This window comes from Neomonachus schauinslandi, chromosome 1, assembly GCF_002201575.2.
Source record: "Neomonachus schauinslandi chromosome 1, ASM220157v2, whole genome shotgun sequence".
Classification (NCBI taxonomy): Eukaryota; Metazoa; Chordata; class Mammalia; order Carnivora; family Phocidae; genus Neomonachus; species Neomonachus schauinslandi.
Genome location: NC_058403.1, coordinates 160,352,088 through 160,485,132, shown reverse-complemented (window position 1 = coordinate 160,485,132; position 133,045 = coordinate 160,352,088). Strand labels below are relative to the sequence as shown.

General features: G+C 44.6%; 4 protein-coding genes and 1 pseudogene across 6 annotated transcripts; 4 read left to right on the top strand and 1 right to left on the bottom strand.

The window, feature by feature from the left end:
- The first annotated feature begins 13,322 nt into the window (after positions 1–13,322).
- On the top strand, positions 13,323–43,262 carry RBSN (rabenosyn, RAB effector). Its single transcript, XM_021695013.1, has 12 exons — positions 13,323–13,412; positions 15,582–15,902; positions 20,723–20,860; positions 25,492–25,592; positions 26,523–26,568; positions 26,895–27,056; positions 29,784–30,025; positions 31,938–32,008; positions 36,011–36,097; positions 37,189–37,291; positions 38,341–38,445; positions 39,331–43,262. Exons 2-12 carry the CDS (start codon positions 15,755–15,757, stop codon positions 40,474–40,476), a joined length of 2,349 nt encoding a protein of 782 aa, XP_021550688.1. The 5' UTR covers positions 13,323–13,412; positions 15,582–15,754; the 3' UTR covers positions 40,477–43,262.
- A 4,898-nt stretch (positions 43,263–48,160) lies between these two features.
- Positions 48,161–61,595, top strand: MRPS25 (mitochondrial ribosomal protein S25). The gene is made up of 4 exons (XM_021695009.2): positions 48,161–48,427; positions 53,714–53,820; positions 60,210–60,297; positions 61,233–61,595. The coding sequence occupies exons 1-4, from the start codon at positions 48,294–48,296 to the stop codon at positions 61,423–61,425; spliced, it is 522 nt and encodes a 173-aa protein (XP_021550684.1). The 5' UTR covers positions 48,161–48,293; the 3' UTR covers positions 61,426–61,595.
- Positions 61,596–62,314: 719 nt separating this feature from the next.
- LOC110584921 lies at positions 62,315–62,709 on the top strand (annotated as a pseudogene).
- A 6,785-nt stretch (positions 62,710–69,494) lies between these two features.
- On the bottom strand, positions 69,495–109,225 carry NR2C2 (nuclear receptor subfamily 2 group C member 2). Of its 3 annotated transcripts, XM_044916296.1 has the most exons (16): positions 109,066–109,137; position 108,283; positions 101,365–101,399; positions 99,136–99,144; positions 91,410–91,610; positions 89,346–89,448; positions 86,729–86,908; positions 85,636–85,783; positions 84,791–84,884; positions 80,966–81,099; positions 79,815–79,992; positions 78,532–78,653; positions 77,566–77,705; positions 74,757–74,894; positions 73,493–73,598; positions 69,495–70,658 (listed from the first exon to the last, which is right to left on the bottom strand). In XM_044916296.1, the coding sequence occupies exons 1-16, from the start codon at positions 109,135–109,137 to the stop codon at positions 70,484–70,486; spliced, it is 1,836 nt and encodes a 611-aa protein (XP_044772231.1). In that variant the 3' UTR covers positions 69,495–70,483. The 3 variants fall into 3 exon arrangements, with proteins under 3 accessions (XP_044772231.1, XP_044772229.1, XP_021550570.1); XM_044916294.1 differs by lacking the exons at positions 99,136–99,144; positions 101,365–101,399; position 108,283 and adding an exon at positions 102,841–102,873 and having other exon boundaries at positions 109,015–109,137; XM_021694895.2 differs by lacking the exons at positions 99,136–99,144; positions 101,365–101,399; position 108,283 and having other exon boundaries at positions 109,066–109,225.
- A 19,290-nt stretch (positions 109,226–128,515) lies between these two features.
- LOC110585108 (non-histone chromosomal protein HMG-14-like) lies at positions 128,516–130,049 on the top strand. The gene is made up of 2 exons (XM_044912709.1): positions 128,516–128,530; positions 129,771–130,049. The coding sequence occupies exons 1-2, from the start codon at positions 128,516–128,518 to the stop codon at positions 130,047–130,049; spliced, it is 294 nt and encodes a 97-aa protein (XP_044768644.1).
- The last annotated feature ends 2,996 nt before the right edge of the window (positions 130,050–133,045 follow it).

Sequence of the window (133,045 nt, the reverse complement as noted above, 5' to 3'; positions counted from 1 at the left end):
TTTTTTTAAGATTTTATTTATTTGACAGAGAGAGACACAGCGAGAGAAAACACAAGCAGGGGGAGTGGGAGAGGGATGCGGGGCTCGATCCCAGGACCCCGGGATCATGACCTGAGCCGAAGGCAGACGCTTAATGACTGAGCCACCCAGGCGCCCCTGCTTGGTGATATTCTTATTTCTCTCTTATCCCTATGCACTCGCTTCTGCTCATGAAGTTGAAGGTCATTCATAATTCATTAATTCAGCAAATAACTCCTGGGCCAGGTCCTATTCAGGGCACCGGGGGATAATAACACAAATAATGATAGCTTGCATTTATTGAATATTGACTTTGTGCCAGATACCATTCTATGAGCTTGGCACATGGGAAGTCACTGGGTCCTCACACAATTACAGGTGAAGAAATTTATGCACAGAGGGGTTAAAGAACTTGCTCAAGCTCTCACAAGTAGGGTGTGGCTGGTACAGGAGTAAGACGGTTCTCCTTCCTTTGAGAAGTTCACAGTCTAGTGGAGTGACAGGCCTGGGAAACATGTGATTGGGGACTACAAAAGAGATGAAGTGCCACCTCTGTCTGGGACGGAGAGGGGAGGGCAGACCCTTGAAATGGGTTCTTTTTTCTTTTTTAAAATTTTATTTATTTAAAAAATAAAATTTTAAAATAAATTTAAAAAAATTTTATCTGCTTCTCCCTGTCCCTCTACCCCTCCCCCCTGCTCGTGCTCGCTCTATCTCAAATAAATAAATAAATAGTTTAAAAAATATTTTACTTATCTATTCGACAGAGAGCATGAACTTGGGGGGGTAGGAGGGGGAGAGGGAAAGGGTGAGGGAGAAGCAGGCTCCCCCTGAACAGGGAGCCCAATGTGGGGCTCGATCCCGGGACCTGGAGATCATGACCTAAGCTGAAGGCAGATGCTTAACCAACTGAGCCACCCAGACACCCTGGATTGGGTTCTAAAGGTTGACTAGGACTTAGCCAGGCTTAGAAGGGGTGGGAGAAAAGGGAAGGGCACTTCAGGCAAGGGAATGGCATGTGCAAAGGGAAGGCAGCAGGAAAACGGCACAGCTTATCCCATAAGTAAAAAGCAGTCTGATACGAATGTGGGAAAGATATTATTCATTGCTTTAAACCTGTGTCTGGAACAGACCAGGAACGGCACCCTGCAGGAGGCTGGGAAGTGTGCCCGAGGTCCCAAATTCAAGGTTCTCAGTTTCAAGAAATAAGCAGTGTGTTTTCTTTTCTTTTTTTTTTTTTAATTTTTTTTTTTTAAGATTTTATTTATTTGCGAGAGAGACAATGAGAGACAGAGAGCATGAGAGGGAGGAGGGTCAGAGGGAGAAGCAGACTCCCTGCTGAGCAGGGAGCCTGACGCGGGACTCGATCCCGGGACTCCAGGATCATGACCCGAGCCGAAGGCAGTCGCCTAACCAACTGAGCCACCCAGGCGCCCAAGCAGTGTGTTTTCAAGTCAAGGGAAGGGAGACCTGGGTGTTCTCTGTGTTTGCTCTGTCATGAGACAGGGTCCAGTGAGGAGGGGGGCTCCTGGAGGCACCACACGGTTGGCCTTTGACCGTTTCTCACATCAGCTTATTCAAGAAGAAGAACTGGTTTTCCAGATGACCTGTCCCCGGCTTGGGCTCTGCCCCGGAACACACCCACTGTGGGGAAAAGAGAATGTGAGAGAGCCTTTCAGTCAGGAGGACCCGGACTTCTGTGCTGGCTCCATAAGCCACTTACCATCTGGGAGCCTCAGCTTCCTGGTGAGCAAATTGGTGACTAACGTTTATGGTGCAGGGTCATCATCATACATAGGCTAAGCTAGGTGTCCAGTGCTAGATTGAGCACAAAGATGGCAACAGTGTCTATCCTTAATGGACTGAGTTATGTAACTTTAAAATTCATATGTTGCAGTTCTAAACCGCAAACCCCCCCCCACCACCACCAACCTGGACCTTCAGAATGTGACTGTGTTTGGAGATAGGGTCTTTAAAGAGGTAATTACGTTAAAATGAGGTCATTACAGTAAACCTGATCCGATACAGTGTCTTCATGAGAAGAGGAAATTAGGACACAGACATGCACCGAGGGAAGACCATGCGCAGACACAGAGAGAAGGTGGCCACCTGCACGCCAAGGACAGGGGTCTCAGAAGAAATCAATCCCACCAGCGTCTTGATCTTGGATTCCAGCCTCCAGAACTGTGAGGAAACAAATTTCTATTGTTTAAGTCACCTGGTCTGCAGTACTTTGTTATGGCAGCCCCCGAATGAACTCCTACCCCTTTGTGGCTCCTCCCAGAAAGAGATGGGTCTCTCTCTCCACCCTCGGATCTAGGCTGGTCTTGTGACTTGCTTTGGCCAACAGAAAGGCCAAAAGGCAGCAGAAGTGACAGTGACAGTTCTGAGCTTATGTTTCAGGAGACCTTGCCTGCTTCTGCTTGTTATCTTTTTGGGAACAAGCCTGGCCTGGCCTGCTGGCAGCTGGGAGACCACGTGGAGCAGAACTCATTTCTCCCAGTCAAAGCTGTTCTAGACCAGCCAATCCCCAGACACGTGACAGAGCCCTGCTAAGATCAGCAGGCCTGCACCCCTGGGCAGTGGCTGATCTCAGATGTATAAGAGGGCCCAACCAAGACCAGAAGAACTGCCCAGCTGATATGCGGACTGATGAACAAAAATAAGTGCTTATGGGGCGCCTGGGTGGCTCAGTTGGTTAAGCGACTGCCTTCGGCTCAGGTCATGATCCTGGAGTCCCGGGATCGAGTCCCACATCGGGCTCCCTGCTCAGCAGGGAGTCTGCTTCTCCCTCTGACCCTCCCCCCTCTCATGTTCTCTCTCTGTCTCATTCTCTCTCTCAAATAAATAAATAAAATCTTTAAAAAAAAAAAGTGCTTATGTCACTGAGTTCAGGAGTGTTTGTTACACAGCAATAGCTGACCGGCAGAGCTTCTGTAACAAGGGGCTCTCTCCCCAAACCAGCCTCTCAGCTCTCAGTCCTTGTGGGCCAGTGCCTGGCCAGAGGCAGCCTCTCTTTATACAAAAGATGCTTGTGCACCACTGATTTTGAGGGGCTGTGCAGGAGTGGACACAGGGCCTTTAGGGAGGGAAGGCTCTGCTGAGGCGAGAGGCCCGTGGGAGTGTGAGAGGCTGCTTCGGGGTGGGGCCCAGCTGGATTTTAAAGCTCACTTGAAAATCCTGGATTCAATAGCGAGTTCTGTAGCATAGGGCTTAGGAAATTGTCTGAACCACATAGACTGAGGCAGGGGAGGGTGGTTCCCTCAAGGAATGGAGATGTTACCAGTAGGAAGGGGGTGTACGCCAGCCAGGAAAGAGCAACAGGTGTCCGCTCACCAGTGATGATGATCATGTTGAGAGGAGACAAAGGTGAGGAGTGGGGGAGATTTGGCTACCCACAGAGTCAGGGGGAAAAGAGCCCTAAACGTGTAGGGGAAGCCTTGGCCTCTCCCAGACTCTTCTCTATTTTTCCCCCAATACTTTTGGGGTCTTCTGCTCCTCACAAGTTCACTGTGATTGGCCATGCTGGGCTGTCCGATCTGCTGGGCAGAAGAGAGCTGGCCAGAAACTCAGCCTTAAAGACAGCTGGGACAAGTTGTGTCCTCACGATTCAGAGAGAGAGAGAGAGAGAGAGATGCTGAGGCCATGAGATTTCCACTGCTATCTTTTCCAATCCAGGGGCTCACCTCCCTAGGCTGGGGTGTACACAGTTGATACCTGGGGTTGTCTCTACCACCAGCCCAGCAAAGTTGGTGACTTGACAGCCTGGCAGAGGCTCAAGCCTGAGGCTTTCAGGGAGTGTAGACCTAGTTTGAGAAACTCTCTGAGGCAGAAAGGGCCAGCTGTCCACCAGAGACGTATGCTTCTCTAGCGTGGTGTGCAGCTTCTGGGATGTAGCTGCCCAGCCTGGTCCACAGTTCCCAGCCCTCCGTGCAGCTGGGAGGGGCCGGGTGACTGGTTCTTGCAGACCTTTATTGACTGCCCACCGTACGTCAGAAACCACATGACTTGTGTTAGACGCACAATCTCAGTCCTCACCACGGCTCGGGAGGGGTGGGCTCCTATAATCTCCATTTTACAGACGTGGAAAGGGCAGCCTAGAGAGACTCAGCAACCTGCCCAAGACACACATTTGCTCACTGAGTACTTCAACAAACATTTACCGAGGGCCTGTTATGGGCCAGCACGGTTTGAGGCTGGGGATACAGCAGTAAACGAGACAAAATTCCTACCCTCCTGCAGCTGTCATCCCAGGAGGAGGGAGGCGATCAGTCAACTCTGGCACATATTCCTCAGTGAGAAAGAAAACAAATGCAGAGTAGGGACATAGAGAGTAAAGGATAAGGACGCTGGTGAACAGCCAGGAACAGGGGAAGCGAGTGAGGCGCCCAGGGTGCAAAAAGGCACAGTCCTGGGAGGGAGTGCCCCTTAAATTCTGCACCCTGAGCACCTCACCCCTTCTGCTCCCAGCTCTGGCCCAGGATGTGCTATTTTGATAGTGTGGTCAGGCAAGAGGTGACATGTGTGTGGAGGTGAGGGAGAAAGGCATTTAAGAATCTGGGAGAGGTGCCTGGGTGGCTCAGTCTGTTAAGCATCTGACTCTTGGTTTCAGCTCAGGTTGTGATCTCAGGGTCGTGGGATCGAGCCCCGAGTCCGTCTCCGTGCTAAGTGTGGAGTCTGCTTCAGATTCTCTCTCCTCCTCTCTCTCTCCCTTCCCCTTTGTTCCTCCCCCTGCTCACTGGTGCTCTCTCTCTCTCTCTCTCTAACATAAATTAATAAAATCTTAAAAAAAAATCTTGTTAAAGAATCTGGGAGAAGAGTGTTCTGGGCACAGGACCAGCAAGTGCAGATGTCAAGAGGTGGAGCATCCTCTGCTGGAGAGCAGGAGCCTGAGGAGACCACTGCGAATGCATACAGGGGGTGGGGGAGGGTGGCAGGAGATGAGTCCGAGGGGCACAGGGGCCCAGGTCAGATAGGGCCCTTTGGACCATTGTGAGGACTTTGGTGGGAGCCTCAGGAGGGTGCTGAGCAGAGAAGGGACGTGACTTTGGTCCAGTAGGACCCCCTTCCCCCATCTGCATGGGGAGCAGATGCTGTAGGGGTGTGCGGGGTGAGAGCAGAGACAGGGGCATCCAGGAGGAGGCTACTGCAGTCATCCACGTGAGAGATGCTTGGGTGGTGGCAAAGTGGGCAGAAGTGGGCATATTCTAGATCCATTTCAGAGTAAAAGCTCTCAGGATTTGCTGATGGATTAGAAGCGGAGGGTGAGAGAAAGAGAGGGGTCAAAGATGACCTCAAGGTTTTTGACCAGAGCACCTGGCTGAACAGAGGCACCATTTACTGTAATGAAAGGGCTGTGGAAAGAGCAGGTTTGGGCTGGTGTCCCCGAGAGAAAAGAACCCATGAGCTCTGTTGAAGGCAGAAGGCCAGTCCAGAACATGGCTGTGCATGATGCCATCGGATGCCATCTGATGTCAGCTGCTCAGTCGAGCCCCTGCAAGAGAAAGGGGCCTCAAATTCAGCAGTGCAGGTGCTTGATGGGGGAATTGACTCTCCCACCCCACAGTGCTGGGGTCCTCACCTTCCTCTGCGGGACTGCAGGAGGGAGCCTCAGAAGGCCTCGGACAGGAACCAGCAGAACTACCTTGGCGATGAAAACCTGGGTTGCCTGCACGGCTCTCACGTGGTCCCGTGGCGCCCCCTGGTGGCTGGATCGGCTCCTCACAGCCCTCTGCTTACCCTACTGCAGAGCCCTCCACTTTCAGCTCCCCTTCCCAGAGGCAACTACTGTTGGATATGTGCTTGCAGCTGATACTTGTCAAGAGTTCAGTATGTGCCAAGCACACTTGGCATTTTGCCATCTGCATCTCTTCTCAGTACAGAAGCCAGAGACCAGATCCTGTCCCTCCCCTACTCCAAACATTTCCCTGACCCCCACCTCGCAATAGCCATGACCTGCCCTCTCCCCTTGAGCTCTGGGAACGAATTCCTCTAAGTCTCTCCCTCATGCCCTCTGTTCCAGCCGTGTTGGCCTCATTACTTTTTTTAAAAAATATTTTATTTATTTATTTGAGAGAGAGAGACTGAGAGAGAGAGCCCATGAGAGGGGGGAGGGTCAGGAGGGTCAGAGGGAGAAGCAGACTCCCCGCCGAGCAGGGAGCCCGATGCGGGACTCGATCCCGGGACTCGATCCCGGGACTCCAGGATCATGACCTGAGCCGAAGGCAGTCGCTTAACCAACTGAGCCACCCAGGCGCCCGGCCTCATTACTTTTTTAAAACTGTGGTAAAATACACATAGTATTTATCATTTTAACCATTTATAAGTGTACAATTCAGTGGCATTAAATACATTCACAATGCAGTGTAGCTAGCACCACTACCTATACCCAAAACCTTCCCATCATCCCCAATAAGAGCTCCATACCCATGAAACAGCAACCTCCCCCACCTCCCCCCAGCCCCTGATAACCTCTGTTCAACTTTCCGTCTCGACGAACTTGCTTTTTCTAGGGAGTCTCATATAAATGGAACCATACAGTTTTTGTCTTTCTGCTCTGGCTATTTCACTAAGCATATCAGAAAATGTCCATCCATGTTGTAGCATATGCCAAAATTTCATTTCTTTTTATGGCTGGATAATATTCCACTGTATGGATAGAGCACATTTTTTTAATCTATTCATCTGTTGATGGGCACTCGGGTTGTTCCCACCCTATGGCTGTTGTGAATGGTGCTGCTATGAACATGGGTGTTGGCCTTATTTCTTTTTCTTCAATCTACCAGGCACACCCCTGCCTTGAGGACTTTGCACTGGCTGTTCCTTCTGCATGCAATGCTCTTCCTTAAGAGATGCACGCGGCTCATTCCTCACTGCCCTCAGATCTTTGTTCAAATGGTGCCTTCTTCGTGATACCTGCTCTGATCACCCTACTAAATACTCCGACCTGGCACTCACCACCCTCTCTACTGAATGTTTTCTTTTTTCTATAGCACTTATTACTTTCTAACATACTATATAATGCAATTATTTACTATATCTATTGTGTAGTGTCTGTGTCTCTCCACGAGAATGTCAGCTCCATGAGGGCAAGAATTACTGTCCATTTGGTTTATACCAGGCTTCCATGTAGGCAGGTGCTTAATACAGAGTTTGTTGAATGAATTTAAAATTCCAAGTGTAAGCCAACTGCTGAGTTATACATTTTAAACTGTAGTCACAGTCTAATGTGTTAGATGTTCTACACGCCAGACTCTCTTAAATGCCCCCAAATACTTAAAATACCATATATACATGGATTATTTCAAATCTTGGTTGGAATTGGGATAACTTCTCAACCGGCCAAGCATACAGATCTCTGGAGATTGAGGTCAGAAGAATGAGATTTGAAGCTGCAGATAAGCAGTGTGATTTTTCTCTTGACCGGAGGACCGTGCTGAGGCTTCCCCCTCAACCCTGGGCCCGGGACTCCTGTGTGGGTTGTGGGCAGCACAGTAGAGGGATTGAGTGGGAGCAGACATCTAGTCCCTGCCCCACTCACCAAGTGCAGGGCGTGAGTGCAGGCACAGGGCACATCTGTTGAGGGGGGGGGGGCTCTCTCCCATTTACCAAAGGCCTCTACGGCTGGTGGTGGCCCTACTTTGTCAAAGGAGACACCAGCGCTCAACCTATAGACTGGGTGGCCTTGTAGCTCACGTGCCCTCAAGCCAAGAGATCCACATGGACCTTCATTTTCAGGTCTGTGAGGGTGCCACTGCCCACCCCCCACTTCCCTTGAATTCATGAACGTAGTGACTACTTGATTCTCTTTTGCATTCCCATCTGGCAGGGCCGTGACTCTCAGAGATGTTTCCATGACGCCAGACTGGATCCTCACACCTCCTATGGCACTGCCTGACTCAGCTTGACACAACTGCCAAGGCATTTGAATGACAGCTCCCCCCTCTTTTTCTTTATTTAACAAACATTTCCATGGTCCTTCCTATGTGCCAGGCACTGTTCTTCTTCTTTTTTTTTTAAAGATTTTATTTATTTATTTGACAGAGAGAGAGAGAGTGAGAGCAGGAACACAAGCAGGGGGAGTGGGAGAAGGAGAAGCAGGCTTCCCGCCGAGCAGGGAGCCCGATGTGGGGCTCGATCCCAGGACCCTGGGATCATGACCTGAGCTGAAGGCAGACGCTTAACGACTGAGCCACCCAGGCGCCCCGCCAGGCACTGTTCTAGCACTTTCCAAATAGTAACCGATTCCTCCAACCTAGGAGCGAGATACTATTATCCCAGTTCACTGATGAGGAAACTAGAGCTCAGAGAATTTAAGTGGCCTTCCTGGGATCACATAGCTACGGGGGCAGGGATTAAAACCTGGAGTCTGTTGGGGCGCCTGGGTGGCTCAGTTGGTTAAGCGACTGCCTTCAGCTCAGGTCATGATCCTGGAGTCCCGGGATCAAGTCCCGCATCGGGCTCCCTCTTCGGCGGGGAGTCTGCTTCTCCCTCTGACCCTCCCCCGTCTCATGCTCTCTCTCTCTCTCATTCTCTCTCTCAAATAAATAAATAAAATCTTTAAAAAAAAAAAAACAAAAAAGCCTGGAGTCTGTGCTTATAACCACATTGCTTTGCTACCACTTAACTTTTTTCTTCTTCTTCTTTTCTCCCTTTCCCTACTTGCTTCCCTTCCTTCCTTCCCTTGTTCTAACTCTTTTTGTTCCTCCATTCTCTGCTCCCCCCCCCCCCCCCCCCCCCCCCCCCCCCCCGGCCCCCCCCAGTTCCCGTGGACACCGCCCACGCCGGCACACCCTCCCCCAGTGCTGCAGACCAGGCCCTGCCTCCCACGGCCCTGCCAGTTCTCACCCCGTCTCCCTGTGCCGGTGGACGGGGCGTACCCGCCTGTACGGCCTCCCCCTGCCTGCTCACCACCACAGTGGCAGTTGGCAGAGGCCCGCGGAACTGGGGCCTGGGCCAGCCTGGAGGAAAGCCAGATCTTTGGGGAGTTGCATGACGTGCTGCCCACTTTCCCCTGACGTACGCTTACAGCATCATGATTTCCCTTTCCTGCTCAGGGGTTTCAATGTGATGCCAAGATGCCTTGTGTGGGTAGACTTTGACGATAAGGGTCCAGAAAGAGAGAGACAGGAGACAGCTAGAGAGAGAGAACCATAAGGTGGAAGGCAAAGGTGAAGAGTTCCAGATTCCACCCTTAGAAGCAGCCCCCTATGGTGTTGGGAACAACGCTCTAAGCGCAAATGAACTTTTCTAAGTTGCTCAAAGGACACATGTTCTTCCCCATGGTCATGCCTTTGCATACGCTGTTCTCCTAGCCTGGAAGGCTCTTCATGATCATCTTTCCCTGGGGGCTCTGCTCACGTGTTGCTGCCTCTGGGAACCCTCCCTGAATTCCCTGAATTCCCACGGGGTATTTCATCAGCCTCCCCTTTGATGCCAGAGCATCTGAACACATGTGCACACTTCTCTTTCTCTCTCTCTCTACACACATATATATGTGTATATATATGTATATTTTTAAACTAACTGCTGTATGAGTGTTTGTATCCTCTGCCAGCTACGTCCTCCTCCCAGACTGAGAGACCATCCTGCCTTATTCTCCTCACATCCTCTATCTCTATGCCTGGTCTGTGGTTGGTGCCTGGAACATGCTGAGAGATGCAGGAAGCCTCAGAGACCAGGCCTTCGCAGAGGAAGAAAAAGTGGAGGTTGTCACCTAGTCTCTCTGTGCCTCAGATTCCTCACTTTATTTTATATTTTAAAAAGATTTTATTTATTTATTTGTCAGAGACAGAGAGCGCACACAAGCAGGCGGAGAGGTAGGCAGAGGGAGAGGGAGAAGCAGGCTCCCCGCTGAGCAAGGAGCCCGATTCGGGGCTCAATCCCAGGACCTGGGGATCATGACCTGAGCTGAAGGCAGACGCCTAACCGACTGAGCCACCCAGATGTGCCAGATTCCTCACTTTAAAAATAGGAATGATATTAATTGGTACCACATAGAATTGTATGAGAATTAAACAAGTCCCTGCACATAAAGCACATGTAACAATGACTGGCGCATGTGAATCACTCAGTAAACATTAGCCACTGTTATTATAGAAATGGAAATAGTAATAGACTTACCCAAAGGATTTATTTATTTATTTAATCAGAGAGAGAATGAGCACAGGCAGGGGGAACGGCGGGCAGAGGCAGAAGAAGAGGGAGAAGCAGGCTCCCCACGGAACAGGGAGCCCGATGCGGGTCTCGATCCCAGGACCCCGGGATCATGACCTGAGCTGAAGGTAGATGCTTAACCAACTGAGCCACCCAAAGGATTTCAATAATGAAAATGGTTCTGATAAAGTGTAAAGCATTACCATCCTCACCCTTAAAAATAGCAATAGAACAGCAGTGGCCGATCCATCATGATTTACAGAATTAATTCACAAGCTAGCTGCAGGTCACATTGCCACTGCTTTTCTGAGCAAGTGAAATGATGAATGTGACACTGGCTTTTGTAAATGGTAGAACAAGCGGCAAAATCATAATGGTTTAATAAGAGATCCATCACCTGACCCCAAACATAGTCTTGCCTGTAAGAGCGACCTGTCCTGGAACTTATCTGGTCCCAGACACTTACACCCCACACCTTGGGGTGTTTTCACTCCCCAAGTCCTGGCTACCAGGACCTAAGACAGAGGCCAGCGACAGAGAGGCAGAGCTTGGTCTCCTGTTTTACTTCTGAGAGGTTGGCAAGGTCTCTTCCCTGTCTGTGCCAATGCACAAAGGGATACCACTGTCCATTCCTGCCAACCCTATAAAGTTCAAAAAATTGGTCATCAGGTTGAAAAAAGTAGCAGAGCTTGCAAGTCTTTGGAACTAATTTTATCTGTACAGGTGAAGAAACTGAGGCCAAGAGAGGGAAGGGAACTGTTCAAAGTCACAAAGTAAGGTGTGGCCAGGGCTAGAACCCAGGCCTCTAGACCCCTAGCTCCCTGCCTTTTCACTGGGCACTGCCTTCCACTCAATGCTTTCCCTACTGGGAGCCCTGTGTCCTTAAATGGAAGGTGCTGGAGGCCCAGTGCTAATCGCAGAAGCAGTGCTCTTGTCCAGAGCCAAAGCTAGTGTTAAAGGTGTACACACATACACACACACTCACTGCCACATACACATACCTCACTCAATATTCATAACCCCACAAAGTGGAAACTATTATTTACTTTAAAAAATATATATTTTATTTATTTATTTGACAGAGAGAGAGAGAGAGAGCACAAGCACGGGGAGCAGCAGGCAGAAGGAGAAGCAGGGTCCCCACGGAGCAGGGAGCCCGATGTGGGACTCGATCCCAGGATCCCGGGATCATGACCTGAGCCGAAGGCAGACGCTTAACTGACTGAGCCTCCACCCAGGTGCCCCGGAAACTATTATTTGTGTCCCATTTTACAGATGGTGCTACCAGGAGGCAAAGGAGTCAAGTAACACTTCTGGAACGTGAACTGAGGTCACCTTCTGATCCAAAAGCTCAGGATCTCCCCATCATGCTCTGCAGCTCTTCTTCTGGAGCCCAGGACATTGCTGGATGCCAGCCCTTGGGCACGGCACAAAGCAAATGGCTTCCCAGGACTGGGATGAAGTTTTGTGACTATCTACCCTGTGTTGACCAGGACAATGCAGAGCACAGAGTAGGTGCTGAGTGACCATCCTCTATTTTTTTTTAATTGAGGTATAATCGACATATATGTCATTATATATACATTATATATTATATACATTTCATGTACAACAAAATGATTTGAGTTTGCATATATTGTAAAATGATCATCGCAATAAGTCTATTTAACAAATTCACCATATACAGTTACAAAATATTTTTTCTTGTGATGAGAACTGTTAAGATCTACTCTTTTTTAGCAACTTTCAAATATGCAATACAGTATTATTAGCTATAGTCACCAAGCTGTACATTACATCCCCATCATTTATTTTATAACCTGAAGTTTGTACCTTTCAACTCCCTTCACCCATTTCACCCGCCCCCCCCACACTTCTGACAACCACCAATTTGTTCTCTATCTATGAGCTTGGTTTTGTTTTTGTGTTTTTTAGATTCTACATATAAGTGAGGTCATATGGTATTTGTCTTTCTCTGACTTATTTAACTTAGCATAATGCCTTCAAGGTCTATCCATGTTGTTGCAAATGGCAAGCTTTTAGTCTTTTTTTTTTTTTGTGGCTGAATAATATTCCATATATCCTTTATTCATCCATGGATGGACATTTAGGTTGTTTCCGTATCTCGGCTATTGTAAATAATACTTGGCTAAATATCCAGAAGTGGAATTGCTGGATGGGAGGGTAGTTCTATTTTTAATTTTTCAAGGACTCCCCACACTCTTTTCCATAGTGGCTGCATCAATTTGCTTTCCTACCCACAGTGTACAAGGGTTCACTTTTCTCTATATCCTCGCCAACATGTCATTTCTTGTCTTTTCTTTTTCTTTTTTTTAAATATTTTATTTACTTATTTGACAGAGAGAGAGAGACAGCGAGAGAGGGAACACAAGCAGGGGGAGCGGGAGAGGGAGAAGCAGGCTTCCCGCTGAGCAGGGAGCCAGATGCGGGGCTGGATCCCAGGACCCTGGGATCATGACCTGAGCCGAAGGCAGACGCTTAACGACTGAGCCACCCAGGCGCCCCTCTTGTCTTTTCAATAAGAGCTATTCTAACAGGTGTCAGGTGATAGCTCATTGCGGTTTTGATTTGCATTTGAAAATGCCACAGGTTGCCCACAGATTCGACCATGCTATATACCCTCGGGATGGATACTCCACGTCTAACGTGGTTCTATTCTGGCTCTTTCCACATCCTCCAAGTCTCCTGAATATTCATTCCTTTTATCTCTAGCTCTCAGGAACTTTAAATCGACCCAAATTTATTCAGAACAGCAGTTGGGAGTCGGGGAGGAAGTGTTAAACATCCCCCCACCTCCGCCCCCTCATCCATCGCACACGTTGGCCAAAAGCGAAAGAATCTCAGGTTTTAGTTTTCCCACCTCTGCAACGGAGAAGAGAGCTAGGGTCTGACCTTAACGCGTTGCTGGTAAGCACCTGGGACTGGAAAACCTTGGAAGATTACCGAGTCCCACCCCGTTGGTTCTTACAGCGCCTGCGCAGAAGCCGCGGGCCGCCTTGCACTGTTGGAACCCGCCTTGGCCCCTTCGCGCCCTCGGAGATTCGGCGCTCGACAGGCGTCTGTCAGCCTGTCTTCCGGTTTCGGTGCCGCGCAGGCGCGCCTGCCGAGCGTCGAGCAGCCGATGGAGATGGCGGCTGCTGCTGAGTGAGGGACTGCAAAGGCCCAGAGCCCGGGCGGGAGGACCCGACGGGCCTGCGTGCCAGTGGGAGCGCGGCCGGGTACAGTGGGCCGGGCAGGGCCTGAGGGGTGGGAGCACGGCTCCCCTGAGGAACAGAGACGGGCGGGCCGTGCGGGTGTGGGATGTGTGTGGTTGTGGTGGGTGTGACGTGCGTGGTGGGAGATGTGGCTTTCGGGCCGCGAGTTTCGCCTGTGTGTGCTTGCGACGATTGGGCTCTGGTTGTGTGGTTAGGCGGGGCGTGCATAGTTGTTTTTGGTTATGCGGCTGAGGGTGGGTGGGCGGTTGTCTCCCGAGTGCTTGTGTTTGGTTCCTTGGTTGTGTGAGCTTGAGGCGTTTGGGTCCCAGTTTGTGTAGAGTTCTTTGTAGTGTTTGGTGTGGCGTCTGTGCGATGTGTGAAGTTGTCATGCCTGCTCTGTAGGCTCGAGTCTTCATGTTGTGTGTGGTTATGCGACGTATACATAATCGTGTTGAATTATGTGGCGGGTGTTGTGTGCGGTCGAGGCGGTGATGAGTGCGACTGTGGGCTGTGTAGTGTATGCGGCATGTAGCCGGGTAGCATTCATGCTGAGTGTATAATTTCAGGATATGTAGGTTTTATGTTTATTTTTAACGTGGTGTAGGGTGTGAGGGGCTTGCATATGTTATGGTTGTGGGGTCTGGCTTGGTGGTTTGTAGTACATTTCTTTGGTTTGTGTTGTGTTTGGTTATGTGATTTTAGAGTTCGTTCACGCATTCATTCATTCTTGAGGCTTTATTGCGTTTCTTAATGGGGATAAGGTGGTGGGAAAAACGCATATGGTCTCTGCCCTTACAGAACTTAGAGTCTTATGTACTTAGTTATTTTATGTATTTGTGATTATAAATTGATATAAGTGCCCTGAAGGAAGTGCAGGAGCTGTCCCATGGTAGAATGCCTCAATAAGGGGCATTTCCTTGAGGAAGTAAGGTTGGGTTGAGATGTGAAGGGCGTGCGTGTATGTGTGTGTGTGTGTGTAGTGTGTGTGTGTGTAGTGTGTGTGTTTGATTTGTGGTTGTTAGGGTGAATGCATGGGAAGGAAGAGGGCTTTCAGAGTCAGGGCATCTGATGAACCACTAGCTGGGGTGGGAACTGGAGCTACTATTTCAGTGACTGGAAAAGGGACTGAGATCTGTGTGTATATAGTCATGGGGTTTCTTAGAGGAAAAAAAACAGGGTCCCGGTGTTTCATTTGTTTATTTTCTGGGTCACAGCTACCCTTCAGTTTTGAGGACCAGGCATTCCCTCTTCACAGGCCCTCTCATCAGCTCCATCCAAAGCTGAGGCTCATGTATTTCCTCTTACTCTTTCCTGTAGTTTGTGACCTCAGGATTTTGCGGAGAAATTTCTCCACTTTTGTGGAATGGTTTTGTCTGGATTCTCCCTATGACTGGGAGTTTTTCTGAGGTGACATTGGAAGTGACTTTGCCATGGCCCAGTAAAAGTGAAAATGTAACTTAATTAAGCCCTGAATTGTTTAAGCACCAAATCCTTTTGTTTTTGAAGCAGTGAGAACATTAGGCTTGCTGTTCAACTGTCATTTATTGACTTATAAAATCTAGTAAACTCATTGTAGAGAAAATACTCTACAAATATAAAGCAAAAAGTAGATTTTTCTTTTTACCACTGGGTTTCTAATGCTCCTCCTTAGACTAAGGTTGGGATTTTTGTTTGGTTGGTGTTGGTTTTACTTTTGTTTGTTTTTTTAGGGCAGACACTATTTCTTTTTCTATTTGCATTTTTGACGTATGTGTAAGAGCTCAGTACATGTGGTTGGCTAAATGACCAGGGTGAAGAGTCAAAAATTTCTGTATGTTGGTAAGTACTTCAGACATTTCCCCAGTGGCTAAAATGGCATACAGATTATGAAGTTGGACCAGTTGGAGTGAATGTTAGAGAACTGCCTTGGTATTGTTTGCTTTTGAAGTTGAATTTTCTTATCTTCAGGAATCTGTGCTCCCTACTTCATTGAGTTGCCATTGTCCAGTGATGTTCTCAAATCTTTAAAGGTTTTGTGTTTTGGTGTAAGGATTTGAGAAAGCAGTTTTGTGTTTTCAAACTTGTACTGAACACACATTAAGAAATCTTGTTGAACTGTGAAAAGAACAAAGAAAACTCTCAATTGCTGCTAATTAGCCTGAATGGGCTTTTTTTTTTCCTTCTCCCTCTCCTCCCCCCTCTTTCCTGTTTCAGAGCTTCTCCTACTCCAAAGAGGAAACCTCATCCAGGGCCATGATACCACTTCTCCATCATCTGTGTGCTGCTTGGTTAAGCTAATGCTGTGAGAGCCCTGGTCCCTTGTGGAGGAATCAAGCTGACTGTTGGCATGAGGCCTCTGTCTTGCAGGGGTTGAAAGGGACACTGCTATGGCTTCTCTGGATGACCCTGGGGAAGTGAGGGAGGGCTTCCTTTGCCCTTTGTGCCTGAAGAACCTGCAGTCTTTCTATCAGCTTCAGTCACATTATGAGGAAGAGCACTCTGGGGAAGACCGTGATGTCAAAGGGCAAATTAAAAGTAAGAGGCAAGAATTTTTTGCTTACCCTATTCTGTCAGTGGGAGCGTTAACTCATGGGATGGTTTCATTAACTTCTATGATGCCACCAGAACATCGGTGATAAACAATAGAAAATTAATAATAATAGCAGTGAACATATATGAACATGTATCTTATGCTTACCATGTGCCAGGCATTGTTCAAAGTCTTCCCATGATTGAACTTCATTTAATTCTCACAATAACTATTGGACTGTGAGACCCACTTTACTCATGAGGGTACTAGTCACAGAGAAATTGGATAAGTTGCCTGAAATCACATAGTGAGGCAGGGCCTGGCTTTGAACTTAGTAAATGTAAGTCTTATGCTTTGCTGTCTCTTGCTACACTGAATTATCTAATTGCCAGCCTGTAAGAATTTGGAGTGGAACTCCTTTCCTTTTTCTCTGAAAGTGGAGGCACATCGTACACCCATTTCCCTGTCACAAATTCAAGCCTTCTGCCATTCTTCCTTCTTCATTTATCCCTTGTCCTCTACAGGCCAGAAAAAGGAAGGTCATAGTTGAAAAGCAAGGAGAAACAACCCAAAAAGTTAAACATGGTTTTTGAGCTTCCCAGGCCTCAGGTCATAGAGAGTTGCAGAAAGATTTTTTCAAAGCAATTTTAACTATACATAGTGTTCATTTCCGGTCCTCCTAAATATGATGCCACTACTCTGGAACTCACTTTCACCTGCTTCTCCCAACTGGCAGCATTTCTGAAGGCAGTGAGATTAAAAAGGTCTAGATGTGTATTCACAATTCTGTGTTGGATGAGAGAGAAGGGGAGGATCGTGTATTTCTAAGTGGAATTTGGCCTCCACACATGTGAGTCACGTGCCCCCTGTAATCATATAGTCCCACTCCATGTCTCACTTTTCAGTTCAGAAAAAATTGTTGAAATCATTAACATTTATAACCTCTGTCCAGAAACATGACAAAGTCAAATATTTTCAAAATCCTGAGGGCTGTGATAAATGAGGCTGGAGGAGAGCTGTAACTATTAGAAAGCCTCCCCCAAAATGTACATTTTATAGTTTTCAGAGTTCTCGCATAAATATTATTTCTTTTGACTCTCATAGCAACTCTGCAAGAAAGTGGTTGGTTTCATTCTGCGGAGAAAAAGTGAAGCTCAGAGATGTTGAGTGACTTATCCAAGGTCGCATAGGAATTGACAGAACTAGGCCTTGACCCCAGGTCTTCTGTCACCTCTGAGTCTAGTGCTGCTCTTTCCACTTGGTATCACTGATGATACCAGACCCTGTGTTGCAATCACAGTTTGTCCTGCAGCTAGAATGCAAACAAACTGATCGTCTAGGTTTCCTTGGACAGTTGAAGGGCCGCCGTGATTTTTAATGAGTGTCTAGCCTGAGTGTCAGCTGAACTGAGTCATATACTGTGATGTCACTAAGACTTTGATGCTAGTGGGTACAGAGGTTAGACAATGTCTTCAGCTTCCTGTGGTGACCTATTTATTAGAGGAAAAATGTTTAAGGTTACTTAGGGAATAATAGATGTGGGAATCCACTTAAAGAATAATAGAATAGAAATTTTATGAGTTGTGAAAAACACTTGAAAGAATTCTCGGGGCGCCTGGGTGGCTCAGTCGTTGAGCGTCTGCCTTCAGCTCAGGTCATGATCCCAGCGTCCTGGGATCGAGACCCGCATCGGGCTCTCTGCTTGGCGGGAAGCCTGCTTCTCCCTCTCCCACTCCCCCTGCTTGTGTTCCCTCTTTCGCTGTGTTTCTCTCTGTCAAATAAATAAAATCTTAAAAAAAAAAAAAAAGAATTCTCTTGTGTTTTTCTAGAAAGAACTAAGAAATTGAGAATGAAGAAAGAGCTAAGAAATTGAGTTAAGCATTCCTTTAGTCTCATGATCATTTGTTTAGTCAGGAAGGAAGTCTTGCTTGTGTGGGAGTTTTCTGTGATTTAGAATCAGGAAAGTTTTAAAGATTGAAATCAAAGATTTTTGAAAAGTCCTTCAAAAAGCAGGTCATGTCTTTATTTGGTCTTTCGGTTCTTAGAAATTTTATGACATTGCTGGTTTTGTCAAGTGAAATGTTAAAACCAAAAGAACAAACCTTGGTATCAGGTTTTGGAGGTAGTTTAAGAAAGAAAATACAAATTTGTCATTAGTAGAAGTTGATCAGTGAGTTTGGGCCCCAGCCCTGGTTCAGCTTCAGTTTAGCACTTGTACAGTAAGTGTAAGAAAAGGTGGTTGAAAATTAACCGTGGCTTTTGCTTTGTGTTTTTGTTGTTGTTGTTGTTACTTTTTTTCCTGCTTTGTGGTTTTAAAAACATATGGGATTGTTCTTAATTGACCCCCTCTTGAAGTGCTACACCTGGGAAGGTTGCCAGAGTGTTCTTCTGTCCTCCTAAAGTGGTTAAATGGCATGGACTGCCTGTTTAACCCGACACAGTTTAGTCTTGTTTGCAAAAATGAATTAGTGAGTGCCAACTCCAGTTTCCTGTTTGCTAACCCTTTGTTTACATTAGGCAGTTTTCTCTCCCATGTTGTTAAGAGAGATTACTTGAATGCATTTTAGACGGTGTCCTTTAGTTCTGGTGGACCTTATTTTTTCCAGTGGGAGAAAGCCATCTCAGAGTAGCCACTAGCTTGACTGTCTAACTGAGACGCATCTATGAGTATAACAGTTCCCCCTCTGCCTGCCAGCCCCTCCATATCTGCATTTCCCTAGGTTTTTGTAAAGCTATGGTAGTGTTTTTAATGTTATTCAGGTGACAGAGCACTTAAAAATTGCGGGAACTCCATGAAGTATTGATCTATTAAATCTAGAAGAATTGTATTTTGTGTTAAATCTGATATTTTCGGGGCGCCTGGGTGGCTCAGTCGTTAAGCGTCTGCCTTCAGCTCAGGTGATGATCTCAGGGTCCTGGAATTGAGTCCCGCATCGGGCTCCCTGCTCAGTGGGGAGTCTGCTTCTCCCTCTCCCTCTGTTGCTCCCCCTGCTTGTGCTCACTCTCTGTCAAATAAATAAATAAAATCTTTAAAAAAATAAATAAAAATAAATCTCATATTTTCTACTAGATTCTAGGGGCAGAAAGGGATAATTACCCAAAATTTAAGAACCTTGATGAGAGCAACATAGGATCAAGAATTTTTTCCCACACAAGTTGACTGCTGTCCCTTTTTAACAAACAGCAGGTCCTCTCTCCTCGGTACAGGGAGCAAAACCCTGTTCTGCAGATGCTTAGTTTTTTTAGTTTTTAAATTTTTTTTTATTTTAAAGATTTTATTTATTTATTTGACAGAGACAGACACAGCGAGAGAGGGAACACAAGCAGGGGGAGTGGGAGAGGAAGAAGCAGACTCCCCGTGGAGCAGGGAGCCCGATGCGGGGCTTGATCCCAGGACCCTGGGATCATGACCTGAGCCGAAGGCAGACGCTTAATGACTGAGCCACCCAGGCGCCCCAGACGCTTAGTTTTTGAATCATGCTGGCTTAGAAGAACTTGGGTTCTCAGTTTCAAACAGATGAGGTGTCCACTTGTAGCCCTGTTGCCCTATAAGCTCTGTGATCTGGGGTGCGGCAAGTTTTCCCCCTCTTTTTATGTCGTGTCCTCATTTATAAGTATGGATACCACCTGCTTCATAATATTGTGAGCATTCATTGTACTGATTTTTTTTAAAGCACTTTGTTTTGTGCCTGATACATGCAAAGAATCAATCCAGGAAGCATTCATTATCTCTTCTTACCAAGTCTAGTTCCCTTTGTGTTATGTTGTAGGTGTTATAGCTGTTTCTTGAAGCTTTTTTTTTTTTTTAAAGATTTTATTTATTTATTTGACAGAGAGAGAGAGTGAACAAGTAGGCAGAGAGGCAGGCAGAGGGAGAGGGAGAAGCAGGCTCCCCACTGAGCAGGAAGCCCAATGCGGGGCTCGATCCCAGGACCCTGGGATCATGACCTGAGCTGAAGGCAGCCGCTTAACTGACTGAGCCACCCAGGCGCCCCTCTTGAAGCTTTTTGTCAATATCCTCACACATGCATTTATTAAGTGAGTAGGGGAAGAAGAACTCTATGTACAGCTAAGCATTATGGGGAACACTAGCCCAGGGATGTTGGTTTCGTTGAATCCCATCCTGGAAGTAAACAAAAAGGGTTTGCTCATGAGTCCATAGAGTAAATAATACTGTAGAATTTAATTTTTTTTTAAAGATTTTATTTATTTATTTGACAGAGACACAGCGAGAGAGGGAACACAAGCAGGGGGAGTGGGAGAGGGAGAAGCAGGCCTCCTGCTGAGGAGGGAGCCCAATGCGGGGCTTGATCCCAGGACTCTGGGATCATGACCTGAGCAGAAGGCAGACACTTAACGACTGAGCCACCCAGGCGCCCCTGTAGAATTTAATTTTTAAAAAACTTTATTTTAATTAAGATATAGTTTACACATAAGTTTTTATGTGTACAATTTAGTGAGTTTTGGAAAATGTATATACCCATGTAACCACCTCCCCAGTTAAGGTCTAGAAAAAAACATTTCCATTGCCTTGGCCCCTCATTGAATTTGATTTTATACTTTAATTGGGCTCTTAAATTTGGCAATGAATAGTAATTTAGCTGTATATTGGCTATATAAACCAACTTACTGCTAATACGAGTGAATGAATGCTCTGTGGTATTTGTAATACAGTGGTTGTGGACTCATTATTACAATTTATTTGGGATCCAAAATTTTTTAAATAAAGCATAGTCATTTTATCAGCTCTTGTGTTTTGAGATTTCCTTTGACTTTTTACTAGATGTTTATGGATCGATTTATGGTATTTGTTTCATTTTTTAAGGTCTTGTCCAGAAGGCTAAGAAAGCCAAGAACAGGCTGTTGAAACGAGAAGATGACCGAGCAGAATCAGGGACACAAGGATATGAGTCTTTCAGTTATGGAGGGGTCGACCCTTACATGTGGGAACCCCAGGAACTAGGTAAGAAGTTCTGTTCATTCATTCAGCAAATGTTTGAACATCTATATGTACTTGGTGATGTTTTAAGAGTTAGCTGAGAAAAAGAAGTGGGGGTGGTGCACCTGGATGGCTTAGTCAGTTAAGTGTCCAACTCTTGGTTTCGGCTCAGGTCATGATCTCATACAGGCTCTGTGTCCAGGCTCTGTGCTCAGCGGGAGTTTGCTTGAAGATCCTCTCCCTCTGGCCCTCCCCCTAATCGCACGCTCACTCTGTCTCTCTAAAATAAATAAATAAACCTTTAAAAAGGAAAAAGTCAGCTGAGGAGACATCAGTAAACCAGAACGGTTTAAGCTTCTTATGGACCTTATGTCCCAGAGTGGAGCAAAAATGGATCAGAATGAACTGAGCATCTGCTTTGTGTTAGGCACTGCATTAAATGCTTTACATGTGTACTCATGTAATCCTCACTGCACTGGATGGGGACCTGCCCAGAGTCAAACAGCTAAGGAACTATAGAACTGAGGTAGGAATCCAGGTGTTTGACATCAGCCCAGGCAGAGACTCCATTGACTGGGCTGTCTCTTCTCATGTAGGATGTTACCTGCCTAGCAAGAGGCACTCATTGACTTATTTGTGCAACTGAATTTTCTGAAACACATAATTATGGTACCATCTACTGACTTTCAAAATAATCATCTTGGGGTGCCTGGGTGGCTCAGTCGGTTAAGCGTCTGCCCTCGGCTCAGGTCATGATCTCAGGCTCCTGGGATCGAGTCCCACGTTGGGCTCTTGGCTCAGCAGGGAGTCTGCTTCTCCCTCTTGCTCTCCCTCTGTGCTTCACCCCTCTCTCTCTCTCTCAAATAAATCAATAAAATCTTTTTTTTTTAAAAAAAAATCTTTGTGAGGTGATGAAAATGTTCTAAGATTTATTTTGGTGATGGTTGTACCTGAATATGCTAAAAACCATGGAATTTGTATGCTTTAAATGGTGGATTGTATGTCTGTGAATAACATCTCAACAGAGCTGTTACCAAAAATGCCACATGATGTTGAACTAGCTAATTTTACATGTCCTTTAACTGTTGTATGATAACAAAACTTAATATATTTTCTGTCCATACAATGGATAAAGAATGATTTCCTCCTAAGGCTTTATTATACTTTCATATTCATTATCTTTTGCATCTTTCACAAAAGCTTCATGAGGTGGAATAGGTCATGATGCTCATTCCCATTTACAGATGAGGAAACAGGCTCTAAGGAGGGAATTGATATTTACCCAGAGTCATCTACCATATTCTTCTTATAGGGCCACAATGGAATGTGTCTTTTTGAATGAGGAAAATCTTAGAACTGCACTGTCTGATAGGATAGCCACTAACTATATGTGGCTATTTAAATTCAAATAAGTTAAAATTAAATAAAAGTAATTTCCTCAATCATACACTAGCCATATTTCAAGTGCTCAGTCTACACCTGTGGCTAGTGGCTACCATATTGGAGAGTGGAAACATTTTCATCATGGTAGGAGAAAATGGCTTTAAAAATAACACTATAGGAATGCCTGGGTGGCTCAGTTGGTTAAGCGTCTGCCTTCAGCTCAGGTCATGATCCCAGGGCCCTGGGATGGAGTCCTGCATCAGGCTCCTTGCTCAGCGGGGAGCCTGCTTCTCCCTCTGCCTGCTGCTTCCCCTGCTTGTGCTCTCTCTATCTCTCTGACAAATAAATAAATAAAATATTAAAAAAAAATAACACTGTATATGGGGTGCCTGGGTGGCTTAGTCAGTTAAGCATCTGCCTTTGATTCAGGTCATGATTGGCTCAGGTCATGATCTTGGGGTCCTGCGATCAAGCCCTGCATCAGGCTCTCTGCTCAGTGAGGAGTCTGCTTCTCCCTCTTCTTTTCACTCTGTGCGCTCTCTCTCTAATCAATCAATCTTTAAAAAATAAATAAAAAATAAAAATAGCATAATGTAACATTGTTAATTACACTTTAGTAAAAAAAAATAATAAAATAAAATTTAAGAAATTTTCAAATCAGGGGCTCCTGGCTAGTTCAGTGGAAAGAGTGTGCGACTCGTGATCTCAGGATTGTGAGTTTGAGCCCTGTGTTGGGTATAGAGATTACTTAAAATTAAAAAAATTAGAATTTTCAAATCAATATGTTGTACACCTGAAACTAATAAAACGTGATAGTATACATACAGTAGTGAGTTACATATGAAAGTCAATTTGAAACATGAAGGAGAAATTTCAGACATGTGAATTCTTATTAGCTTTTTTTTTTTTTTTTTAAAGATTTTATTTATTTATTTGAGAGAGAGAGAATTAGAGACAGCAGGAGAGGGAGGAGGGTCAGAGGGAGAAGCAGACTCCCCGCCGAGCAGGGAGCCCGATGCGGGAGTCGATCCCGGAACTCCAGGATCATGACCTGAGCCGAAGGCAGTCGCTTAACCAACTGAGCCACCCAGGCGCCCTCTTATTAGCTTTTTGATAGCCTGTTTCATGATTGCCAGTGTTAAATTATCAGAGCAATTTTCTGATTAACTTGCCGGTTTCAACAACTGGAGGAAGTCAGAGTTGTGGAAGGTCAAGTGAATGGCAAATTTTTAAAAGTTAAGATCTGTGGTCACGCCCGGGTGCCTGGGTGGCGCAGTCGGTTAAGTGTCTGCCTTTGGTTCAGGTCATGATCCCGGCATCCTGGGATCGAGCCCCATGTCGGGCTCTCTGCTCAGCAGGGAGTCTGCTTCTCCCTCTGCCTGCCGCTCTGTTTGTGCTCTCGCGCTTGCTCTTTCTCTCTCTCTCTCTGTCAAATAAATAAATAAATAAATAAAATCTTAAAAAAAGAGATCTATGGTCACGCCTAAGAATTTGAAACTAAAATTTAATTAGATGTTAGAGAGTATCGTTAGGGAGAAAAGAGCAAGGATGGTGCAGAGTATAGTATGTGAGAAGCTCCAGGTGGGGCACAACTTATAAGTGAATAGGCCATGGTTGGGAAGAGGAAGTGGACTGTGTGCTGGGGGTGAGGGCAGCTGGGGTGGGTTGGTGTTTTGGAAGAGGAAGAGGGGATATTTCAGATATGCTGAAACAACAAGCTACCATTTGGTTCCATTTGTGTGAGAAGGTTTATCCTTGGATCTTTGCTGCTGATCAAGGAATCAGTTTAACTAGCTCTTCCAGTGACATCCGTTAGCATTAACATTTTGGGGGCTTTTTGAGAAGGACTGTTTTTATTCTGATGAAAAACGATAGTGTACCAACTTTGGAAAGCACAGGAAAGTATGAGAGATTTTTAAAAGTCTCCCATGTTGGGCGCTTGGGTGGCTCAGTTGGTTAAGCGACTGCCTTCGGCTCAGGTCATGATCCCGGGGTCCTGGGATCGAGTCCCGCATCGGGCTCCCTGCTCTGCGGGGAGCCTGCTTCTCCCTCTCCCACTCCCCCTGCTTGTGTTCCCTCTCTCGCTGTGTCTCTCTCTGTCAAATAAATAAATAAAATCTTTAAAAAAAAAAAAAAAAGTCTCCCATGTTACTGTCCTTTTTAACAAAAATTCATGTGCCAGATAGTGTTCTAAGGAGTTCATAAATTTTAACTTTTTAATCCTCCTAACAACCTTGTGGAGTAGGTACTACTGTTACCCCATTTTGTAGAGGAGTACTCCCAAGTTACACAGACATTAAGGAACTTGTTCAAGGTCACACAGTGTGTGGCAGAATTGAAATTTGAGCACAGGCAGGCTCCAGTCCAGGCTCTCCTCCACCATACTCTGAGGTCTCTTGTATGCTCTTTATGGCCTCCAATGTTAACTGTGGTTAACATTTTAGCAAATTTGTTTCCATTTGCTTGTCTTTGAATTTTTAGTAAGACTCTAAACTCGTTGAATTTCTACTTGTGTTTAAAACTCATTGAAGGGGCGCCTGGGTGGCTCAGTTGGTTGGGTGTCTCTCTTCGGATCGAGTCATGATTTTGGGGGTCCTGGGATCAAGCCCCATGTCGGGCTTCCTGCTTGGCGGGGAGCCTGCTTCTTCCTCTCTACCCACTTGTGCTCTCTCTCGCTATCTCTGTCTCTCTCTCTCAAATAAATGAAATCTTAAAAAAAATAAAAATAAATAAAATTCATTGAGGATGGGGCACCTGGGTGGCTCATTCGGTTAAGCGTCCAACTCTTGTTTTCGGCTCAGGTGATGATCTCAGGGTCCTGGGATTGAGCCCTGTGTTGGGCTCGTGCTCAGCTCAGAGTCTGCTTGGGATTCTGTCTCCCTCTCCTTCTGTTCCTCCCCCACCCTCGTGCTCTGTCTCTTTCTCAAATAAATAAATACAATCTTTTTTTTTTTTAAGATTTTATTTATTCATTTGACAGAGAGAGAGATAGCAAGAGCAGGAACAAAAGCAGGGGAGTGGGAGAGGGAGAAGCAGGCTTCCCGCTGAGCAGGGAGCCCGATGCGGGGCTCGATCTGGGACCCTGGGATCATGACCTGAGCTGAAGGCAGACGCTTAACGACTGAGCCACCCAGGCGCCCCAATAAATACAATCTTAAAACAATACAAGGTCATCTGTAAAAAAAAAATAAAATTCATTGAAGATAAGCAGCGAGGGAGAGGGGCTCTCTCAGAGAAACAACATGTCATTCATCTCCCATTTCCTGTCCTAGGCGCTGTGAGAAGCCATCTTTCTGACTTCAAAAAACACCGAGCTGCCAGAATTGACCACTATGTTGTTGAAGTCAATAAATTAATAATCAGGTTAGAGAAGGTAAATTTTGTTGTTTTAAAACATTTTCTTTTCTGCAAGTATAAATTTTCTGGGGGAGAAAAAATTAGATTTCTGCAGTGTGTATTAGGTATGTTGTATATATTGGATGCTGGCAGAGAAACGCCCCACCTCGAGCTCACCTAAGAGGCGCAGAGGACATGGTAGATAGTTGTAGCCTGGGCTGGTTTTACTGTAGGAGATGGCCCAGGTTGACAGACATGCCTCATATCCAGCTTTCCTTTTCCTTCCTCTGAAGCCCACTTGGCTGCTGGAAAACCTTTCTACTTTCAAATTATTTCCTCTTTGGGGTGTCCAAAGTACAGTCATGCAGTGGGACATAGTGTATGATACTCGATAACAAACAGAAGCTTGGGACAAGGTCTGTGAGGAGTACTCATCCAGGGCCAGCATTCAGTGTGGGAATATCTGGACTGGGCCTTCTTGTCCTGTGGTACCAGAGTGTGTCTTCACACCCACAATCATTCTGTTCTACTTTGACCCTAGAAATGCTTGTTGTGTATAACCTGGATTTTATGGTGGGCATGGTAGCAACCGCAGGTATAGTTCTTGATGTGTACTTTGTAGGGCAGAAATATGTGCCCGGTTTCATTGTCCAGGAGGACCGTGGAGAATCAGGAATTCCCCATTGATTTCAGTAGCCACACCCACCACATCCTTGCCTACCTCTGGTTATTGCATAAATGGAGAACTGACGAGATTGGAATCAGGTCATGGGGAAGGGAGCTGCCTTCTAGATGCAAGCTAATACTCTGTCTAGTGTGAAGTTGCTTTTGTGACTTTGTGAGGTTGGGGATGAGAGATGAGACTTGAGAAGTGAAGATGTGTGAATTCCTGCTTGATGCCTCTTGCCTGTGAAAAGTATGTACATCACCTGTTTAATTCCATTTGGCACTGTCTTCTCCTTGTCAGCTCACTGCATTTGACAGAACGAATACCGAATCTGCTAAGATACGAGGTAACTCTAGAATTTTGCTCACATTCATTCTATTTATCTTTCTCCCTGACCAAACCTCTTTTTAAAATGGCTAGCTTTGGGGCGCCTGGGTGGCTCAGTCATTAAGTGTCTTCCTTCGGCTCAGGTCGTGATCCCGGTGTCCTGGAATCGAGCCCCGCATCGGGCTCCCTGCTCTGAGGGAAGCCTGCTTCTCCCTCTCCCCCTGATTGTGTTCCCTCTCTCGCTGTGTCTCTCTCTGTCAAATAAATAAATAAAATCTTTAAATAAAATAAAATAAAATGGCTAGCTTTTCTGTTTGTTTGATTTTTGTTTTGTTCTTCCCAAAGCAATAGAAAAGTCTGTGGTGCCTTGGGTCAACGACCAAGATGTCCCTTTCTGTCCGGACTGTGGGAATAAGTTCAGCATCCGTAACCGCCGCCACCACTGCCGCCTCTGCGGGTCTATTATGTGCAAGAAGTGTATGGAGCTCATCAGCCTCCCTTTTGCAAGTAGGTAATGTGGAGGCGGGGCCCTAGCCCTGTTCTTCTTGTGACTGGCTTGTTTGCTGATCACTAGTGGGTGATTTTTTGAATGTTTTTGTTTAAGTGAATGTCCCATGGGATCTTTATCCATTCATTTATTGATTCCATGAAGCCTGCTATAGGCTAGGCACGATGCTAGCTAGGGTCCAGGGATACAGTGGTGGATAACAAGGGCTGGCAAACTTTTTCTGTAAAAGATCAGATAGTAAATAGTTTAAGCTTTGTGGGCTACAGATGGTCTCTGTGACATTTCTTCTTCTTCTTTTTTTTTTAAAGATTTTATTTATTTATTTGACAGAGAGAGACACAGCGAGAGAGGGAACACAAGCAGGGGGAGTGGGAGAGGGAGAAGCAGGCTTCCCGCTGAGCAGGGAGTCCAATGCGGGGCTCCATCCCAGGACCCTGAGATCATGACCTGAGCCGAAGGCAGATACTTAACGAGTGAGCCAACCAGGCGCCTCTCTTCTTCTTTTTTTAAACAACAAAGGTTGTGGGCGCCTGGGTGGCTCAGTTGGTTAAGCGACTTATACACTGCTCCCAGTGTGAGAATAGTGGCCATCCTTCTTGCCTGGATATGACCATGGAGCTTGTTTCTATGATTAAGACCTACCCATGGCAGTGTATGGAATGTAAAACTTGCATTATATGTGGACAACCCCACCACGAAGAAGAAATGATGTTCTGTGATGTGTGTGACAGAGGTTATCATACTTTTTGTGTGGGCCTTGGTGCTATTCCATCAGGTCGCTGGATTTGTGACTGTTGTCAGCGAGCCCCCCCCCAACACCCAGGAAAGTGGGCAGAAGGGGGAAAAACAGCCTCTGACCCTCCCCCCTCTCATGTGCTCTCTGTCTCTCTCATTCTCTCTCAGATAAATAAATAAAATCTTTAAAAAACAAAACAAAACAAAACAAAAACAACAACAACAAAGGTTGTTTAAAACCTTTTTTAAAAGGTTTTAAAAAGGTTTTTAAAAAACCTTTTAAAACCATATTTAGCTCAAGGGCTATACAAAAGCAGGCTGGACTTGGTTTACAGGTCATGTTTGCCCACCTATGGTTTATAAGGCATTGTCCATTCCGCAAAGGGTCTAGCGTCTAGCAAAGGATACAGACTTACAAATAATTGCTTTATAAAGAGATAAGTATTAGGAGAGAAGTTGCATCAGACACCCAGGAGAGCTGACCAAATCGTTGTGAGCTCTGCTTGGAAGTGGCAGCTGAGGCTTTTAGAGGAGACTATAAGAAAGGTTCTTTATTTTTTTTAAAGATTTTATTTATTTATTTGACAGAGAGAGACACAGCAAGAGAGGGAACACAAGCAGGGGGAGTGGGAGAGGGAGAAGCAGGCTTCCCGCGGAGCAGGGAGCCCGATGCGGGGCTCGATCCCAGAACCCTGGGATCATGACCCGAGGCGAAGGCAGACACCTAACGACTGAGCCACCCAGGCGCCCCAGAAAGGTTCTTTAAAAATGAGCAGAAGGCTAGTCCTTTCCTTTGAGATAAAAGTCACAGTTTATTGTCATATAAAACAGACTGTAATATCATAATATGAGAGACATTGAGTGCTGGGGGGATCAAGAGCATGGATGCTCAGGTTTGGGAGGTGATGTTTGAGAAGAGCCTTAAAAGATAGCAAGGATTGCAAAGAGGTAGGGCAGGAAGGATCCTGGGTAGAGTGCAGAGCAGGAGCAAAGCCGTGGAAGGGCCCTGGGGGAAGGTTAGTAAATGAGCAAATAGAATAGTTGGGGGAGTATAGAGGACACGTTTGAGAATTATGGGGATGGTGGCTACAATGTTAGGTGGAACCAGAGGGTGTAGAACTTTGAGTCTCAACTGGTTAAAAGTTGCTAAAGATGATCTCTTGGGCTTTGGGCCAATTCTGGGACATTTGAGGTGGTTTTGCAACCCTGGGGAGTTCCGCTGACTCTGCATGTGCTGTTGGCTATGGAGCATCTGGACAATGTGGGACAGAAGCAGATGCTTCCTCTGTCCCGTTCTGACATCCGGCAGGCACACATTACCTTAATACCTTCCCTTTCTCCCTGAAACTGACTTTCTGTTTCACCTGAGACTTCATAATATGCTTTTGAGACACTATTCACCTTTCTTATCTTGTGCTAATTAACTAACATTTACTGGGCAGGTGCTATGGGGTAGCCCCGTTGGATATATTGGGGTACAAGTATGAATAAGACAGTTCCTACCCTCCCAGATTCATAGAGCAGCTCTGGGTATACATAGAACTGTCATACAGGGAGAAAAGAGGAAAGTGCTCCAAGAGGGATGACATGGTAGGACCTGATAGGAAGGGCATATTGTTTTTGCCTCAAGGAATAGAGTAGGGCTTCCAGAAGGATGTACCATTTGAGCTGAGCTTTGGAAGGGGTAGGAGTCAGATATTTGGGAGTGGGGAAGTCTGTCAGGACAGTCTGGGGAGAATGTGGATTGTGTTGGGTCAGGTTAGGAATGGGCTTCAGAGCCTCAGAGACCTTCCTAGGCTGTCTGGCTTTTTCCTGGCTGGCATTGGGAGTACCTCCCACCACAGAGCCTGACCCCAGGAAGGCAAAGGTGTGGTGCTTCTTGCCCATAGACAGAGCCTGCATCAGCACCTGTGGCCTCCCCTCTGTTGTGAGCGGTGGGGTGATGGGATGCTGCGGGCTCATTGCCACCTGTCCTGTGTTGTGCTTTACAGACAAGCTCACCAGTGCCAGCAAAGATTCCCTGAGCACCCACACCAGCCCCAGCCAGTCACCCAACAGTGTCCATGGCTCCCGCCGGGGCAGTATCAGCAGCGTGAGCAGTGTAAGCTCCGTCCTGGATGAAAAGGATGACGACCGGATCCGCTGCTGTACACACTGCAAGGACACGCTGCTCAAGAGAGAGCAGCAGATTGATGAGAAGGAGCACACCCCCGACATTGTAAAGCTCTATGAGGTGACTCACCGGGTGTGGTCCTGGGTCTGATTTGAGATGCAGATTTGGCTGTTACATGTTATGTGCATGCCTGCATATTTTGGAGAATGTTTTGGGAAGTTGTTCCTTTGAATCATTTTTACTTTCTGCTAAAGGGCCCTGGTATGGTGTCCTAGCTAGGGCCCTGGGTGATTCACAGAGTCATCCTGGGTGTGTTGCAACAACCTTGTTCCCTCACCCCTCCTTGCCCACTTGAAAGCAGGAGGTTGGAGACTTTGGTGGCCCAGGGGCAAGAGGAGGAAGGATGGTTGCCATTCGGTGTGGACAGGATTTCCATATGAGGAGTAGTGGAGCTGGATCAGGTATGAACAGTGGGCCAGAAGAGTCCTGGGAAATTCACTTGGGAGCTTCAGGCTTTACAGGTTTGAGTGACTGCCCATGGGCATAGAGCTTCCCTTTTAAGTCCATTCAAATGCCTCAGCTGTCATTACCACCAGCAATCCCAAAACACATTCAGTAGATGCATACTTTGAGAGGAGCATAGGGTCGTGCAAAAACAGGGGATTCAGAGTCAGACGGGGAGTGAGTCTACCTCACTCCCAATGGCTGGGGGGATCTGCAGGCTGAGAAGGATTAGCCAGCTGGAGGTTTCATAAGCAGGTGATGGGAGATGGGAAGGGGGAGATCAGCCTGGTGGAGGTAGCAGCTCATGTAGAACCCTGAGCAGAGGAGCGCCTGGGCCTTCCTCCACTTACAGTGGGGCCACGTCCTGATAAAGCCATCCTGAGTTGAAAATATCGCAAGTCGAAATTGCCTTTAATACACCAAACATACCAAACATCATAGTGTGGCAGCCTGGCCTACACTAACCGTGCTGGGAACAGTGACGTTAGCGTGCAGTTGGGCAGAAGCCTCTAACACAAATCTGTTGGATAACAAAGTGCTGAGCGGATCGTGTAACTTACTGGGTACCGTGCTGAAAGTGAGAAGCAGAAGGCTGAGTGAGTACAGGGTGGTCGTAAGGGTATCGGCGGCTGACCCTGTGATCACGCGGCTGGCCTTGAGCTGCGGCGGCTGCCACCGCCCAGCGTCACGGGAAGGTGTCCTACTGCATGTCGCCAGTCTGGGCAAAGATCCACACTCAAAGCTCCAAGTTCCGTTCCTACTGAATGAGTATCCCTTTCGCACCATTGTAAAGTTGAAAAATCATGAAGTCTAACCATTGTAAGTCTGGGACCGTCTGTATATTTGTCTGCTGATCACTGAATGGTCACTGTTAGCAGGTCTGTGGGTCATAATGGCTGCATTTCTGGAATCACCAGAAAAATACTTAGACTACTAGAAATGGTGTTAATGAAACCCTGCCCTGAGCTGCAGATGTAGCCATTACCCATCCTATGTATGGAGTTCATGACCTGATAACTCATTTTTGTAAATGCTTTTTCCTTCCTTCATTTTTGAAGTGAGCCCTGGCAGTACCATTTGCTAGTATCTTTCATCACCTGGCAGAGAGAGAATGTGGCCACCAGTTCCTTTCCTCTGCCTTGGTAAACTCACTGGCTTATGTCCTGGAAGGCCTTGCTCCCTGCAAAAACATCCTGTCAAAAGTTCTGCCCTCACTTTTTTTCCTTCCTGCAAGATTTACTGCTTGTAAAGGAGGTTTGTAAATCAGGAAATTGATAACAACAGTAAAAACAAACAAAAAAAACACTCTGCATATTTCCAACTGTACATTTAAAAAAAATTTTTTTTTAAGTAGGCTCCACACCCAATGTGGGGCTTGAACTCACAACCCAGAGATTGAGTCGCATGCTCTACCCACTGAGCCAGCCAGGTGCCCCGGAAATTGTACATTTTAAATACATCTCTGTTGATGCAGCATAACTGTTTTGTACCTTGAGAGCACGACTCACCTCTTTTGTTTTGTTCTTAGAAATTACGACTTTGCATGGAGAAAGTTGACCAAAAAGCTCCCGAATACATCAGGATGGCAGCATCATTAAAGTAAGCTATTCCTCAGTTTTTCTAATTCAGTGACGATTGTTTGTGGGCACTTTAGCGTAGCTCCTCAGTAGCTGAAAATGAAAATCTTAATTCTGGCTGCTTTTCTTCTGTGACCAACTGTGGAGAATCTTTGTCATGTCTGTATTTCTGTGTGGCACGTGTTACAGTCCTCTGGTAGACATGTTCAAGGGGCCCCAGTTCTGATGGAGCAGGTTAGGGAAGGGCCTCAGACAGTAGGCACCGCTGCCGAGTGTGGCATCTGGAGGTGAGCAAGGACAGTGTGCCTCGGGTGCCTGCCCCGGGGCGGGAGAGGGGGGGCTGCTGCTTCAGGCTTAGAGCAGGCATTTCCTTTAGAACAGGGGTTGGCACACCTCAGCCCATGGGCCAAATCTAACCTGCTATCTGTTTCTTTTTTTAACTAAAATATAACTTACACACCAAAAAAATTAATAATTTACACACCCTTTTAATGTGTACAGGTCAGTGGTTCTTCGCAGAGTCATTCAACCGTCATTGCTGTCTTAATTCCAAACCATTTTTATCATCCAGAGAAACCCCACCCCCATTACTAGTCATTGCGTATTTCCCCTCTCCCTGGTGACCACTGGTCTGCTTTCTGTCTATGGATTCGCCTCTTTGGGACATTTCATATAAATACATGATCCTTTGTGTCTGGCTTCTTTCACATAGTGTAGTGTTTTCAAGATTCACCTTTGTGGCGGCACATGTTAGCGTTCCATTCCACTCGTGCAAATGCATTGTATGGATAGACCACATTTTGTGTACCCATTAGTCCGTTGATGAACATTTGGGTTTTTCCACTTCTGGCTATTATGAATAATGCTTCAGTGAATATTCCTGTATAAGTTTTTTTTGTGGACATATAATTTTATTTCTTTTGGGTTTATACCTAGGTGTGGAGTCGCTGGGTCATATGGTAACTCTAGATTTTAAATTTTCTGAGGCACTGCCAGACTGTTTTCCAAAATGACTGCACCACTTTACATTTCCGCCAGCAATGCATGTGCGTTTCAGTTTCTCCATATCCTTGCCAATGCTTGTTATTGCCATTTTTTTAATGAATAAAATTTTACTGGTGCATAGCCATGCCCATTTGTTTGATTTTAACTGCAAACTACAACTACAGCAGCAGAGTTGAACAGTTGTGACAGAGACTATCTGGCCTGCAAAGCTAAAAATATTATTATCTGGTCCTTTGCAGAAAAAATACGCTGGCACTCTCTTAAGAGCATTGCTCCTTCTGCAGGTTAGTGATACGTGAGCTAGAATTTGAAGTGCTACCACTAGAATCAGATCGCAGCAAGTCTTTTCCCAACCTGCAGAAAAACAGTTATGTGCTCTCTATGTGAGGATTATCGGCCTTTGTCTTAAGCCTGTATTGCCCACCTGCCACCTTTGTAGTGATGCATGTGGAATTAAATGTGCCTTGTTTAGAACAAACCTGTATTTTTATTTGCCCATTTACTGTGGCAATGTGTTATATTGTCTCCACAAAACAAAGCTTGGGGCACCTGGCTGGCTCAGTCAGTAGAGCATGTGACTCTTAATCTCAGGGTCATGAGTTCAAGCCCCATGTTGGGCATGGAGCCTATTTAAAAACAAACAAAAAACACAAAGCTTGGCTTTTCCTTCATGATGGCAGTGACCACATTCTAAGTCTATCATGTGAATCTCACATGAAAAGAAAATGAACTTTTTCATTTACATGGTCCTTAAGGAGTTTTCTAACTTAGGAGTCTGTAAATGTCTGACTTACAAAATATGAACGGCTTAACCTGGTTGGTCTGTGGCAAAAACACCCCTTCTCTTGCATGTCTCCCTGCCTCTACTCTTGCTCTGGGGCTCTTCTTCCAGTTCCTGTTCCCTCCCCCAGTGTATGCCAGCCCATGGGGAGGGGAAAGAGGTGGGAAGGGAACAGAAAAGAGGTAGGGAAACCATTGTAGACCACCCCCATTTCCTCCAGTCCTAGCAACTGGGTGTCTGCAGCCCCTGGCAGCAGACAGGATAAGGGGAGGACACCCTGTTTCTCCAGCCCTCTCAGCCACAACAGTCCTAGGGCCTCTCTTCCCTTATATTTGCACTTTCTATACCCCGTTCTTCCTCTTTTCATTCCAAGAGCACTGGTTCTGAAAAACAGGAGGAAAGGACACGTTTTCTTCTCTACCTGCAGTTCACTGAGCAATAATTTCAATCAATGGAGCATATAGCCTCCCTGTGAGTAGGCTGGGAGAAGCAGCTCAAGTGCTTCTGATATCTACCTCCCCTAAATGGAGAATCCTTGGCTTGTAGCACCTGTCTCATGTTCTTTTCCTACCTGGAACTTACTGGAATCAACACCCCTCCTCCCACCTGTGCCCACTGGTCTGAAATTAGAGCAGGACTATCTTCTTCCTGGATGTCAGCAAGGAGAACTGTGTTCCTGGCAGTCTGAGCTGGCACTCAACTTTCCCTCATGACGTCGTTACCCAGGGGGCTCCTTCCCCTGAGTCTGTTGTTTTTCTTGCTTTGTGCCTCAGACGCAGCTGTGGGTCACTGGGCCTCCCCATCCAGCTGGGAAACTACCATCGCTGAGCACATTTCCAGATGTCTAACTCCTACTCGCTCTCCAAAGACTGGTTCTAAAGGGCTTTAAGCACATTTTCCTCCCTCATTCATTCTGTGGGTATTTACTGAACACTAGTTATGTGCCAATACTATTTGAGGTACTGGGGATGTAGCAATGAACAGTGCAGACTGTGTCCACTGCCCTGGAGCTTCATTACCATGGGAGCACAGCCATAATCAAGTGAACAAATCATGAGCAAGATAACTCCAGACGTGATAGGTGCTCTGTGGGGAATATGTGTGGTTGAGACTGAGACCGGTAGTGGGGGTTGTGGGGGGGGGGAGGGTGCTTTCAGATTTGAGCCAACCGTGTTATTTTCCATGTGACTTGGAGATATCAAGACAAAGTGCAAGCATTCCTAATTCTGGTCTGATGTTCTTTTTGCAAACTATGCGGTTTGAGATGATGAAGCCAACATCCAATAGGATCCTCCAATTATAGCACACACCAAGATTTTTCCAGCTAGGGCTGTCTTGTAGTTGGTAAACCAGGTCAGCGCAGCAGTCCTTTCTGCTTATTTAACTTAAATTGCTGCTGCCTCAGGAAGGGAGCCGAGTGGCCGTTGCTGAGGCTGCATTAACAGCTGCAAGATCTTCTGAAGTGTTTTTCTTTTCAATGAGCACTGACGAAGCTTGGCCATGTGCTAGTTACTGAGGATAAAAACGATAAGCCATCATCATTGCCCTTGCATTTCAGGCCTGACGGGGTGACACACTTGTAGATGAACAGTTCTAAGATCACATAGTAACTGCTGCTGTTCCTCTGAGTTAAGTGGAATGAAGCCATCTCTGACCTTCCCTGCAGCCCCCTGCTCTACCCTGGGCAGTTATCCCCTGTCTCCTCCCTGCTTGATTTGGTGTCAAAGTGCTTTTCTCATGTAGGGAGCAATTGTTAGTGAGGCCCAGGAGCATTGGCAATCGATATAATGCTGTGCTGGGTATTGCTAGGTGTTGGGGTTTCCTTGGTCAGCTTTCTCATTGTTCCTGTTCTCCCTGGGGGTAGTGTTTGAGTGAGAAAAGCCAGCTGCTTTCTCCTGGGATATAGGGTAACCAGCTTATTTAGTAAACCACTTCATATGTCTTACTAGGTATAGTGAAATTGTTTAGGGAAAGTAGGTTGAAGTAGATTCATTTGCATTTATCTTGGTGATGAGCGTAAGAGCTAGTCCTTAAAGGCCTAGGCACAAATCTGCTCCTGTGGCGTCTGCAAATTAAAAGCAGCTTCCAGTTGATTAGCACTTAAAGGAATGAGCCCTGCATTATATACAAGAGTGTGAAATAATACCACTTGGAGAGAATTAGCTGTGTCTCCCTTTGTAAGACCCTAAACCTTTAGAGGTGAAACTTGAATCAAACATTTCCGTGATTTTTCCTTAGTGCTGGGGAGACAACCTACAGCCTGGAACATGCCAGTGACCTTCGAGTGGAAGTGCAGAAAGTGTACGAGCTCATAGATGCTTTAAGGTAAGGCCTGTTAGGTGATGTCTGACTTGCTGCCTTGAGTGGAGGAGATGCGGTTTCAGTGGGGCGGGAGGGTGGCTGTCGGGCCCGAGCTTACCCAGAGTCCTGGTGACAGAGAGTACATGTGAGGAGCAGGCTGAGGTAGGTGCCGGCTCTGGCACTCACCACATCTCAGTAACTTGGTTAAGATTTCTAATGTTCATCATTATTAAAGAAGTAGGAACTGATTATTGACACCATCTTTGTACCAGCCATTGGTTGTATCCACATCTCATTTATTCAACCAAGTTAGCCGGGTGGTGGGGATTAATACCCTTACTTTGTAGGTGAGAAGATGCATCACAGCTAGCAAAGCGGTGGAGCCAGGATAGAAACTCAGATTTTTTCTTCAAGTCAACAGCGGCTTTTTAACCATGGACTGGCTGTTGGGGTTAAATCAGCCCTTTGAGGTATAGAAAGCATAGTGATTCAGAGGGAGAACTGAGATGAGGAGGCCTTGTCCATCCATCTGTGCAGGACTGACTATGTAATTTGTGGGACCTAGGGTAAAATGAAAAAGCAAGAATTATTAAGAATTTTAAGATGTGGGTCTTGGAGTGGCTGTGGCCTCCTGCTGCCCAGTGTTGCCCCCAGCACTGTCCACAAACCCCCTGGCCCAGTTTCAGCTTGTGTACCGGCCTGGCAAAGCCAGTTGCTTCCTGCCTTCCCCACCTCAGCCCACTCCAGGGGCCCGGGGAGTCCCTCACTGGCCCCCCAGGCCCTGCTCCCATTAAAAAAAAAAAAAAAAAAGAATTTTAAGACAGTGACACCAGAATATTAAACCAGGCACGGGTCACTCACCCATGAAGTTGGCCCTGCATGTGTGGTCAGTTCCTCGATGGCTGAGTGTTGGTTAGACACCCTGTGCTGTGTCAGGGGCTTTGGGTACAACCAGAGGGTAAGGAATGGGCTTTGCCTTCAAGGACATTCTGTGGAGTCTTTAACCTGCTTCCTCCGCGGATGGTCCTGGCACAAAAGCCCGGCAACTCAGAGATTTAACCCTTGTTTCTGGGGCTGGCAGCACCTGTTACATTGATGTGTTTGTTCCAATTCAGTAAGAAGATCTTAACCTTAGGCTTGAACCAGGACCCTCCACCACATCCAAACACTTTGCGGCTGCAGAGGATGATCAGATACTCAGCTACACTGTTTGTGCAGGTAAAGCCATCCTTTCTCATTTCTCAAAGAAACGTCTCATTTGCTTCCCCTGCTTTTCTGCCTCTCAGAAGGCAGACCGTGCCAATGGTTTGTTCTCTGTTTGTACATTTATTATTTTTTAAAATTGTAAATATAATTATGCCACTTTTAGAGAAAAATCTGAATTACAGAGAAAAGTAAAAACTTCTTAATCCTTTGTCCCCAATACTATTACACATCATTCTGGTATATTTTCCTCCCTTTTTTTTTCATTTGCATTTGTTATATAAAGTAGTTATGATTAGTGCATAGTTACAAATTTATGTCTTCTCTTTTTAACACTGAATTTTATATCATAAGCACTTCTTACGTAGTCTTCATTTAAATAGTTACCATTTGAATGGCTGCAGAATACGACTTTCGGTGCACCATCCTTTATTTAATTATTCCCCTTTCATTGGGCATCTGATAGATTCCTGCTTTTTGCTAGTGTGAGTACAGCCTGACAGACATACTGATATATAACATTTCTTCCTCAGGATAAGCTCCCGAGGGACTCTTCCTGGGCCATTGCTTGGGAGGAAACAGCTGATTGTTCATAGGCAGACTAACCCTGGGTGGTTAGAGCTGAGTTGCTTCTACCTAGAACACCCCTTGGGAGAGCCACAGTGAACCACATCTGGGCTTAATGACAGAGCGAGCTCTGTTCAGTTAGTTTTCCAACACCGTATTGCAGAGAATTAGGCCCCTTCTCCTTTTGACTAGTGTTGTATTCAGCAGTCACTCGGTGAGTGCCTACTGTGTACCAGGCAATGTGCTAGGTGCTGCGTGTCCTGACATGAACAAAAAGACATTCCTGTTCTCATAAAGCTTTTTTTCTGGAAGGAGATAGACAAAAACCAACTACAATATAGAATTTCTAAGATGGTGAAAAGTGCTGTGGAGAAACCTAGAGCAGGGAAGGGGTAGCGGGGGTGTGGGGCTTGGATGGAATCTTACAAACAGACTTCATTAGGCTCATTTTCTTCCTAAAAGGATTTAAATACAAAATTGTCCATGACTCCCTACAGGAAAAGTTGCTGGGTTTGATGTCACTGCCAACCAGAGAACAGTTTGAGGAACTGAAAAAGAAAAGGAAACAGGAAATGGAGAGGAAGAGGATCCTGGAGAGACAGGCAAGTGAAACGCAGGGATGCTGGTGGCCTCTTGAGCCCAGAGGCCGCCCCAGGCTCCCAAGCGGCCCTCTTTGAGATCATATTAAATCAGAACTCAGTGCTGTCTGGTTTGCATCTCTCTTCTGTTCTTTTCTGGCCTCTCCTCTGTAGACTCAGAATAGTTATTTTTCTTCCCAGGTCAGACCTATTTGCCTTTCAGAGATCCTGCTGATTTTTTCTCGTCCAGAATACCATGGAGGCTGCCAGTTCTCCCTGTAGCACAGGTTGCAGAGGACCCAGATACCAGGGAGCTCTTTGTAGAATGCTTTGGAATATGCAACACTAATCAAAATAATGTGTGCATTTAATATCGTGTGAGAGTCTAGTGTGGATGAGTGATACTAGACCTCAGAGGTTTAAGACAAGCCTACGGCCAGTGAATCTAAAATTGAGAAAATCTTATCCCTTAAGTTACTGTCATTAATTTAGTTTTTTTTTTTTTTTTTAAAGATTTTATTTATTTATTTGACAGAGAGAGATAGCGAGAGCAGGAACACAAGCAGGGGGAGTGGGAGAGGGAGAAGCAGGCTTCCCGCTGAGCAGGGAGCCCGATGCGGGGCTCGATCCCAGGACCCTGGGATCATGACCTGAGCCGAAGGCAGACGCTCAACGACTGAGCCACCCAGGCGCCCTGTCATTAATTTAGTTTTGAAAATCAGGCTCTGTCCCTTCTTTCCCCTAAAACCAAAAGCATGATTTGACTTAGCAGTTGGATACCTTAGTCCTGAGGTGGGCATTTGGAGTCTCATCAGCACAGGGACAGTGGGACTGTAGGGGTGGCTGATGGTGTGGCTGCTGTTGGCCTGGTGACTGTATTTCTTCTCTTTGGCTTTGGTGTCTCCCCAGGTTGTCCTGGAATCCCAGCAACGGTTTGAGGAAAGGCGGAGTGACCTGGCGTCTCGTGCGGCCAACGGGGAGGTGGTGTCCCTTCGAGGGGGACCTGCCCCCCTGAGAAAGGCTGAGGGCTGGCTCCCGCTGTCAGGAAGTCCGGGGCAGAGTGAAGACTCGGACCCCCTCCTCCAGCAGATCCACAACATCACATCATTTATTAGGCAGGCCAAGGCTGCCGGGCGGACAGACGAAGTGCGCACACTGCAGGAAAACCTGCGGCAGTTGCAGGATGAGTATGACCAGCAGCAGACGGAGAAGGCCATTGAGCTGTCACGGAGGCAGGCCGAGGAGGAGGACCTGCAGCGAGAACAGCTGCAGAGGCTTTGTGAACGGGAGTGGGAACGAGAGAGGGAGCAATTCCGGGCCGCGTCCCTACATACACGGACTCGGTCCCTGGACTTCCGAGAAATCAGGCCTTTTCAGCTGGAGCCTGGCAGGGAGCCTCGTACCCACCTTGCTTATGCTTTGGATCTAGGCTTTTCCTCAGTTCAGAGCAGTGCAGCTGCGGAGCCCCCTGCGCCCAGCTCAGCTCTCGAGCCAGCCAGAGTGTGGTCTGGACCCCCAGCCCTCGGCCAGGAATTCTTCCCCCAGAGCATGATTTCACAGCAAAATGAGCTGGCCTCCCTAAACCCCTTCTATGAGGAAGACCCCTCCAGCCCCACAGCAGGGGGCACTACCAGCCCTCCTGCCGCAGAGCATTCCTTTGGCCCTTCAGTCTCCATCCTCAAAGAATACAATCCTTTTGAGGAAGAAGAAGAGGAGGCTGTCGCAGGGAATCCCTTCACTAACCCAGATAGTCCAGCGCCCAACCCCTTTGATGAGGAAGATGAGCATCCCCACCAGAGGCCCTCAAGCCCTCCTGTTCCTGGTAACCCCTTTGAGGAAGCCACCTGTACCAACCCCTTTGAGATGGACAGTGACAGTGGGCCAGAGGGCGAGGAGCCCATAGAGGAGGAGCTCCTCCTCCAGCAGATTGATAACATCAAGGCGTACATTTTTGATGCCAAGCAGTGTGGCCGCCTGGATGAGGTGGAAGTGCTGACAGAGAACCTGAGGGAGCTGAAGCGCACCCTGGCCAAACAGAAGCGGGGTACCGACTGACCCCACTGACTGTGGATGGGGCATCTTTGGGCCCAGGGCCTGGCAGGAGCCTGTGGAGCAGGACAGGGCTGGTGGGCCCGATGGGGAAGGAGGAAGGGTGACAACTAAGATGCACACAGGTTAGGGCAGGGAATCTGCTGTTTCGTGCTGTGCACTTGGAGGTTTTTCCACTACAGTTGAATAATAAAGTGGAAACCAGAACAGGAAGAATCAGCATTCATTTGCTGTATTTCCTGGGGTTTTTAAAAAATATTTTTTGTTTTTGTTTTTTTGAATCGGGTTTTCCCTTTAGAAGGGATTTTAAATTTTCATTACTGAGTAGAACTAGAGGCAGTTCTCTTGGGCAGCCCTCGTGGGTCCACTTGCTCCTGCCTAGTCTTTGGTCTTGATGCAGTATTATAGGGCACTTTCTTTGGCCAAGACAGACTTGATGGATTCCTTTAAACCTTACTCTGGTCTGACAGAAGTCTGTCCCCCTAGGCTGTGGGTTCTTTCACCTGGGGCATCCTCTATCCTGCTGGGTACATCCCACCTGTGCGGCAGAAGGGGGAGCTACTGCTCTGAAGCCAGTAGTTTAGACCCAGGAGAGCCCAGCACCTCTTTTTAAGAGGGGGTGATGGGGGGGTGATGTTTTACCAGGGCATTTCCCTGTCAGTTTAAGTCCTTGTTTGTCTCTTTCAGGAGGCTAAACTTCAGTGCAGGGGGATCACTGGGTCTGACCATGGTCTATTTAGAAAATAGGAGTGGTGAACTTTTCGGATGACGGAGGCAGTAGTATTTGGGAGCAGAGTTGTCTACCCAAATGTTGCTCTGAATGACTGATGGAACAATCGTCTGTCCCCAGCAAAACCCCCCTCTAGAACTTTGGTGAAATTACTCTGACTTGGGCTTTTTCAGAGGGCCCAGTCTATAATTTAGGATTGGTAATCAGGAAGCTTTTGTGGAACATTGCCAGGAGAATGGAAGCTTCCCTGAGTCAGAAGATAAATTAAAATGATTTTCAGGGCTAGTTGATCAGCCTTCTTCCCTTTTGGTTCATCCTGTCCTGACCGGGGGCACCAGTGGGGTATTTTCCTACCAATGTTTAGTATTAAGAAACGGAAGTGTTTGAAGAGGCACAATCCAGGATCATTCCAGTAGCACCGCAGTACTTGAACTCTTCATCGATTAAGGGCAAAAAGGGAAATTGTTAATTTAGCTCTGGTGCTTTGGTTTACATAATCCTTAACTGATGTCTGACATCATGATACTCAAGTGTGCTCAGCTCTAGATAGAGTTCCTGCAATTAGGCGTTTCTGATTAAAGAACAATAACTGACCACTAGTCACTTTATACCCCTTAACTAACTATGGGTCATCCTTTCACTGATTACTGGTGTGAGAGCTGAGATTCATTTTGTTACCTTCTGGGAAGACCCCTTTTGGTCTTGAGGATGTTTGAAGAACTGTGGTGTAAAGGTAGTCTGTATTTTTGTTGACACTATTCACATTTCTTTGGCATCTGTTGGATCTTGCGCTGAATGAAAAGATTTTGCATAGGGATGTGGGAATGGGATATGGGTGGAGGGTGTGTGGAGGATGCTTTGCGTTGGGGTTCTGTTCACAAAGGAATATGAGTGGATTACTAATGTCAACCAAGTTCCCAGCCTTGTTGATTATTGTGGTTGGGAAGTTGACAACCAGGTATCTAAAGTATTGCCTGGTAAGGCATCTTTCTTCCTTCTCATGCCCTTCCTGCTGTCGTTGTGGAGGGTTTCGTGGCTGGCTGGCATGCTTCCTACTGCTAGTCTGTCATTGCTCTCTGATCGAAGAGGACGACACTCTGCACCAAAAAGCAGGTAGTTCCGGAAGCTAAATGCTGCTTTCCATCATAAATACTTTTCTTATGAGAATATATCTCTTCATTAGCTAGTGATTTCAATTCAGACTAGTTTACTGAACATACCTTTTCCTGAAGTCAACCCAGGTAGCAATCTGTAAGTAACTAAGAGCGTTAAGAACCACAGATATAAGAAACATTATTTTTAAACTTAAAACAAAAAACACTGAATATACTAAACCAAACTAAAACCTTCTGATGTGATTGAATTCTTCCATGGGTGTATTCTTCCATGAATTCTTCCATTTAATTCTTCCATGGCTATATTCTCCTATAGTCATAGGCCTGACTGGAATTAGAATTCTCTATCCCTAACATTTCCCAGAATTCACACAGCACAAAGTTGGATTTACAGAGATGGGTTATCGTCAGGGTAGATAAAGATGGCCTATGAATTGCAGCCACAGCTTCAAGTGCTTACCTGATGTGAATACTTCACTCTTCCTGCAGTCCTTCAAGGCAAACAGCTCCATCTCACGAGAAAATGAGCAAGTTCTTGATGCAGCATTGGCAAATATCCCTAGGCCTAGATCATGTATGGAAGAGACTTTGGGAATTCAGGCATCAAATGAAGTTGGCTTTTCTTTTTTACGCCTTGTTTGTATTTTTCCATGTCTAATACACTAAGGACACTTACTCATTGTACTTGCAGCTCAGTGTGTCTTTGCTGTTCGGATACTAAAGTGTACTTCTGAGTCATCATGTACCAGGTGGTAGGTTGGACATAAATTGGCATAATTAGGCCTTGGTACTCAAAGAGAGAAGCTGGTCTCTTTACCAGGTCACAGACTATCGAAGCAGATTGTACTGGTCATCTGACCATGACAGCTTGAGGGTCATTGTTTGCATGCACTACTCTGGGGCCTTGTATTGGAACCTTTTTTAAAAAATAAACTAACATGTCAGTGGTTGGGTGTATGTGTGTGTATGTGCATGTGTGTTGAAAGAGAATTACCAGATAACATCTCTGGCCCCGCCCCTTTCTTGATCATCATCTGAATATCAGAAGATAGCCCCAGCTCCAGTGTTAACTGTGTGGTTAAGGCCTCTGGACAAAAGGTCACTAGGCTGTTAATGGGGTAAATGTGGGTTCCACTTCTGCCCTTATCCCCAGTTATTCCTGCAGTGTTGATCAGATGAATTGTTTCACACCAGAGTAGTGCAAGACCTTTTAATGATCCTATCAACCTCATTTCAGGCTAGAAGAAACTGAGGCTCAGAGAGGTTGAGGAACCTTACAGCTGCCATTTGTGCCAGGCTGTGCGACCTTTTCACATATTCCCCTTTTAGCTCTGCCAGCAGGCCTGTGCGGTAGTTCCTCGGGTATTTATCTGGCAGATAAACAGGTTGAGAGAGGTTAGCCTGGCAGGGGGTCACACAGCCTGTCAGTGGTAGAATAAGGATTTAAAGCCTGGGCTGCCTGACTCGCTTTGCCCTAAGTAGCAAGAGGGGTTCCACCTGGGTCAGGCACAGCGGGAGTGCCCAAGCACTGTGGCCTGTGTTGTATATGGACACTCATGTTTCTAATGTGGGAAGGGACATTTCATCCATAGGAAGTGCCTTCTGTGGACTTTAAGATCAAAACTTCTGCCTGAAACTCTTCAGCAGCCTAGCACAGTTTTTAAAATACTTCAGAGAGGGGGAAATAAACACCCCACTTCAGAAAGGACTTCTGGTTTCAGGTCAGGCATACAAGGAGTTTTGAAGTTGTCACTCCTGTCCTTACATCAAGAGAAAGCTGGACAAAGAAAATCAATGACTCTCCTTGGACGCATCAGAGAACTGAGTGCAGGGCAAACTGCTGCCTTGAAATCTGGAGAGTCACCTGGAGCAGAAGCCACTGGAGCCATAGCTGGTAGGAACACTGTTGGAATGTGGGAGGCTGAGTGTGGACCAGCACTGGATAGTAAGGAACTCCTGGGGGCCACAGCCCAAGGGACACCACACCCCTTTATGGTTTTACCTCCAGGAACCCCACCTGGTTTTCACAGCTAATTGCTGAGAAAGATTCCCTGGTGGCTCTGGCAGGGGAAGGGGAAGAATAATCTTTGTAAAATAAACTCTGAGCATTCCTCAGGGGAAAAGACTGTACCAGAGTCTAATCCTACCCAGGGAAGGACGTTTCTGAGCTGAAACCAACAGTGGGACGCTTAACTGACTGCACCACCCAGATGCCCCAACCCACACACGTTGGCACTAAATGTATATGGGGTTTTCCCACACCAACCAATTCTTTGACACCAGCTGGGTGTCCTACAAATTCAACTCTGTTCTGACACTATCTGGAGTTAGCATCTGATCCCACACATTAAGGGCTCAGCGCCACAAGACTGCCCCCTACTTCAGATGCCAATGACAAGTGTAAGTCTCTGGTACTTCTAGCTCACGGGCTATAAGCCAGGGTTCCCACAAGCCTCTCCTTGAGTTTGATAATTTGCTATAATGGCTTGCTAGATTACTGGTTAATTATAAAAGAACACAATTTAGGAACAACTAGATAGAAGAGATGCATAGGGCAAGATATAGAATAAGGGGCATAGAGCTTCCATGCCCTCTGCACCACTCTTCCTGCACTATCACTGATGTGTTCATCCTCCTAGAAGCTCTCCCAACCCCTTTGGCTAGGGTATTTTTTAAAAAAGATTTTATTTATTTGAGAGAGAGAGAGAGAACAAGCAGGGGTGCAGCAGAGGGAGGGGGAGAAGCAGGCTCTCTGCTGAGCAAGGAGCCCGATGCAGGACTCGATCCTAGGACTCTGGGACCATGACCTGAGCCGAAGGCGGATGCTTAACCGACTGGCTGAGCCACCCAGATGCCCATGGTTAGGGTATTTTTAATGGAGGCTTCATTACATAGGCATGATTGATTAAAATCATTGGCCATTTGTGATTAACTCAACCTCCAGCCCTTTTCCCCTCCCCAGAGGTTAGGGGACTGGGGCTGAAAATTCCAACTAATCATCTGTGGCAACCAATCCCCCATCCTTAGGGGGTTTCCAAAAGCCGCCTCATTTGCATTAACTGGTGTGGTTAAAAGGGGCTTATTATGATAACAAAAGATGCTCTTTTCATCTTTATCTCTCCAGAGCTAATTCAGGAACAGGGACAAAACCCAGATATTATGACAAAAAATGCTCCCGGGGGCACCTGGCTAGCTCAGTCAGTGGAGGATGTGAGTCTTGATCTCGGGGTTGTGAGTTTCAGCCCCACGTTGGGTATAGAGATTACTTAAAAATAAAATCTTAAAGAAATAAAAAATGCTCCTATATTATCATTAGGGAAATTACAAGGGTTTCATGAGTCAGGAAGAAAGACCACAAATATATATATATAAATTATTTATTTATTATAATATCACAGAATGAGATTAAGAATATTTATTTATTTATTTATTATAATATCAGAGAATGAGATTAAGAATACCAGGGGCGCCTGGGTGGCTCAGTCGGTTAAGCCACTGCCTTCGGCTCAGGTCATGATCCCTGGGTCCTGGGATCGAGCTCCGCATCGGGCTCCCTGCTCGGCGGAGAGCCTGCTTCTCCCTCTCCCTCTGTCTGCCGCTCTGCCTGCTTGTGCTCCCTATCTCTGTTAAAATAAATAAATAAAAATCTTAAAAAAAAAAAAAAAGAAAGAAATACTTGTGAAGGTCACAGCCCAAAGACACAGGCCCACTAAATACTGAGATTTCATCAGATTATAGAATGCTTCTCCCCCCCCCCCCCCCCTTCCCCCCACAAAGACACTAGAGGAATTTGAAGCCTCTGGACCTACAGCTACAGCAAACATTAAACACAACTCAACTCCTAGCCAGATTAACATAAATCCTCATTCTAGAGGTTCATTTACTTAAGTTCCTATTATCCAATACAGCCAATATTGTTGGGCCTTCAGCAAAAAATTTTAAGCATGCTAAAAGGCAATAAAAAAAAAACACAGTTGATGAGACACAGCAAGCATCAGATTTCTATGACACAGATGTTGGAATTATCAGACAGGAAATTTAAAATAACTGATAAATATATTAAAGAGTCTCAAGATAAAAAATAGTATGCAAGAACATATGGGTAACGTAAGCAGAGATAAGAAAACTCTTAGAAATAGTCAACAGGAAATGTTAGCAAATCAAAAACACTGTAACAAATGAAGAATACCTTTAAAGGGCTCATCAGCCAACTGGACACAACTGCGGAAAGAATCAGTGAGCTTGAAGATAGGTCAATAGAAACTTCCCTAACTGAAATGCTGAGAGAAAAGAATGAAAAACAAACCCAGAACAAAATATCTGAAAACAATGTGACAATTTCAGAAGATGTAATATATGTAACTGGAACACCAGAAGAAAAAAAAGAATGAAGGGAGAAGAAATATTTGAGGTAATGATGGCTGAGAACCTTCCAAAATTAATGACAGATCCTGGAAGCTCAGAGTAGGATCAATATCAAGTAGGATAAATATCAAATGTCTATACATAGGTATATCTTTTTTTTAAGATTATTTGAGAGAGGGGAGGGAGTGGGAGGATGGGTTAGCCTGGTGATGGGTATTAAAGAGGGCACGTTCTGCATGGAGCACTGGGTATTATACACAATGAATCATGGAACACTACATCAAAAACTAATGATGTAATGTATGGTGACTAACATAACAATAAAATAAAAAAAAAGATTGAGAGAAAGTGTGCTTGGGGGAGGGGCAGAGGAAGAGGGGAATCTCAAGCAGACTCCCCGCTGAGAACCAAGCCCCACTCAGGGTTGAGATATCTGGACCCTGAGACGGTGACCTCAGCAGAAACCAAGAGGCTGAGGCTTAACATTCCCGGCCAGCCAGGCGCCCCATCTGTATGTAGGTATATCTTATTTAAACTGCATAAACCAGAGAAAATCTTGAAAGAAGCCAGAAGAAGAAAAAATCTTACAGAAAAGACAAAGAATTATAGCTGACTACTCCTCAGGAACATTCAAGAAGAGTGGAGTAAAATATTTAAAGCGTTGAAAGAAAAGCCCCATTCACCTAGAATTCTATATCTGGCAAAATTATCCTTCAAAAGTGAAGGAGAAGTAAATACTTTCTTAGATCAGTAAGCATGCTTCAGAAATGCATCTCATCCACCTTTCGCTTATGAACAAATTGTGGTCCAGAGCTGTTAAGTGGGTGAACCAGGAAGGGGTAGTTTCCAAACTTGCCTTTTGTCCCCCCCTTTTGCAAATCAGTTTTTATAGTAAATGTTAGAAATTGTGCACTTGGAACACTTCATTTTGAATCCGGAGAAGTTGAGAGAGAAAAACTGACTTATTTGGGCGCCTGGGTGGCTCAGTCGTTGAGCATCTGCCTTCGGCTCAGGTCATGATCCCAGAGTCCTGGGATGGAGCCCCGCATCGGGCTCCCTGCTCAGTGGGGAGCCTGCTTCTCCCTCTCCCACTCCCCCTGCTTGTGTTCCCTCTCTCGCTGTCTCTCTGTCAAATAAGTAAATAAAAATCTTAAAAAAAAAAAGAAAAAGAAAAACTTACTTGAGGTTGAAGAGCAAGTTAGTAGCCCACTTGGCATCTGAACGCAGCTCTTCTTGATTTATTTCCAACTGTAATTCTGTTGTTTGACTGAGTTTGAGTCTATTTAAAAATATTTTCCCTTGCGGGGTGGGGGTGGGGAGAGGCTAATTTACAGAGTGTGAAAAGCGTAAGTTCCGGCTGGGTGTTCTAAAGCGAAGGTGTACTAGCCGGATCCCCGCCTCAAACCCTAAGCCAACGCTGGCCGGGACTACAAGTTCCAAGCTGCTCCCCGGCGCGCGCGCGCGCTGCCCGCCGGGAGGCGTCTCCTGTGCGTCTGCGCGGGAAGTGGAAACCAGCGAGGAGGCGAAGCGGTGTGAGGTCTGTCGGGCCGGCAGCGTCGGCTGCTTTGGGTCTGTCCTCGCGGCTAAGCCCGCGGCCCGACCCCTCCGCCGCCATGCCCATGAAGGGCCGCTTCCCGATCCGCCGCACCCTCCAGTACCTGGGCCAGGGAGACGTAGTGTTCAAGGACTCAGTGAAGGTCATGACGGTGAACTACAACACGCACGGGGAGCTGGGCGAGGGCGCCAGGTCAGTCGGAGCCCTTTGAGGCCGCCCCCAGGCCGCGCGGACGTACCCTGCTCGCTGTAATGACGTGCTAGTAACGCTCAGACCTGGAGCTGCTCTGGGTGCTACTTAATCCCGAGGCTGGCCTCCTGAGCTGGGTGCCATTGGCCCCATTTTACAGACGAGGAGACTGAGGACAGCAGGGCCGCGCTGTGCCAGGGGCAGTCGTGACTGAGGTCGGGGAGCGGAGGACAAGGGTCCCCCACCCCTTCCCCTACCTCCCCGCTGGAGGACTAGGCTAACCCGGGGAGGCAGGAGTCTCCTTAACTACCTGTGTCTGGCCGGCGAGCAGTGGGGAGCAGCGGCGCACGTTCTGCTCTGGATGGAGCCAAGCCCAGAGGCCACAGACCCTGTTTAGGTCCCAGCTCTAACAACTGCTGGCTTTGGGCGAGTTGCTCCTTATTGTCCCAAACTGGCATGATACCTATGTCCAGAGCCGCTGTGGGGATGTAGTGAAAGAAGTAACAGCTGCTAGCACTTACTGAGCCCTTCTGTGTGCGGCGTGCTTCTGAATGTTTGTCATGCATTGTCTCATTTGATGTTTATAGAAGCCCCATGGTTATCCCTATTTTAGGGATGAAGAAACGCACAGAGATGTTAGTAACTTGCTTGCCCAGGGCACCACGCTGGCTGGTGAGTGGTGGTGAGCCGTAGCTGTGAACGTGCTTCTCCGCTGCAGGACTCGTCCCTCTCATAATTGATTATGTCAGCTGTGTAGCCCCAGGCTCCACACCCCCACCGCCGCCCCCCACCCCCACCCCCACCTTAAACTCCTTGGGGTGGTTTTTCAGCATGGAGCAGAGTGAGAGCTCCTTAAATGGAAACTTAGAAAAGAAGTGTTTGAATTGAACCTTGAGGCAGCAGCGGTGCTTTGGGCTTTTCAGGTATTAGGTATAAATTTACTGATTGCCTACTGAATGCTTGGCCCCATGCTGTGAGCTGGGGATTCAACAGTGCCTAAGAAGAAGTCTTGTCCTTCAGAAGCTTTGGGACTGGGTGTATGGGGTGGATCAAAATGGGCTGGGGAAGTGCTCCCAGTAGGGTATGGTCCCCCCCTGGTGAGGGGCTTTTGCTGCACAGCTGTTCAGGATAGCCAGAAGCTACCTCCTAGCTATTTGTTGTCCACAGGTGAAGCCAAAAACTTGTAGCTGCTTGCATGGGAACAGGTGGGCTGATGGCTTCTGGAATACCTGGGTCTAGGGGTGAATGGGCACCCGGATACTGCTTCATAACTCACTGTGCATCCCATCCGTCCACGCTAGGAGTCAGCAGAGGTGGGGCAGTACCAGAAAGGAGGGAAGCAGTCTGGATGGGCCCGCTCAGATTGGGAAGATGTGCCCTGTCACCCAGGGGCCATTCACTGCTTGGCTACGGCTTAGCCATGTGGGCCCACGGAGAATTTCTGACTTGTCAAGAAGCCAGAAATTCAGATTTTTATATAAATCTCTGGTTTTTTAAATGATCAGTCTATCAGAATAGACCTGCAGGCCTTATACTTGCAGTTCAAGTATTTTAATACCCTGTAGGTAAATAAGAGCCAAACAGCCATTCCGTGCTTCATTGTTCCGAATGGTAAGAGCCTGTGTATGCCCTTGTGGATTTCATGCCCTTGGGTTTGAGTCTACGGGACTTGCCCTTTCCAGCCCCACCGGCCTTTGCTTGTTCATATACCCTTAGCATTTCAGCTGTCCCTCCCTGGATCACCTCCATTCCAAGTTACACCAGTATACTTCCCCAGGCCAGCCATAGTCTCGGGTGTCTGCTGGGTGTGTGGGGAGCTGCCTTAGTGTCTGAGGGCTAAGTCCCTGCTCACCTTTGCCAGATGTTCTTGCCTTTCAGGTGCAATAAAAAAAAGTAACAGCTACTAGCATTTTTTGAGTTCTGTGTCCATCCTGAGCCTCAGGATCTAGGTGAATTTGGTAATTTGATGGTGACAGAAGAGTGGCTGAGGTCCAGCTGCACACAGCCCTCTTCTTTCATTTACTGGTTACGTGACCTAGGGCAGTTTACTTTTCTGACCTGTTTGCTTAGTTATAAAACCCCACCTTGCAGGGTCATTGTGAGGATTCAAGTATTAAAATGCCTAAGGTGTCTGGCATGTACAGCAGGTGCTCAACTAAAGGTTACCTACCATTATCAACTTTGTTCTCAGGTTTCACAAACCGTTTACATCTTCCTGTCGAGGGGCACCTGGGTGGCTCATTTGGTTAAGTGTCTGACTCTTGATTTTGGCTCAGGTCATGAGATGGAGGCCTACGTTGGGCTTCATGCTCAGCAGGGAGTCTCCCTGAGATTCTCTCTCCCTCTACCCCTCCCCACTGTGTGCTTTCTCTCTCTCTCTCTCAAATAAATAAATAAATCTTTTAAAAACAAAAAAACAACACAAACAAATTCCTGTTGAGTTTTTGCCCTAGTAGTTCTAGGTGTGAGCAATTCCTGCATGGATATGCCCTGGTTTCTTTGTACGATGTTGAGATCCTCTGCTGTGGGGTGGTAGTTGAGCAGAGACGTCATAAGCCCAGGAAGGTAAATTCAGCTTTGGAGCTTCGAGCCTTGTGTGCTGTCGTGATGCAAGGCATATAGTAGGACCTTACCTCCACTGCCTTCCCTAGAGGCAACAACTTCTTTTTTTTTTTTAAAGATTTTATTTATTTATTTGAGACAGAGAGAATGAGAGAGACAGAGAGCACATGAGAGGGGGGAGGGCCAGAGGGAGAAGCAGGCTCCCTGCCGAGCAGGGAGCCCGATGCGGGACTCGATCCCGGGACTCCAGGATCATGACCTGAGCCGAAGGCAGTCGCTTAACCAACTGAGCCACCCAGGCGCCCAGAATAGAAGCCAGTTTTTTTTTTTTTTTTTAAAGATTTTATTTATTTATTTGACAGAGAGAGAGAGATAGCGAGAGCAGGAACACAAGCAGGGGGAGTGGGAGATCGAGAAGCAGGCTTCCTGCCGAGCAGGGAGCCCGATGTGGGACTCGATCCCAGGACCCTGGGATCATGACCTGAGCTGAAGGCAGACGCTTAACGACTGAGCCACCCAGGCGCCCATAGAGGCAACAACTTCTACAACTCTAACCATTTCATTAGCGTTTCCCTTGCATAGTTAAATACCATACTTGGAGAGCTGTTTCTTCCTTTTCTAGGTTTAGGCTTTATCTGTTGTCTTGCCACTATGGAAGATGAGAATTTAGCTCTTTCCCCACTATTGCCATTCCCCAACCCAACACATGCATATTACTCAGCTCTTCATCCTCCCAGGGTAGTCATTTCAGAACTTTGGCTAGAACAATATTCAATGTTTAAATTAATACGACTGTGAACACTGTACACAGTTGGACCAATTAGAGTACTATGATTATTTTTTCCTTTTTGTTTTTGCAAAGCTTTTTGTTTTCCCTGGAGTTAATAATTGTCCTTGCTTTTGCTTTGTTTTGCTTGCAGATTCTGCCCCGGTTATGGAAGTCTCCCCAAGTAAATGGTCACACAGTTGCCTTCTGTTGATTCTATCAATTCATCTTAAAAACGAATTACAAGCTCCACTATGGACTGGTTGTCCTGCATTGCCAGCATCTTGGCATAAACATTGAGGCACAGAGCAGTAACTTGTCCTGGCTCAGACAGCTGAGAAGTGGTAAAGCTGGGTGACTGTGTTACTGTCCCATGTATCACTCGCACCTGTCTGTCATCTGATGTGGGGCAGGGTCGCAGGAGGAAGCAGAGGGCACATTTAAATTAGGATCATTCGGGGAGCCTTTAATTAAGGGACTATTTACAGAGGTATGGGCAAGGTTGGGGAAAAGAAACCATAAGGGACCGTGCAGGACCTCAGGTCTAGGCTTGCAGAAGTGACGGGGAGAGGGCTGCCTGACAGGAGCCTGGGACTCAGCCAGGAGATGAGTCAGGGAAAGAATACTTTGACTCTGCCCTCTCCTTTCAGTCTTGCCAGCACTCATTGTTGGCCAAACCCAACATGAAGTCAGAGGTCAAGGAAGCCCACCTCATAGCCCATGTAGGTTAGCACTTTAGGATGGAGAGCAGGTGGAGAGGGATCCAGACATGTAGCTGTGTCCTAATTAGTCCTCTCTCGAAGGACGTTTGTTGTTTCTGTTCCTTTGCTGTAACAAATAGTGTCTTTGCATTCAGGTGTAAAAATGTCTAAAAGCAGTGAAATCACTGTCAAGATCTATGCTTTCTATATTTTGCTAGTTCCAAATTGACCTCCAAAGAGGTTAAACCAATTCTTAAGGAAGTGTATCCTGATTTCTGTAACTTCTTTTTGTTGTTTTTTTTAATCTTTAGCAATCTAACAGGTGGAAAAGAATCCTATTTTAACTTACATGACTATTGGGAAGGTATTGAGAATCTCTTCATAAGATGATAGGCTCCTTGGGTTTCTGCCTGTTTGTGGCTTTTGTGGCTGAACTGTAAAACATTTTTTTTTTAAGATTTTATTTATTTATTTATTTGAGAGAAAGAGAGTGTGTGCGTCTGGGTGAGTGCATGGGGGCAGAGGGGAAGGGAGAGAATCCCAAGCAGACTCTGTGCTGAGCGTGGAGCCCGATGTGGGGCTCGATCCCACGACCCTGAGATCATGATGTGAGCCGAAATCAAGAGTTGGACAGTTAACCGACTGAGCCACCCAGGCGCCCCTGGATTGTAAATCTTAATGATGTGTAAAACTTTACCAAAGGAATTAGCCTTTTTGTTTTATGTTTTACAAACATTTTTCTTCTGATTTGGCAAATGTTGATTTTGTTTCTGGTAAATTTTGCCATATAAAAGTTTTAAGGTGGTCTATTTATCTGTGTTTTAAACCTAAGTTTAAAGGTATTCTCCATGTTTGCTTTCATTTATTTTAAAATTATGATACAATTTACATGAAGTATACAGCTTGATGAGCTTCTGCTTAGGAATGAATACACCTGTCTAACCAGCACCCAAGATCTGGGACATTTCATAGTTTTATGTTTACATTTATTCTTCTGCTCAGTGAGTTTTAGGTTAGTGTGCAGTGTGAGGTAGGGGTACAGATGTCTTTTCCCTCAAATGACAAGCCACAAGTCCTGACACCCACTGTTCAGAGAATATACTAATAAATTCCTGACGGCTGCTTTTCTCAGCCTTTTTGTGGGGCAGGGTCCCCTGAGAATTGGATGAAAGTTCTGGACTATCTCCTTCAAAAAATAAACAGGTGCACAGCATTTCAAATTAACTCTGTTTCACAGGTTTAATTTCTTCCCTTTTGCAGGAAGTTTGTGTTTTTCAACATACCTCAGATCCAGTACAAAAATCCTTGGGTACAGATTATGATGTTTAAGAACATGACGCCGTCCCCCTTCCTGCGGTTCTATTTGGGTGAGTGTGGCCTCTGCCAAGGCCGGGAGGGTCTTTCTTCCCATCCCTTCCTCCCACCATAGTGCTTGGGGGATCTGAGCTATGAGCTTTTGTAAACGTCCCTTACTTCCATCACTGGCTTTGTTTTTTTTTTTCTTTTTTTAAAGATTTTATTTATTTATCTGACAGAGAGACACAGTGAGAGACGGAACACAAGCAGGGGGAGTGGGAGAGGGAGAAGCAGGCTTTCCGCTGAGCAGAGCCTGATGCGGGGCTCGATCCCAGGACCCTGAGATCATGACCTGAGCTGAAGGCAGACGCTTAACGACTGAGCCACCCAGGCGCCCCTCATCACTGGCTTTGGACCGTGGCACACAGTGGCCGCTGAGGTCTGGACTCTTCCCCTGTTTCTCCAGCCCCATCTCCTGTTGCCCCCACATCTTTCTACGTGCCTCACAGCGTACAGCTGGTTTTTCCAAATTCCCTTGCCACACCTCGCTTTGCTGCCTTTGCTCATGCTGGTCCCTCTGCTGGAAATCCCGTGCTGCTTTGCTTATTGATTTATTTTTAAAATCTTTGAGATTCCACTTGGGCACCACTTCTTCCAGGAAGCCCTCTCTGCACCCTTACGTTGTCCCTTCCCGGTCCCCCCCAGCTGCCTGCTCAGTGCTGGCCATGTCCTCTTGAGCAGTGCGTGTATCTGTGTGTGTCCTTTCCGGGCCACACACTTCCACGATGCTGTCTTTTCCCACGAGGCACAGAATGAATGTCTGTTCGGTTCTATTGGGCTCAGTGCCTGGAAGTTAGACCAGATGTTTGGCTCCGCTCTCTACTCAGTCATTCCAACCCTGAGCGAGTCATGTTCCCATTGCTTTGTTTCTCAGGTGAAGGTCCAGCATCTGCCTTACGTGGTTGTAAGAACCACATGAAGTGTAGTTTGGGAGATGCTTCAGGAAGCAGAATGATGCTGATCTTAAATCCATTCGGCAAATACGTGTGGCGTGGCCGCTGGGCCCAGGCACAGTGCCTGGGGTGTCAGGGAGCTGTAGGGACAAAGGTCTCTGCCCTCGTAGGGATGATAGCGTAGCAGGAGGAGACCGAAAGGACAAGAAGCTTAGCCAGACAGGATCCCAGGGCATAAGTGCTATGAAAGAAGCCTAGAGCGAGGTCAGGTGGGTGAAGAGAATGGTGGTGCGGTAGCAGTTTTGTGGATGTATTTTGTTTGCATTTTAAACAGTTAATTCCATTGAGGTATAATTTACCCGTAATGAAACACACGGGTCTTCTGTGCATAAATTGATCAGTTCTGACAATTGTTACGTAGCTGTGTTCCCACTTTGCAAGGGATGATACGGAGCATCTCTGACTAGAAAGTCCCCAGGTGTGGCTTTCCAGGGGATTCCCCCTGAATTCCCCCTTCCACCAGGGGCGGCCGCCGCTCGGACTTCTCCGTAGATCAGTTTTGTTTTGGAACGTCCTAGGGGTGGTTGCACGGTGTGTGTTCTGCTGGGTCTGGCTTTTACACATCATGTTTTTGAGACTCATCTGTTACGTATGTCCGTAGTGGATTCATTTTTAGTGCCAAGTGTCCCACTGTGGGAATATATCGGTTTATTCATCCGTTCCCCTGTTGATGACATGGGGTTTTTTGTTAAGTGCCGAGGCAGAGTTAGAAGATTTATTGGTGATAAGGGGAGGGGGAGGCAGGGAAAGTCCTTGGATGGCAGAGCAGGTGGGACATCTCTGGAGGGAGGTCTGGTGGGAGGCGCCTCGGATGGCGGTGCAGGCCTGAGCCGGTCTGGGCCACCCAGCAGGGACTCCCGAAATGGCCAGGTCCCAGACGGTGGCGCTGTGGGCCGGCTGCTCCCCCGGAGGGCCTCCGGGGCTGTCGAGGGCCGTTTCTAGTTTTGGCTCCTCGGAGCTGGCGTGCCTCCGCACCTTCCAAAGGTTGGAACAAGTTGTCCTGTGGACCTGGGCATGCGCCTCAGGGTGGGGTTGCTGGGCCCTAGGATCGGTATGTAATGTTCTTAGGCGCTGCTGAACCGCTTTCTCGAACCAGCGCCCGTCTCGCCTGCAGTCAGCAGGGCGTGGGAGCCCTGGCGGCTCCCCATCCTCACCCACTGTTACCGGCGTGTTCCCTGTGGCTGCATAACAAGTTAGCGCAGACTTGGTGGCTTACAACACACATTTCTTACATTTCTGTAGAAGCCAAAGTGGACAGAAATCAAGGGGTGTCAGCAGAGCCTTCCTTTCTGGAGGCTCGGGGGCAAATTCTTTCACGGGGCTTTTCCAGCTCCTAGGGGCCACCCCCATTCTTTGGCTTGCGGCCCCTTCCTCCATCTTCAAGGACAGCAACATGGCCTATCTGGCTGGTCTTCCATGGTCACGTGCCCCTTGGACCACTGCCCGGATAGGTTCTCTGATGTTAAGGGCCGTGAGAGTCATTTAGGCTGTGACCCGGGAGAATGGGCCCAACTTCAGGCCTTAACTTGACTCATATCTGCACAGCCCCTTTTGCCACTAAGGTGACCTCTTCACACATTCTGGGGGAGTAGGACAGGGACATGTTTTGGGGTCATTCTCTTTACCACGTTAAATTTCTTTTTTTTAAAGAGCGCAAGCGGGGTCAGGGTGGGGGACAGACGGAGAGGGAGAGAGAATCTTAAGCAGGCTCTGTGCCCAGCATGGACCCTGACATAGGGCTCAATCTTATGACCCCGAGATCATGACCTGAGCCGAAACCAAGAGTAGGACGCTTAACTGACTGAGCCACCCTGGTGCCCCATAAATATTTAAAATTTTAGTCTTTCAGGGTTCATCAAAGGTTTTTTTTTTTTTTTTTAAGATTTTATTGATTTATTTGACAGAGAGAGACACAGCGAGAGAGGGAACACAAGCAGGGGGAGTGGGAGAGGGAGAAGCAGGCTTCCCGCTGAGCAGGGAGCCCGATGTGGGGCTCAATCCCAGGACCCCGGGATCATGACCTGAGCTGAAGGCAGATGCTTAACGACTGAGCCACCCAAGCACCCCTCATCAAAGTTTTAATTTGCGTTTTCCCAGTATCTTTTCATGTGCTTATTGGCCGTTCACAGATTTCTTTCATAAAGAGTCTATTTTGAATCTTTTGTCCATTAAAAAAAAACAAACTAGGCTGTTCGTTTTCTCACTGAATTCTCTCTCTTCTGGATGAGGTTGTTTGGTTGGGTAGGTGCATTGTGACTCTTTTCTCTCAGCTTTGGCTTTCTTTTCGTGATGGGGTCTTTGGGAGAGCACAAGTTTCATCTGGAAGAACTCCGGCTTGTCAGTTGTTTTCTTTTATGGTTTGTGCTTCCTGTGTCTGTCCAGGAGTCTCTGTCTACCCCAGGGTGGCAAAGATTTTCTCCTCTGTGTCCTTTGGAAGTTTTATCATTGTAGGGTTCATATTCGGGTCTTTGCTAGAGGCTGAGTTCTTTGTGGATTAAGTGTCCTGGGGACTGAGGCTTGTTTTTGGTTTTAGGTTTGGGATACTCAGGTGTTTCAGCACCACATGGTGAATGACCCATCCTTTCCCTAATTTAGTTTCCTTGGCATTTTTATCAAAACTCAGTCGACTCTGAATGGATAAGCAAAACTCGATATAGCTCCGTTCAGTGGAATATTACTCAGCCATGAAGAGGCACAAAGTACCAACAAATGCTATAACCCAGGTGAACTTGAAAACATAAGCCAAGTGAGAGAAGGCAGACACAAGAAGGCCACAGATAATATCATTCCGTTTATTTAAATGTCTGGAACGGGCAAGTCCATAGGGACAGAAAGAAACTACAGAATTACACACTTTAAGATGGTTAAAATGGTAATTTTTGTTATGTGTATTTTACCACACAAAAATACCATTTGACTTTATATTTCTGACTTCATCTTCTCACTGATCTGTATGTCCTTAGGCTATACCACACTGTCTTGGTTTGTGGCTTTATAGTAAGCCTTTAGGATCAGGTAGTTTTAAATCTTTGTTTTTTTTTTTTTTTCCAAAATTACTTTGGCAGTTGTATGTTCTTTGCATTTATATATTAACTTTTTAAAAAAGATCTATTTATTTATTAGAGAGTGCATGCGAGCGGGTGGGAGGGGCAGAGGGAGAGAGAAAATCCCAAGAAGACTCTGCTCTGAGCACGGAGCCCAATGCAGGGCTTGATCTCATGACCCTCAATCATGACCTGAGGTAAAATCAAGAATCTGGATGCTTAACTGGCTGTGGCATCTAGGCGTCCTGCCAAATCTGCTTATCAGTTTCTAGATAAAAGCTTGCTGGGATTTTTTTATTTTTTATTTTTTATTTTTAGTAGGCTCCATGCCCAGTGTGGGGTTTGAACTCATGACCCTGCAATCGAGGGTCACATGCTCTCCTGATTGAGCCAGCCAGGCTCCCCGCTTGCTGGGATTTTGATTGGAGTTACATTATAGATCATTTTGAGGAGAAATAGGCATTTTAACAATGTGGAGTATGTTTTGTGACTACTGTGAAAAGTATTTAAAAAAACAATTCATTTTCCAGTTGTTTGGTTACAACTTTATAGAAGCCCAGTTGATTTTTGTGTGTGGGCCTCGTGTCTTGCCACCTTGCTTATTATTTCTAGTAGGTTTTATTTTCTAAATTCCTTAGGATTTTCAATATACACAATTACTCTATCTGCAAATACAGTTTTAACTTCCTTTCCAATCTTTTTCTTTCTTTCCTTTCTCTGTGTATTCACTGGCTAAAGTGGCACTTCTACCAGCCATGTAGGAAAGTTCAGTTATTCTGCATTCTCCCTGGCACTTGCGTTACCCATTTAAACAATTTTGAGCCACTCCAATATCGCCCTGTGGTTTTAATTTGCATTTTGATGACTAATGATGGATGAATAGTATCTTTTTATGTGCTAATTATTAACTGTTATTAATTTTTGTTAAATGTTTATTTTGTATTTTTAGTTGGATAGTCTTAAGGAGTTGTGAGAGTTCTTTATGTAGTCGGGATAGAAATCCTTTATCAGGTGTATGCGTTATGAATATTTTCTCCCAGACTCTGGCTTTTAGTATCTTTTTTTTTTTTTTAAGTTTATTTTTAAGTCATCTCTACACTCAATGTGGGGCCCAAACTCACGACCTCGAGATCAAGAGTCGCACGTTCCACTGACTGAGCCAGCCACACGCCCCAGCTTTTAGTATCTTTTGAAACACAAGTTCTGAACTTTGATGAATTTTAATTTATCAAATTACTTCCTTAATGGACCATGTTTTTGATGTCATACCTAAAAATCTTTGCCTAGAAGGCTATGAAGACTTCCTTTGTTCTCTTCTAGAAGTTTTTTTTTTTTTTTAAGATTTTATTTATTTATTTGAGAGAGTACAAGCTGGGGAGAGAGACAGAAGGAGAGGGAGAAGCAGACTCCCCACTGAGCAGGGAGCCCAATGTGGGGCTTGATCCCAGGACCCTGGGATCATGACCTGAGCTGAACACTTAACCGACTGAGCCACCCAGGAGCCCCTCTTCTAGAAGTTTAATAGAGGCTTTAACTCATACATTTAGGTCTCTGATCCAATTTCAGGTTTTTTTTCCTTTTTTTTTTTTTAATGCTGTGCACTAAAGGTATAAATTCATTCATTACCTTGTTGAATTGCGTTGGCATCTTTGCTGACAGTTGGTCAAAAATAAGAGTTTATTTCTGGACTCAGTTCTGTTCCATTGCTCTGTAGTATGTTCTTACGCTAATACCACACTGTCTTGGTTACTGTAGCTTATAGTAAATTTGAAATTGGAACATGAACATCCTCCCGTTTTCTTGTTTTTCAAAATTATTTTGGCTACTTTGGGTCCTTTGCATGAATCTGAGACTCGACTTACCAGTTTCTACAAAAACACCTGCTAGGATTTTGATAGAGATTGCACTGAATCCATGGCCTAGTCTGGGGAGAATTGTCATCTTAAGGATATTGACGATTCTATCCATGACATGGAAATGGAAAATTGCTTTCCATTAAAATAGTATGCTTTATGGGGTGCCTGGGTGGCTCAGTCGGTGAAGCGTCTGCCTTCAGCTCAGGTTATGATCTCAGGGTCCTGGGATCAAGCCTCGTGTTGGGCTCCCTGCTCAGTGGGAGTCTGCTTCTCCCTCTCCCTCTGCCCCTCCCTGCTTGTGTGTGTGCTCTTTCTCTCAAATAAATAAAAGTAAGTAAATAGTATGCTTTTGCACATACCTGTTTTGCTCATGTTTAAAGAAATACGGAAAAAAGAAGGGTATCATTATGGGTTATGTAGACAAACATATTTATCTTATTGTTAAAATGCTTCACCACTAAAAGCAAACTGGTCACCGTGACTTGAGGCTGAGGAGCGTGCTGCCCAATCCTTAGCACTTTTTGTCCCCTTTGCTTCCCATTTCCAGATTCTGGGGAGCAGGTCCTCGTGGATGTGGAGACCAAGAGCAATAAGGAGATCGTGGAGCACATCAGGAAAATCCTAGGGAAGAACAAGTGAGTTGCTGGGCCTGACCTGGAGGGGAGCAAATGTCTCAGCACGGAGGGAGGGAGAAAAGGAGCGCCAGGAGGGTGCGCACCAGCCGGAGCTCACAGGCTGCAGAGGCCGTCCCGTGGGGCTTTGCGGCTCCCCAGGTCCCCAGCTGTGGGGCTGTAAGTCACCGAGCCTGTGTGAGCTCTCCCTCCCTCCGCTGGGAGGTGGGGTCGGAGACCGCCCTGCCTCCTTGGCTCCACGGGAAGCTGAGGTGCTGTGGAAACACTTGCCCGGGCGGTTGCAGCCACCTGTCCGTAAGAATCTCTCCTTAGAGCTGGTGGGTGTCTAACCCCAGTATGTGTTGGGGATTCGTCCTTTCTCTTTTTTTTTTTTTTTTTTTTTTAAGATTTTATTTATTTGAGAGAGAGAATGAGATAGAGCATGAGAGGGTGGAGGGTCAGAGGGAGAAGCAGGCTTCCCGCCGAGCAGGGAGCCCGATGCGGGGCTCGATCCCAGGACCCTGGGATCATGACCTGAGCCGAAGGCAGTCGCTTAACCGACTGAGCCACCCAGGCACCCTTGTCCTTTCTCTTTACGTGGATGGAAAGAGGAAGGGGAAGGAAGCCAAGAAAGTGCGTCTTGGAGGAAGCGCACAGAGGCCTCTGCAGGCCCCTCCCCCTGGCCTTGTGCTGCCTCAGAGCTGGGGCTGCCCCTGGGCCGGAGGGAGGCTGACCGCTGCTGTGTGGGCCTGTGTGGGCCTGTGTGGGCCGGGTGACCTGGGAGGCCTGTGGGGGAGGGCCGGCAGACTTTGGGGTCGGGGTCGGGGAGCAGGCTGAGAGGCACGGGAGAGCCAGGTCTCCCTGGCCGCTGGTGGGGTGCACTTGGCCAAGAAGTCCCACGCTGCCTAGAGGCTCAGAGCGCTGTTCCCACACCTGTTGCTCTCTGTGCTCTTCGGCAGGGAAACCCTGGAGGAGGAGGAGCAGGAGAAAAAGCAGCTTTCTCACCCAGCCCACTTTGGGCCCCGAAAGTACTGCCTGCGGGAGTGTATCTGCGAGGTGGAAGGGCAGGTGCCCTGCCCGGGCCTGGTGCCCTTACCCAAGGAGCTGACAGGGAAGTACAAAGCAATGCTGAAGGCCAGCACCCAGGACTGAGGCCCCAGGCCACACCCAGGGAAGCCCCTGGTTCTGTCCCTGGCGGGACTCTGAAAGATCTCTTTGCGGTGAGAGGGTCCCCTTTCGCACACCTGCGTGAAAGGACGTGGCAGGGTCAGGGGAGTATCTCCGCTCTATCAGGTCAATAAAATGTGTACTGGTCCCCGGCATGGTGATGTGTGTCTGGTCCGGTGGGCGCGGGAGAAAGGCCCGCGTGGGGCTGGGGAAGGTCTGAGGCCACAAGCTGCCGACATCCCTGGGTTGGTCCTGCCGCCCTTTCCTCGTCTCTGTTGGCTGCGATTCTTCTTCCAGGCCCTGCTCTGGAGAGGTAGGAGCTGCTGGGCTTGGATCTGGTAGGATCTGGCTGGAGCTAGGTGGTTGGCAACGTGCAAGTCCCCCTCCGCTCAGGCTCTTCGGGCTTCTTCAGAACTCCCAGGGCAAGCCTTGTGTCAGCGCTCCCCTTTCAACTGCCGAAGCCAACCCACTCTCCTCCCGGAGGCCTGGCTGCCGGCGGTGCAGGAGGCCCCGAGACGGGCACAGACCAGCCCCCCTCCGGTGTGCGCCCTCTGCCAGCCGCCTCCCCGGCCCCTGGGCCCGGTCACAGGTTTGCAGACCAGGACGGGGGACAGGCAGAGGGGCGAGCTGGCTGAGACTTCAGCGCCCTGCTCTGAGGGCTGGTATTGGAGGCTGCCCTCTTGCTCATTCAGGCCTTACTTTGTAAGGTTTGGAAGAGGGGGTGAGGGCTTACGGAGGGTCCGCCTAGTTCTTCCCTCACAGGACATGGATACTGCGGTCACTTGCCGCTTTCGGCCCTCAGGCAACACCAGAGCCCTCAAGGGTTGGCTGCCTTACGGTTTAGCTGGTCAGAAGTGAGGGACCCCTTCCTTTCCAACCAGAGCCCGGCGGAATGGCTCCCGCGAAGAAGGGCGGCGAGAAGAAGAAGGGCCGTTCTGCCATCAACGAGGTAGTGACCAGAGAATACACCATCAACATTCACAAGCGCATCCATGGAGTGGGTTTCAAGAAGCGTGCCCCTCGGGCACTCAAAGAGATCCGAAAATTTGCCATGAAGGAGATGGGAACTCCAGATGTGCGCATTGACACCAGGCTCAACAAAGCTGTCTGGGCCAAAGGAATAAGGAATGTTCCATACTGTATCCGTGTGCGGTTTCCAGGAAACGTAACGAGGATGAAGATTCACCAAACAAGCTGTACACACTGGTTACCTATGTACCTGTCACCACTTTCAAAAATCTGCAGACAGTTAATGTGGATGAGAACTAATTGCTGATTGTCAAATAAAGGTATAAAACTGCAAAAAAAAAAAAAATGAGGGACCAGCTGGCCCGGGGAGCCGTGGAGGCGGACATGGAGACTGCCCTGCGGGAAGCAGCCACCCAGTGGGGCTGAAAGGAGCAGGGGGAGGTCAGGAGGTAGACTGCCATGGGGAAGGATGTGGAACCAGAAGGTTTTATATAAATGCTGGGGGTCAGCCCATTACATTGGGAGGGGTTTGGCTTCTTTTACATTTGATGCTCAGATTGTGGTTTTCTGTGATTTTGCATCTGACTGGTGTTCACGGGTCATGGCTGGTGGGTGCGTGCGTGTGTGCGTGTGGGGCATGGCTGCAGGCTCACCAGGGTTGTGTGTCTAATCGCAGGTCCGCACCACGGGGCACCCTGCCCCCTTTTACAATTTTGGAGGGTGAACAGAGAAATCTGTCCTCCATTCTAATCCTCTGTCTGGTTTCTAATAACCGCTCCCAGGTGACCGCAGCCGTGGTTTTCCCACCAGCCGCTGGGGCTTTTCAGAAAGAGTCTGTTCCCTTTGGTCTGTGTGCACAGCAAGTGAGCCAGCGTTCGGGAAGTACCCCTTCCATCCATAGCCCAATGGGGGGCCCCAGAAAGGTTGCTGACCTGGATAGCGAGCCCTCTTTGGAGAGAAGCATCTAGTGCCTGATGGGGCAGTGCCGCCCCTCTCTTTACAGAGACTTGAAATAAGCACCACTAGGGGGCACGGTTATCTCTTTAAACCTTTGTCTTCTATTTCCGCCGCGGTTTAGTAATGATAAGATGGGTTTAAAATTTACGGAAACGGGAGGAAAAAATCACTATGAGGAGTTATGTTTTTTTCTTCGCACAAACGATGCATGGTTTTAGACCTTGTTCTCCTGAAGTGACCTATTTTCATTTTGAGTACGACCTGGCAGGGCCATTTGAAGCTGTCTGGTTGCTGGGGGGGTTCTGCCAGGAATCTGACTTTGCACCTCAGAATCCTCACCAGTAAAATGAGAAGTCACGTGACATACTGAGCAAGTGCTTTCCAACTTCTACAACTGGAAGACCACGCTTTTATTCTGGATAGTCGTTACCCTTACAGGAAGCACGTGCTGGTTTTTGCAGCCTGGCTCTGGCGCATCTGTGCCGACAGCCTGTGTGGTCCCGGCAGCCCACGGGTGCTCTGCTCCGGAACCAGCTGCCTGGCTTTTTGACCTCCACACTGAGGAATGGCCCCAGTGGAAAAGGCCATACCTTTCCCACTAAAGGTGTTTACAAGGCCAGTGGGCCAGCACGTGGACTCTGGCTGAGACTAAGGGGAGGTGAAAGCTGTAGGGCTCTGACCACAGGCTGCTTCCTCACCACCTGCTTGGGGTGAGACAGCACGGAGCCCCTGGGGATCAGGCATTACTGCTATTACTATTAGAAGAAATGAGAAGATGCACATTTAGTCTTTAATTCACTTTTTTAATAGTATAAACCTCATTTAGGTAGTAGTATTAAGCCACAACGATAATGCCACATTGAAACAGCATTTAATAAAATGCATAAAGCTAATTCATGCACTGCAATACTCTATATACAAACACAACAATGCAAATTCTTCTTCAAGACTGAAGACATTGATTAGATATAAAATTCAGTTTAAAAAGAACATGCTCTTTTTTAAATGCCATCACATAAACAAAGCTGATTTCAAGCTACAGCTTTCAACAGGTTTTAAACCTGGAATTAAAATGTAACGGCATAACAGTATTTTCTATATTGTGAAGGGCAGAAGTTACAGAAACGGTCCCAAGAAATTAACACCCGAATTTTCCTTTAACAGATGTCTTTTAAAAGGGCTGGTAATGCAGCTACATTTTAACAGGTCCAAACTACAGGTAAAAACTATGGTTTGTACTATGAAAAATGTGCAGCTTTTCAGTTATAAAACTAGTTGAACACTGGTTTACAAGAGAATGGGGAGAACGGAGACTGTAGAAAAATATTCCAGCACTTGAGTTGTATGTGGCGGCAGCATCTGAGTCCATGGATGCTCTGGTCGTTAATGGTAATTGAGTATATGTTCCTAAAGACAAGCCATTTGTAACATAAAAGTCTACTATTTCCAAATGTTATGCAAATATTAAGCTATCACAGTATGTCAGCTGATAAATGTTGCCAAACTTTTTTTTCCCAATATTTATAGCATTTTTTTCTATGCTGTATGTAGAAATATTGAGACACCGGATTATTGGTTTCTGAACTGAAAGTCTAGCTGGGCCTTAAAAATATCTCAGGCATTTCCCCACCCCTAAGATACTCTTTTTAAGTTCAAAGTTTAATTATTCTTAGATTGCTGTTAAAATACCCTCCCCAAATGAAAATTTTTATTTTGAAGATTCATTTAGAGACCTGTCAAGCTTCTTCTCGTATTTTAACTGGGAAGCCACCTTCAATAGTGTGATTGTCACAACAGGCAAGGACAGGGGCAAGGGTCAAATAAGCACTGTTGGATGAGGCCAGTGAAGTAGCAGAGTTGTTTTTTTTTTTTTTTTTTTTTACATCCAATAGAGGGGAAGCTGAAGGCTAAATGACCCACCGTCTCACAAAAGGCACTGAGTACTATGGTCTCAATGAAGTGTTTTCAAACATTTCAGTAGCTTATTTAAAAAAAACAAACAAACCCAAAAAAACCAAAAAACACCACCAACAAAAAACCAGAAAACCTGTGGATTATGTGAGTTTTTGCAGTTCTCCAGGGACTCCCTTCAGCGGGCCAGCTTGCGGCCCTCGGCCAGGCAGACCCCACTTCCCAGGTCTGTAAGCAGCTCTGCTGGGCTTGGGCCCTGGCTCCCGAGTGCCATGACTCAGTTTAAAGCCCAATTAAGGGGGAAAATTAATCAGAACAGACCTGGACAAGAAAAATTTGGCATCTGTAGCTTTAAGGGCACAAATAGCCATATTAAAATACCATTTTTATCTAAAAATTTTAAAACAATTTATAGAAAGGATTTAGGTCAGTGGATTTTATTCACATGCTACAGTTAGAGAATTTAAAATTTGTAACTTCTGTGCCATAAGTTATCTTATGCTTATTTTAAAAGACTACTTGGTAGGTTTTTTTCAACTGGCATTAGAGATGGGAATCTGTTGAGCCACAGGGCAGTGCCCGCTGTTTGCTACGTCCAGAGCAAGCAGAGACCTGGGAGGCAGGCCCCAGCACATGGACCGTTCCGAATCTCTGACCGTGAGGCCGATCTCTGGACCACATGACAGAGCAAGTCTGGGAAGGCCGACAGCTCCAACTGCCAAGTTCCTTCCAGTCGGGCTATAAACAGGCATGCGGCACCCAGGTGAAAGATCCCCACCTAGTTTTCAACTTTCTAGCTTTCTGGCCGCTGTCTGACCCAGAAAATATACAATATACAGCAGTGTCCTCCTATCAGGACCTTTTCCGTCTGGAACTTTCCTTGGCATAGGGTGGAGTATCTGCCTTCATGGCCTTTCCCAGCCAGGCTCACCCAAAGGAAAATGGAGTTAAAATATCAGCAAATCCATCCTGCTGAGGGACCTTGGAACATCCACATCAATTTACTTTAGCAACTCTATCATAGACTCTCTTTAAAACATAAGGGAACTTTGGATACATGGCTACATGTCTGTATACATAATATATACATCTATGTACACATACACACACTATATACACTGTACATATATAGAAGATATAAACACATGTACATTCATTCAGTCATACAAGCCTATAAATCTGTACACGCACGATGCCGCTGAAGGGACCCCAGGGCTGGACACGCGCAAGTGTGCACCGGCAGGAGGCACACGTGAGGATGTCCAAAACCCTGTGTACAAAAGACCCAAACCCAGTCTATCTCGATTAGGGCTTGGCTTTACAAATTTACATCAAAGTTAAGACATTTCAAAGAGCCGTACAATCTAGAAACTGGAAGTGGGACAAAGGAAGCATATGGGCATCTGCCCGGCCTGCTCCACTATCCCTCCATTCATTCATAGCCGGGATGAAAGTGAACGTCAGAAGATGACTTTTCATGGCCTAGACTTAGAGAAGAGTTGAAATGTCATCTACAGCCCCACTGCACATGAGGCCCTTTCCACCGGCAAGTGGGCTACAAGCTTCTGGACTCTGATCTGATCGGGTCCTGAAACTTGGCTCCATAGCCAAGGGCTGCGTGTCAGGCAGAGGGCAGGCTGGGGGCAAGACTGCTCTACTAGAAATTCCCCCAAAGGATTAGGATGTGGTTTTTGTCCAGAATAAAAGCACTAGATCTAGCCCTTCCGATTCTTAGCTCCCTGCTGTGATTATCCCCAACACAAGCAAAAGCACTGAGTAAGTCTGTACTACGGCCACAACCATGTCCTCTAGTGAGTGTGTGGCCACCGCATCAGGGAGCCCAAGAGAAGGCGCATCCGTCGCTCTCACCGTGGCTGGTGGCAACTGCCTCAGAACACAGTCCACATTTAATACTGACAAGCTAGACAGCAGTCCCTCTTGAGGGCATTTACATAACATCTTACAACAAGTGACTACACCTGACATATAAAAACCCAAACAACAAAGAACCCCAACCACAGCCTCATGGCAGAAGTTAGATAATAAATAATGGTGACCTCCCAACAGACACACATACAAATCTCAAATGAGAAGGGTGGAATAACCTGGAAAGTATCATTTGCTTGTGTAATTTGGACTTTTTCTAAGTCTCTTCCTGTCCTTTATGATTCTGTGTCATGACCTCCACAATTTCAACACCTAACTGTCTAGCATTATCTGAGATACCACTGGCATCAAGAAGCACGATGCGTACTGCCACCTCCTCTCGCAAGGGAGGAAGAGCCAGGACAGCAGAAGGGACATGTGGGCAGGCTGTGTAGTGAAGAATCTGCTCCTGGCTTATTTCAGTCAGAAACCCAGTGGGTAGAGGGCTGGCCTTCCTTAACTAAATCTAGACTTTCACAGACTACTAACAAGAGGTAAAAGACTTGTGAAAGCTGAACCTCAGTATTTGCTTGGGATCCCTTTAAGTTCTTGACTTTGGGCTTCTCTTAGCCAATCTGACAAGACGGGACGGACCTGCTGTCAAAGTGTGAAATGATTTGGGGCAGCAAGAAATCAGCTTGTGTGAACATATCTTTAGGGAAGTCTACTTCAAAATAAGGCCAAGAGGATCTGGGAAACTAATGATGTTCAAGGCCCAAAATGGTCCACTGCAATCAGCCACCATCAGTGAAGGGACCCAAGGACCAGGACCAGGTCAGAATCAACAACCCTCTAAGCCAAATTGATTTTTCTCCAGGGCTGGCCTGCCAGGGTGTGGCACTCACTCACCCAAATGTTCGGTTTTTCTGCTGGTTATCACTTCTACCCCAATACCCTTCAGCAGTGGCGTCGTTGGGACCTCAGTCGAGGTCTTGGCTAAGGCATCCCAGTATCTGAAGGCCACCTGAGTCTACAAGCCGAATGGACACAAGACTCCCAGGGCCACCCCAGGAAGAAGGGGTGGGCCTTTTCCCCAACACCGAGAATCAGATCTGGGAGATGTGACATAGCATGTAATCCCAGAGAACAGCTATGTGATCAACAGACATGCTTACATTAAAAAACCAAAAGAACAGAAAAGAGGCAACTTGCTGTGTAAGATGCATAAACACGGTTGCAGATACCCTCTGCTAAAATCCTTCATGAGCAGAAATGAAACCGACCTGCCCTAACTTCACTGTCTTGGCTAGTTTTTTTTTTTCCCTTAATTTTGAAATTTAAATCACTTCCAAGTTAGAAAACCAAAAATTTAATAAGCAGGCAAAATTAAATTCTTTCCATCATTTTATAACGGGCTCCCCTATTGTCTCCAAAATTTGCTTCCAAGACATGAACTATAAATAATATAATTAAATCTAAATAGGAATTCAGAAGTTGGATATACTGTCCCCACACTTAATTCCCACTAACGACTTTCACAAAGTGCTGCTAATGCTTCAAGAGCATTCTGTTCTGTCATAAGGCAGCGGCCAGCAGGCTGGGTACCTACACAGCACCCGAGACCCCACCTCGACGAGGGCCTGAGCCAGGCTGGGGAGTGCCTGTGAGGCAGGGGAAGCGCACTGGGATCTTTCTGGATATCATCTGATCAAAAGATATGGGAGACACAGATTTAACTTTAGCTATTTTCTTAATCTGGGCTATACGGAAAGGAAATGAAGAGTACCTGACTGGGTCTTGGACACGGCACTTTTCCCAAGCAGGAAATGCCCGCTGCTTGCATCCATGAGAATTTATGGGTGCTCTTCTCTAGATAGAACTTCCTTATAACTGCATTCTGTTCTTGTAAACGATGGTTGCTATAACTTAAGAGAAAGAAGATAACTTTGGGAGTTAAGGGTTTTTTTTTTTTTTTTTTTTTTTTTTTAAGAGCAGGTAGCTTGCTTCTGCATCCATCACCTAAAATGCTCCAGGGTTCTTTGCTGGCACACACCTGGGGGAATCAAAGTGCATGGTGTACCAGTACCATTCAAAAAATTGCCAACAGAAATGCTGAGTCTGGAGACACTTTGGAAAACCCTGATATTTAAGGTCAACAGAGAAACCTTCCATTCAGCCGCACCACCACCACCACCCTGGCCAGGCAGCAAAATCCTGCACCTCCCCCCCCCCCCCGGCCCCGAATCCCCTTCACAGTTCTGAGTGAACTGCAGGAATACAGCCCTTCTTGAGGGGATGTTTGGAATGGAAACCCCATGAGAAGGGAACCTTTGTACTCCTCCGTCTGAACAACGAGCCAGCGCCCCAGACTGCATTCAGGAATTACTGTCGGGTTCAAAATGCCCACCTTGCACTTTTTGGTCAGAAGGCTCTGTCTGCCGTGAGTGGTGGAGGTGATGTGGGGATGTTTTCAGTTGCTGAAGGAATTGGCAGTTAATGTCTGACTGGTTGTAATCCAATTCTGAGAACCAGTCATCAGAAGAGAGCCCCAGGTTTGGAGGAGCCTGCAGATGCCAGTCACAGACCAGAACCAGAGGTCAAGGAAGCTGACAAGCATCATCACCTCACAGCTGAGGAAGCTTCTGGTTTGGGTCACCCCCGACTGTGCCTCCACACTCCCACTTACTGCATCATACAGATGAGCCACATTTTCATTCGTTCATAGGAATTTAGTTCAACACCACAAGTGTGTGCATACAATTAGGAATGATGCCATCTTTTCTTAAACATAAATGATTGTCTCCTGTACCCTAGTGCGTTTTCACAGAAATTACTAGCATTTCGGCAAAAGACATATACAGTTTTCCATTTGTCCTGCCCGAGGGCAAGATGTTGCTAACATTACGCATTGATAAGAAGTGCTTAGAAAGTGCTAATATTATTACCCTGGTAATTAGTAGCTATTAATTCCAAGGACATTTTTAATATATATACACACATACTGTTCTCTTAGGTTCTTTTTGTTTTGTTTAATACCAGTCTCTGACATTATAAAACTCTGTTTTTTGCCCTTTGAGGATTTCTAAATACAAACTGGGTTAAAAGATTGTTTCAAAATCTCCTTCATCAAAAGGCATTATAACATTTCTTATGGCAGGAAAGGATCCTACTAGTCTTTTAGTTGCTATTGTCTGGGATTAACAGATAAGAAGAAACCAGGTAGGAAATGGCTAACATACTGGAAATATTTGCACATACCAAAATACCACTACTTTATTTTCTCTGTATCCGAGTGGTCCTGGGAGGATCCTTTTGCTTCTCTGCAGGTGTGCGGTACGCACTATAAGCTGGCTCCGGTGATCTGGCCATTGTACTCTGCTGTCTCCATCTTGAGGATGTAGGGGATTATGCTGTCTATCGACACATTGCCAATGAGACCAGTGAAAAAAAGTTCTTCTGTTATGTTGGAGCTCATCAGCCTGAGTGCCGGCAGGCGAACAAGAATCCGGGCCAATCTGTGAAAGGGAGGGTCCTTAGTTAGAGAAAGGGGATTCACTGCCCTTCAGACTTCTCCCTGGACAGGCTCCTGGGACCCTGTCTGCACTGCTTGGAATTAAACCAAACAAACAGACCTATGATCTCCCCCCTGTATTTCAAATTTCAACAGTTCCTCTTGTAAGGATTTATCATGAAGAAAAAAAAAGAAATCAAAACTAAGTACAAAGACGTCTGTACAAATGTTTCCTTCATTTTTAACAATTGTCCCCACCCCCACCAAAAAAGAAAAATTTGGAAATCAATAAAGGATAAGTTAAAAAAAGGTATGGTGTGTCTCCATATAAAAGATCACGATATACTCACTAAAAAGTACAAAAAAGATCTGTCACTGGTAAGGAAAGCAGTCCATGACATATAGCTGAATAAAAGCAGACTGGGAAGCAGCAAGTACAGTGCAGTCTCACTGGCGTAGATTTATTTGTGTGACGTGCATACAAAAGTATTCGGAAGGATGTTCACCAAAATGTGAATGGCTGGCCTCTGGGTGGGGATTTGGACTGCTTTTACTTATTAAACTTCTGTATTCCTGCACTCCCTAATTCCCAGTGTTCGTACAGCATTATAATTAAAAATAAAGCAGAAGATTGTCTTCAGTTTGAAAACACCCTGGATGGCAGGGTACACCGTGACCCTGTCGTGGTGGGCCACTGCCGCTGTATCTGGAGCATGTGACTGGCGTTCCCCGCCACTGCACAGATGCTCACTGAGGGGCCAGCCCGGTCTGGAAACAACCTACATTCTCATCAATGGGGAAGTGTTAAAGAAATTACAGCATCTCCTTAGCCACAAAAGATGAAGTATGCTCAGTTGAACATTAAATGAAAAAAGGGTTACAAAACCTTACTTTGTATTTTATGATTCCAATTACACAAATATAAAAAATTTCTGGAAGGAAATGCATAAAACATTAACAGGTATCTATGAAAGGTGGTATTTATATGGACGTTTTCACTTTACTTTCCAGAATGTTCTCATTTTTTTCTATAGTAAACATTGTTATTTTTTAAAAGAGAATATATGTATTATGCAAGTAGCATTCCAGCACCATCCGCCATTCGTCTAGCCACCATGAGTCTTACAGGACATACAAAGGTATAAGGGGACACCAGCATAGACCACGAGGGGCTGACAGGCTGAGGGTCTCGGGCAGTCAGCAAAGGTAAATCAGGGAGGACTGCCTGGGGGAGGTGGGGTGGCATGAGAGAGATCAGCTGGGCTTTAGAGGCTGGCTGAGGTTTCTCTCAGCAGAGATGTAAACAGTGGGGAAGAATGGGAGGGTATTTCAGGAGGAGCAAACAGTACGAGAAAAGGCATAGAGATGAGAAAAAGTAAAATAATGAATGCAGAAAAAGAGGTCAGCGGTCCTAGGGCCTTGTTTTGAGAACTGTCTCTGAGTGAGTTTCTGCGTCCCATGAGAAAGGGTCCCAAATCGCTTGGCTGGGTCCCTGGCTGGATTTCTTCAGAAACCCCTCCTTTCCAAGGCCAGAGAGGTGCTGTTGTCACGATGCCTCTAGTGTGCAGCCCCCGGAGGGCCATTTCCAGGCTCTTCTGACCATAGGCACCGTGTGGGAGCAGGCCCGTGGCCCCGTTCCCTGTGCACTGAGGCTGGAATTACTACTCAAGAGTCATGGTGAGGTTTTCAGCGATTCCAGGAGAAAATGGATCCCGCTTTGGCAAAAGGTGTGTCTGGTCATGGAGTTGTGTCTAAAGCAGAGGAGGTTCTCTGCCAGCAGGGCTGGCAGGGCCAGCCCCCCACCCCCCAGTTACATCACAGAAACAGTCTTCCTGGGACCTGGGGCATTTTCATTCCATGGGGCACCTATGGACTGAGGTCTGTGAAGACGACACAAACTGAGGACGGTGAGGCCATGTATCTTCCTGGTCAGTTTTGATCAAGTGTTTACTTTGAGGGGACAGGGCAGGGAAGGAAATATTAGTTTGCCTGACGTGACCTCAGTAATTCATGTAGCTTCTAGTGGGCTGGAAGTGGTCATGATCAAAGAGCTCCTCCACTCCTTGGCTGGAAAGCCTGGCAGGCCTTCTGCCTTAATTGAGAACAACTTTCCTGTTCAGATTTGCGTGAGAAAGGGGTGTGTGTGTGTGTGTGTGTGTACACATGTGTGTCTGTGTGTCTGTGTACACATATATTTGCTGTGTGTGTCTGTGTGTGTGTACACATATGTGTCTGTGTGTCTGTGTGTGTGTGTGTCTCTGTGTGTGTGTGTGTGTGTACACATATATTTGCTGCCCAACCATTAAAATTAACTTTTTGCCCAAATAAAGGAACTTTAAAAAATCAGTTTATCTAAGGGCAAAATTAACTATTTTCTGTAACACACTCACTCCTTTGTAGAGGTCAGGTTTGGCTTTTGTCGATGAACACTTTTCTATGACGTGTGCTGGTTCTACCTCTTCAGTGGATGTGGGCCAGAGGGGCAGGGCTGCTCTTCTGGGCGCGGGGAGCCCCCAAGAGAACTGCCACTTCGTGCACGTTAGCCCCAGAGGAAACCACACAGCAATGATTCCAGCCCCTCAGCATGTTACAGAAGAGCAACCCAAGGTCTTGCCCACAGTTTATACCCAGCAACCCTGGAATGGCCTAGGATTCCTGACCCTACCACCTAGCACTTTCCACAGTTACCACCCATGAAATGCAGGAATTAAAATGTGATCAAAAGGAGGCTTCTACCAGGCTGCCAGGGGCGGGAAGGCTGACAATTTATATTTATGTCTGCAGATGCAGCTGCACTCCTTCCTGCCCCACCACGAGAGCGCGTACTGTGTGCCTCACCGGTAGGTGTCTTCTGAGTAGGTTTTCTGAACATAGTCCTGCAATTCCATCTGTGCCTTTTCTTGGAATTTTTCAATCTGGCTTGTGCTGGTCAAACCTGGATGATCTGAAAAGAGAAAAGTACCCCCAAATTGCCCTGTGTATTTGGAAAGCCTCACTTGGCAGACTTCTTAGTACTTATTTTTAGTTAAACCTCTGACCAATTTCTCAAGTACGCTATAGATTGAACCCTGAAGGTGGGTCTGGTTTGGATATTACTGCTAAAACACTGGCTTTTGCTCTGTACCCTGCCAAGGCCTGAAGGTTCCCAGGAGGGGGCTGGGCTCCTCAGTGGTCACACCAGCCTCAGCAGCCCCGCCTGGCTTGGATCTGGACATCTGGCTTCCTACCACTCTAGAAAACAGAGATTTTAGACCTATCACCCAAGATTAGAAATTACCACTTACCTCCTATGTATTTAATCACATAATTTCTCCCATTTATATTAGCTATTTTGTCACTCACGAGTGGATGGCTGGGGAGGAAGGGAGGGTTAAGCTGTGCCCAAACCCCACTATTAAGGACAACAGTCAGCCTGAGTGACCTCTGGAGGTTCAGAGAGAAGAGCTGAGAGGGGGGCAGCGAGGCCAGCCGCACAGTCCTGTCGGCTTTTTCAGGTGCTGCCCTACAGGGACAGCTGAACTTGGGCACTTTCAGTCTGTACTGGAGAACATATGCTAACACAACCTGATAACTGGCAAAAAGGAAAGCAAAAGAAATCAGAACAAAACAAAAAAGGACACTGAGGGGGCGCCTAGGTGGCTCAGATGGTTGGGTGTCTGCTTTCGGTTCAGGTTATGATCTCCGGGTCCTGGGATTGAGCCCCACGTCGGGCTCCCTGCTTGGTGGGGAGCCTGCTTCTCCCTCTCCTTCTGCCTCTCCCCCCTGCTCATGCTCTCTGTCTCTAATGAATTAAAAAAAAAAAAAAAGGACACTGGATGGTAGTATACTCTATTTTGTATGCCAAAGTCTTACTTGGCCAATGGTCTAAATTAGGATACAGAATAAATCTATTCAACATACGAAGTCACCAGGAACCACGGCATATCTTTGGGACTGTAAAGGCAACAATTTAAAAGAATGTGTTTATGTTAGCTAGCAAAGCACACCTATTAGGAGAATATTCGGTCACAAACAATCTGGCTGATGACTTGACAAGTTCATGTTCAGAAATATTAGCAGACACAGATGGAAAACTGTTGTGAGTACCCACCACATATCTTACCGGGGCTAAAGAGAACTATAGCTTTAAGGTATGCATACTCATAGCCGTCTATATCCAGCTTCGCCATACTGTTACAGAACTCCTGAAGCTTCCAGATGTGCTCCATGACTTGCTTTATCCGGTCTCCAGAAAGTTTATCTAGAAATGAACATCACAGACCCCCTGAGAAAGGCTGGTAAGAACAATGACACGAGCTTTCTTGAGGAGCCACAGATTGAAAGAGAAAATAATTTCACTTTTTAATGGAAAACCAGTTACCTTAAGATGGTGAGGAGCCTCATTTTCCAGGTAAAGGTGAAGTGACAATAGGTATACCCAAATGCAACTCTGCTGTATATTCTGTCTCAGTAACAAACCCCTAGACCACTGATTCTCCCTGGCCCTACCTTGGGGCAGGGCCTATAGGTGCAAATTGATAGTTCCCTTTATTCTGTGCTTAAGACCTGTAAGTCAACTTTTTTTTTTTTTTAGATTTTATTTGTTTGTTTATTTGTTTGACACAGAGAGAGAGAGACAGTGAGAGAGGGAACACAAGCAGGGGGAGTGGGAGAGGGAGAAGCAGGCTTCCCGCTGAGCGGAGAGCCCGATGTGGGACTCAATCCCAGGAGCCTGGGATCATGACCTGAGCCGAAGGCAGACACTTAATGACTGAGCCACCCAGGCGCCCCCGTAAGTCAATTCTTATCAGTGGTCAGGCTCTCTAAACTCTCTGCAGGCATTTAATAAAGGTTTATGGACCTGACCAGTAAATGCTGACATTTTTTAGTTGTGAAAACAATTTTTATATGTTATTTGTTTTAATCTTCCTGATAATATTTGCTGAAGATATTAGTATTATCACATGCAATTAAAAATAAAGGTAATTAAGGGGTGCCTGGGTGGCTCGGTCGGTTAAGTGTCTGACTCTTGATTTTGGCTCAGGTCGTGATCTCAGGGGTGTGAGATCAAGCCCTGCTCTGGGCTCCTCGCTGGGTGTGGAGCCTGCTTAGGATTCTCTCTCTCTGCCCCTCCTCCCCAACTCTCTCTCTCTCAAAATAAATGAATGAATGAATGATAGCTAATCCTCACTTGTGAACAAATCTAACTTAAATGCAACAAGATGTTATAATATTACTATTCCAAAGGAATAACCAAAGTTGTAACTAGGTCACTCGATTCCTAGGTAATCAAACATCTCGAATGCCTAATGAAAAGTGCACCTCAACTGCAATTTAGCATCAAATATTAGTCCTGAATGCTGGGCATGCTCCCTTGAGACCGTGTCTTTGGTGCACTCTGGGCTCAGAGCATGTGGAGAGACTGCACTGGCTATCTCCTGGTCCGGATGCAGTTGGGACTGGGCCACCAGATGTTAGATGGTTGCCACAAATCTTTCTAGAAGAGAGTGACACGTTCATTCACGAGGGAACTGGGTGAGGCAACTAAGTCCTGGACTAGGAGTCTGCGTGGCCAGATTTGTGCCCAGCTCTTCTACTTGCTGTTTCACTTGGGGCAAATCAAGGCCCTGACTGCAATCACAGTCCCTCCAGGGCTGTGAGAACTTGTTACACGGGAAAGCGTAACCCGCTGTTGAGAGAATAGAAAGTATGTATGCTGGTCTCTGCCCCCCGGTTCCTGGCACAGAGCTCTTGAAGCCCTTGTAATTTCTAAGTGATAAGAACATTAGCAGCATCTCTTGATCTATTTGTTTTTGACCCTATCCCTGACAAAGAGCTCCTAAAACCCCTGTAAATTCTTACATGTTAAGAGCACTAGGAGCATCTTTTGTTCCACTGAGGTGACTCTGGGTGGGACCCCTAATGGCCCCTGGAAAGACTAAAGCACATTCAGAACCTTGGAATTTCCAGTCCCATCCCTCATCCTACAGAGAGGGGAGAGGGGCTAGAAATGGACTTAATAACTGATCACGGCTACGTGAGGCAGTATCCATAAAATCCCAATAATATGGGGTTGAGAGAGCTTCCAGGTTGGTGAACACATGCACACCGGAAGGGTGAAGCACCCCAAGTCCACAGGGACAGAAGCTCCTGTGGTTGAGACTCTCCTAGACCTCACGCCATATATCTCTTCATGTGGCGGTTCATCTGTATCCTCTATCCTTGAGTTCTGTGAGCTATGCTAGTGAATTATCCAACCCAAGGGTTGCTACAACCTCCAGTCTATATAGCAGGTTGGTGAGAAGCACAAGTGATAGTCTGGAGAGAGAGAGAGAGAGAGAGAGAGAGAGAGAGAGAGAGAGAGAGTGTGTTGGGGGGGAGGGTCTTGTGGGACTGAGCCCTTAACCTGTGGGATCTGACACTATGTCTGACTGTCAGAATGGAGTTGAACTGTTGTATACCCAGCTGGTGTCTCAGAGAATTGCCTGTTGTGGGGAAAACACCCCCCACACTGGTGACCACACAGGTCAGAAGTGTTCTGTGTGAGCAATAAAGGAGACACGCAGGGAAGAGAAACACAGTAAAGAAGAACTGGGTTTTCTTTCACCCACACAAGTGAAAAACTATAGTTTCTTCCATTTATACCTGTCAATCAAGATGAAAGTGTAAGCTGTGATTATTCTGAAAACATCACTAAATACCTATGTATCAGGAAGCTGGCAACTTTTCCAATTATCTTTTTTTTTCCTTTCATATTCCTTGTATGAAAAGAAGACAGACAGGTGGAAATTTAAGTGTTCTCACTGGTAAAGGCCCCAGGACTTAAAAGCTAAGCTACCCTCAGCCTGTGGAAGCTGTGGGACACTGTGGCCGGCCAGTTTGCAAGGGGCCGGCCTGAACCAAGACATGCTCCCCCACAGCCCCAGCCCTACCTTCCTGGATGCTGTTCTGCAGGTGGTTGACAATGGCTGCCAGGATAGTGGAGAGACTCATGACTTGGGCACACTGGGCCAGGCCGAGGGTGAAGAGCTCGTTCCAGCAGGCCCGCACCAGGCTGGTGTTGCAGTCCTGCCTGGGGACACAAGGTCGGGGTGGGTGTGGGTACATGCTGGTATTCTCCAGGCCCCAGCTTGCTCCAAACAAGTAGATTCAACAAGCATTTCTTGAAAGTCTATGGTATGTCCAGGATCATTCTCCAAAAATACCACTGTCTGTGAATCTCTTAACTAAAGTCCCTCTGAGGATAAACTATTTTCTTAACAAAGACACCTTATACTTCAGTAATGAGAAATCGAGATGGGTATGACTAAAGGGTCATCTCCTACAGCCCTCTAAACCCACAGTAGCCCTGGCGTGGCTGTTAGAGATGCTGCAGTGACCCAAAGGCTAGGAGCTGAGTGTGGCCTCTGACACAGCCTGCACCTATGCTCAAGGACAGAGGGCCTGTGAGCCCTGCCAGGGAGGGGCCGGCACTGGCACGCAGAGAAAGGGGCCAGCCACGCCAGCTTTCAGCCCTGCCTCAGACGATTTATACTCAGGATGGCCTCTTTGGCGCACTGCGAATGGTATGACTTTATCTGAGAAGCCCCTAGATGCAGCCTCACTCTCCTTGTCTCAAGATTTCAGACAACTCCTGCCCTCTGTTCCACTCCATCCCTGGCTCTCAGCACCAAGTCCTCAGCATATGGAGAAGGCCTGAGAAAAGTTGAGGAACACTGAAGCACTGGCAGCCTTGGTCCTCTGCTCCCAGTCCACAGAGTGTATTTAATAAGAAAATCAGGGTCACTGGAGCAAGGTCCTAAGTGCAAACTAGAAGGGCCCTCAGATACCTTCCAGGCCATTCCTAACAAGGAGAAGGCTCTTGCCGAAGGATACACACAGAGAAAAAGGCCACTTACCCAAGTGCCTGAAAGGCTGGGATTGACCTGGCCCAGTGCATGGAGAGGAAAAGCAGGCGGGATGCTGACTCGCAGATGTAGTGCACGTTGAGGTACTCTGGCATCGGGCTGGGCATCGTGAGCTGGAGAGGAGGAGGCACACAGCACAGGAGGTGACGGAGAGACAGGGCATGGCTTTGTCTGTCAACGTGAACTGCTGTCACGTCTCAACAACTATGAGAGCCTGAGCTGTGATGATCTCTGATGCTGAAGTTCCTGTGTAGACCCATCCTTATGAAGCCCGTGTCCTTTGCAGCGGGGGGCTGGCACCAACACCCCATAATCTCTTGCCCAGTGAACTAGGCTCTGATGGCACTTGGAATGTGGTCAGTGATGGTGACCTCCCAGGTCACTCACACAGACATACTCTTCAACTCTTGCCTCAGCTAAACTGGTATTTCTTCTAAGGCAATTCCATTTTGAGCCATAGGTTAAAATCTAAATTAAATCAGTTAACAGCGATCAACCTCATGGCTAGAAGGCATTTGGTAGGTGGCCTCAGGGTAGCAGTGAGTGAGAGCTGAGCAGAAGCCTATGTGGCGGGAGGGCTCCAGAGCTCCACTGTCCAGAAGGAGAATTAATGCCTTTGATGCTGGAATCCCACTGGTGACCTATATTCTTGGCACTGGTGGGCAACTATGAGCAGGGACCCAGTCTTCCTAAGTGATTGGTCAGGACTCTCTAGTAAAGAACACTGGGGGAACAGGAAGACACAGTCTGTAGCCCTAGAAACTGAGAGGGCTTTGGGGAACCTGGGATTGTCTTTCAGAAGTGAGGCCAGTGAAGGAGCATGTGGGGAAGACTAACAGCCTTCTTCAAGGATGTAGGAGGTCTGTTTTCTGTGGCTCGAGAGAGCAAGCAGTCAGGACCAGTGGTTAGGAATGAGGGCTGGCTGCCTGCATGCTGGAGCGGACATAGGTGCCTGCCTGAGCCTATGCTGGAGCCAGGCCATCCCAGAAAGCAGAAGAGGCAGATTAGTCCACTAAAAGCCCTCGATGGGCAGCACCATGTCGGCCCCACCTGGCAAGGATAGGCCACACTTGCTTCAGGGTGAGTTACCTTTAGAGCCAAAACACTGTGTGTAAAACATGAGTGACAATTCTTTCTAATGAGAATACTGTTCTGGAACACAAGGTCCAGATCCAAACAAAAGCCAACAATATGAAAATGAGCTCACTGCAAGATTTTAGCTTCAAACTGCAGGCTGGGGAGGCTGGGGATGTGATTAGGCTGAATGCACTCACCTTAAATGTGACATGAGTGTCTGAAAGGAGGGGCCCTTCGACCTCGATGATGGGTGTGGACTGGTCTCTGCTGATGACATGGATGCCCCCTCCACCACTGGCGTCTATCCCATCTGCTAGGCTTGGAGGTGAGGAGCTGTCTGTGGTATTAAGTGCTTTAGCTAAAGTATCAAATGCCCTGTAAGCAAAAAGGAAGCAGGCAGTGTTGTGAATCCCCAGCTTTCAGGAGGAACAGAACTCTAGCTGAGACCTAATCTAGAAAAACAAGGCGATAGGGAAAAGATCATTCAAGTCTACCTGCTGGGGGAAGGGATAACGAGAGCTTCTGTGTACGGTCTACACATCATCACGGGCACTAAGCGATATAGTATTTATTTTCACACATAATTTCTATTTTTCACAACTACTCTCCAAGGTAGAACCCTCTCCATTTTACAGATGTGAAAGCTGAGGCTTAGGGATGTTAAATAACTTTTCTAATACCAACCACCCAGTGAGTGGTGGAACCAGAACTCTACCCAACTCGAATCCCATTCTCTTTCCACTGGATCTAGATCTTAATTTTGCTATCAGGTCGCAAGAGAATATGAGGACCAGGGTGCTTGTGTGGCCTGGCAAGATGGGCAGGAGTGGCCAGTCCCACAGGGAAGGGGCGAACATGAGAGCCAGGTCATAGGGAAGAAACGCCGTCTGCAGCCCGTTACGGGTGTCTGGGATCAGCTAATGCCGTCTGTCAGGAACACCCTGATGGGACTGAAGCTGTAGACTACTTGGAAAAAAATATACATGAGAAAAATAGACTAAAACAGAAGTGGGAAAGTGGACGAACTACTAATACTTAGTCAAAATAAAGACTGATACAAGTAACACCTGTCTACTGAAGGGTTTTCCCTGCTTCCACTGAATCATTCCATTTCCTTTTTCATTGTTTGAAATGAAAAGCAGTTTTGATTGCTTTATATCATGTAATATAAATGGGTCCATGTTCCCATAGTTAAAATGTGGAAGAAGACAGATGTGCAGGAACACTGTGACGATTTTACAATCCCTGAATAAATACAGGGTGGGTGTCAAATGCTGCCACCCGCCCTCCCGCAGCAACAGCTGAGTGTGCACGTCACGGGGGAGCCCCCACACTCATGGCATCATACCGAGTAATCTCACTTGCAGACTGGTCCTCCGGCTGCATTTCCGAAGTGTCACCATTGTTCAGGGATTCACTTAAGTTGGCAAGGGAGGTTACTACATTTGCCAGTGTGCCCAGAGCTCCCTGGCTTGTTTCAGCCTATTAAACACAAAATAAGAACATTAAAGATGAACACAAACACACACACAAAAGGCTCTCAGGCCAATGAAGGTATAATGTTAGTTTAAAAACTGCCTCTATGGGGGGCGCCTGGATGGCTCAGTCATTAAGCGTCTGCCTGCGGCTCAGGTCATGATCCCGGGGTCCTGGGATCGAGCCCCGCATCGGGCTGCTCCCTGCTCAGCAGGAAGCCTGCTTCTCCCTCTCCCACTCCCCCTGCTTGTGTTCCCTCTCTCGCTGTGTCTCTCTCTGTCAAATAAATAAAAAATCTTAAAAAAATAAATAAATAAAAATAAAAACAACTTCTATGGGGTGTGACCTCAACAGGGCAGCAGGCGGGAGATCTTTCTGGTGATGGAAGAGTTCTGTGTCTTCATTGTGGTGGTAGTTACACAAATATACACGTAATAAGGTAATGGAACAAAAGACAAACTGGACATCACCAAAATTTAAACTTTTGTGCCTCAAAAGATACTAAGAAAGTTAAATGGGGCGCCTGGCTGGCTCAGTGAGTGGAACGTGTGACTCTTGATGTCAGGGTTGTGAGTTTGAGCCCCATGCTGGGTGGAGAGATGGCTTAAAAATAGAATCTTAAAAAAAAAAAAAAAAGCCATTAAGAAAGTAAAAAGACAACCCCCCCTTTCCACACACAAAAGATAACCCACAGAATGGGAGGAGGTATTTGCAAATCATACATCTTAATAATGGTTTAGTAGCCAGAATATCTAAAGAACTCTTACAGTTAATAATAAAAAGACAAATGAGTTAAAAAAGAATGGGCCAAGGATTTAAACAGACATTTCTTCAAAGAGGTATACAAATGGTCAATAAACACATGAAAGGATGTTCAACATCAATGGAAATGCAAATCAAAACCACAATGAGATACCACCTCACACCCAACAGGAGTTATAATCAAAAAGACATAATAACAGGTGTTGGGAGGATGTGGAGAAAGTGGACCCTCTCACACACTGCTGGTGGGAATGTGAAATGGTGCAGCTACTGTGGAAAACAGTCTGGCAGCTCCTCAAGAAGTTTAAACACAGAGTTACCATATGACCAGCCATTCCACTCCTAGGTACATACATAAGAGAAATCGAAACGTATGTCCACAAAAAAAACTTGTACGCAAATGTTTGTAGCAGCACTATTCATAATAGACAAAAAGTGGAAACAACCCAAACGTTCGTCCGCTGATGAATGGATAAATAAAATGTGGTTCAGCCACTCAATGGCTTAGTATCTGGCAAAAAAAAGGAATGAAGTGCTGATACATGCCAGAACATGGATGAACCTCGAAAACAGTATGTCAAGAGAAAGAAGCCAGTCACAAAAAGCCATATACTGAAAGATTCCCTTTATATGAAATGTCCAGAATTGACAAAACCATAGTCAGAAAGTAGAGTAGCGGTTGGCGGGGGCGGGAGCAGGGGGAGAGGGAAGTGATGGCTCAATGGGTGCAGGGCTTCTTTTTGGGGTGATGAAAATGTTCTGGAATCAGGTAGTGGTGATGGTTGTACAGCCTTGTGAATGTACTAAGACCACTGCACTGTACACGAAAAGTGTGAGTTTTCTGGTACATGAATTAGATCTCCATAAAAAAAAAATAGGAAAGCCAAAGACATATGCAAACAAATAAACCAAGACAGGTAGACACAAATGTCTGTTGTGTCTGGATCACGAAAGTGAAAAACTAGAGCAGTGGAAAAGATCCTAAGCAGAGTACTGCTTCATACATCACAGAACAACCACATAACAGTATCGTGCAGCTGCTGAAAGATGCGGGCGTCACGTCAGAGAGAAAGAGAAAGACCAGTCGGCCCGCACCGCCCGGGTGTCGGCCGGGGGCGCCTGGGATCTCTGTGAGAGCTCTGTTATTTAGTCAAAGTACACTGTTTTGAATTTTAATAATTTAAAAGTAGAAGGTTTAAAAAACAGCTTCTGGGCGCCTGGGTGGCTCAGTCGTTAAGCGTCTGCCTTCGGCTCAGGTCATGGTCCCAGGCTCCTGGGATCGAGCCCCGCATCGGGCTCCCTGCTCTGCGGGAAGCCTGCTTCTCCCTCTGCCTCTGCCTGCTGCTCTACCTACTTGTGATGTCTTCTCTCTGTTCCAAATAAATAAATCTTTAAAAACAAAAACAAAAAAGAGCTACCTTTAGGAGCTTTGTCTATATCCTATTATTCATGACACACGCCTGGGGTGGGTACGGTCACTTCCAGAGCACAGAGGAAGGAGCGGGGTGGAAGCGTGGGTCTGACTCTGCAGCTCTTGCTCGTCACTACTACTTAAATACCACACAGTGCCTGTGTCCGTTCTCTTCCGTCCTGTGACCACGACTAACTCCTCACTTCCTGAGTGCTCACTGTATGCTGCAGGCTTTATGTAAGTAACTCACTCAAGTTTGCCAGCACCCCCTGGTGGCGGTCCTGAGGGAAGCAGGGATGTAGGAAAGAGGGCGCATGGCTACCAAGAGTGGCGCTGGGCTCTGGACCCAGGGCCAGCCGACTCTGGAGTCTCTTGGTTCTCAGTCTCTGCGTGGACGGCATGACACAAGAGCTGCTGGGAAATCCTTTGGTAATCAGGTCTTAAGGTTATCCGGGCCTTCCTTCAGGCTTCTGGTTTCTCTCCACCCCACCACGCATCCATCACTGTCCTGAGTGTCTACCGGATGACAGCAAGCCAGGTGTGATGGCCATGTCGCACGCAGCACCAGGGCACAAAGAGAGAAAGCTCGAGGCCCAGCCTCAGGACCACGGGATGGAAGGCCACTTTTGGTGCCAGCCAAGAGCTCCCACTGATGCCTTTCTTTCCCAAGAGAGGATGTTCCTCATGTACTGAGTGGGCACAGCGATGTGCACGTGGACGGACGAGAAGGAAGCCTGCGGGTAGCGCCGCTCTGGATCAGGGCAGTGGCTCCGCCAGCACCGTTACCAAGTCCCTCCTTTTGGAGAAGGAAAACTGGAACTCAGCCATGGCTTGCTGCTACTTCATCATTACTGGGTCACATCAGAACGAGATGGGAAACAGAATCAATTTTCTTGCCTGGATAAAACCCGTCCCTTAGGTATCTTCATGGGGGTTAGCCAGCTTTCTCGCTCTCCTGATTGACAAACACCTCTGTTCACAACACGTTAAATTCCCTATGGCTGATTTGCTCTTAGTAGTTTTGCAATTGTCAGAATCCTGCCTGAACTTCCTCCTGCAGATCATCTAATTAAAAAGAGTGGGGTGGGGGTGGATAATGTAACACTGTGTGTCAACCATGCTTCAATTAAAAAAAAAAAAGGAACTAATAAGTAGGCTTTTGCAAAAGGCCATCTGAGGATAAGCAGCCATTTCCCCAGCACACCAGTAGTTTGCTAATTCGTGTACTGGGGTGGGGTGGGGTGGGGGTGGTTATTGAGATGAGAGCCACTGAATTTTCACCAAACTGAACTCTAGATCCTGACATGTAATAATGACTATAACCAGCCAGCCCCAAGTTTCTGGAAAGCTGTCAACATCCCTAAAACAAATCATAGGATGGCTGTATAAGAAATAAGAGATGTAGAAGGCCATGCTTTCAAGGTAGTCTCAGAAGGCCAAGAAGAAGGTGGGTGCACAAATTTAGAGAAGCAGTGTGCACTGCAACATAAAGGTGGAGGAGAAGGTATAAGTAGAGAATATCACCTTGGAATCCGTGGCCAGGAGAACTGTACCATCCTCACGTATCAAAGGCTGTTGGATGTTCACAAGCATCCCTGGATCAAGAAGACCTGTTTGTCTATTTAAGACATAAAGAAACCCAGAGTAGCTTCCAACATTTAACACACAGTATGATCATGCTGCATTGCCCTGTCCCTTCTACATCTGCAAAACTGCCTGAATAGCAGAAAAGCTCTAACTAGACTCAGCCAATCGAGTGACTGAACCACACCCCCCTTCTCTCTAGAATGAGATGAGCACAAAGCTGGGCCTACAGCCTGAGATAGGATGCCACACAGATACACATCCCTTTGGCTTCCATGCAGACCTCAGACTGTGGCCGCTTTGTTAAATAAAGTTAACTTGATCTTCAGAATATCACCAAGGAATTCTCAACTCTAGTTCTCACTAGGATACAGTTTGGATTTCTTGTTTTCCCTTTCTGTTCCTTTTAAATGAAGTTTGATAGATCACATGGGGAAAAAAAGACATAAGTTAACTTGTGTTAACTATTTGGGACTACCCGGGGACTTAGGCCTTTTGTCTATACTGCAGAAAAACCCCATCTTGAATTGCAGAGCAGTGTATGAATAACTATAGGACATAACCCCGAGGCAGGAGAAAAACCCCATCTTAAATCAGCCATCCTCGGGTCTGTCCACAGGCGTGACTGAAGCAGCTCCGAAAAGGGTGGGACGAGGCAAGACAAGGCTGAAGGCTGTGGCAGCGGGGAAGGAGCCACATAAGCTCCCTCCAAGGAATATCCACGCCTCCTCTAATCAGCTCAAAGGCTGATGGTAGTGTTGCCCTTTGTCAAAACAGGGACTGACCTTGCTCCGTCTTTATCTGCCACAAACGTGGGAGTGGCTATCAGAGGACTTCTCAGGTCCTTCCGGATATAGATTTTCTCAGTTGAAGCAGCACAATTGCTTGGTTTCTCCCGTTGCACATCAAAGGGCTTCCGTTCACTCTGCACAGCTTAAATCACAACGTAAATATTCAGGTTTAGACGAAGGAGTCAAGTCATTAAAAACTACATCCTTTGTAGTAAAGTTAGGGATCTTCCTTAGTAAGCCTGCTACTATAGGGATGATAAGCTCCAGTGCTAGGCACATCCAGCTCAATTTTCAGGGGACTTTTCAGCCAAAGCAAAGAAAAGCTCAAAGCCAAACAATGCCATGCTAAGTCTAAAGAGTTCAAGCTCACTGCCTGCTAAGAAACTTCAGCATGGCATTTGCATGGCCTTGTGGGGGGCCCACACTGAGCTTTCTGGGTTTTCACTTTTTGCTGCTCACAAAAGGCACTCTCCAGGAAGAGAAACACCCATCTTCAAGTGGGCCCTTAACAGAGAGCTTGTCCAACGCATGTGTCATAGAGAACTTTTCTAATGTCCAACTCAAGCCTGCATGGCTTCTGCAAACTGTTTAATGGGGTGTCAGTTTTCTGTAACACTAGCAGTCTCTCCCTTCAGCAATCTGGTCTGAGAGACGTATACGGGCCAGAAACAACTGAAGGAAATAAAGGTCTTTTTAAAAGAAAGAAAGGATGAACCCCAGATCCAATATGTAAGAAAGCTAAGGGGTCCTATTTAGACAAGGAACCTGTGGCTGAGAGAGGTGCCATGTCTTCCCCAGGCCTCACAGCTCCGAAGTGGCAGGGCTGGGGTTTGATACCCCAAAGCCTGTGTTCACCCCACTGCGCTGTGCTGCGTGCCAAGTTAACTGGAAGAGGTTTCCACACACACCATGGGGAAATGACCAATCACAGCAGCAAGGGCGCTGGATCCCCTGGCTGCCCCAGAATGGAAACAAAAGGAAGCCTGGGTGGATATTTTCCTCTTAGAGTATTTTAAAGCCAGGTAGAGAACTCTCACTTTCTCCCAACCTGCTAACTCAAGTGGCTTGTTCGTGTACAGTTACTCACACTCCATCTTCATGCCCATCTCTAAGCATTTTTTCAGCCGGCAAAACTGACAGCGGTTCCGGTGGTGTTTATTGATGATACAGTCTTGGTTGCTCCGGCAACTGTAGGTCAGATTTTTCCTTACACTCCTTTTGAAGAAACCTTTGCAACCTTCACAACTGACAGCCCCATAGTGCCGGCCTAAAAGGGGAAAGTGTGTGTGAAACAGATCACCAAGAGAAGAGCTGATCCCTCACAGGCCCTGTGTCTAAGGTAAGGCTATCAAAGTAACTGGTGCACAGTGTCCGGTGCCGGCAGCCACGGCACAACCACGAGCCTGAGCATGAAGCACGGCACTGAGGTTCTTCGCCTAATTTTCCTGTAGTCTTTAAAGTAGCCCTGTGATGTCATGATAGAAAAACAGAAGCTCAGACAGGTTACATGACAGCTGGTATATGGCGTGACCTTAATGCTTTTAGCACACAAAGGACCTAACATGCAGCAGCAGCTCACGGAGGACGGCTGAGCCATCCCGCCCACTGTGCACACCTGCTCCTGGCTCCAGAGCTGGGCTGTGAAGCCACTCGGCACTCCTGTCCTGCCGACGGTGGCACGCAGCAGAAGCATGCATGGGCTGCTTGAGCACAAGGGACCTACTCCTCCCTGTACTCCCTCGGTGTGATCACGCCCTGGGCCCTACAGCTACCCTGGGGGAAGCGCAGGGGCTGTGCTTATGTAGGCCCAAGGTGAAGGAAGGGTGCATGCTGTGTGGCTCACCTGGATTAGGTATTCAGACTCTTCTGGAAACACAGTTCTAGAAGTACATTTATTACATACAGTTCTTTTTTTCTAATCTTGTTTACTTTGGTGTCTCTAACTTCTAATGACCGATGACATTAAAAAGAGCCGCCCATCTCAGTTTACCCTTCCAAATACACCAAGCACTTCCACATGCATCACACCTCCTTTGCTCCCAGCTGGCACAGACCATGGACACGCTCTCCTGGTTTGATCTTCTGTAACTCAATACCATAGCTACATTGCTGAGAAGAAACATTTCATAGGATCATCGCTGATGGCAGCTACTGAGCATCCCACTCTCCTGAGCTCGAGCATGCAGAGCCATTCCCCAAGTGTGTACTTGGAGGGTCTCAATTTTGTGCCTTGAAGAGTAGTACTAAAATTGCTGTGTAGACGTCATTTTTCCTTCCTTGCGGTGTATTTCCTTAGCCTCTCTAGCCCTTAGAGTGACCTCTGATATCTGGAGACTGTGGCACTGCAAGCCTATGACTAGGCCATTCCTTTAAGCCCAGAAGGCAACTGACAAATGGGGAAGCCAAGCAGACTCTGTGGCCTCTTTGTTATGTCCATGCTTCATTCATTTAAAAGTTTGCAGAGTGCCTCTCCTGGCTGAGCAAGAAGATACAGAGATGGAGGGGCCAGACATGGTTCTTGCTCTAACAAAAAGAGCCCCTTCTGGTGTGGAAGACAGGCCTGTAAGAATCAATTGTAGGAGAATGTAACAAATGCCAGAGCAGTCTATACAAAAGGACGATGAGGACACAGACAGCACTGGCTTCAGAAAAAGGATGGGATGGGCTAGGTTTTGCCTTGTTCAAGATAAGGAGTGGGAACAGAGGCAGCGCACCCTGGCACAGCAAACGGTACCATGAGCTAGGAGGGCGCTGGAGCTTCTGACCTCTGTGGATGTTTGGGCTGTCTTCCTAAGATGCTTGGTCCAACCTTTTTTTTGCTTAACTAGGACCACAAAGTGTCCAAAGTTCCTGGGAATTCTGTGACTACAGAGTAGAGTGGAACCAGTCACAAAACTCAGGCCTGTGCCCGTAGCACAGCTGGAAGAATACCTTATTAAATCCTTCTCTATCCTGTGCTCATTTCAGTGGCACATATACTAAATATTCCTCCATCCTTCCTGCCTGCCTCACCTTCTACGGCTTCCCGGCATTAGCAGGCTAAAGTCTGAACTTTTGGACCAGACATCTTCTCCAGTTTCCTTTCACCCACATCCTAACCACAGAAGTCCAGGAGCTCTTCCCCAAAGACACCATGGGTGTGGACAGTAAATTCACTGGGCCCTGGCTCCACCAGCCAGAATGCCCTCCTGCTTTACCCAACACACACACACACACACCCTCAACCTCCAAGCTTCATAGAATGTGACTGCTACTGGGGTACCTTGCCTGACCCTACGGCTCCAGCTAGAATCTCATGCTCCCTCCTCCTCCATTACAGTAGTTACCATACTCGTTTATAGTGAGGGGATGGCAGACAGAGTAAGGATGAAGAAGAAATAGATAACACATCTTGTGAAACAGCAAAGCACTGTGCTAATACTACCTAGATTAAAGAAATGATTGCTTTCTTGGTAGTATGTAAATATTTGACACATAACCAAGATTTATAAGTCACAGAAACAGTATCTTGACTCCTCCTTTTGATTCTAATAATCTGACAAACTGGTTTGCTTATTTATATCACTACCCCACTCAGAAAAATGGAGTTCATGTTTTGAAACCTACAAACAAACAGAAAATGTTCTCTTTCCAATAATCCTCCAACCCCCATTTGGTTCATGATGTTGGACCATGATGTGCGCCTATAACCTAGGGTTACTTACCGGAGGCTTTGTCGCCACAGACCACGCAGTACTCTACCACTTGCGGCCGCTGGACGTCGGCCTTACCCAGCAAGCGCTCCACAGAAGCAGAGTCCGTGACGATCTAAGAAGAATCAGGAAACAAGCAAAGTGCTGGTTAAAAACCAGATCGTTAAACAAACTAATGTTTAACTATAAATTCCTAATCTTGGTTTCTAAGCAGGAAAACCCTGGGCAGAACTGGGAAAATCCCACCTGACAACTTACTCTGATATCCAGAATGGCCCTGTTGCTCACCTAGACAGCGCCCCTTCAGCAGTGATGGTAGTGGCGGTGGGGGGGGGGGGTGGTGGTGGTGCGGTTTGTCCAAGGTCAGGCACTGGTTTTTACTCACTCTCCTATCTGGCTAGCAAATCGCCCAGGATGGGGGGGCCATGTGGAGAATCACATGCAGATGCTCCAACATGAACATACTGCAGGTCTTTCTGGCTCCTTCTCTATTCCCATGAAACAGCTTGGAATGTATGCTGAGAGGCATATTTGGCAGAGAAAGAATCAAGCTTTTTTTTTTTTCTTTTCCCCAAGATTTTATTTATTCATTTGAGAGAGAGAGAGAGCAAGCAAAAGCATGAGCAGGGGGGAGGGGCAGAGGGAGAAGCAGGCTCCCTGCTCAGCAGGTAGCCCTATGTGGCGCTTGATCCCAGGACCTTGGGATCATGACCTGAGCCGAAGGCAGACACTTAACCTACTGAGCCACCCAGGTGCCCCAGAATCAAGCTTTATTAATTAAATAACTAGGTCTCTCCTTGAGGCAGCTGGGAGTAGAAGGACTAGAACAGGCGACCTCTGAAACCTGTTATTTCTCCTTCACTTGCAGGTGACTTTCTAGGTGACAGTGTTACTCATCCGGAAGAATACTGTAACTGACACCAATATGAGAAAGTGAAAAATAGCTGTTATTAAATAATGTATCAACAATAACCCTTACAATTATTTCTGTATGGTGGGAATATATATAGAGATTGCTATGTAGAATGACCTCTTATAAAACATGCAACAAAATCCACAGCCACCTTCTCATGAACAACATAAAAAAGCAGGGAGGAATTTTAATTTCAGTTGGTCAGAATGTACTCTGGGAAAGGAGGCAGTATTTACTAACTGCACTATGAGGAGTCTCAAAAGTGCAGTTCTGAAAGCTGAACATCACTTGTGCTCTGAACCCAGTCCTATCAGAAGAAAAAACATCCTTTCTTTTCCTTATTTTTCTCCATAGTAGAAAGTTCCTCCCCACTCAAAACACATGGATTCTTAGCAGCATTATTCACAAGAGCCAGAAGGAAGAAGCACCCCAAACATCCAACAACAGATGACTATATAAGTAAAGTGTGGTCTATACATACAGTGGAATATTCTTCAGCCTTAAAAAGGAATGAAATTCTGACACAGGCTACAACATGGATGAACCTTGAGGACATTATGCTCAGTGAAATGAACCAAATGCAAAAGAAAAAATATTGTAGGGTTCCACTTATGTGAAGTCCCTAGAATGGCCAAAGTCGTAAAGACAGAAAGGAGGAGGATGGTTGCCAGGGCTGCAGGGAGAGGAGAGACCCAGAGGCAGCAGTTCACAGGAGCAGGTAAGGACAGAATGAAGAGCTGGGACCAGGCCTGACGATCTGGAGAAGATGAAGTGAGATTTAGGAACAAGTCAGTCCTCATCTGGCTGTGGACAGCCCTAGGTGGGGCCCCTAAAATATCAGGGCCAAGAACTGCCACCGTGCAGCCTTAGGTTAGTTAGAACAATTCTCCAGTGGCCTTAGTACCAGCTTGCTCATGCCAGTCTCCTGTGGGCCACTGACTGTCCTGGCTCAACTTCCATCGCATCTGAGCACTGCAGCTGACTGCCTCCTGGGCCTTGCCGCTCACTTGCTGGTTTTTTACTTTAGCCAAAGCAGCAACCTGCCATACTTGTAGGTCCTCGAAGGACCTTCTAGAGATGGATCTGGCCTTCAAGGCAGAGGAAGAGTCACAAACCAATTTGGTAGCAGAAGTGCTGAAAGGAATGCCTGTCAACAGCCTTACCTGGATCCTGCCAGGGACAAGGTTGTCCGAGGTGGTGAATATGAGCTGCTTGGCACTGGATGTCTCCGGGGAAGCCAGGATCACCTTCCCAGTTCCAGCTCCATCTGGGCTGGTCAGGATGAACTGCTGCTTGGGGGATCCGGAGGCGTCCACTGCGGTGACTATCTGGATCTTCTGTCCTGTCTGCTGGTCTGTTACAATCTACAAGACACAACATGGAGGCTGCTCTCACGGAGTATCATGCAACTCGTGTACTTGCAGGTGGTGCTCAAAGTGGTGATTGCCCAGTGCCGTCCTGGAGTCAATGCTGGTCCAAGATGCAGTTTCACCAGTGCATGGTGAAATGAGAAAAATAAAACACAACCGTGAGCTTTTCAGAAACCAATGTTCATGGAGCTAATTTTATTTTAGGATGGTATCATTCCTACTATTTTAATTAAAATGTCCTTTGGGGCGGTGGTGGGGTACTAGATGAAGGTGGTCAAAAGATACAAACTTCCAGTTTTAAGATAAAAAAAGTACTGGGATATGATGTATGGCATGGTGACTGTAGCTAACTCTGCTGTATGGTGCATCTGAAAGTTGTTAAGAAGGTAGATCCTAAGAGTTCTCATCACAAAGAATAAGCCATTTTTTCTTTTTCTTTTGTATCTATATGAGATGATGGATGTTAACTAAACTTACAGTGGCCATCATTTCATAATATATGTAAGTGAAGTCATTAAAAGCTGTACACCTTGGACTTATACACTGCTGTGTGTCAATTATATCTCAATAAAATTGGAAAAAGTCCTTTCTTCTATGAAATGGAGATAATAATAGTAGATGATAAGTTTAACTTAAAAAAAAAAAAAAAAAGCCTTGTCCTAGGCATAATAAAGTCCAGAGAAGTCCTGACCCTGACTCCTCCAGAGGCTCCCACCGTTCACCATTCAGTAGGCCAGCTGTCGGAGTCCGCCTCTTTCCAGAATCCCTGCCTAACTGCATCAGTTACAATTGAAATAGTTGCTACAGCAAGAGGGACTTGTCATTCCTGCTCCTGAAATTCTCTGAAGCTGTTCTACTCCCTGTCCTGCCTTCCTCGAGGCCGAGGGCCCAGCTTTGGAACACTGCCCACCTTCTCCCTGGGGCACCAGCAGGCCCTCACAGCAAATAGGATTCTGGGGGCTGTTGTGGCTGGGCCTTGGATAAGGGGAGAGGTACTACATCTCTAGCTGGAACTCCCTTCCCTCTACCATATTTATGGGCAGGTCTGGCATCCGTGCTACATCTTGACGGATGCTGACTTGTGACACAGCATTCCGAAGTTCAGACAGCAAACTCACAAAGAATCTAGCACAACAGCTTTGCCAACTATCCAATATGGAAAATCAGACAATGCTGGTTAGTTAAAAAAAAAAGACGACAAAGATCCAATCACTTCATTATGTTTACGGAGTGTCCACTATATGTCAAGCTCTGTTCTTTGTACTAGGGATAGGGACATGAACACAACAGAGTTCCTACCTCGTGGAGTTAACCTTATATGGGGAAAACAGACCATGAACACTGATACTGTAGAGTATCGGTCATGGTAGGTGTCATAAAGAATAAAAGCAGAGTAAATGGACAAAGCATGTCAAGGGGAAGGAGGCAGAGGGGCTGCTTTAGAAAGAAAGATCTCTCTGATGGAGGTGATGTTGAGCAAAGACCTGAATGAAGCAAGAGAGGAAGTCATGCAAGTATGTGGCAAAGTATTTTACAGGATGAGGGCACAGCAAATTCAAGACCAGAAAGAGCAGACTGGGAACAGAAGATGCATGAACAAATCCTTAGCTGATGGTGGCGCATGAATCCCAGCATAGCATCATTTGCAACTGATCAAGGTCAAAAGATCTTGAAGGCTGAAGAATAGATGTAGAGAACGAAAGAAGTACCTTTCATTGTTACAACCTGTGGCATACACACTCAGAGTCCCCTGGAAAAGTACAACATGAGACAGAAAACTTTATAAGAAGAATTCTCTTACACTTTCCTACCCAATGCTGAACTGAAAGACTGCAGACACACACTTCTCTCAGCTGCCACAGAAGGGACTCCTACCTTAGTTAAAAGGTAAAAAACTGGCCTTTGGAAGGCCCTTATAACCTTGAGATCTGGGAGTAAAATGTCTGACTTCCTTTTCATGTCTATCAAAACTTATCTACTTCCTAAATTACCTTCCCTGTTAACAAATGAAACAGTCATGTGATTGAGAGGGATCTCCAATCACCAGCTATAACCAAGGCAAGGCTAGTCGAAGTCCTCCACGTGTTCAGAGGTAAAACTCTGCGCCTGAGTACACACAGTCACTGGCATGTCACCACCTTTGATGCTATTCCCCAGGCCTCTTGGTCAAGACATGGCAGGTATGGGGCTGGGGCAGGGGTGGGAGGTCGGAGTAACTGGGTCCAGCTGCTCTTGGTGGCTCTATGTAACATAGCCCAAAGCTCAGACTATTCTTTTCTTTCTTCTCCTAAAGATTCAGGCTCACAAAACCCCAGGATGACCCTCAGGCAAACAAAGGCCTTGCTGACAAATATCAGCAGGCAGATACCTGTTTAATGACACCAAGGAAACATCAAATTGAGGATGTATCCAGACTTATTAAATCTCCCGAGGAGGGGTGGTGAAAAGGTGCTGTTGGTAGAATCATGACCCCCCCAGGGCCTGTGAATGCGACCTTATTTGGAAACAGGACCTTTGCAAGTGTGATCAAGTTGAGTCCATAATGGAAGAGGGTGGGCCCCAAATCCAGTGACTGGTGTCCTTACTAGCAGGCCTGTGATGATAGAGGCAGAGACTGGAGTGCTGCAGTTGCAGGCAAGGAACACTGAGGATTTCCGGTCACTACCAGACGAGGAAGGCACAGAGGGATACTTCCCTAGAATCTTAGAGAGAGCATGCCCCTAGCAAATACCTGAATTTGGGCTTCTGGGCTCCAGAATTGCGAGAAAATAAATTTCTGTTGTTTTAAGGCACCAAGTTTGTGGTAATTTGTTATGGCAGCCCTAGGAAACGAACATAAGAGGCAAACTTTATTTAATCTCTTCACTTGGAACAAATGTTCATACTCTCTGCTTGCAAACAGTAACAAATGGGGGGAGGGGAAGAACCTAAGGAGGAATGTCTTGTTTTCTTTGTGATTTTTTTTTTTAAGAGAGAGAGTGAGCAGGGAGGAGGGGCAGAAGGAGAGGGAGAGAGAGAATCTTAAGCAGGCTCCATGTTCAGCACAGAGCCCAACACAGGGCTTGATCCCACGACCCTGAGATCATGACCCGAGCTAAAAATTGGACGTTTAACTGACTGAGCCACCCAAGTGCCCCTCTGTGACTCTTAAGGCCTTCCAAGGCTGGCTACATGGTTAGTACTGCTACAACTCTTGTTTTGAAAAGGTACATTTGTTCCAGTGTGACTGATATATTAGGGACTATTCTGTGCATAATATAAATCTTGTGTTTATGCATGACTTCTCCTGAGAAACAGTACACACACAGAGAATGACCCCCAGGTGAAGTGAGCGGAGTGGGAATAGCCAGCTCAGTGCATGTGGTGTTACAGCTTTCCCTGATTTCAGATCACCCCACTCACAGCAACTCAGGAGCTACAATCCTCCCACATCCCCTCCACAAGCAAGCTTCAGGTCTCTTTCAAGGAAAAGTGCCATATTTATGGTTGTCATTATGTATTTCTTAACCATTTAATGTATGTAAAACCACAATTTAAATCAAATCAAATTCATACCTGCTTTTTAATATGTCACCAACAATTTCTGAATATTATGCCACTAACCCCACATACCCCCATAAGCCCTGTGGTTTCCACTGTAGAATTTTGCACAGTATGGGAATTTTTAGAACACATATGTCACATTATAGCAGAGATGACTACATACTCTACTGGCCCAAGACCCTCTCTACTTCTACCCCAAAAGGACCTCAAAGATCTGACTTACTGCCATTCTCCTCCATGTTACCCACTCTCTGTTCCAGCCAAGCTGGGCTCATCATTCATGCTGTAAAGAAAAGTCTGCAAATGGACAGCCTGAAGGCAAAAAAACAGCCACTGGATAACTTTTGCTTGACCTCCCAGAGTTTAAAATTTAAAAAACTGGTTGGCACTACCTGAGGATAGAGTATTTACCATAAAAATCAGATTTACAGTTCTTTTGACAAGCTGTCCCCATCCTTGCCCCCAAGTTCCCCTGTGGTTATCAACTGGCTGTGTGTGGTTGCTCCTTTGGATGGGGCACGGGCACTCTGTTTGGCCCTAATTCCCACCCTGTCCACCTTCTTCACTGCCAGCTGGTCCTGTAAACACAGGTTTGTGATCCTGAAATAGGGCTTTGCAGCTAGAGCTGCGAATGGAATGCTCATTCTGCTGCTTCCCAACTGGGTCGCTGTGGAACAGTTATATGTGCTTTCTGAGACCCTGTTTACATACCTTTAAAAAGGAATTATTACATCTGAAGGCAGTTGGTACGAGCCCCAGAATATAAAAGGACCTTGCTAAAAATATTTCCTGCTCTAAGCTCTCACATACTTGTCTCCTCATTCAGAAGCCTTTTTTTACTCCTTTCATCTCATTGAATCTCTCCCTCCGACTTCGGCTCACTCACTCACTCATTCATTCCTCAAATGCTTACAAAGGGTCTACTCTATGCCGGGCACTTTGCTAGATTACAGGCATGATGGAGATGGCAGGAGCTCTTGTGAAGCTTCTAAGTTTAGTGGAAAAGTGGCAAAAGACAAGTAAACAGAACAGCCAATGAACAATTTATGATAAATGTTATGAGGGAAAAGATCTGGCTAGAGTAGGAGAGAGTAACACAGGCACTTAACTTTTTAGAAAGAGAGGTCAAGAGAGGTCAAGGAAGGCTTCTGTGTCAAGGTGGCATTTAACTCAGGATTCAAGGCTAAGAAGGGAGTCAGATAAAGGTTTAGGGAAAAGTGTGTTCCAAGCAATGGGAAATGTTCTGGCATATGGAAAGCCCTAAGAGGAAGGAACTCTTAGAACTGACATCAGGCCTATGGACAATGAAGAGTGGCCCAGGAACCTAGCGAGGGAGGTGGGCTGGCCCTAGTGGAAGTCAGGATTTCATTCCAAGTACAACAGGAGCCGCTCAGGGGTTTTGCCCTCCTAAATCAGGGTCTTCAGGTTTCTTATGCTATTTTATATCTATCTTATATACTATCCTATACAAACACATATATTTTTAAATATATATATATAAAATTTGTCAGATTATTATAAGTCGGTATATTAAAGCATAACAAAGGACAATAGAAGAGATAATTAAAAGTAAAGGCAAAGAAAATCTGTTAAAATTTTTTTTGACCTATGCAAAAAGGTACATGAATCTTTTACTCAAATATAAATTTTAACTCATGAGTAGTTAGTGCTGCTCACAGGCAAAGATCAAACAAATATATTCTCCATTCAGCCTCACTAACTCAATCCCTAGAACGTTTACGTAGATAAAATATTTGACAAAGCTTTCCTCCCTGAATAACACAAAACAGTGTTTTCTAAATACAGTCAAGACTTGAAGTGAAGGAATGATGGACTTTGCATTTTATTTTATTTTTTTTTTAAAGATTTTATTTTTTTATTTGAGAGAGAGAGAACAAGAGACAGAGAGCAGGAGAGGGAGGAGGGTCAGAGGGAGGAGAAGCAGACTCCCCGCGGAGCAGGGAGCCTGATGCGGGACTCGATCCCAGGACTCCAGGATCATGACCTGAGCCGAAGGCAGACGCTTAACCATCTGAGCCACCCAGGCGCCCTGGACTTTGCATTTTAAACAGATATTCCTGGATGTTGGATGGAAAAAATATAGAACAAAAAAAAGTGGAAACTGAGAAACTGTTCAGATGTCCCTGGAGGAGCCCAGGTGGGAGCTGAAGATGGGGGCTGTGGGTCTGGAGAGCAGAGGATCACTGCAGGATGTATGCTGGAAGGAGAAGCGACAGCACATGCAAGTGGGTACAGATGTGAGGACTGGAGAACGAAGAGCCAGGAATGACTCTCGGGTTTCTAGCCTGAACAATGAATGGCATGGTGGAGGGAGCGAGGGTTGGTAGGAATTCAGAAGTCTGTTTTTGGCCTGTCAAATATGAGATGCCTAAATAGATATGTCAAGTAAAATACCAGATAGATGAGTGTGGAGCTCAAAGTATATTTCTGGTTTCAACTTCAATGTAAAGAGCTTAGAAGTCGCCATTTCATCTTTACAACAAGAAAAAGCAAGATAAACTGAAAATCAATGACCTTCCTTGGACTTATCAGAGAACTTGAGTGTGCAGGGCAAATCCGTCCCCAAATCTGGAGAGGTGGATTCACTAAGTCTGAGATCTGCTTAGGTGGAGCAGAAGCCAACCTGGAGGAATATTTAAAAGGTAATTACAAAGAACTGCTGGAGACTTAGCACAGACTAGGATGGGAGTAAGAAACTCCTGGGGGCCACAGTCTTGGGAGGGTCAGGGATTTTAGACCTAGGAATTCCACTTGGTTCTCAAGGTGAAGAGATGAGAAAGATTCCCTGGTGGCTCTGGTAGAGGTAGGGGAAGAATTTTTGTAAAATAAACTCAAGGGTTTCTTCTGTAAAATAAACACAGGCCTATTCCCCAGGGGAAAACACTTTACTTGAGTCCTATCCCACCTGGGGAAAGGGCATTTCTTCAACTCCAGGCCTCTCAGACCTTTCTATCTTAGAGAAAGGGGTGGGCAGTAAGGGAATAATACACACTTGTGAAGGTTACAGCCTGCAATATGATTTATAAGAAAAATATAATTGGTCATTCAGATGACAAAAATATATTTTTCAGATATATTCGATCTTCACCCACAGCTCCTAAAAATGCTTTAGAGCCAAAAAAGTGAAACGAGTGTCTTGTTATTAATGAAGGTGACTTTTGGGACCCCTCCCAATGGCAGGGGCTGGTTGCCAGAAGGATCAACCATGTGATTAAAAGGTTGGAACTTTCAGTACCACCCCCCACCCCGGGGGGGTTGGGGTTTGGGGGAGGGGCTGGAGGTTGAATCAGCCAGTGGTCAGTTACTTAATCAATCATGCCTATGTAATAAAGCCTTCATAAAAACCCAAGAGAACAGCTTTTTGGCCCTTTACAGAGAGCCTCCATGCTTGGTGAACCAGAACACTTCCATGTGTCACCAAGCTGGCCCCAAGCTTCACGAGGGCAGAAGCTCCCTCGTTTGGCACCTTGCCCAAGGTATCTTCATCTGACTGGTGATCTGTATCCTTTAACAAACTGGTAACCATGAGTAAGTGCTTCCCTGAGTTCTGTGAGCTGCTCTAGCAAATTAATTGAACCTAAGAATGTCACTGGAACCTCTAATCTGTAACTGGTTGGTCAGAAGCTCCGCTAATAGCCTGGGACTTGTGACTGGTGTCTGAGGTGAGAGTAGGGGTCAGCCTTACGGGGCTGAATCATTAGTCTGTAGAATCTGATGCTATCTCTGCGCTGATAGTGTCAGAACTGCTTGGTGTTGTGTATGCGGGACCCCTCCAACCCCACCTCAAAGTTGGAACTGGGTCCTGGAACTCATACAGGTAGCCCAGGGACACAGGCCTACTAAATACTGAGATTTCATCATAAGATGATAGAATGCTTTCCCTCCCTGACACCTTACCACCCTACCAACCGGGCTTCAGTATAACAGTGGATTACAGATGGAAGAGCTTCAAGACACACACTCTCTGAGGAAGAATATCCAAGGAAGCCCAAAGTCAAGAGGAGAGACTAAGACAAAGACACTAGAGGAATCTGAAGCCTCTGGATCTACAGCCACAGCAAACACCACACACAGTTCAACCCTAGCCAGATTAACATAAATCCTCATAGTAGAGGTTTATTTACTTTACTTCTTATTACCTAACAGCAGATACTGTCTGGTTTTAAAAAGAATATGTATAAAGGCATGCCAAAAGGCAAGAAAAACACAATCGGAAGAGATAAAACAAGCAGCAGAATCAGACTCCAAAAGGACAAAAATCTTGGAATGACCAAACAAGAAACTTAAAATAGAAAGATCAATATGTAAGGTCTCTAGAGGAAAAAGTAGACAACATGCAAGAACAGATGAGAAATGTAAGAAGATGGAAATTCTCAGAAAGCAGGAAATGCTAAAAATCAAAAACACGGTAAAAAAATGAAGAATGCCTTGATGGGCTCGTCAGTATACTGGATACAACCAAGGAAAGAATGAAATGCAAAGGGAGAAAACAATGAGGGAAAACAAAACAAACAAAAAAACCAGAACAGAGTATCCAAGAACTATGGGACAATTTCAAGATATAACATATGCATAACTGGAATACCAGGAGAATGGGGAAATGTTTGAATACTAGCTGAGAACTTTAAAAAATTAATGACAAACACCAAAGCACAAATCTATGAAGCTCAGAAAACATCAAGCAGATTAAATACTAAAATATTACATCTAGACATATCCTACTTGTGAGACTAAATACAAATAAAAGAGGCTTAATTCTCCCTGTTGAAAATAAAGGAAGAAACTTCTTTCCCTTCAGAACTCTTTCTCTGTCTTCTTGATATGCATGTAAATCTTTATAATGGTTGCATAAGCCTCTTACCAGTCTCACGACTCAGGAATGTTTTCTCAAGGATCTGGGACCCATTATTTTGAAATGTAAACTTCAAGAGAGATAGCTCCCCTACCTCTTAGGCCTCTGGGAGAGGAAGGGTCTAACTTGTTGGGCACCTTGCTCCTATTTGCAAATTACCTCCCATCATAAGGATTTAAGAAAATCACCCCCCCCCTCGGTCCCCAGTAAAGCCAACTAACTAGCACAGGTGGGTTTCCACAATTTCCATGATAAAGTTAGGATCTTGAAAACATGTATGATGTAATGGGTTGTACCTACTTGGCTACACAAACAAGTGAAATTCCTTTCTGTCTTTGCAATTTCTTAGAAGACTGCCTGTAATGCACATCACATTCTGATTTAATGCTTACTAAAAAAAAAGAAAAGAAAGAGGTGTTTGGCTGGCTCAGTCAGTGGAGCACGTAACTCTTGATCTTGGGGGTGTGAGTTTGAGCCTTACATTAGGTGTAGAGATTACTTAAAAATTAAATCTTAAAAAGAAGCAAAGCAAAGAAAGAAACCAGTTTTCTGTCTCTTCTACCTTTACAGAGAGGTTTTCTGAGTTGGGAGAAGATTTTGTTTCTTTTAATTATATTTCCTTAACATATTCAAACCACAGAAAATCAAAGACAAAGAGAAAATACTGAAAGAAGCTGGGGGGGTGAAGATGGGGGAAAGAGAAACAAGGGTAAGATTCATTGCAGATTTCTTACCAGAAACCACATAAGCCAGAAGATAGAAGAATGAAATAGTTCAAATGTTGAAAGAAAGAAATCACCAAAGTAGAATTCTACATTTGACAAAAGTATCCCTCAAAAGTGGAGAAGAGTCCATCAGTGGATGATGACTGGATAAATGAATTGTGGTATATCCATACAGTGGGGTATTATTCAGTCATGAAAAGGAATGAAGTACTGATTCATGCGACATCATAGATAAATGAACATTATGCTAAGTGAAAGAAGCTAGACACAAATGATCCATATTATATGTATATGAAATGTCCAAAACTGATAAGTCTATAGAGACAGAATGTAGACTAGTGGTTGCCAGGGTCTAGAGAGAAGAAGGAACAAGGAGAAGAAACAGGGAGAAACTGCTTAATGGGTAAGGGATTTTATTCTGGACTGATGGAAATGTTTTGGAACTAGACAAAGGTGGTAGTTGTACAGCACTGTGAATGTACTAAATGCCACTCTTCACTTTAAAATGGTTAAATTTTTTTTTAATGATTTCTTTATTTGAGAGAGAGAACGAGAGAGAGAGCATGAGTAGGGGGGTTAGAGCAGAGAGAGAGGGATAAGCAGACACCTCACTGAGCAGGGAGCCTGATGTGGGGCTTGATCCTAGGACTCTGGGATCATGACCTGAGCCAAAGGCAGACACTTAACCGACTGAGCCACACAGGTGCCACAGGTGGTGGGAATATAAATTGGCACAACTGCTTTGGAAGGCAGTCTGTCAGTGACTGTCAAAATTATACATGGACAACTCAGCTAACATCATACTCCTATGAATTTTGCTGAAAATAATTAAAAAACCACCACAACAAAAAAGTCAATGAGAAATACTTTCTCAGACAACAAAACTAAGAGACGTCATCACCAGCAAACCCGTCCTGTAAGAAATATTAAAAGCTTTTCTTTACTTAGTAAATGATACAGGTTAGAACTTGGATGTACATAAAGAATGGAAGAGCATTGTAGGAGTAAGTGAAAGTAAAATAAATCTTATTTTCTTATTCCTAATTGATCTAAAAAATAATTGTTTAAGTTAATAATAGTAACAATATATTGGGTGATTACAGCATGTGGATAAGTGAAATGAATGACAGCAGTGTCACAAGGGATGGGAGGAAGGAATTGGGAACACTGTTATAAGGAACCTATATTACATGTGAAACAAAACAGTATCATTTGAAGGTAGGCTTATAAAATGATTACTTTAAACCTCCAGAGCAACAACTGAAAACACTTGTTTGAGCTGAAAGCTTTTCCTCCAATATCAGGAATAAAACAAAGATGCCTACTGTTGGTGCTTTTATTCAACAAAGTACTGGAAGTCCTAGCCAGCGCAATTAGCCAAGAAAAATAAGAAAAAGGCATTCAAATTGAAAAGGAAGAGGTAAAACTGTCAATATTTGCAGATCCATGATATTATGCATAGAAAATCATAAAGACAAGGGGCGCCTGGGTGGCTCAGTCAGTTAAGCCTCTGACACTTGATCTCAGGGTTGTGAGTTCAAGCCCAGCATGGAGCCTACAGAAAGAAAAGAGAAAAAAAAGAAAAGAGAAGAGAAGAGAAAAGAATAAAATACCTAGGAATAAATTTAACCAAGAAGGTAAAAGACGTGCACACTGAAAACTGTAAAACATTAATAAAAGAAACTGAAAACACAAATAGAAAAATATTCTGTGCTCCTAAACTGGAAGAGTTAATACTGTCAAAGTGTCTATACTACCCAAAGCAATCTACAGATTTGATGCAATTCCTATCAAAATTCCAATGGCATTTTTCATAGAACAAAGTGATCCTAAAATTTGTATGGAACCACAAAAGACAAATAGCCAAAGCAACCTTGAGAATAAAAGAACAAAGCTGGAAGCATCATGCTCCCTGATTTCAAACTATATTATAAAGCTATAGTAATCAAAACAGTATGGTACTGGCATAAAAACAGACAAGTAGATGAATGGCAAAGAAGAAAGAGCCCAGAAATAAACCCACACATATATGGGTCAATTAATTTATGACAAAGGAGCCAAGAATATACCATGGGGAAAGGACAGCCTCTTCATTAAGTGAATGATACTGGGAAAACTGGACAGCCACGTGCAGAAGAATGAAACGGGACCATTATTTTACACCATATACAAAGATCAACTCAAAATCAAAGGAAGACTTGGGGCGCCTGGGTGCTCAGTTTGTTAAGTGTCTGTCTCTTGATTTCGGCTCAGGTCATGATCTCAGGGTTGTGAGACTGAGCCCCAGGCCGGGCTCCCTGCTCACTCAGCACAGAGTCTGAGTGGCATTCTCTCTCTCCCTCTCCCTCTATGCACCTCCCCCATTCTCCCAAATAAATAAAGTCTTAAAAAAAAAAATCAAGACTTGATTTTAAGACCTGAAACCATAAAACTCCTATAAGAAAACATAAAAAGATGGTAAACTTGACATCAGTTTTGGTGATCTGAGACCAAAAGCAAAATTAAACAAGTGAAGCTCATATATGAAACTAAAAAGCTTCTGCACAGCAAAGTTTTCGAAACCATCAACAAAATGGAAAGACAACCTACTGAATGGGAGAAAACACCTGTAAATTATATATCTGTTAAGGGGTTAATAACCAAGTTATATAAAAAACTCAAACACCTCAACAGCAAAAAACAAACTGATTAAAAAATGGGCAGAGGATCTGAATAGATATTTTCCAAAAGACAAAAAGTTGGCCAACAAGTACTGAAAAGATGCTCAACATCACTAATCATCAGGGAAATGCAAATCAAAACCACAATGAGATACCACTTCACACCTGTCAGAATGGCTAGTATCAAATAATTATAAAAAAAGCAATAACAAGTGTTGGCAAGGATGTGGAGAGAAAGGAGCCCTCATGCACAGTTGGTAGGAATATAAATTGGTGCAGCCACTACGGAAAACAGTGGCTTTAATTTTTTAAAAAATTAAAAATAGAACTATCATATAATCCAGCAATTCCACTTCTGGGTATTTATCCAAGGAAAACAAAAGCACTAGCTCAAAAAGATATATGCACCTTAATGTTCATTGCAACATTATTTACAACTGCCAACATATGGAAACAACCTAAGTGTCTATAGATGGATGAGTGGATAAAGAAAATGTATGTATGTATGTGTGTGTGTGTGTGTATTTATTTATATAGAGTATTATACAGCCATAAAAAAGAATGCAATTTTGCCATCTGTGACAACACAAACAGACCCTGAGAGCAGTATGCTAACTGAAATAAAGACAAAGACAAATACTATATGATCTCACTTACATGTGGAATCTTAAAAAAAAAATGAGCTCATAGATACAGAGCATAGATTGGTGGCTCCCTTAAGTGGGGAGGTTTGGAGGGGGGGGTCAAAGTGGGCAAAGGAGGTCAAAAGGTACATATTTCCAGTTATAAAATAAATGTCATGGGGATGCAATATACAGTACGGTGACTACAGTTAATAATACTGTGTGGCATACTAGAGAGTTGCTAAGAGAGTAAATCTTAAAAGTTTTTAGTATGAGAAAAAAAATGTCTAACCACGTATGGTGATGAATGGTAACCAGACTCACTGTGATCATTTCACAATATAAACAAATATCGAACTATTACATTGGGGTGCCTGGGTGGCTCAGTCGGTTGGGCGTCTGCCTTCTGCTAGGGTCGTGATCCCAGCGTCCTGGGATCAAGTCCCACATCGGGCTCCCTGCTCAGCAGGGAGTCTGCTTCTCCCTCTCCCTCTGTCCCTCCCTCCCCCATGCTCTCTCTCTCGTGCACACACTCTCTCAAATAAATAAAATCTTTTCAAAAAATCATGATGTTGTATACCTGAAGCTAATATGTTGTGATAGGTCAATTACACCTCAATAAACAAAAAATTACACATGGATATCTCCTTTCTCCCAGCAATCCTAGTTTGAAGAACTGATTCTACAGATGTGCTAAATTAAACAGGTAAAAGGTATTCACTGCAGCATCCATGGGATATCAAAGTTGCCACTCAAGAGAAAGAAGGAGTTATTTCTACCACATAGGAACCACCTCTAAGAGATGTTAAGACAAAACAGTAAGGTGTAGCACAGTCTAGAAAAATGTCTACATGCATGAAAAATACGCTGCACATATTTACACATGTGTTTTTAGTCTATATGTACAGCCTGTCTCTGAAAAAACAAGCAAGCAATATGGTAATAGTGGCTACCTCCTGGGAGAGACCTGGGTGACTTGGGGAAGGGGAGGAAGGGAGATGCATCATTTACTCTGTACCCTGTTTGGTGTGGTGTGATTTTTTACAGCAATGAGTACCTGAGGGGGGCCGAGAACTTCAGAGCAAGAAAGGAAACGTCAGATGGCTAAGAACATGGAAAGGACAGAAGAGTACTGACATTCAAGAAGGGATGTGCAGGAATAAAGAGCTAGTAGAAGAGAGAAAAAGGGAAGGAGGTGCTTTAAGAGCCCAAGTAAAGATCTCAAACTCTTAAAAAATATATAATAGCAGAAGTCCTTCCTAGTAAAATGTGAAACTTCAATATATAAAGTAGATAAAACAAGTATTTTATCATATATTTTATAACCTCAAATTCAAACATTTCTTTCTTTTTTTTTTTTTTTAAAACTTTTATTTATTTATTTGACAGAGAAAGACACAGCGAGAGAGGGAACACAAGCAGGGGGAGTGGGAGAGGGAGAAGCAGACTCCCTGCCGAGCAGGGAGCCCGATGCGGGACTCGATCCAGGGACTCCAGGATCATGACCTGAGCCGAAGGCAGTGGCTTAACCAACTGAGCCACCCAGGCGCCCCAAATTCAAACATTTCTTTAGGTCAAACACTGAATATAATGATGCTCTCAAAACATAAACTTGAAATGGGGAGTATAGAGGAGTATCTCAGGAAAACCTTAAAATACACAGAAATGGCAAGAGAAGCTTTATACCAAGGTCCGCTCCAAACAATGAACATGGGAGTACACGTAGGCACACCAGTGATCTCCAGCATGTCAAATTTGGTATATGACATGTTCAAGTGTGTTTTTCTTTTAATCTATCTTGATTGCTTTAAAAACTGGATTATATATTTAAAAAAAAATTTTGAACCTAATGTTTATGTCATGTGGGAAGCAATAAAGACAAAATTTGCAAACCACTGGCCTGGAAACACTGCATTATGATGAAAACCTATGAGATTTATTGAGAAGCTACCTTGTGATTGGATGGGTTCAATTAAGCCTCATTCTCAGACAAGTGGGTGCTCTTCTATGGCTCTTCTTATCTCCCTGTCTCCTTCCACAGCCCCCACCCTAGACCTCTGTATCCCCATAACAATGGCTCTCAACTCCAGCCACAAGGCTACTTCGTCCAGCCTTCCCACTTGGCCCCAAAGCCCTTTGCTGCCATTATGATGACAAGATACTGATAGATACAAGTCTATGTTCTAGATCACTCAGTGCAGGCCTGCATAACTAGGTATGTTGGTCTTGCGCTGACTGCCACATTATCATTATTAAAAACAGTAACACAAATCCTGGAATGAGAGAAAACAGCTATAAAGGACTTAGCTATGACAACTGATGACATTTTAGAATATGAACTACGGATTAGATAATGGCATGTTTCAATATTAAATTCCCTGGTTTTTGATAACTGTATTGTGATAATGTAAGAAAATGTCATTATTCTTAGAAAATACATACCGAAATACTTAGGGCAAAGAGGTGTGCTATCTCTATTCTCAAAATGATTCAGAAAAAATATACATACATTCACTTAGAATGTTAATAGCAAACAACTGGTGAATCTGGGTAGATGTACAGGATTTCCATGTACCATTTTCTGTAAGTTTGAAATTATATAAAAATAAAACTTAAAAAAATTATAACTCTGTTGCTAACATTGGTATTTGCTTCCTATAAGTTTGCAAGCATTTAATCCTTTCAAAATTCTATTAAATAGGTATTATTATTGTTGTCATTTTATAGCTATAGAGGTTACAGAAACTTTCTCCAGAGTCACATAGCTGAGTGGAGACAAGATTTGATCCTAAGTCTGTTCCATTCAGAGCCAAAGCTCCTAAATGTCACCTAGCCCTATCCTATCACCCTTACTGTATAATCTTTCCCTCCCAACTTTATCACAGAAGCCACCATTTGGGTTCTAAGCATTGTTATTCATGAAAACATCATAGCACTTATTATCTTCCCAGGCCTTAGGGCTTTGGAGATTATCACTGAAGTCAGGGCTAGAAATGAAAACTCACTGAAGCCACCACCAACAAAGAACCAAAAAATCATCCCATAACCTTCATTTTCCTTAAAAACAAAAACAAACAAAAAAACAAACCAAACCTTGAAATACAGTCAATTCAGCTGCACTCAGGGTATGTCCAATTTTATTGACAGTTCACAATGAAAAGATTTCAACTACATTTACTATATATAAAGCTCATGCCAAAGGGCTATCTTCCCCAGAGAGACTAAAAGCTCAACACCAAGCATCTATTCTACAAGACTTCTGTTCAAGGGACCTTACTGCATTGCATTCCAGCCAGGACAACAGTGTCACCATGGGCCAAGCACCATAGCATGGGGATAGCCCACTGTAAGGAATGGGATGCTAGAATGGCCCTTAGGAAAAGAGAGATTCTTCTCATACCAAAATGGGGGGAAAGGTGTACTCTCTTGATATATACATTAGCTACTGACAGTCTCCTGGAGAACTTTCTATGTTCTCATCTGCCCTCAGATGGTTGTGAGCCCATGATATATAGGCCATGATTAAATGCAGTTAGCTCCTTTCCCAGAGTTGGGAGAGTTTTGTAGGCAGAATGCTAACACATACTCCACAAAACTATAAAGGACCCATTTTTAAGTCGTAATGATCAAATAAGAACAAAATAAAAGAGAAAAAATAATTTAGCTATAGAGTTCTTAATTCTGAGGAACAGTAAAACCTTGTTAATGCTGGGCCCATTACTTCTGAATTTCCAAACACTCAGCTATGTGTTTCCTACTGGTGTGAAGTTAAAATGACTTACTTATATGAGCTTCAGTGTTTATGATAAAATATTACACAATACAGACACAATGGGAATATAATCTTTAACTTCTTTCATTAAATAAAATGAACTCTTCTATGTTTAGTTTATAATATGGGCGCCTGGGTGGCTCAGTTGGTTAAGCCACTGCCTTCGGCTCAGGTCATGATCCTGGAGTCCCAGGATCGAGTCCCACATCAGGCTCCCTGCTCAGCGGGGGGTCTGCTTCTCCCTCTGACCCTCCCCCTTCTCATGCTCTCTCTCTCTCATTCTCTCTCTCAAATAAATAAATAAAATCTTAAAAAAAAAAAATAAGTTAGTCCAAAAAATCACTTTTAAGAGTAGGTAAACATTATAGAAATTATCTAGTTACAATATCATCCTGTTCACTTATACCAAGCGTGGAATAAACTGTAAATGAAGCAATCCTTTTACTTAGTCACTCAAATTACCTGTCCACCCTGGTATTCTCTCAAACTCGTGTTATGTAACTAATATTTTTTCTGCCATCCATCTTTTTTCATGTTTTTTTTGTTGTTGTTGTTTAGCCTTTTGATTCAGCTTGTTGAGGTAACTTTGAATCTTTAATCTGTGTGTCATCAACATATTATCCCTTCCTCCCAAGTTGTTGACAGTGACTTCAATACACACATCTTCTCAGAGCCCTGGGGAAGACTAAACCTATAATAAGTGAATCCCAATTAGTTAATAACAATAATACTAGCAATAATTATTGCATATAATTAGTACATACTGAACCATTAGTATGTGCCAATCACTGTTCTTTGCACTTTACAAGCAATATCCCATTGATTCCTCAAAATAACCTTATGAGGTTTACATATATTTTCTAAATGAAAAAAACTGAGGCACTGAAAAGTTAATTTTTAAGGTCGAAATAGCTAAAAAGTGGGGCACTGAATCTGACTTCAAGTGGGGGCCCATACACTTAACTACGAGGACATACTGCCTCTCAATTTGGAAGCATTTAAGTAATTAAATGGTACACTGATCCCAATAGTTTCAAACAACAGTTTAAACTTTTGCATAAAAAGTAAGCTAGTTCAATCAATGTAAACTTTTTTTTTCTTTTTTAAAGAATAAATGAGGTTGTATTGTACTTGATGCCCAAGAAGCACAACTCCTTAGTGAAATCCTGAGGTAGGTTTGTTCTGCAAAGGATTCAGAAGACAGGACTACCTTTAGGCAGGTGGCTGGAACCAAGTGGGATTGGTGCAGGTACCTGAATTCGCTGAGGTGAAGCTACCGCAGAGTCGGTGGAGATTATCTGGATGCGTGGGGAGGGGCTGGTCATCCCTGGAGATTCCGGCCGAGAGGTCTGTGTCCGTGGTACCTGTGAAGGAGAAGTGGGCTGGATCACAATGGAGCTCAGAAAAATGCCCCGTGGTAGCTGGGGACCATGCCTCTTGCTTTCACTGTGGCTTTGAGTAATAAACTTGAGTAGTTCTGGTGTTTGCACCCAGAACGACAAAGGAACTAATGAGATAATGCCACAGGATGGCTGTAAGAAAATACAATCTTAAAAGAGCTATTTCTAATGCTGAAAATGCAAAAACAAATACCCCCCCCCATAAAACAAAAAAATTCCCACAAAAAACACAGAGGAATTTCAAATCTGCTCTATACAACTTTAAATAAATAGCTACTAGAGTAACTTTTTAGAAATGATCTTTGAATGTTTTCACTGTCTCCAAAACCAGCTGTAAAACACTCCTTTAAGATGATAGTTTCCAGAAGAAAGGCTCTCATAACACCATAAAGGATGGCAAAAAGAACCAGCACTACACTGAAAAACTACTTGTGAAAGAGTCCTGGTAATCCCCCAGTCCCACTGGGATGGGGCTGGGAAAAGCCCATCAATTATACAAAGGTCTGGAATTTAGTCAATACCCACCAAAGGCAAGGTTCAAGGTCCTGAGTGGTCATCTAGGCACCTGAAGTGGGCAGTTATTACTTTTCCTTGAAAAAAGTATATCATGGGGCACCTGGGTGGCTCCATTGGTTAAGCGACTGACTCTTGATTTCAGCTCAGGTCAGGATCTCAGGGTCATGAGATCAATCCCCACATCAGCTCCACACTGGGCATTGAGCCTGCTTAAGATTCTCTCTTAAGGGGCGTGTGGGTGGCTCAGTCGGTTAAGTGCCTTCGGTTCAGGTCATGATCCCAGGGTCCTGGGATCAAACTCCATGCAGGGCTACCTGCTCAGCGGGGAGCCTGCTTCTCCCTCTCCCTGCTCATGCTATCTCTGTCACTATCTCTGTCTCTTTCTCTCTCTCAAATAAATAAATAAAATCTTAAAAAAAAAAAAAAGATTCTCTCTTAAGAGATTCTCCCTCTCCCTCTGCCCCTCCCCCTGGTTCGCATGTGCTCGCTCTCGTAAAAAAAAGAAAAAAAGTATATCATGAACCATGCTTTATAAGCTCTTCCAAAAAACAGGTGGGGGAACACTTCTCAATTCATTCTATGTAACCAAAACTAGGCAAAGACATCACAAGAAAACTACAGAAGACCAATATTCCTTATGAATACAGGTGCAACAATCCTCAATAAAACATTAGCAAACTGAATCCAGAGGCATATAAAAAATTATACATCATGAGGGCACCTGGGAGGCTCAGTTGGTTAAGCAGCTGCCTTCGGCTCAGGTCATGAACTCGGAGTCCTGGGATGGAGGCCTGCGTTGGCCTCCCTGCTCACCAGGGAGTCTCTTTCTCCCTCTCCTTCTGCCCCTCTCCCTCCTCTCATGCGCGCATGAGCTCTAATAAATAAAATCTTTAAAAAAAATTATACACCATGACCACGTGGGATTTACCACAGAAATACAAGGCTGGCTCACCATATGTATGTAATGTAATCTGCTGTATTAATAGAGGATAAAAGCCTCAACATCTCAATTGACACACAAAAACCATTTGACAAAATCCAACACCATTTCACAAAAAAACCCATTCAACTAACTAGAAACAAAGTTCTCAATCTGGGGCACCTGGGTGGCTCAGTTGGTTAAGCATCTGCCTTTGGCTCAGCTCATGATCTTAGGTCCTGGGATCCAGTCCAATGTTGGGCTCCCTGCTCAGTGGGAAGCCTGCTTCTCCCTCTCCCTCTGCCCCTCCCCCCCCGCTCATGCACACACACACACACACACACACTCTCTCAAGTAAATAAATAAAATAAAGAGTTCTCAATTGGATAAAGAGTATAAAATACAGCTAACACAATACTTAATGGTAAAAGACTGATAGTTTTCTTTAAAAAATTTATTTATTTATTTGAGAGAGAGAGAGCATGTGCAAGAGCGGGGGTGGGGTGAAGGGGGGTTGGGAGGAGGGGCGGAGGGAGAGAGAGAATCTTAAGCAGACTCCATGCCCAGCACCCCGAGATCATGACATGAGCCAAAACCAAGAGTTAGTTGCTTAACTGATTTGAGTCACCCAGGCACCCCAAGACTGCAAGGTTTCTAATTAAGGTCAGAAACCAAAGATTTCCCCCCTCCCTCCCAAAAAGTCTCTTAGAAAAAATAAATTCAGCAAAGCAGCAGGATACTAAGTCAACACAGAAAAATCAGTAGCATTTTTATACAAAATGAACAATCTGGAAAGGAAATTACAAAAAAAAAAAATTCCATTGTGATAGCATCAAAAAGAATCAATTACTTAGCAATTAAGTTAACCAAAGAGGTAAAAAAGACCTGTATAATAAAATCTATAAAACACTGCTAAAAGAAATTAAAGATATAAGTAAATGGAAACATATTCTGTGTTCATGGACTGAAAGACTTAATATTGCTAAGATGTCAATACTACAAAGTGATCTACAGATTTAATGCAACCCCTGTCAAAATCCCAGTGTTTTTTTGCAGAAACAGAAAATCCATCCCAAAATTTGTATGGAATCTCAAAGGACCCTAAACAGATAGCCAAAACTACCTTGAAAAAGAACAAAGCTGGAGAACTCACACTTCCTGATTTTGCTACAAAGTGAAAATAATCAAAACAGTGTGATATTGGTATAAAGACAGACATAAAGACCAAAGGAACAGACTAGAGATCCCAGAAATAAAACCTGGCATATAATGGTTAAATGATTTTTGATAGAGGTGTCAAGATCATTTGGTGGGGGAAAGGACAGTCTTTTCAACAACTGGTGCTGGAAAAACTGGCTATCCACATGCAAAAGAATGAAGTTGTACCTTTATCTAACACCATATACAAAAATTAACTCAAAATGGATCAAAAATCTAAATTTAAGACCTAAAACTACAATATCCAGAATATACAAAGAACTCCTAAAATCCAACAACATAAAAAACCTAACCCAAATAAAAAATGAATAAAGGACTTGAATAGACATTTCTCCACAGAAGATACAAAACAGCCAATAAGCACATGAAAAGTCATTCAACATCACTACTAATCATTAGGGAAATAAAAACCAAAACTACATCAAAATGCCATCTCATGCATACTAGGATGGCTACTATCCAAAAAATCAGAAAATAACAAATGTTGATGAGGATGTGAAGAAACTGGAACTCTCATGCACTGCTGGCAGGAATACAGAATGGTACAGCCTCTTTGGAAAACAGTCTCACCAATCTTTAAAAGTTAAACACAGAGTTGTCATATGAACCAACAGTTTCACTCCTAGGTATATACTCAAGAGAAAAGCAAACACATGTCCACACAAAAATTTGTATAGTAATGTTCAGCATTATTCATAACAGCTCAAAAGTAGAAACCACCCAAATGACTATCAACTGATGAATGGATTAAAAAAAAAAGTGGTATATCCATGCTATGGAATATTATTTAGTAATAAAAAGGAATGAAGTACTGATACATGCTACAACATGGATGAAATCAGTCATAAAAAACCACATATATGATTCCATTCATATAAAATGTAATAGGCAAATCCATAGCTAAAGAAAGTAAATTAGTGGTTCCCAGGACTGAGGGGATGGGGGAAGGTGGAATAACTGCTAATAGGCATGGAGTTTCTTTGGGGGATGATGAAAGTGTTCTGGAATTAGTGGTGTTGGCTGTTTAACACTGCAAATGTATCAAATACGTATCTTTTTTTTTTTTTTTTTTTAAGTAGGCTCCATGCCCAGTGTGGGGCTTCAACTCACAACCCTGAGATCAAGAGTCACATGCTCTACCAACTGAACCAGCCAGGTGCCCCAAAACTATATACTTTTAAAGGGTGAATTTTATGGTAAGTGAAACAGATCTCAGTTTTATAAAGCACATCACAATTGATTAATTGTTGGGGGTAGTTATGAAAAGCTTTTTTCTTTCACAGCATTAATTTAACCAACCAAAAAGATTACATTATAAAGACAACAGAATACAATATTCTCATAGTGATATTCAGTTTAAAAAATGTTTTATGTAAATTAGGTCTGAGCTAAGATATAGGCAGGAAAGCCAAATCCTGCAAAATACATCTCCCAGTATCCATGTACACATATTTGCTAGCTCTGTTTATTTGTCATTATGAAGAAGAGACTGGCCAGTCACTTTATCAGAGCACATTCATTAAATCCTTCTTTAGTAATGAACATTTAGAATTTTTTTTGAATCTATTATTACCCTGCAAGTTAATTCTACCAATTTCAGATATATGGAATTCTTAACTGATAGAATAATATGCTAACTTTCTGATTTAGATACTCACTTTACCTGTAAGACATTTTAAAGCAATCAACATTATATGAGTACCACAGGCTATGGAATCAGATAGACCCGGGCTCTGAAATATGTACTGTCATCCTGAGCAAGTGACTTAAACCCTCTAAACTTCAATTTCCTCAAATTTAACATGGACATATTATGACTACTTTATGAGACTGATGTGAGGGTTATTGAATATGTTAAGTATTAATTCCATTCAATACATAGTAACTATCAATACTACCACAAGCTTCCTGAAAATTTTTCTAGAACCTGAGTTATAAACTGTGTATAAATATTGTTGTTACATGTGATGAAAGTGTAATAGTGAAGCTCTCCTTGGACAGAAAATTCTTTTTTCTTCTTACTATAAAAAAATATAAGGGGTACTGGGATGGCTCAGTAGGTTAAGCATCCAACTTGTGATTTCGACTCAAGTCATGATCTCAGGGTCATGGGATTGGGCCCCGCATCAGGCTCCATGCTTGGTGGGGAATCTGCTTGAGATTCTCTCCCTCCGTCCCTCCCCCAACTCATGCTTGTGCTCTCTTTCAAATAAATAAACCTTAAAAAAAAAAAAAAAAATTCAACCCTACCTCACATCATATACAAAAATTAGAAAACATAGGTGTAGAGTTTCTTAACCTTGGATTAGGCAATAATTTCTTACTATCACACTTAAAACACAATAAACAAAAGAAAAATACACAAAATGGACTTTGTCAAAATTAAAAACTTTTGTGCTTCAAAGGACATTATATAGAAAGTGAAAAGTAACCCACAGAATAGGAGAAAATATTTGCAAATCACATATCTTAAGGGATTTGTATCAAGAACATATAAAGAACCCTTATAATCAATAAGAATACCAAGAAACAATTTAGAAATGGGCAAATGGAGTCAAACAAACATTTCTCCAAAGAAAATATTCAAATGACCAATAAGCCCATGAAAATTGTTCAATATCATTAGTCATTAGGGAAATGCAAATCAAAACCACATTAAGATACCACTTCCCACCCCTTAGGATGGTTATAATAAAAAACAAAGATAACAAGAGTTGGCAAGGATGTGCAGAAACTGGAATTCTCATACACTGCTGGGGAGAATACAGAATGGTATGGACACTTTGGAAATAAGTGTCAGTTCTGCAAATGGTTAAACATAAGAGTTGCCATACTAATTAGCAATTCTATTTCTAGGTATATACACCAGAGAAATAAAAACATCTGTCTACACAAAAATTTGTACATAAATGTTCATAGCAGCATTATTCATAATAGTAAAAAAATGCAAACAACCCAATGTCCCTCAAGTGATAAATAAAATGTGGTATATACATACAATGAACATTATCCAGCCATAAAAAGGAATGAAATGGGACACCTGGGTGGCTCAGTTGGTTAAGTGTCTGCCTTTGGCTCAGGTCATGATCCCAGGGTCATGGGATCGAGTCCCGCATTGGGCTCCTTGCTCACTGGGGAGCCTGCTTCTCCCTCTGCCTGCCGCTCCCCCTGCTTGTGCTCTCTCACTACCCAGCCCTCCCACAAATAAATAAAATCTTAAAAAAAAAAAAAAAAAGGAATGAAGTACTGACTCAAGCTATATTGTGGATGAACCTTGAAAACATGCTGAGAGGCCAGACATAAAAAGGCCACAGATTGTCTGATTTCATTTATATGAAATGTCCAGAATAGGCAAGTTAAAAAAAACAAAAAAAAAAACCCCCAAACAACCCAGAAAGTAAACAGTGGTTGCCTATGGCTGGGGAATAAGGAAATTGGGGGTAGGTGGGTGACACCCAAAGGGTGTAAGAGTTTCTTTTTTGTGATAATGAAAAACGTTCCGCAACTAGATAGTGGTGATGGCGACACAACCTTATGAATATAATAAAAGCCACAGAATTATATACTTTAGGTAATTGTATGATATGTGAATTATATCTTAATAGAGCTCCTAAAATTTTTTTAAATGAATGAAATCAACAAATAGAAAATTATTTAAGGAGTCAGGATAAAGGTCACCTTTAGGGAAGAGGGTACGGGCAGTAATTGGAAGGAGGAAGGAAATTCTATTCCGCCTTTTTTTTTTTTCTTAAAGATTTTATTTATTTATTTGACAGACAGAGACACAGCGAGAGAGGGAACACAAGCAGGGGGAGTGGGAGAGGGAGAAGCAGGCTTCCCGCGGAGCAGGCAGCCCGATGCGGGGCTCGATCCCAGGACCCTGGGATCATGACCTGAGCCGAAGGCAGACGCTTAACGACTGAGCCACCCAGGCGCCCCTCCGCCTTTTTTTTTTTTTTAAAATAATCTCTATGCCCAACGTGGGGCTTGAACTCATGAGCCAGCCAGGTACTGCTCTATTCTGCTCTTAACCTGAGTAGTGTTTACATGGACATGTCCTCTGTGTGATAATTCACTGTGTCACACACTTAGGAACTGTGAACTTACGTACATTACAATAAAGTTTATTTAAAAGAGTAACAGTATTAAGAAGTATTTCATAGGGTCTCAAAGAAGCTTTCTATGTCAGTAAGCCGAAAAAGACTGTTGTCCATGCTTCACTTGAACCTGCTTTGCATTAACCCTCTGCTACCCTAGAGCTTGCTGCATGCTGGGTGTGCAGAGCAATCAAAAGTGGTTCTGCCTTAGAGCATCTGTTGGGGAAGACAGACGGCTGTAGTGGAAGCAGCACAGATTGGGTGCTAAGACTGCTTTTTGCCAGCTTCTGTGTGAGCTACAGTTTAAACTCTCTAGACTCTGGTTCCCTCACCTGTTCAAGGATATGCTTGCAAATTTTATGATTCCTTTTGTATGAGAAGCCCAAGTGCCTCTACAAATTTGCCTGAGAGGGGTATAGGTCATGTTGGCAATGGGCTCCCAATAGCTCAGTAACAAATTTAGATTACATGAACAACCCAAAATATCCCTTGAATTTAGCAGAGGAATGCTTAACTCTGGAGGTGACAGGTTAGTGGGAAAATATTTAGGATCTCCCCCCCCCCACAACCCGTGACCTTTAGAGAGAAGGTGTGTTCTAAGTGGCACCAGGGGCACCAGATATGATCTGGCTTGAAGGCAAAGTGATGCCACAATGGGACTGCTCGGAAATTCTTGCAGCTGTATGAATTTAGAGCCTGGCATTATAAGTACACATTTAGGTGAGGAATCTACTTTTTTTCCAGAAGCATATTGCCGAATATCATTTAGCACAGTGATAAAAAGCCAATTTGGTAATAGGACATAAAAACATAGATGCAAATTAGCGGGAGCATCTCCTTTCCACCCTCTCTTACCTACCTTTTCAGTACCTGGTGTCAGTCTAGGCCTTAGCCTACTTTCTACTCCTTCAATCTGCCTGGCAACACCCAGATGCGCCTTATACCCTGGTATAAAACGCCTGGCAACACCCAGATGCGCCTTATACCCTGGCCAGAACACTTACATTTTTTTTTTTTTAAAGATTTATTTATTTATTTGAGAGAGAGAGAATGAGAGACAGAGAGCAGGAGAGGGAGGAGGGTCAGAGGGAGAAGCAGACTCCCCGCCGAGCAGGGAGCCCGATGCGGGACTCGATCCCGGAACTCCAGGATCATGACCTGAGCCGAAGGCAGTCGCTTAACCAACTGAGCCACCCAGGCGCCCCAGAACACTTACATTTTAATAGGAAAATGGCTAGTCCAAAGGACTCAAACCATAAGCAAGGAGGATGTGAAGGTATGTTTGGACATAGACCTTCCAGGGCACAGCCTCTGACTCACACTTAAAGGGTAAAATCAGCGGTTCTGCTTTGCATCTTTTCTAAAGTAAACCGTGTTAAGCGTCTGCCTTCAGCTCAGGTCATGGTTCCAGAGTCCTGGGATAGAGCCCTGTGTCGGGCTTCCTGCTCAGTGGGAAGCCTGCTTCTCCCTCTCCCTGCCGCTCCCCCCTGCTTGTGCACGTGCTCACTCTGTCAAATAAATAAATAAAATCTTAAAAAAAAAAAAAAAGTTAACCATGCTCGCCCGACACACAAATGTTTACTGTCTAAAGAGTTTAATAAAAGCCCTGCTCCTCAGGCCAGCCTTTCCTGATTCCTCAAGTTGATATACAGGTCCTGTTCTGGGTGCTCGGAGTTCCTATATCTTAGCAGGTGCTCCTCCACAAGGCACCTACTGTAACTGCTTGGTTATGTCTACCTCAGAGGGCAGTATGAAACATTTCCTATTTCTCCTTTTATTCCCAAGGCCAGGTTCATTTTAGGGCCACAATGATTGCTTGGTGAATAAACATTTATTAATTTCAGGAATGAGTAAGAAGTCTGTTCTACAGTCCTTGATCCTGGGACTCTGCTTACACCTTTTCTTCTCTTATTCTACCTCATGCCTGTCTGCTAATCAGACTCCCTGCAGGTACTGCACAACACCTGCTTTGACAGTTTATTACATAAACCCAAGGAGTACGGGCTTTCACTGACATACCTGCGTTTATGAGGCTGCTAGGAAAGTTCATACATTTACACCCTGGAGTGAGAACCTTCTCTATTCCATCATAAGATGACATTGCTTTGGCAGTTTTATAAGGAAAAAATTCTTAGGAAAAATTTCTGTGGTTTACATGCTAAAAGATGGACATCTAGGTTGAAGAGAAAGCCCACAGCATTGAGCTAAGGAACAAATATTCAGAGTTTCTAAATCTATAATTTATTCTGAGTTTTGGCTGCAACATTCCCATGGGTTATTAATAGGGCAACCAAGTTCACACCCTGTGGGAAAAAAAGATCATGCAGACCTAATATGTTACAAATCTCAACCACGAACTTCCGACTTCTAAACATTCCCAGTGAAATAATGAACAATGTAAATACGTAAGTAGGGTGAAGGGTTTCAGCCATGGGATACCTTCAGTCTGAACTGAAATGCTCCACATCCTCCTTTTATTCTTATTTCAAAGGACCATTAAGTAATAAGTGTAGTGAAGGGTCAATGGGCAGAATGAATCTCTCTTTGTTCTGCAACTTGCAGCATAGAGAGAAGAAGCCACAGGAGGCTGCCAGTCTTGAAAGTGCTCATCCCTTCCCTCATACAAAGGATTAGGACCTTACAATGCCACGGTGTTGTGTTCCTAAAAAATAAATTCTCCTGATGACTGGTAAGTTAGGCTCTTCTTTATACTGGAGTCAATGAAGGATTCAAACCTGAACATTACAAGTCAGCCTCATTTATATCAGAACTGACTATCCAGTTTTTAAATTTGCCAGTTGATAATATGTTTAAAAAGATAAAATCACAGCCCTACATTTCTTGGCACAAAAAGATCCATACAGTCAACAATCACTAGCCACATTATGTAAAAACAATGAGGTGTTTATGAGCAACTCCTTGTTCATAAGCAGGTAAAACTCTTGAAAACAACAAACAAGTAGGCGGCTTTTGCCCCACCTGAACTTACCCAAATACAAGTTCCTATGAAGACATAATTTGCTAGGTGCTAAGCATAGCAACACACACTAAATTGAATTCCTTCAAAATACATCATAGGTGTCTAAATCCACTGCTATTTTACCAACTGCTCTAAAAACAAGTATCTATGAAATACACTGCATTACAAGGAGGCTTCCCCCAGAAACAGAAGAGAACAAAATTGCAGTCTTGTTTTTTTAGGACACTTATACTTACCATGCCAATGGCTCCCTGCAGCTTTATTTACATTTTTCCTCAGCAACCTCCCAGGCCAGAGAGCCCAACCCAAAGGGCCAAGGGTTGGTTGGGGGAAACGCAGGCATTTGCTTTCAAACTGTCAGTACAGATTCCATTCACCAAAACCAGACAGAGCTGTTTAAAGATGCCCTCTCTATGACCCTGCTTGCTGAAGGTCAAGTACACTATCACTCCCTGTAACCATGGAAGCAAAATTGACATGTTCCTGCCGTTTCCCCAGCTGCTGAAGCAGTTTGTCTAATAATATGATTAATTGCTTCTAAGGAAGGTGTACTTTGCTTTACAAAGTTCTCCCTTCACCTAGATTGTTGATTTTGCTAAATGCACCATCCTCCTCCCCCCATCCTCACCGGCTTCCCCTTAAAGACCACCCTTCCTGAACCAAGAGCTCCTGAGCATATTACCATGGAATCCAACCAACTCAAAACAGTTTTAAAACTAAAAAGAGTGGAGGGAAGATTTGGAGAATTCAGAGACACCGTGTTCTGCATATAGCATTTTGAACTTCACAGTACATCAAGACAACATTTTTTGAAGATACAGGGTCTTTGCAAGTTACTATTCTATTCAAAGGCAAGGCAACGTAACAATCTACATTACATACAAAACAACCATGAGAATAAAAGCACTGGGCTCATTCAACAAATATTTTACTACACCCACCCAACATGTGCCAGGCACGTGAATTCAGGTTAGAGTTCTTGCCTCTGCAGCCTCCCATTCTGGCAGGAAGGTGAGCACATGTAGTCCTTGCAAATGAGGGCATAGTAACTGGCTGCTCAATGGCTTCAAGTCTCAGTTTCAGCCCTCCCCCAAGGCCATAGACGAAAGGGAGCTCCTGAGATCACATTTGAGGTGGGGCTGTAACTAATACTCAGAGCACCTGTGTCTAAGCCAAACTGTAGCCTTCTGTTTGACAGGGGACTCACTACCTGTTTTAATACCTACAGTTTGGCTGAGAGACAGGTGGGCCCCCTTGACTGGTAAAGAATGGATATATTTAACCTAAAGGTCAGAGGCAACTGAAATGTCTCAAACTAGGAGATGAGTTATGCTATACTCCCTTGATACAATACTATGTAGCTATGAAAAATGTTGATCGTGCAGGCTATGTTGCAACCTGTGGAAAGGATATTTACATTTATTCTGTGAAATAACATTCTGTGAAATCACACTACTAAATTGTGTGCATGCTGTGATTACAACTGGATGACATGCATGTGAAAAAAAGACCAAAAAATACATTTATTCAATAAATTTTTATTTTTATTTATTTATTTTTTAAGATTTTATTTATTTGACAGAGACAGACACAGTGAGAGAGGGAACACAAGCAGTGGGAGTGAGAGAGGGAGAAGCAGGCTTCCCATGGAGCAGGGAGCCTGAAGTGGGGCTCGATCCCAGGACCCTGGGATCATGACCTGAGCCGAAGGCAGACGCTTAACGACTGAGCCACCCAGGCGCCCCTCAATAAATTTTTTAAAAGATTTATTTATTTGAGAGCGCTCGCATGCACATGATGGGGAGGGGCAGAGGGGGAGAGAGAGAATCCCAAGCAGACTCCCTGCTGAGCCTGGAGCCCGACCCAGGGCTCGATCTCATGACCCCGAGATATGACCTGAGACAAAATTCAGAGTCAGATGCTTAACTAACTGAGCCACCCAAGTGCCCAATAAAGAAATCTTAGTATTGAGTGCTTACTGTGTTCTACGCACTGGAAAGTGTTTTAAATACTGGGAAGACAACAGCAAATGAAACAAAGTTCCTGCCTTTCTGCACTTTACATTCTATTGTGACAAAGATGTATATATGTTTGTCAGATAATGATGAGCACTTTGGAGAAAAGTAACAGTAACAAGGATAAAGAGTGACAGAGGTAGAATGGTTATACAAGGAAGGGATAAAGTAGTAAAATGATAAAGATGTGTAAAATTGTAGAAATATGGCTTCCTTCTCTCCTTTTCAAATTTTCCAGAATGTTTTACCACTTTTATAATCAATTAAAAAAAACCTATTTCCAAAAAAGTTACCTTTTAAAACTAGCAAATATTGTTAGAATTTGGTATTATGAACGATCTTATTTTTCACCCCATCTGAAATACTGAGTGTTCTCCGTACTTTTCTTCATTTTAAAAAGAAAAACTCCTTTTCTACCCATTCAAGAAAACCTTTTTTTCGTAAGATGATATATAAAATTTTACTGTGAGAAAGAATTCTCCTTGCCTACTGAAGATATTTTAAAACTAGGCTATATTTCTGCAATCACAAATCAAAATAAATGGAATCATCCTGGTAGGCAGCTAGTTACAGGGGAAACTCATTTCACTTAGAAGGCTAGCTCCTGTCTGGGTGGCTTTGGACAAGTCCCTTAATTGTTCTAAGCTTTGTTTACTCATTTGTAAAATTGACATTGATACCTCTTACTTCACAGGACAATGGGAGGATTAAAATGAGGCAATAAAGTACAATGCATTATATAAACACAGAGCATTCCTATTATAATTTCGGAGGAAATCAAATGCGTAGAGCTAAACCTATCATTCTGAGTAAGATGTTAATCTCCTCCTATAGCAGATGGTCATTGTTTGTTTACAGACAAAATGGTTTCATTTCTGGGGCACCTGGGTGGCTCAGTCGTTGAGTGTCTGCCTTCTGCTCAGGTCGTGATCCCGGGGTCCTGGGATCAAGCCCCGCATCAGGCTCCCTGCTCGGCAGGAAGCCTGCTTCTCCCTCTCCCTCTCCCCCTGCTTGTGTTCCTTTGCTTGCTCTATCAAATAAATAAAATCTTTAAAAAAAAATGGTTTCATATCTAATCCCCCATTACCTATGACCAATAAAAGGATACAATCTCCAAAGTCTTGTTTCAAGTATCAGACACTAGGGGCGCCTGGGTGGCTCAGTCGTTAAGCGTCTGCCTTCGGCTCAGGTCATGATCCCAGGGTCCTGGGATCAAGCCCCGCATCGGGCTCCCCGCTCCGCGGGAGGCCTGCTTCTCCCTCTCCCACTCCCCCTGCTTGTGTTCCCTCTCTCACTGTGTCTATCTCTGTCAAATGAATAAATAAAATCTTAAAAAAAAAAAAAAAAGAAATACTGCAAGAAAAAGGGGGTACTGCATCTGAAGGAACTGAAAACCCCCAAAACCCCCAAAAGGAAGGGTCACAAAGTATGTACTCAATGAGTGCTTGCTGAATCAACAACTGAGCTTATCAGTGGCCCAGCTACTTCCTGTATACAGGTTATGTGATAGCTGACAAAAACAAAAACACATCTTAGAAAATAACATTCTGCCCAGAAAGACTGTGATTCAGTGATTCTACTCCTAGTCTAGAGAAATACACCCACATGTGAGCTCAAGGAGACATCATACACAAAGATGTTTGTTGCAGCACTATTTATGTCTGAGAAAATTTGGAAACAACTCAAAAATGTGCTTCTACAGTAGAGTGGCTAAATAAGCAGAGCTCTAATTTATGTAATACTTATGATAGCAAAAAGAATGAGATAGATTTGAGCAACGGGACTCTTGTACACTGCTGGTAGGAATATAAAATGGTATACTAATCACTATATTTGAGACAAAGTAAAAAAAGCAACTTGCAGAACATCTTATCTAGTGTGATTTCATTTATGTTAAATTTAAAAACCTATATACAGTTGACCCTTGAAAAACATGGGTTTGAACTGTGTGAGTATACTTACATGTGAATTTTTTTTCCAATAAATGCAGTGTGGTACTGTAAACATATTTTCTTTTCCTTATAATTGTCTTTCTTTTTTTTTTCCTTTTTTCCCCCCAAATAAGTCTCAGTTTTTTTTTTTTTTTTTTTTTAAAGATTTTATTTATTTATTTGACAGAGAGAATCAGAGAGAGAGCACATGAGAGGGGGGAGGGTCAGAGGGAGAAGCAGACTCCCTGCCGAGCAGGGAGCTCGATGCGGGACTCGATCCAGGGACTCCAGGATCATGATCTGAGCCGAAGGCAGTCGCTTAACCAACTGAGCCACCCAGGCGCCCTAAGTCTCAGTTTTAATAAGATCCTCTACACACACATTTGCTACTGACAATTTAAACAGCATAGCACATAAAAAAAAATTTTATTACAATTTTTGAAAACCAGAAAATCTAGCATATGCACCCTGCCCTAATTATGCTCTAACCAAACCACCCAAAGTTTTCTGTGTATTCCTTCTGCACAAGTTACTTGGCTTCCAATTTGATGTTAGGTTTTCTCTTAATCATTTCAGGCTTCTCAAACACACAGGCAACATTCAAAACCTGTTAGTGCTTCCTTAGGTCAATAAAAAAGTGGAAGTATACTGAAGCCATTCAAATGCAAACTACAGGATTCCTCACAAATTACTGGTATCCCCAGGTAGAAAAGATACAAAAAAGACAGCTCATATCATAGATTATCAAAATATTGTACAGTTTGTCCTAACATAGAGCAACTTTCCCAAGCTGCTGCATAATGATCCTAAAATTACTAGTGAGAAGAAACAGCACAAGAATAAAGTCTATGTTTACATCGGCGGCATGTCATAATTATTCTCCATGCTGGTATCCTCAGAAAGATCTTTATGATACAGGTAATAATGACAGCTACATACATCTAAATCTTTCCACTCTTGATTCACCCTCAATTTCCTTCTGAAGCATGGATCGCTGGTTGGGGTAGCACTGGTACTGAATCAATAGCATCATCCTTCCCATCCTTTCTTTCCAAGCAGTTAGCAAAGTCCTTACTCCACCTCTTGTCCTGCTGCTGAGGATGCGGTCAAAGAGCCCCTGTGGTTTCTTTGTCCTGCTGTTGGGGTGGATATTCTGGTAGAGGGGAAGGAGTTTGATACTAGGGTCGAGAGTCAATTTACTAAGGTTCTTTATTAACACTTTGGAGATAGTTTGAGAGGCAGCTGAGCCTTCCTGGGAATTCTCTTCACTGGGCATCTGAGATGATCCTGGGGCCCAAGTTGGGTAAAGCTGCTTTGTCAAATCCATTGAAAGTCTCTCTCTCTCTCTCTTTTCTTTTTTAAGATTTATTTACTAGAGAGAGAAAAAGCAAGAGCAGGGGGAGGATCAGAGGGAGAGAAACTGAAGCAGACTCCCCACTGAGCACGGAGCCCAACACGGGTGTTCCCAAGACCCTGAGATCACAACTGAGCAGAAAATAAAATTGGATGCTCAACTGGCTGAGCCACCCAGGCACCCCTTCCTTACGATTTTCTTTTTTAAAGATTTTATTTATTTATTTGAGAGATGGAGAGGGTGAGAGTACATGTGCAGGGGGGAGGGGCAGAGGGAGAAGCAGACTCCCCACTGAGCAGGGAGCCTGGTCTGGGGCTTGATCCAGGAACTCCGGGATCATGGCCTGAGCTGAAGGCAGACGCTTAACCAACTGAGCCACCCAGGCATCCCTCCTTACGATTTTCTTAATAGCATTTTCTTTTCTCTAAATTACTTTCTTGTAAGAATATGATATATAATACATACAACATACAAAATATGTATGAATCAACTATTTTATGTTATTTATAAGGCTTCCAGTCAACAGTAGGCTATTAGTAGTTTTTGAGGAGTCAAAAATTATACATGGACTTTCAGTTGTGTGGAGGTTGGTGTGGCACCCATAAAGCCCCCATGTTGTTTAAGGGTCAAATGTATTTCTGTAGCTACATACACATGAACATAAATACTTAGGAAAAAAAACCTGGAAGGTAACACACCAAGCTAAAACAAATTTCAAGAACTGCTATCATACAACCAGATTTTCTGACTATATTAAGTTAAAAAAAAAATTATAGGGGTGCCTGGGTAGCTCAGGTCATGATCTCTACGTCCTGGGATCAAGCCCTGCTTCGGGCTGCCTACTCAGCGGGGAGTCTGCTTCTCCCTCTCCCTCTGCCTCTCACCCCACTCATGCTTGCTTGCTCTCTCTCTCTCAAGTGAATAAATAAAATCTTTTAAAAAAAATTACAAAAGGTAATTATAAAAGCAAAACCTGGAACTATAAAATTGCTAGAGAAAACACAGGAGAAAATCTTTGTGATCTTGAGTTAGGTAAAGATTTTGATATGACATCAAAAGCATAATTCATAAAATAAAAAACTGATAAATTAGACTTCATCCAAATAAAAAAATTGTGTTCTTCAAAAGACACTGTTAAGAGAATGAAAAGATAAACCCACAGACTATAAGAAAATATTCAGAAACCATGTATCTGATAAAGGACATATACCCAGAACACATAAAGAACTCTCAAAATTTAATAACTCAAAAAAATTGGCAAAAGATTTCAACATATGAAAAATGATACATGGATGGCAAATACCCGCATGAAAGACACTCAACATTAGAGAAATGCAAAGCAAAACCACAATGAGGAGCCAGTAAACATCTACCAGAATGCCTAACATTAACAAGACTGGCCATACCAAGTGTTGGCAAAGCTGTAGAGCAACTAGAACTCTTATATACAGCTGGTAGGAATATAAAATTTTACAAACTACTTTGGAAATCAACTGGGCAGTTTCTTAAAAATTACCATATATGACCCAGCAAGTAGCTATCTATCTCCTAGCTATCTATCCAAGAGAAATGAAAGCATATGTTCTCATGAACATTTGTACAGAAATGTTCATAACATCTTTATCTGTAGTAGTCAAAAAAAGTAAACAGCTCAAATGTCTATTCATTTAGGATAAAAGTGTTTATTGGGGGGCCCCTGGGTGGCTCAGTCAGTTAAGTGTCCACCTCCTGATTTTAGCTCAGGTCATGATCTCAGGGTGGTGAGATTGAGCCCCGAACCAGCCTTCACGCTCAGTGGGGAGCCTGCTTGAGATTCTCTCCCTCGTCCTCTCCCTCTGTCCATCCCCCACTTGTGCACACATGCGTGTGTACACACTCTCACAAATAAATAAATCTTTAAAAAAAAGATGTTTATCCATTCAGGATAAAAAAACACCTTGCAGTATTTCCATATAATGGATACACCATAAAAAAATGCATGAACTACTGATACATATAAAACATGGATGAGTCTGAAAATAATTATGTGGAATGAAAGAAGTCAGACAGTAAGGGGTACATACTGTATAACTTCTTTCACAGAAAATTCTAGAGAGTGCAAATCAATCTAAAACAATAGGAAGATAATCATTGGCTGCCTGGAAGTGGATATGGCTAGAGGTCTATTCAGACGATAATAGATAGCTCAATGCTTATACAGAAAAGAAGAAAGGCTGAGAGAAATCAATAAGCTAAGATCCATCCTAAGGATTTAGAAAAAGAATACCAAAATAAGTGCCAAAAAGCAGAAGGAAGAAAATAATAGAGACAATAATAATCAGAGATAAAATGATTCTCTCATGAAACCAATCAAGGAAAAAAGAGATTATTACATTATTACAAATAATGTAATACTACGAATGAAAAGGGGCTATAACTAGAGTTGCTTCAAATATTAAAATACAAAACAAAGTTATTTTGAACAACGGTATGCCAATAAACTTGAAAACTTAAAACAAATTCTTAGAAAAAGGAATAACTTATTAAAACTGAGTCAATTACAAATAACAAAATCTGAATAGTCCTTTAATTATTAAAGAAACTAAGTAGTTAAAAATCTTTCCACGCCCTAATAGTTTTACTGGTGCGTTCTACAGGCATTTAAGAACCAAAAACCCCTGCAATTTTACATAAATTATCATAAAAAGTAGAAAAGGAGGGGGACTTACTCCCAATTCCCTTTATGAGGCTATGCTAAACTTGATACCAAAATACACTCACATTCATTTATCATCTCTATTCCTTTCCAAATCACATTTAAGTTATGAGTAAGGATTAAAAAAAATGTACAGTCCCACAAGGACAAAAAGGATAGTCAAGAAGGTGACAGTGGATCACAAATATTAACAAACTTCAGGAAAATGGAAAGCAGAAGGTGGAATGGAAACCAACCCAGTGAGAGGAGGACTTGGTGTGGTGCTGCCATTTCTTCCGTCTTGGGTCTCTGCGCCTTTCACAGAACTTCCGATAGCACTATGCTGGGATAGAGTATCCGAAGGTTCACAACTTCTGTGGCCCACAGGAGCCACTATGAGGAGGGCCCTGGGAAGAATTTGCCATTTTCAGTGGAAAACATGTGACGGTTACTAATTATGACAACTGTGTACTTTGGATCTGATTTGTTGCACCTTTTTTTTTTTTTTTTATAGCAAGATACCAACTACTTAAGAAATAAGGATGTTTTAATTAATCCATTAAACAGATGTGAAAAGGAGCATTTTAAAAGGTGCAATCTTGCAATCTCTGAAAAATGGATCAAACTCTTGAATTCAATATGCTTGATATGTTTATAAATAAACTTATGGCATGAATCCTTAATGCTGCTTCCCTGAACCATGGAATATAATAATTGTGCTTATGTTTTTATTTGGGAAATATTCCAATATTTGTTTGGTTGAAATATATATGTGTGCGATTTAGCTTGTTTCTTGGTTTTAAATTTTGAGATTTTATTTAATTTTTGATTACTAGGTCTGGACCTTGCTGGTAATTTATGCTATAAAAAATGCAAACTTGACTTTTGTCCCATAATTTTTTTAATTGAAAAAGAGGAAAAAGGTTCTTATAGTCTTCTTTACTTTGAAGCAGTAAAACTGTTATTCTTCATGAGTTGATAGTTTATCATGAGGAAAACCAATTGTGTATACAGAGTGAAGTCCGAGAGCTTTTTTTCCCCTCCAGACCTATAATCTAAAACTAAAATTTTTGGCTTGATAAATTTGCTATTGACCAATACTAGTCTTGTTTAGACTGAATGAAAGTAGAACATCTGAAATGAAATGTAATAGCATGTAAGAGAGAATACAGGAAATACTCCAAGTTTATTCTGGAACTTTAGTAGAAATGGACTATAACACGGCTCTGATTAGTAATTGTATCAATGAATCAAATTTATATTACAGATAGTGAAATGCTGCTAGCTACTTAAAATGTAAATGACTTAGTCCCTAGGGCTTTGTATTAGGGCAGGAAAAAGATAGTTGCTGAATGTTTTAATCCTAGTTTGGTCACTTTTGGAATACCACTGGTGTTAGAAGAATGCTGTAAATGGGTGGTCCGCTTGAGTGCTAGACTTTTGGGTGATTGGGGGTGCTGTAGTTTTTAAACCAATATTTAACAAGAAAGTATTTATGGATTCTTGAAAAATTGCTCTGGGTGGTTCTACATCTCTTCATGCAACAACAGCTGCCTAAATTCGTTCTCATGATAACATTAAATTTCCTATGTACCCCTAATGTTAAACTATGGGGTACAGATTTGCTGGAATCTTAAAAAAAAACTTTTTTCTCTCAATTTATGTGACAGGGCCTATCTTTATATTCTTCAATAACCATGTAACAACTACTTAAATATGGGTACAGTTAAGTCTTTATGACTTTGCCCGGCTTTAAAAAAAAAACAAAACAAAAGAAACCGACTCAGCAGAATGAACAAAGCTGAATTCCAGGGACTACAGAGGGGTAGAAAATGAATTCCTACCCCAGGACCCCAGAAAGGCTCAGTACTAGAATTCTAGGTCCCACAGAAAGCTGGGCTGAGAAACAGGCTAAAATCTAGGGGACTGGCTGTGGTGCAGCCAGGAACTCACCACCATAAGCAAAAGCATCACCTCCTCATTCACTGCAGAATGAAGAAATATAGTCAGTGGATAAGTTGAACCAAAGAGGCCCCAGACCCAGGGACCTCAAACACATTTTCACAGCGAAGGAAGGAGCCCTGTCTTGTTTTCAAAGAGGCAGATTAAGTAAAAGTATTGAAGGTAAACCTCCAACCCCCCTTCCTTGTGCCACACCTTTTAAACAACAGCAGCAGTAGCTGCAAAAAATACTGGCATTAGGTGTATATCTCAGACAGAAAACTGAACAATTCTTTTTTCTTTTTCTTTTTTATTCTTTAAAGATTTTTATTTATTTGTCAGAGAGAGAGCGAGCGAGCACAAGCAGGGGGAGCAGGCTCCTTGTTGAGCAGGGAGCCCAATGCCTGGGCAGGACCCCAGGATCATGACCTGAGCTGAAGGCAGACACTTAACCAACTGAGCCCCCCAGGCGCCCCAAAACTGAAGAATTCTTGACAAGAAAAAATGAATGGCCTCAGAAAAGAAACCTATAGTGACATCTGGGGCACCCTCCAAACAAAATGTGTGGGTGACTATGTAATCACCCCAAAGTAAAATCAAACCAAACTAGTTGACAAGCCTTAAACACTTTTTTGTTTTCAATTGTAAGTGCTTCATTCTTAAATGTGAACCAAAAACAAGGATCATTAATCATTTGAGGAAAGCTTCCTATGAAAGAAACTAAAAGAAACAAAAGAACTTGGATAACACAGCAACTATGTAAAAGAAAAGGAAAACTAGAAAGAGCAAAAAGAGACAATAAAAAGCTGCCATACAGTTCCATCTGGTTCTACCCCCACCCCTGCGGTGGGTTACAGCCACTCTGGCGGCCCAGCCTCGCAAAGGCTCTGTCTGGTTCACCCCTGACCTCCAGGAAGCCCAAAGGAAGAAGGTCAGCTACTCTGAAGGGGTGGAGTCAGGGGAGCCCAGGAGATCCAGGAGGTTGTCAGCTAAACCTGCAGTGGAAATGAAGCCAGAAGGGCAGGAAACCATAAATGTTCAGACGAAAAAAGTGCACCAAGGGGAAAGGGGAGCAAAGGGAGTAGTTCACCAGGAAACTAAAGACGGTTTTCCCGTAGAAAACAGAGAAACTAAGAATGAAGAGAGTCCAGCCTCTGAAGAAGCAGGAGAGAAAGAGGCTAAGTTTGATTAATATCATATAACCTGTCTTATCAGGGGTCCATCTCCCTTCCTGTACAACCCAGAGGAATATTTTTATCAACTATTTTGTAGATACAAATGTTTTCAGTAGCTCTAGTAATGCTTTTTTTTTTTTTTTGAAGATTTATTTATTTGACAGAGACACAGCGAGAGAGGGAACAGAAGCAGGGGGAGGGGGGAAGGGAGAAGCAGGCTTCCCGCCAAGCAGGGAGCCGAATGCGGGGCTCCATCCCAGGACCCTGGGATCATGACCTGAGCTGAAGGCAGACACTTAACGACTGAGCCACCCAGGCGCCCCTCTAGTAATGCTTTTAGGAAAGGAATCCCACCTCATCCCATTTTTAAAGTGTAAATGACTTTTTTTTTTTTTAGGTAAAATCATTTGCTGGTTGTTTATTTTTTTGGTACAGCCTGAAAACAGTGAGATATTGAATGTGTAACACTTTATCTTAAGTGCCAGCTTAACATTCCATAGATGGGAAGTAGTTTTTATATCCTATTATACAGAACACACTAAACGGCAATTTGGAGTCACACTTGTACATTTACTATGCCTTGAACATTTTAACTTACTTCTGTTCCCCATGTTGTTTTTAGTAGAACTGTTTTCTAAAGAACACTCCTTGATCTTGGCTGTCCTTGTCAGAACTGCTTGCACTCTGAAACATCTTTGGGTAGTGCTAGTCCAGTTTTCCTAGTAACTTTGTTAATGCGCTGTGAAAGATTGAAAATGTATGTATATGACATTAAATTGTTAATTAATGGGACTTATCATGTAATATCAATATTTGAAGATACTGGTAATTGATAACTTGTAAGGAAAATTTACTTTCAAATTTTAAGCTGGAATAACTACTTAGAAAAGAACCACAACTACTTGGCTTTTTAAATATTCAGTACATATCTCAAGAATTGTGTACAAATTGAAATGTCTGAGTGCTGATGCTCAAAACAAAACGAAAAAAGTGTTTAAAGAACAGTACACCAGCAGCAGCAGCAGGAGTTGGGGTGTTTACTCTTTGCCACAAGGTATTATTTGCTACGTGCCATGCTTTATATGCATTAACTCATTTAATTCTCACAGTGATCCTCTATAAAGTAAATATAAACATTAACCCCATTTGACCGGTGGAGAAATTGGCAAAGCAAGATTAAATGATATACTCACGCAATTGCTAAAGGCCGAAGACAGATATAAATCAGGAACTATCCCTGAAGTAGACAGAGTTGGAAATAGGAGAGAAAAGATGAGTAATTGAAAAGGTTAGTTCAAGAGATCCAAAATCCAATTAATTAGTTCTGGAAAGAGACTAGAAAAATACTGAGGGAAGAAATTATCAGAGAACTAGTATACAACAATTTCCTAGATTTGAAGAGACTTTCTGAGTACCAGTACAATATATGAAAGAGTAACTATATCAAGAGATAATGTGAAATTTCAGAACAGGGATGAAGAAAAAATATTAACAATAGGGGTAGAGGGAAGTATAAAAGGAGGGAGAATGAAAGAGAAAGAAACAGAGAGAAACAGAGGGAGAGAGAGAGAGGGAAGGTCACCTACAAGATCAAGAGTACAAATAGCCTTTTCAAAACCAACACTCCATGCTGGAAGACAATAAAATGATGCCTCAAATTCTGAGGTAAAATTATTTTCTAAAAACTTAGATTTCTATTCTTAGTCTAACTATTAAACATGTGGGTGTAAATAAAGACATGTTTAGATATATAGCTGACCCTTGCATATGAGTTAGGGGCATCAACTCTGTGTGTAGTTGAAAATCTACGTATAATTTTGGCTCCCCCAAAACTTAATTACTAATAGCCTACAGCTGACCCAAAGCCTCACTGATAACATAAAGTTGATTAACACATATTTTTTTCAAAGATTTTTATTTATTTGAGAGAGAGAGAGAGAGAGCAGGGGGAGGGGCAGAGGGAGAGGGAGAAGCAGACTCCCCATTGAGCAGGGAGCCTGATGAGGTGATCAATGTGGGGATCGATCCCAGGATCCCGGGATCACGACCTGAGCTGAAGGCAGACACTTAACTGACTGAGCCACCCAGGCGCCCCATATTTTGTATGTTTTATGTATTATATATTCTATTCTTACAAAAAAGTAAGCTAGAAAAAAGAACATGTTATTAAGAAAGTCATAAGGAAGGGGGTGCCTGGCTGGTTCAGCTGGAAAAGCATGTAACTCTTGATCTTTGGAGTCGGGAGTTTGAGCCCCACGTTGGGTGTAGAGATTACTTAAAAAACAAAACAAAGCGAAAACTTAAAAAATGTAAAAAAAATTCAGAGAAAATACATTTATAGCACTGTATTTACTGAAAAAATCTGCATATAAGTGGACTTAAGCAGTTCAAACCCATGGTGTTCAAGGGTCAACTGTGTAAGATCTAAAAAGAATTCACCGGGGTGCCTGGGTGGCTCAGTCAGTTAAGTGTCAGCCTTCAGCTCAGGTCATGATCTCAGGGTCCTGGGATCCAGCCCCGCATTGGGCTCCCTGCTCAGCGGGGAGTCTGCTTCTCACTCTCTCTCTCTGCCTCCCCCTGCTTGTGCTCTCTCTCAAATAAATAAAATGAAAAAAATAAAAAAAAATAAAAAAAATTCACCTCTGATGTACCCTTTCCTAGGAAGCTTTTGAAGCATGTTACTTCCATTTTTATTTAATTATTATTATTATTTTTTAAGATTTTATTTATTTGACAGAGAGAAAGGGAACACAAGCAGGGGGAGTGGGAGAGGGAGAAGCAGGCTTCCCGCCAAGCAGAGAGCTCAATGTGGGGCTCGATTCCGGGACCCTGGGATCATGACCTGAGCCGAAGGCAGACGCTTAACGACTGAGCCACCCAGGCGCCCCCATTTTTCTTTTTTAAGGAAAAAAACATGGACTCAAGGAAACAAAGACTCCAAACGAGAGAGAAGTCAAGAATGACAGCTGTGCAGCAGGCCCAAAAAGCAATCAGTAAGGACTGGAGCAGGAGA

What these genes read in the sequence shown, in the direction of transcription:
- NR2C2 (XM_044916294.1), bottom strand. Translation starts at nt 109,137, where the DNA reads ATGACCAGCCCCTCCCCACGCATCCAGATAATCTCCACCGACTCTGCG. An exon ending in GCAGATAAAGACGGAGCAAG is followed by an intron (nt 84,885 to 85,635) that starts GTCAGTCCCTGT and finishes TGTCTTAAATAG; the next exon opens with ACAAACAGGTCTTCTTGATC. An exon ending in ACACTCATGTCACATTTAAG is followed by an intron (nt 78,654 to 79,814) that starts GTGAGTGCATTC and finishes CCTCCTCTCCAG; the next exon opens with CTCACGATGCCCAGCCCGAT.
- RBSN (XM_021695013.1), top strand. Translation starts at nt 15,755, where the DNA reads ATGGCTTCTCTGGATGACCCTGGGGAAGTGAGGGAGGGCTTCCTTTGC. An exon ending in TAATAATCAGGTTAGAGAAG is followed by an intron (nt 25,593 to 26,522) that starts GTAAATTTTGTT and finishes TCTCCTTGTCAG; the next exon opens with CTCACTGCATTTGACAGAAC. An exon ending in CATCAGCCTCCCTTTTGCAA is followed by an intron (nt 27,057 to 29,783) that starts GTAGGTAATGTG and finishes TGTGCTTTACAG; the next exon opens with ACAAGCTCACCAGTGCCAGC.
- MRPS25 (XM_021695009.2), top strand. Translation starts at nt 48,294, where the DNA reads ATGCCCATGAAGGGCCGCTTCCCGATCCGCCGCACCCTCCAGTACCTG. An exon ending in GAGCTGGGCGAGGGCGCCAG is followed by an intron (nt 48,428 to 53,713) that starts GTCAGTCGGAGC and finishes TCCCTTTTGCAG; the next exon opens with GAAGTTTGTGTTTTTCAACA. An exon ending in AAAATCCTAGGGAAGAACAA is followed by an intron (nt 60,298 to 61,232) that starts GTGAGTTGCTGG and finishes GCTCTTCGGCAG; the next exon opens with GGAAACCCTGGAGGAGGAGG.